Raw genomic sequence first — 144,179 nt, forward strand, 5'->3', positions numbered from 1 at the left:
CTCGAGGGAGCCTCCACTAGTGAATTGTGGGAACCTATTTCAAGCAGGAATCAAGAATGGTATAGAGGCACACATTCCTCATACAATGTTGAAGCCCAGAGCCAACCTACCTTGGGTGACTGCAAGAATTAGAAAGCTCATCAAGAAAAAGAGTAGGGTTGTCAAGAAATGTAAAAACATCTTGAAATCCAGAGGACTTCTTCCATATAACCTTGAAGAGTATAGTAACAGTCTTAAGAAGATCATCCAGTCAGAGATCAGGAAAGAATACTGGAAATATCTTGAGTCTATCTTTGATGGATCTGATGATGAAGACAATCAATTCATGGCCATGAAACGATTTTGGAGCTTCATTAAGTTCAACCGAAGTGAAAGTGGAGGAATTTCCAATCTTAAATCAGCTGGAAAGAAGCTTACTGACCCCACTGAGAAGGCCAATGCACTCAACCATCAGTTCCAATCAGTATTCACTGAAGAGACTCCAGTGCCTCCTGACTTGCTTCCCCCTTCTTCGCCTTATGAAACCATGCCAGATGTCATCATAACAACGAATGGTATAGAAACTGCTTGACAACCTGAAGCCAAGGAAAGCACCTGGTCCTGATGGCATCACTCCTCGAGTACTCAAGGAGCTATCAGGTGTTATCGCACCGTCCCTGAGGGATATCTTCAGGAAGTCCTATAGCACCGGGGAGATACCAGAGGACTGGAGAAATGCCAACGTAGTGCCTGTCTACAAGAAGGGAGATAGAGCGGAACCAAGCAACTACAGACCCATCTCACTAACTTGCATCGCATGTAAGTTGATGGAGCATATCCTTGCAAGTAACATCATGAAGCATGGAAACCACCAGGATATTTTGTACCCTCTTCAGCATGGCTTTAGACAACACAGGTCATGTGAGCTACAATTGTTAGGACTGGTAAGCGATCTGACCAACAACCTTCAAGGTGGAAAGCAGACAGACATCTTAGTGCTGGACTTTAGCAAGGCTTTTGACAAGGTCGGTCACCAGCGCCTTCTCCGGAAACTTGAGTTCTATGGAGTTAGAGGACATAACAACCGCTGGATTGCTAACTTCATAACAGGAAACAGCAAGTGCTCCTGGATGGTCGTAGTTCATCTCAAGTCGACGTAACTTCAGGCGTGCCACAGGGCTCTGTCCTCGGCCCCTGTCTCTTTCTCTACTACATCAATGACCTGCCTGATCAACTCAAGTCAAGAGTTCGACTGTTTGCTGATGATGCTATCATCTACCTCACAGTTCAGTCAGATGCTGATGCTGACCAGCTACAACAAGACCTCAACAGACTATGTGAGTGGACCAGTAAGTGGATGATGGAATTGAACACCAATAAGTGTGAAGTCATCACAGTCACCAGGAAGCGAAACAGGATTGTACACCAGTATAAACTCAAAGATGCTATCCTTACTCCTGTAGAAGCAACAAAATATCTTGGTGTCACTATCACATCAGACCTGAAGTGGAACAGTCACATCAGCAATATTTGTCAAAAGGATAACAACACCCTTGCCTTCCTACGAAGAAACCTGCGAGTAAACTCTCCCAAGTTGAAAGCTACAGCATACCAATCACTCGTCAGACCTTTGGTGGAATATGCATCTACTGTCTGGGATCCATCAACCTCCAAGAACATCTACAAGCTTGAAATGATCAAACGCAGAGCAGCTAGATTCACACTGAATCGATATCACACCACATCAAGTGTGTCATCGATGCTGCAGGAGCTAGGATGGACATCCCTTCAACAACGACGGGAAATCTCTCGCCTTGTGATGTTCTACAAGATCCACAACGAGCTTGTCCCATTCAACTCTGATGCATACATCACCAAATGTACCAGATCAACAAGAGCTGTTCACACATATCTGATGCCTCAATCAAGGACCCAACAACATCAATGCTCCTTCTTCCCCAGAACCATCAAGATGTGGAACACTCTCCCAGTAAATGTTGTGACAGCACCATCAACCGGCCGAAGCCTTTCGTCTGCAACTGACGAAAGGCAACAACAGCTAGATCAATACCTGTTTTTACTTGCACCATGTATATATTTGGCACATGCACTTTATCCTTGTGACACACACCTCACCAAGTTCTGGAAGAAACTTCAGGATTGAAGGAAGCAGACTACCCAGAAGAAGAAGTATCACCGTTTCGACATGATCGTCACCAGAGACAATGTAGCGCGGCGTGCGTTCGGGCATTGCGCAATACCAGGGGATATATACTTAGAGAAGAAAAGACCACGACATGGCTGCAATGCACGAATAGCTCAATTGGTTGAGAGCGGCGTCTCGTAGCCGGAGGTTGCAGGTTCGAACCCTCTCACTTGGAGCAATGATTTTGTTTTTTATTTTTATTTATTATTATAATTCATTATTATTATTGCCATTATTTTATATTATGTTGATGATGAAGATTATGATGATGATAATCATCTGTGATATTTTATTATCATCGTTCTTATCTTTATTATTATAATGATCATTATTATCTTCATTATTATTATTATTAATATTATTATCATCATCATTATTATTCTTATCATTATTGTTATTATTATTATCATCATCATTAAGTATTATTTTCATCATTACTATTATAATTATCATTATCATTATTTTTTTATTATTATGATCCATAGGACTAGTAACATGTTAGTATTTGGATTAATTATTATAATTATTGTAATTAAAATAATTCATTCGTTTTTTTCTTTTCTTCTTCCTCTTCTTATTCCTCCTCTTCTTATTATCATTAATATTATTATTATTATTACTATTATTATTATTATTAACATTAAGCATTTTTTTATCATTATTATTATAATTATCATTATAATTATCATTATTTTTATTATTATGATCCATAGAAGGAGCATGCTATTATTTAGATTATTATTATTATTGTAATTAAAATAATTCCTTCGTTTTTTATTTTCTTCTTCTTCCTCCTCCTCCTCCTCTTCTTCTTCCTCGAACTTCTTCATCTTTTTCTTCTTCTTCTCCTCTTCTTCTTCTTCCTCTTATTATTCTTATTCTTTCGCTTCTACTTTTTCCTCCTCCTCTTCTTTCTCTTCTGCTTCTTCTTCTTCCTCTGCATCCCTCTTCCTCTCCTTCATATTATTATTAGTATTAGTATAATTTTTATTATTATTGTTGCATTATCATTATTATCATTATTATAATTATTATCATTATTATAATTATCATTAAGTATTATTTTCATCATTTTTATTATAATTATCATTATCATTATTATTTTATTATTATTATAATTATGATCCATAGGAGTAGTAGCATGCCATTATTTGGATTAATCATTATTATTATTGTAATTAAAATAATTCCTTCGGTTTTTCTTCTTCTTCCTCTGCATCCCTCTTCCTCTCCTTTACTATCATTATAATTATTACTAAATTTGTATTTTCATAATTATCGTTGTCTGTGATATTTTTTGTTATTGTTGTTCTTCATCATTATCGTATACTCCTTCTTTTTCTTCTACATCATTTTCTTCTTCTACTACTACTACTACTTATACTTCTTCTTTTTCTTCTTCTTCCCTCTTCGTCTCCTTCATATTATAATTATTTTTTTACTATCATTATTAATCATTGTTGGTGATATTATTTTTCTTGTTATTGTTGTTGTTCTTCATCATCATTGTCTTATTCTCCTTCTTCTCCTTCTTCTTCTGCTTTTTTTTCTTCTTATTGTTATTGTAATTATTATAATTATTATTAATATTATCATTATTATTATTATTATCATTATTATTGTAATTATTATTATTATTATCGTTATAGTATCATTATTATTATTATTAAAAACAAAATAAAACGCACCCTATTCGGCACTTCCGGGGGGGGGGGTGTTGCACCCACAAATGTAATAACGCCCACAAATGTAATAGCACTTTACCCACAAATGTAATAACGCCCACAAATGTAATAACGCTTTACCCACAAATGTAATAATTTTTGATCGCCCACAAATGTAATAATGACTTTACCCACAAATGTAATAAATTTGAAGGGATTTTTGGCGAATCCGTTCTAAACTAAAATCCTATAGTAATACGTTCATATAGCACAAAAGTGCAAAGTCTTTTTTTCAGACCGGGTTAATGAAACATCAAAGTACAAATATAAATCCAAAGTCTTTTTTCCAGACCCGGTTGTTTCAAGAATTTTAATAAGTCCAAAGTCTTTTTCCTGACCCAGTTATTTCAAAATTTATAATATAAGTCCAAAGTAAGATACGATAATGATATCCCTGTGGAAAAAATGGGAATCGAGCTTAGTCTTTTCTCCAGACCCAGTTAATTAAAACTGGTGGAATTAATGTCTTTGTTGTTGTTTCAACTTATACGGTGTATATTGTGAATATATGCACTAAGAGTAAATTGATAATCAAGCGTAGTCTTTTCTCCAGACCCGGTTACCTGTTATTTAAACATTATGAATAACAGTTTAAAAACAGTATAAAGACCCCATAATCGTATTAATGCTGGATATAGCGTAGTCTTTCAGCCCAACCATTTTTTTCTAAAAAAAAAAACGCTAATAGTAAGAATTAAAAAAAAATCAAAGTCTAAAATACCTTCAACCTAAGAACCTGTTTCAAAAGAGGTTTAGAGTGTTGTCTTTATTCCAGACCTAAAACAGTTACGAAAAAAAATCTTCTCACGTAAGACCTTGTATTCTTATTCTCGTGGAATAACACGAGTTTTAAAACGTACTCTTTCCACCAGACCCGGCTATTAAAAAAAAGTAACTGAAAAACTTCGAATCTATACCCCTTTCATATTGCGCTTTTCACCGGCGAACTTCACCGGCGAAGTTCGCCAGCGAAGGGGAAAGTGTCCAGTATGAAAGGTACAGGAGAAATTCACCGGTGAAGTTCGCCGGCGAACTTCTCCACCTCTAGAGGTGGAGAACTTCACTACCGGTGAAACAGCCAGTATGAAAGTAAACCGGAGAACTTCTCCTCTTTTATAACGTCAGAGGTCAATTTTTTTTCTCTCCCAAAGACCCCTGTACCGAGATTCCGCGCGATAAGTTGCAAGCTCAGCTGAATGCTATGGCCAAGTATATACCCTTGAAAATATTTTTTTTTACTAACAATATTTATTTAAAATACATGTATAAAATGCGCTAAAATATAAAAACAAGGTGATATTGTTTGTTTTTCTCGTAACACTTCCAAAATATGTTGTGATTTATTTTTTGATACCTTTTTGTAAATGGTAAGAAACATTGTTTACAATTTTCTTTCGTTTTGTTCTGCAATCGCCCATTGACTTTCGCCGGGGAAGAAATGTCAGTGCGTAAGGGTACATTTTTTTTTCGCCGGTGAAGTGAGGAATGCGAGGCGGAGAAGTTCACCGGCCAAGTTCGCCGGTGAAAAATGAAAAGGGCAATATGAAAGGGGTATTAGACCAAATTTACAAAGTTTCACCCAGTAAAAATATGTTTTTTTTAAATACTACTACCCCTACAAAACATTGTAATAACGCGTGGGTAAAGCAGACATCCTTTCTCCAGACTTGGTTACTATTTAAAAAATATGATAGTTTTTACAAATACTCTAAAACGAATCCCCAATAATCTAATTACTGTGGAACAACATGAAGACCGATTGTCGAAGATCGACTTTCCTCCAGACACAATTATTTCAGGAATAAAAAATCAATAAGACTCAAACCCCAACAACGAATCTAATTAACCAACAATCCTCCAAATTAAGACCATGCATGTAGAAAAGCACATGTTTAGAGCGTTGTCTTTATTCCAGACCAGGTGATTTAAAAATGATTTAAACAATCCCAAAAACTCATATTCTTATTCTTGTGGAATAACACGAATATTATGCTTAGTCTTTCGTCTGGACCCGGTTATTTAAAAGATAAAGAAATATTGAAAAAAATGACAGCTGAGACCAATCTTCAAAATTAAACCCACTTAAAATGCTTGGGCTTAGAGTGTTGTCTTTACCCCTCACCGACGTATATTATAACTTTCGAAACGACCGGGTCTGAAAAAAAGACTTTGGACTTGCATTATAATTTTCAAATTAACCGGCTCTGGAAAAAAGACTTTGGACGTATATTATAATTTTGAAACAACCGGGTCTGGTAAAAAGACTTTGGACGTATATTATAATTTATAATAACGCTATAACTGGGCGTTGTGGCGTGCGCCTGCAATCCAAGCTGTGGGGAATTAAGTTACAAATTGATGCGCAGAGGTTCGAGGTTCGAGCCCTGGTCACGTCTTTCGGATGGTGACGTTAAAGGTCGGTCCCAGACGTAAATAATCATATCTGATTGATACACGTCTGACAAAACTCAAACACACACACACACACAATTTTGAAAAACTGGGTCTGGAAAAAGACTTGGACTTGTACTGTAATATTTCATTAACCGGGTCTGGAAAAAAGACTTTGAACTTTTGTGCTATATGAACGCAATACTATAGGATATTAGTTTAGAACAAATTCGCCAAAAAATCACTTCAAATTTATTACATTGGTAGGTAAAGTCATTATTACATTTGTGGGTAAGGTGCATTATTACGTGGGTAACATTTGTGGGCGTTATTACATTTGTGGGTAAAGTTTTATTACATTTGTGGGCGATCAAAAATTATTACATTTGTGGGTAAAGTGTTATTACATTTGTGGGCGTTATTACATTTGTGGGTAAAGTGTTATTACATTTGTGGGCGTTATTACATTTGTGGGCGATTATTACATTTGTGGGTGTAACAGGGGGGGGGGGCTTTGGACGAACGGATGCGTTCCAGTGAACGCGACGTGATAACGCTCCAAGCGCACCCTTTTGGCCAAGCCGGGGGGGGGGGGGGCTTTGGACGAATCTTCGCGTTAAGGTCAACACACCCTAACGCGACATCACCCACCCTTTCGGCATAAGCCTGGGAAAAGTGTGATCTTGACCCGATTAAAAGGTTCCGCATATCAAGAGTGGCATTGTGAGAAAGCACAGAAGTTCAGCTTTATGGTGATATAGATATGATTGAGGCTCAAAATAAAAATATTTGCACAATTAATTTGCAAATTTAAAGAAAACAGAGGAAGAAAATTTAGTTTTGAGGCACATTTTCAGGCCAGAAATTTACTTATTTAACAAAATATTGTAAACAAAACAAAAGACAAATATGAAAGAGTAACATTTACTCTATCTGATGGTGCAATAACATTTCATTTAACTTGAAGTTAAAACAGGTAAATTCCCCGGTGGGGTCACTCAATATGACTTGGGGACCGCATGACCGTTACCAAAATCGCGGGAAAAGGGGTCAATTTCACGGAACGTCCGCGGACAGAACTCTCCTCGAAGTAGTGAAAATAGGGGTGCTCACTGTCCTCGATCTGATGGAAATAGGGGTCAGGAAAAAGGGGAGAACGATTACGGGAAGTAAACTCCGTCGCCGAGTCACCAGCCGCAGAGGGTGCGCGCATCATGCTATGTACCTTTATATGGACAAATCTACATTTATTTTTTACAAAGAATTCTACTTTTCTTATTTTTCAAGAAAAATAAAGTTCTTTTGGATTATTATGACTTGGCTCTTGGTCATCTTTAAGGACTGAGCACTCTGACGCCTGAGTTGCAATTTCCTCTAATTAGGAAAGGGTGTTAAATGCCCTGTCCTTGAAATACGTTAAATAGGGGTAAATTTGCGAAATGGGCAAAAGTGTCCTTACCATCTTATAATTAGGGGTGTTTCAATGTACCATTTTACCGCAATTTTGTCCTTGTTTTGCGTGAAAATAGGGGGGTAAATTTCACAAAATGTCCTTGAAATTGACTGCAATAGGGGGTCACTTGCATTTGTGGTAACGGTCATACGTGTCCCCCTCTGCGGCTGAGTGACACTACAGTTCATCTAAAGGGCACCGGGGTAAATTCTTAGAGAAAGAAAATCTCACGAATCACGAGATTTTGCAAGGAGGATTCAACCACGAGATGACTGTGTACAAATTGATGAAGTTAGTCAATGCACCTGCGCATTTCAGTTTTTTAGCTCACTTATGAATAATTCATGTACCATAGCGTTTCCATGTACGGAAAAAATATTTGCCACCAGTACCCGGCCGGCCGGCGGGCCTGGTGTGAAACTATGTAGGCTAGCCTAGGCCCTACTCACAGCGTTTGGACTCTTGGAGACATCATTTGGGATTTTTTTTGTCTAGCTTCGTCATATTTGTCGCCCCAAGGTAAGCCAATCCTGGAATATGGATGAACAACTCGTATACAAAATTTGCAGAATCTACGATGCAATCCGGCTGTGTAAGTGCGACTGTGACTTTGTGTAACTCTGAGTCTGAGTCAGTGTTTATAAATGCGCGTGTGTGTCACTGTCAGTGTCAGGAGGACAATACCAGCGCATGCTATATTTATGCACACATGACAAACAGGAATATCACAAATCCCAGAGCTACCAAGTCTCACGCATTATGCGTGAGACTCACGCATTTTGGACTCTTGTTCACCCCCTCAAATCTCTGTCTCATGCACTCGAGTCAAGGGTTCAAATCGTCTCGTGTGTGAATTCATATGCACCGGTGCACGCGAATCTTTCACACCCTTTTTACTAAAATAACTATGAGTATGACTTTACATCGTAGCTAAGCATTATATTTGAGCTATGACACTTACCGAACCATATTATGGATCGTTTGTTGAATTCTCTTTGCTGTTTTTTTAAATAAAATAAGAGCATTTTTCGTGATCTTCACGTAGATGCCTCTTGATCAGCGTTGATATCAACTTTTGCCTAAAGAGGGCGCGCGATATTATTTCCAAGTCGGTAGGCACTTAAGAACCAAGTTTGAAAGGATACTTGTAAAATTATGTCACTCTCGCCGAGGAATATTCATTAGATCGTGGTCGTGCGTGTTCAATACACACTGACTCACTGAGTGCATGCATGCAGAGAGTTTTTATTGAACACGCACGACCACGATCTAATGATTATTCATCGCGAGAGTGACGTAATTTTACGAGTGTCCTTTCAAACTTGGTTCTTAAGTGCCTACCGTACCTTTATACGGTGTTGCAAGCTAGCTGCATTCTAGGCGATCAGCATTATTTTCTTGCTCGTTCAATCCACTTTCATCATCATCATCTTGTCAAAAGATGGCGTACTTGCCCAATAGGCAGTGTATACAGCCACACGCGTGTGTCTTTACCATCCAGCCACACGCGTGTGGTTATATCCAGAACACCTGTCTGTGGATACCGCCACACGCCGCCAGTAATAACAGTAAAAGACGTATACATGTAGCCTTGTACTGTAGGTCTGACCGTCTATATCACTGATCAGTTATCACGATCAAAATAACCTCATTTCTTCATTAAATTCTTACATTCTAAACCCCTTTGATATCCTTAGATCGTTTCAATTTCATTCTCACCGTCTTCTCTCCTTGCTTTTCTTGTCTTGTTAGTTGTTACAAACGGCCGTCTGTTTTAACAGCAAATTCTCTTTTTCTACTACTTGTGTCGATTCTGGCTTCCTTCGCGGTGGCAGACCCATACAGCGTTAGCGCAGCGCAGTAGTAGACATACACAGTTTGGGTTTACGTTTTCGTACCAAGCGTTAAGCATGCACGAATCCCGAGTTTCGTACGTACGCACGTACGCGCACATAGCCTATAGTCAGTAGAGAATCGACACAAGTAGAAAAAGTGTGGAAATTTGCTATTTAACAGGCGGCCTTTTGTAACAAGACAAGAAAAGCAAGGAAAGAAGACGGTGAGAATGAAATTGAAACGATTTAAAGAAATCAGAGTGGTTTAGAATGTACGAATTTAATGAAGAAATGAGGTTATTTTGATCGTGATATAGAGGGTCAGACCTGGCTACATACGCGTTTTACTGTTATTACTGGCGGCGTGTGGCGGTATCCACAGATAGGTGTTCTGGATATAACCACACGCGTGTGGCTGGATGGTAAAGACACACGCGTGTGGCTGTATACACTGCCTTACCAATAAGTATATACATGAGATGTAACCTGTTGATTTTTGGTACAATTTCCTATTATGCGCTGACGACTTGAATTGAGAATGTTCGATACGAAAAATTGCTTTTCGATTGTTGTTTGCGTACTTTCCACCGCAGTATTAAAGGGATCGTTTAACTTTGTAAGCAGGTGATTTAAAAAATTCTCAAACTGAGACGAAACATGTGTATGAGTGCCTGTATTTGTCCTCAAAACCCTGAAACAGACTTCAATATAGGATGAAAAACTCTAATTTAGATACAAGTAGCAATTTATTAGCTTGATTTTGAGAACCGTCTAGTAGACAGGCTCAGCTTATGACCAGTTTTCTCCAATTCAAAAAGTCCGTTGGCTATGTTGACTGCCTTCTGCTGTGTGTATCTCCTATACACACGCTATTAGTATTAGCTGCACTGTACATTCAGTGTATACCTTGTATACACTGTATGTAGGTCATGCTGTGTTCATCTGTGTTGTGTTGCACAGATTCGCTCTCTACACATAGTCATTGAAACCAACTCCCAATTATTTTCAAACTTTGGTTTACATCTCCAAGGTTTTAAAATTGATCCTGTATATATACTTTGAAACTTTTGGGATGGTATTTTTACACTATAAGCCTAATGTCTAGCCCATTTTCAAGAACCAAAATGAGAATTTTTTAAATCAGAACAAAGTGAAATGATCACTTTAAGGACGGATCGAACGGAGTATTCTGGTTGAGACTTGGAGGTAAGCGATAAAAACACTTTTATAAATAATTTCCAATTCATTAAAAAAAAAAGTTAAATCATAAAAACAAATTTCCATTAGTGGAGAAATACTGAAATGTTTGGCGTTTTTCATTCCCTCACATTCGTGTAATGAATGAAAACGTCAAAGTCCACTATGAAACCACATGCGTTGTGCGAGGTTAGTATTACTAACCTCGCATGTTGTGTGAGTGTGTCTCACGCAACTATCACAGCCTATCCCCATATACATTGTACACAATGTCTGTGATCTCACTCAGATTCAAAGAAAATCTCACGCATAACTGGTCTTTGAACTTGGCATCTCTGAAATCCATGTGATTCCGTAGGAGTTGCTAGTGCCAGTGAGTGCAGAGCTACCAAGTCTCACGCATTGTGCGTGAGACTCGCGCATTCAGGGTCCATCTCCAGAGATGCCAAGTTAAAAAAAATGTTATGCGTGAGATTTTCATGACTCGACGTCTCTGTGTGCGCGCGGTCAGTACTTACACTCGTACGTTGCGAAAAGGCGCGCGCGCATGAGAATGGGCTTCAAAACCATGCAATGCACGCACGCGATTCATCGTATCACGTACTAGCTAGCTGTGCGCTGACTGCACTCTCGATTCGTATTGGTGCCGGGCTAGACGTGAAGGCGGTCGGCCAGTCGTGTAATCTGGCTATTAATGCTACTTTTTCTCTTTTTTTTTCTGTCGGGTCCCGATGCGTGAGAAAAATAGGTGCCATGCGTGAGATCGTGAGACGGGCCCTGAATGCGTGATTCTCACGCACAATGCGTGAGACTTGGTAGCTCTGCGTCTCACGATCTCATGCATGGCACCCATTTTTCTCACGCATCGGGACCCGACAGAAAAAAAGAAAAAAAACCCATTATTCGCCAGATTATACGACTGGCCGACCGCCTTCGCGTCTAGCCCGGCACGCGAGACGAATCGAGAGTGCAGTCAGCGCACAGCTATACGTGATACAATGAATCGCGTGCATGCATCGCATGGTTTTGAAGCCCATATCTCATGGGCCTTTTCGCAACGTACGAGTGTAAGTACTGGCCGCGTGCGCGCAGAGACGTCGAGTCATGAAAATCTCACGCATAACATTTTTTTAACTTGGCATTAACCTCGTTCGTAAGATGAGTGGCATCTCTGTGAGTGAGTTGTATCGGCATTATTGTGATCCAAGTCCCGGTAAGAGTTCCATATGCACCCCCAGTAAAATTGAAAATAAAAACATGGAGAAGGAACAGAATAATATAAACATTAGACCAAAAGCTTCTGTCTCTGTTAATGTTATGTTGTTGTTCAGCTTAACTTTGTTGGCTTCACTCAACAAATACAGAGACCGAAGTTCAAGCGCGATCTGTACAGGGGACTCAATGGCATATGTTTATGTAGGCCTACTTAAGATAGGATAAAACGGGGAAGTGAATTTGCGTGACAGCCGAGGTAAGTCACTGTTTTTGTTCCTTTAACTGTATTTTTCTCCGTTTTTTGGCAATTAATGCCAAGAGGGAATATTAATTTGCATTTTGGTCGCATTAATTTTCAAAATTTCTATTCATTAAAGACAAAAATTGAAGAGCCCCGACGGGGGAATTTGCATTGCCAGTCCCCTAATGGTGGCCGCACGATAGCGAGCCATCTGTGTATGAGGAGAAATAAATTTTTTTTTTTTTAAACTCCTCGAAACAGACGGCTGCCAGCTGTCTATTTATAAATGTTAGCCCTATTAGATCTAGATCTATAGTAGCCTATAGAACTTGAGCATGTTAGAGTGATTTCGGCTAACCTTTCTTTCGATGAACAGTTGCTTACTGCCTGCCCTTTATTTCTGACACATAAGTTTGGAAAAAATGATTTCTGATTTTTAGATATTTACCACATTACCGCCGTTACAGAAAAAATAAACGCGGACATCGCATGTAACGGTGGTATGCCGAGTTGTAGGAATGATTTATGATATGAAGTCTCTTTTCATTTGCTATCCCATTACTTTTTTGTTATTAAACAAATGTTGCTTTATCAATCATGGCCATTTGAATTTGACTAAATTTATCTTTTGATTAGATATCTTCAACTGAAAATGACCATTTTGGATGTCACACTTGGTACCCCAAAAAAGAGTCTGGACATCATTTAAAGTCTCACCATCAATAATACTTGCAGTTCAACATTTTTATTTCTGCATCAAGTAATTGCTTACATAACTGCCTTCCAACAAAACCACATTGCAACATCAAAACATCAAACACATTTTCAGGATAAAGCTAACAATTCATAAGGAACACAAAAAAGTGCTGTTGCCCCAACCCCGTGGAATGACCCAGATATCTATTATGATCACCTTCATTTTGGCAAAAAAAAGAGGCGAGTAATTGTGATTTTGCTTAATTTGCGTAATTAATTAGAATTAATTAGAAGAAATTATTTTACACATAATAATAAGAAAAATTACAAGATGAAATGATTACACATCAATTGAGCCTTCTTTCACCGTTCCATTGATACCTAAATTACTTTATAGGGCTCAAAAACAAAGAAGTTAGAGCCTGTCGAAGACTTGGGTTCAAAATGGTCACAAAAATCGGGTCTGTACTCCATTGACTTTACATTAAAGGTCATGTCCACCCCAGTGTTGATTAGAATAAATAGAGAAAAATCAAACTAGCATAACGCTGAAAATTTCATCAAAATCGGATGGAAAATACGAAAGTTATGGCATTTTAAAGTTTCGCTTATTTTTCACAAAACAGTGATATGCACAACCCAGTTTCATGCAAGTGAGTCAGTCGATGATGTCCATTACTCATTATTTCTTTGTTTTTTTTTGTTTGAATTATTGTATTTCATTTTTTACAGATTTGACAATAAGGACCAAGTTGACTAAATCATATAGTATTAAACAATGCTAATTCCACGTGTTCAGGGAGGAATCAATCGTTCATTTGATAATGAGGAGAAAATTAGAATATTTCATATTTCATATAATAAAATACAAAAGAAATAGTGAGTGGATGACGTCATCAGTCTCCTCATTTGCATACCGGCCAGGATGTGCATATAACTGTTTTGTGAATTTAAGCGAAAAAGTAAAAATGTCATGACTTTCTTATTTTACATCCGATTTTGATGAAATTTTCAGTGTTTTGCTTGTTGGATTTTTCTCTTTTTATTCAAATCATCTTTTTGTTGGGGTGGACTTGTCCTTTAAAGGGGAATCCAGCCTTGGCCATAAAATGTTATGTTGGGAAGGAGAAAAATAAATTAAACAGAATGGTGAAAGTTTGAAAGAAATCGGACAAGCAATGAGAAAGTTATAGCTGCTTTAAAATTGAGATCACTAATACTATGTAGATTTCAAATTGGCAACTGTGTCAGTAAATTATGACAAAGGGCAAGGACAACTTTCCCATAGGCCATGTACTTTATTATCAGGGATTTGTGGTTTTCTCCTAAGTACCCATTCCCCTGGGGCAGTAATCTAAATATAGCCCAGGTAGTATATTGTAGTATGTCCTCATGAAAGAAAAATATAATTTGAAATAAAACTTTTGGGAAAAATGACAGTTTAGCCATAATATGTATTGGAGTACATGGAAGAGTAGTCCTTGCCTTACATCACTATGACATCACATATGCGGCCAATTTGAAGTCGCCATGGGTATAGTGATTACCAATATTTACAACTTTTAAAAATTCATAACTTTCTTGTTGTTTGTCCAATATTGTTCAAACTTTCACCTATCAACTTGTCTGATTTTTCTTTTCCTTATAAAAACAAGTTTTTATTTGGGTTGGATTCCCCTTTAAGACAATGACCAGAAATTTGGATTAATATGCGCGACTTAAACTGGAATAACTTTATAATTTCTTAGAGTTCTTGGTATCATTTGAAAGGTATTTTTAAGAGCTTTCAAATGATACCAAATTTATTCATATTTGATTATTTTCATTTTTTTTGGTGACAAACGTATATGGAACGGTCATGCGTGCATGATGCAGCTAGCGCAGCCTCCACCGGGTGCACTCGCGCAGAGGCGATGGCCTATATGGTCGAGCAGCGATCTGCGGCTGCTTTTCACCGTAATTGCAGCTCATTGTAGCAGATCAATGCGATCGGAGCGGCGTAACGAAACATTCTGGCGAAAAATGTGCAAAGTTTGGCGCGGATTTCTTTCTTTTTTCTCAATAAGATTAATGCTATGCTTTGGAGCGGCTTTCTTTGTTCTTTTTCTCAATAAGACAAAAATGCTACGCCTTGGAGTGGAAATTTGATTGTAAAAATGGGGGTCCCCTCCGTGGCACATACGGGTCTGTCCAAAAAGTTGGGGCACATGTCTTATGTGTGCAGTCTTCAATTTGCAAGACATTTTCAGGGCTCGAATTAATCCAAGGCCATCCAAGGCCATGGCCTTAGATGCCCTCAGAAATGGCCTTGATGCCCTTTCAAATATTTGTAGACTTAAGGCCAAAATAACTGCCCTTTTTTGCTGTGGCCTTGGTGCCCTGCGGTTATCCAGTGCATGTGCCCCATTGAAAAGTGCATTTATTATTGATGCCGTTTTTTGGGTGGCCTTGGATATCCCATAAAGTGAAAACTGCCTGCCCTTTCCCTTAAGTGCCCTTTTAAAAAATGGCCTTGCCCCTTTAAATTCTTAATTCGAGCCCTGCCTTTTTTGTCTAAGTGTTTTGTTCTTACCAACAAATTTTGTGTTGTGTATGAATGTACTTGGAAGGCAACCACCATGAAATACTACACATGATTCCCGAGTAAGCAAGTTTGTGTTAAACTGTACATACTTATTTCTTGGTGTCTCCTGTCCCCTCGTTTTCTGTGACATTTAAACATGTTATTTTCATGACAGAGTATTGATAACATTATTTGAGTATTGATTTATTATTTGAGTAACTACCAATTTTAACACAACCTAAGTAAACACTATTACTTCGCCAAGCTTGTCCCCCAAAACAATTTGTACCAACCCCCAAATATTTCTTAAAGATATGTCACAAAATTGTCATTACCTACGTTACATGTGGTGTCCAAATGTAAAAAGGGTGTAACATAGGTATTCTGCTTGATATTTTCTATTTCAGTACTAAGAAGAGCCAAAGTGTCTATGGAGTCAAAGAGCCTTTTCATTCATGACACCAAAGACATAGCATGATAGCAGGAATGTTTGGTAATTTCTGCATTTCTTGTTCAAACCTTGCTGTGTCGGGATGGTGTCCTCATACAAAATGTAACATAGGTATTCAGCTTGATGACTATCAATCTCTATGGGGGGCAGCTTCACCAAAATCCATCATTACAATATCCTTAGGTATGATAAAGTTACTTGCATGTGGTTCTTACCGCATTCAACATTAACACTTTTGTCTGGTATTGATTTTTGTAATGGTGTCCATGTAACGTAGGTATTGTGTTGTAGCGGCCATAGTGCTACAGAACTGCATAAATTCCTGTTGAACTGTTCCCAATAATATGGATTTTGAGAGGTTTTACATGTATCTATGACTTTACAAATCATTAATAAAGCTAGGTGCTGTTTAGTGGCCAATAAACACTGTTCTTGTCACTGGGTAATACCTATGTTACAAAGACACAGTGTCCATGTAACATAGGTAATACATGTTGCAAAATTATGCTTAACAAAATTACAGAGATCTATAATGAAAATAAATTTCTTTTCTTTGAAGGGATCCCTTTGCAACCAAGGTATTAAAAAGGCAATCACAACTTCAAAAAAATAAACTTTTGGAGGATATGCATACCTACGTTACATGGACACCGTGCCCAAGTGTAATGCTGGTATGAAAGTAGCAGAGAAACTGGCATGAAGAAATTTGCTTTTACTCTATGCAGGAGTGTAGAGTTGACCAAAGTCTATTAGCTCTAAGTCACATAGTCAGAAAACACAAGATTGTAACACATACAATAAAAGTTTCTTCTTGTATTGAACAGAAATAGACTTCAAGCAAACTTTAAGTGATAGATATATGTTTCCCCTGCCCCCCCAACCCCCCCATAAAAAATAAATAATGGGCATGACCAGAGGATTGTTGGTTTGCTGTGCAGGTGCTATTCATTGGTGACATTACTGCTTTTGAATCGTTCTCATGCTATTTCTTGCAGATAAAGAGAAAGATACAAAACTTTCACCAACATGGTGTCCATGTAACATAGGTATTTATCAATCTCCTTCACACCCCAGAAAATTTTAGATAAAGAAATTTCAAGCAAATCCTATGTGGAATATATTACAGTATAACTAGTTGTTACTGTAAATGTATATTACTTTCATTATTTTTGATGTTGAATTTTGGACCCCCATGTCACAATTCTTGCCCCAACTTTTTGGACTGACCCATACCCTCTATGCATTATATACTGAGTGCCCCGCCCCCCCGGGCTTTCCAGTCTCCATCAAACTTTGTAGAGCAATCTTTGGACTCCACTTTCTTGGCGTAATAAATCAGAATTGCATCTACTTCTTTTCAATCTCTATTGCTTTAGTTCATAAACTAGTTACTTTTCATTATTTCATACAAACTTATATTACATCGTATAGCAGAGCATCAATTTTTTCATTACATTATCTAATATGTCTAGGTTGCTTAGAGTCAGTGGGCCATTGTAGTCTTTGAATCTTTCTAAGATTGTTAGAGTTTTACGAGCTTTCTTCTTTAACTCCTCATTATGCAGTGTAAGTTATTGCACTGATTGATGTCTCTATTTTATCAAACAATCATTGGAATTGCGCAAAAAATGAATCATGAATCTAGTTTCAGTAATACTGACAAGCTGAATTAAGGTTGTGAACTGTATTAGCGCCACCAACGACTTCCCTTTTATTTCCATGGAAGAGACGTGCGAAGCCACTTTCCAGGTCAAGGTAAGCGATTTTGCTCTTTTTTGTGTCCTTTTTAAATTACCAAAATATGTAAAAAATTGAAAATGGAACACTTTTCACCAGAAAAAGCCCTGGTGAGTAGCGGAATGGGTTTTGGCAAACATCATTCACGTTATGAAGCGATGTTAACGGCAACTCTAAAATCCACTGCGTAAACACGTTGGTTGTGCGAGGTTCGTACGGTATGGCATATACTAACCTCGCAATAGTGTGAGTGGATGCCAGCAGATTTTATTTCTGGAGTATGGACAGAAGAACTTCCACCAGTAACTTTGATTCTGTGCTATAGCTTTGAAAAATCAGACTCACACCCAAAGTCGGTAAAAGGAGCATACCGGTACATCTTGCCATCATTGTCTTCACCTGCATAGCAGAGTGAGACTACATGTATAGGCGCCGCTTTTCCGACGACGGCAACGGCGTCAACACCAAATCTTAACCTAAGGTTAAGTTTTGGAAATGACAGCATAACTTAGAAAGTATATGGACCTACTTCATGAAACTTGCCCATCAAGTATTACTGAACATCCTGTCTGAGTTTCATGTCACATGACCAAGGTCAAAGCAGGCCTCTACAAATTTTTTTTCGTCATTTGCCCTGTTGGGCAAGTGATGAAAAAATTTGCTTGCCCGATAGAAAAAACTGCTTGCCCAATTTTTTAATAATTTTTTCATTATGACGGCACTACTCTTATTTTTATTAAGGTATACAAAATAACAATTGAGAATCATGTCCAGTATAAAAGAACACACATTGAAAAGGACATTTTCAGCAACGTAGGCCTGAGTCTTTACGTTTATTTTGGAGACAAAAAAAAATCGATATTTTATGGGCATTTAAGGTTTTAAAAAACCCTTCAACAAAAGTTGCTAAAATTTCATATTTTGCATCTTTAAATCCACGAAATGGCTACCTGCTTACCATATTTCCTTAGAATTGCTTTCATTTACCGTAGTTGGAAACTATAAAGAAAGCCAGTGAAAAATGTTCAGCTCTTTATTGACTCGGAAAAAATTGTTTTATCATCAAAAGTGGAGTGGCTAAAATTTCACATTTTGCATCTTTAAATCCATGAAATGGTCATTTATTTTCCATATTTCCTTGATTTAAAAAAAAAAAATTAGTTGGAAACCATCAAGTCTTTTCTTCATCATTTTATGATGTTGCACTCGGTCAATAATTTTTATCTACATGTTTTCACATGCTAATTAGGTGGTCTGTCTTTGACAGATCAACTCTTAATTTTGTCAGAATTTTCTTATTATTTTTATTTATTTTTACGGATTTTTCTTGTCGCCAAGTTATCTTAAAATAGACTTGATCAATTTCATTGAATTTAATGTCATCTATAGGATCTGTCATGGACACGTCAAAATAAGCTTTTCAAGGTCATCAGGTCATGATGACGTCATCTAGGCGCCATTTTGTAAAATTCTTCATTTTATCATATCTTCATTATCAATTATAAAAAATTAACAATATTTACATGACATTAACTTCAGGTCAAGGGTCAACTGTCAATGTCATCAAAGGTCATGTAAAGGTCATGACGCGCGCGTCAAAGGTAAAAAAATTCTTCAAATGGCCTATAAAAGTTTTTGGGTACGTTTCAGATCATTTTAAGCATTTCAAAAATTTGCGCGCGCGTTTCCGCACGTAATGCCTTAACGCAGTGCAAAAACACCGTTTTTTTTACATCATTTCATTGATGATAAAATTCTTAACAATTTGATACCTTAATCAACCTTCTACGACCATTAATAACGAAATTAACACCTGTTAAAGTTTGCAGCACGTGTGCGCACGAGCTCTCACTATAGGCCATATATGGGCAAAAACATGCCTATTGAAAATTCACTGTAGCTCTTTAGGCCCCCATCTCACTAGGATGGCGATCATGGCGACCATGGCGATCTGTCTAAATCCCGCAAAGCGTAGCAGAATCGTCCTCTAATTCTATTTTTAGCCTGCGAGGCGATTGCACTACAACTTCACTGCGACGGACCTGCGCTGAAGGCGATGGTAATACGCTGGTAGTACGATGCTGCCACTCTCTTGCCACGATTTGAGGCAGATGTGATGCGCTGCTTCTGCGATCAAAGCGACCGTACAACGAGGCCCATACGCTAATTAGGACCTCGGTACGGTGGTGCTACGAATAGAACGATTGTGTTACGTTCATGATGGGCTCTTGAAACGATTTCAAGCAATCGGCATATTGATCGCGGCACATGAGACATTTTTCAGTCGATTGCCAACCTCCGACCAAGATGGATGTCCAGAATTTGGTTGGACTTATACATCTTAGCATTATACAACAACTTCAATTAGAAGTTGAATACGAGGACCTGATACGAGGACAGTAGAAGGAGGAGGCCAAAAAGATACTGGGTCCGATCCTGGCTGTCACTTAAGTCATAATATACAATATATATTAAAATTTCACTCAAAAGATGTCGATGAGCCTAATAGTTAATATGAGGGATGCATCCAGAATTTCATAAAAGAGCATAAAAATGTTTTATATTTTGTTTATTTTTTCCACAAAAGTTTGTCACTCAAAATTGTTAGGTAAATTCCTTTCAAATTTGCTTTCAAGAAGTAGTCTACTGATGTGAGAGCACTCATAAGGGGGGGGGGGCACAATGCCAGAATCCCCATAAAGTGTGCTTTCCCAATCAATACATCAGTGATCGAATCATTAAAATTTTAATATTGTTTACTGTCACTGTAGTTAGAATTCATTCTATTTTTAAAACATTCAATATATATTTTTGCGGAGGTAACCCATTTCGTCATCAAGACATGGGAGCGTCTTTTTTCTCTCTCTTTCAAGCTGGCTCAGCAGTTAGATTTTCATCCTCCTACTATACCTCCTCCTCCTCTTCCTCCTCTACCACCACCATAACCTCTTGTTCGCTTCCTCTTGGACCGCCGGCATAACAGATTGGGCAGCTTCCCTTTTTGGTCCTTTTTCTGGGAAGTATATTTGAAAACATCGTGGTGTCGCCTCGTAATCTGTTGAAAATGTGATAATCCGCTACCATCGGCACGTTGTTTCATAGCAGCGCAGACGGTCGCTGCTCAATCGCTGGCCAGTCATCAGCGGCGCAGCAAAAGCGCAACGCGAATGCCTGCAGCGGGCTGAGAACGTGTGCCACATGCCACCCAAAGGGAAAGCGTCGTGGTGGAAACGGTGTGAAGCGTGTCGAGCGCAAGGCAGTCGCCTCGTAAACGGAAGCAGCGTAGCAGAATTGTCTTGGGAACGGGCCTGAAAAACACGGGCGATCGGTGCCGCTTTTAATGCGCTTCTACTACGCTTTGTGCGTTGGAGCTTCGTTACAGCTACGAATATGTCGTTTGTAATACGCTCTTGACTCGATTATGATGCGCTTTAGCACCTCCGCGATCTCACTACGTAAGTTTTGAACATGTTCAAAATTTTGTGGCGACCAGGAAGATGGTGGCGATCCTTGCCGCTTCAGAAAAGATCAAGGTACGACGGAGAAGATTGAAAAGATCAAGCCACGTTCAAGCTACGATATACCACGCTTTGTCGATTTTTGACGATCGCAGCGGAATCGCCATCTAGTGAGATGGGGGTATTAAATAGTCCGTTGACCCCCAATTTTTTTTTCATATATCGATAGAGTATGAGTTGTAGATTTGATTTCATGTCACCATTGTCCCTAAATTATATCGTGACGTCATCAAAATGGCGCCTAAACTAAACATTTCATTTTTTCAAAAATGACGTCATCAAATTTATGCAAATTTGGTTGTAACTTCTCGAATAAAGATCGTTTTTCGCCCAGATTTCGATATGTTGTAGTTTAGAATGTACTCTTTCTCCTCAGTGGTCATGAATTTTCGTTTTGAGAAACGCATCATTGCGTAAAACAGCGATGAAAAGAGGCATGTCATTTTTCCTCATTTTGCGTGTAATCTCGATGGGACATGACTTTTTCTCAAAACTAGATTCGACATTCCGCTATTTCGTGAGCCATATCTCCATTTTTTCTTGTCAGTTTTCTTTAAGCTTTTAGTATGTTGTACATGTAGCTGAGATTCTAAGCTTTCGCAGATGTCCCCTTCATTTTTTGATCAGATGCCAGGATCATGCCCGTATTTCACTTGGAAAATTGGACTTGTAATTCTCAAAATTGCTTACGTGTATTCTCTATGGGGAATATCGTGGCTTTGACTGCTTTCTAAAGGGCGCGGGTTCGAGTCCTGGGGTGAACAAGATGATTTTTTTTTCATTTTTTTTTCTTTTTGCCACTTCTTACATGATCCTTTATGATAATTAAAAGGTATAAAAGTTAAAATTTAGCAAGATAAAACAGATTATAATTGCTTTTTTCATATCTCATGTGTTTTGTGTGTAATCTCTATGGGACATGACTTTTTCTCAAAACTAGATTCGACATTCCTCTATTTCGTGAGCCATATCTCCATTGTTTCTTGTCAGTTTTCCCTGAGCTTTTAGTATGTTGTAGCCGAGATTCTAAACTTTCGAAATGTGCCCTTCATTTTTTGATCAGATGCCGGGATCATGAACGTATTTCACTTGCAAAATTGGAATTGTAATTCTCAAAATTGCTTACGTGTAATCTCTATGCGGAATATCGTGGCTCAATGGATAACGCATTTGACTTGCTTTCTCGGGATCCCAGGTTCGAATCCTGGGGTTAACAAGATAATTTTTTTTCTTTTTACCACCTTGTACATGATCCTTTATGATTATTTAAAGGTATAAACGTTAAAATTTAGCAAGATAAAACAGATTATGATTACTTTTTTTTAATCACATGTACATGTATTGTCATACATCAAAGAGACTCTTTTACAGTGCTTTATCATCTCCCGTCTTTCACAAGTATTCTATTCATAATCAACATTCAGTCGTCATCATGAAGATCACATTGATCTGCATGAACATGGTAATAGTGATCATGATGGCGAGTATAAAGACAGACCACCTAATTCGTCCGCATGACGAATTAAATTCTAGTTTTTTTTTCTATTTTGAGGAATACCTGTTCACTTATTAATGAATTATTACTAACATTGTTTAATATTGTATGATTTTTAAGTAATTTTTTCACTATGCTTAGAATCTTGGGTGTGTGTGTGTGACTGTGAGTTGAACTTTGATATAAATGAATTCAATATCTAATTTCTACTTCGCCTATTCCAGTACAATAACCTGTACTCGGCCATGTAATAAAGGTCCACATATCCTAACTTTTCCTGAAGTTCTTTGAAAACGCAGACTTCTACGAAAATTGCATTTCTCTATGGGGGAGTCTAAATTCGGTGAGAGTGTATTCATACATGACAATGAAGAAATCATTAAACTTTATTGGAAGTTTTGAATAATATACCCGAAATGTAAACTCTGTCTGAAAAAAAATCACCATCATTGAGGCCTTTACTGAGCGAATTGTCCCCCAGAGCTCTGGCAGAGAGACAGAGCTCAGACTGGCTAGCTACATGTAGTATGCGCACGTGTGTGAGCCTCCCGCCGGCCTTGTAAAATAGATGGAGCTTTGTTTGATGATTTATTGTCTGATATTTACCTCATCCCCTCAAAAAGGGAAACAAATGAATTTTAAGTTATAATTAACAAATACGGCGAGTTATTTTGGATGTTAATAGTTCGTTTTGAAAAGCAAAGCCGAATGACAACTCACCAATGCGAGGTTACTAGACTCTGTGATTTATTTCCTGTGTAATTCTAATTATTTTATCACAGAATTGTGATATCGGGAATGGGAAAATGTGCATTAGAAATTGCACATGGTGGTAGTCATAATGGACCCCTATACTACATTCAACTGTTTCCCGGCCATTGCGTTGATTTTTTTCATACCTGGTACCGTACCATGTATGGAAATACGTGGTACAGAAAAAATAAACGCAATTTCGGAATTTGAAACTGCGCTACTCGCTATTTTTTAAGGCTTATTCAAGATTTTGAGTGTGGATTTTGGATGATTTATGGAAAACGAGGTACGGTACAGAAAAAAATGAAGCAACAACCACTTGCCCGATCGGGCAATTGACTTTGAGAAGTGCTTGCCCGCACGTCATTTTCACTTGCCCCGGGCAAGCGGGTTTGTCGCGCTCTGGTCAAAGGTCATTTAGGGTCAATGAACTTAGACCATGTTTGGGGAATCAACATCAAATCTTAACCTAAGGTTAAGTTTTTGAAATGTCATCATAACTTAAAGAATATATGGACCTAGTTCATGAAACTTGGACATAAGGTTAATCAAGTATTACTGAAAGTTCTGCATGAGTTTCACTTCACATGACCAAGGTCAGGGTCAATAAACTGGCCAAATTGGGAGTATCTTTTGAATTGCCATCATAGCTTTGAAAGTTTATGGTTCTGATTCGATAAACTTGGATAAATAGTAATCAAGTATCGCTGAAAATCCTGTGCAAGTTTCAGGTCATATGATCAAGGTCAAAGGTCATTTAGGGTCAATGAACTTTGGCCAAATTGGGAGTATTTGTTGACTAACATGTATCATCATAACTTTGAATGTATATTGGTCTAAATCATAAAACTTGGACAAGTAATCAAGTATCACTGAACATCCTGTGCGCACTTCAGGTCACACGATCAAGGTCAAAGGTCAATGAACTTTGGCCATAATGGGGGTATGTGTTGAATTACCATCATAAATTTGAAAGTTTATGGATCTGACTCATGAAATTTGGACATAAGAGTAATCAAGTATCACTGAACATCCTATGCGAGTTTCAGGTCACATGATCAAAGTCAAAGGTCATTTAAGGTCATTGAACTTTGGCCATTTTAGAGGTAATTATTATATTGCTGTCATAACTTTCAAATTTTATAGACATAATGTATAAAATGTGGATATAGGGGTAATCAAGTATCACTGACAAGTTTTAGGTCACATGATCAAGGTCAAATGTCAATGAACGTAGTATTGTATCATTATATGAATGGTGTTTTTGTGAATAATTATTTTATAGTAGTTTTCAAAGTCAGCACGGCTAGATTGAATTGCTTGATGCAGGTGAGACCACCAGAGGCATTCCACTTGTTTTTATGAAGTAATTGATCAGGCTCTTCACTATATTGATAACTTCCTCAATCACTGCAGCAGTCAGCCTATCTCTTTCAGATCCTGTTTCTTCTCTCTTGCCCACCATAATTTTTTCTTACCTGTCTAGTTTCTCCTAGCATAGAAACTCCTGCCATATTTTATCCCTAGCATTCTGCTCACCCATCTTGTTGATGCCCAGCAGTTCTTTCGTCGGGGAGATTTAGGATTTTAGTAGGGTCTACTCCAAGGGTCTGAAGAAGCACTTCAGTCAGCAGCTCGATCTGTCATCCAGAAGTCGACTGTGGAGTTGGCAAGAATGGCTATAAAACACTCAAGCCTGTACTCATGAGCTTTTAGCCCCATCTTGACCACTGTGACTCATATTTCCCACATAACCTGCAGTCAGGGATGTCCTACTTCTGAAGGTCCATGTTATGGTGATGTGGTCTTCTTTTAGTTTATTTGAATATCAACTGTAGGCCTATGTATTTTCAATATTGATTCATTAATAAATTTAATTTACTAACCATATGAAATTCACTATTTTTATTCATTTTTGCTTACAATGTTGATCTTACCATTTCAAACCATGCTTTACCTTAATGTCTTATTAAAGAAAGCATATTTCAACTAAGCACCCTCAGAAACATAGAGACATATCACACACCACTTTTATGCTGTTTAATGTAAAAAATATAGCCATTTTCCTGCCATTTCTTTTTAAAAATGGCGGGAAAATAGCAATTTCTCACTATGCCTATACATCCAATGACTTATATATTGAGATACTTGAACTCAGCACCCTCAAAAACAAAGAGAGAGACAAATACCCATTATATGCTGTTATATATTGCAAAAAAGGCAATTTTCCTGCCATTTTTGTCTCACCTGCGAAGCAGAGTGAGACTAAAGGCGCTGCTTTTCCGACGGCGACGGCGTCAACATCAAATCTTAACCTGAGGTTAAGTTTTTGAAATGACGCCATAACTTAGAAAGTATATGGACCTAGTTAATAAAACTTGTCCATAAGTTTAATCAAGTATTACTGAACTTCCTACTAGAGTTTCATGTCATATGACCAAGGTCAAAGGTCATTTAGGGTCAATGAACTTTGGCCGAATTGGGGATATTTGTTGAATTTCCATCATAACTTTGAAAGTTTATGGATCTGATTCATGAAACTTGTACATAAGAGTAATCAAGTATCACTGAACATCCTGCATGAGTTTCACGTCACATGACCAAGGTCAAAGGTCATTTTGGGTCAATGAACTTAGACCATGTTGGAGGAATCAACATCGCAATCTTAACCTGAGGTTAAGTTTTTGAAATGTCATCATAACTTAGAAAATATATGGACCTAGTTCATGAAACTTGGACATAAGGTTAATCAAGTATCACTGAACATCCTGCATGATTTTCACGTCACATGACCAAGGTCAAGGTCATTTAGGGTCAATGAACTTTTGCCGAATTGGGGATATCTGTTGAATTCCCATCATAACTTTGAAAGTTTATGGATCTGATTCATGAAACTTGGACATAATAGTAACCAAGCATCACTGAACATTTTGTGCAAGTTTCAGGTCTCATGATTAAGGTCAAAGGTCATTTAGGGTCAATGAACTTTGGCCGAATCGGGGGTATCTGTTGAATTACCATCATAACTTTGAAAGTTTATTGATCTAGTTCATTAAACTTTTACATTAAAGTAATCAAGTATCACTGAACATCCTGTGGGCGTTTCAGGTCACAAGACCAAGGTCAAAGGTCAATGAACTTTGGCCGCATTGGGTTATCTGTTGAATTACCATCATAACTTTGAAAGTTTATGGATCTGATTCATGAAACTTGTACATAAGAGTAATCAAGTATCACTGAACATCCTGTGCGAGTTTCAGGTCACATGATCAAGGTCAAAGGTCATGTAAGGTCAATGAACTTTGGCCATGTTGGGTTTTTTTGTTGAATAACCATCATATCTCTGTAAGTTTATTGGTCTAGTTCATAAAAAGTGGACATAAGAGTAACCATGTATCACTAAACATCTTGTGCGAGTTAGAGTAGTTTTCAAAGTCAGCTCTGCTGCTATATTGAACTGCATGATGCAGGTGAGACAGCCAGAGGCATTCCACTTGTTGTTGAATAACCATCATATCCCTGTAAGTTTATTGGTCTAGTTCATAAGAGTAACCATGTATCACTGAACATCTTGTGAGAGTTAGAGTAGTATTCAAAGTCAGCACTGCTGCTATATTGAACCGCGTGATGCAGGTGAGATGGCCAGAGGCATTCCACTTGTTCAAAAAAATGGCTGGAACCAATATCAAACCTTATTGGAGGTCAAAATGGTTGACGGATTCGTGTTCAGTGGCAAAAAGGCAATGGAATCCACCTGTTTTAAAAAAAATTGTCATTTGCCCACCTCTACCCATAGGAACACGAATCGAAAAAAATTCATCGGAAAGAACATTTCTAGGTTGAGAAAATGTCAAATTGACTACATTAGAGGTGGGCTATAGAGGGTGAATTTTAGGTCAAATTTTCAGAACATGCTCATCACACCCTAGTTTGATGACTTTGTGCCTACTGACACCACTTTTGAAAAAAAAATGAAAAAAAAATGCGAAATCCAGGGTGCCCTGACCGAAAACGTAAAAAATCCAAGATGGGCGCCGTTTCGGCTAAAAAAAGAAATTTTTGGCTGTAACTCGGTCATTTTTTTGTCTATTGTAATAGTTTTGGTGTCTAACCCTATGTTTTAGGGGTCAAAGAAATTGAATATAATTAGGAGTGGGCTATACATGGGTCAAAAATACTTTTTTTGTAATTTCAATATGGGAACAGTTTTTTTTTATTCCTTGTAATGTATCTCAACATGAAATGACAATATTTTTTCTCGGGTCCGAGAAGTAAGTGTGCTGGGCCAAAATCCAAAATGGCCCCCAAAACCCCCCAAAATCACAGTTTTGGCCACAACTTCTTTATTTGGTGGTCTTTTCTTTGGTTTTGGTGTCAATTCATATGTATTTAGGGGCAGGCAATTTGTTTTTCCTATAATAAATACTTTTAAACCATTATTTGTAGATTTAAAAGGTAATTAAACCTAAATTTTCCAATTTTTATAGCCTTTTTTCAGCCAAAAAGGGTTTTTTTTTGACCTGGGGTTCTTGGATATTAGATGGTACGAGGTCAACAATAGCAAGCAGCTTCATAGAGCTATATCGCTTTTATTCCTTTACTATGGGTTTACGGATATTTGTGAAATATATCTTATTAAATAAAAAATTGTTAATTATCCATAGGGCTATACAGTATACAATGCAATGTACATGCTGCACTGCATGAATGCATTTGCCACCATGACAAGGCCTGTATAATCTTAAAGTGTTATTCATGTAGAAATGAGCTCTTAGGTTTAGAATTAGATGCCACAGAAATTCCAGAAACTGAGGACATGTTTTGTTAAATTCAGGGGGCGGCAAAAGGTAATTAAGCCCACATGATGGCATTTACACTGTACATGTAGCTATTCTGGGCCCCGTTGCATAAAATAATACCATTATGTTAACTTAACCTAATGGTAACTTGCTTGGAATCCTTGGTTCTGATTGGCTGTTGATCAACGTTACCATGATAGTTACCTGACCCCATAAACATAGGCCAGTTAGACACCACAACCAGGCAAAAAAAGCCTCAAAATGAAGAAGATATGGCTAGGTATGTGATGTACATATGTATGTGTGATATTTTCATGTGAAATTTACGTTGCTGGTTTCATCATGTTCATCAGCTGATGACACTGACACTATAGATTATATACAGGCCTTATCCTATGTCATGGTGGTCAATGCATGGATACATGTATATGCAGTGTAGTATGTACAGTAACAGTACATTGTATACTGTATAGACCCTATGGATAATTAATATTTTTTTATTTAATAAGATATATTCCACAAATATCCGTAAAACCCATAGTAGAGGAATGAAAGCAATATAGCTCTATGAAGTTGCTTGCTATTTTTGACCTCGTACTATCTAATATCCAAGAACTCCAGGACGATAAAACCTACTTTTTGGCTGAAAAAGGCTATAAAAATTGGAAAATTTAGGTATAATTACATTTTAACTATACAAATAATGGTTAAAAAGTGCTAATTATAGGAAAAACAAATTGCCTGCCCCCCAAAACATATGAATAGACACCAAAACCAGAGAAAAAGACCACCAAATAAAGAAGCTGTGGCCAAAACTGTGATTTTGGGGGGTTGTGGCGGCCATTTCGGGGCAAGTCCAAGAAATGGTCACCCCAGAAGGCAAAATTTCATCTTTAATTTAAGAAGTTATCTTTGGTGGGGTAAGAAAGCCCAAGTGTTGAATTTTCAAATTTCATTAAGAAAAATTTGATAATATGCATATTTATGCTAATTTGGGGCACCTAATTTGCATAATTGTTAAAATGGGCATTACGTATGGGACAATTATAAAAACTCATAGAAAATAAAAACAAAATTTCTGAGATTTAGTCATAGGTGGGACATGGACCCCCTAACATCTTATTACTTTTGAGGGAAAAAAAGTGGTGTCATCTAATTAATTATGCAAATTAGGTCTTGTCCGAGGATGAAATGTCCCATACGTAACATTTTGAGGATGTTTTTTTAAGTTATTTCTCATAATACAATACTTGAATTGTTGCATCTCTGGGAAGTTCTAATTTATCAAGTATGAAAATGTTATACCACAAAAAGTTTCAAAAAGAAGAGTTTACTTTTTAATTAAGAGTTAATTAAGAAATTGTTACGTATGGGACAACATGTTACGTATGGGACATTTACACACAATGTCAATTGGGAGATTTGTGTACAAAGTGAATGGAGAAAAACAATTCTCAAGAGTGCTCTAAAAAGTGATTATTTACCTTTTCTTTGGTTTTTAAAGACTAATTTGTTATGAATACTGATTAATGAAAACTATTGAAGCAAAAAAATTGTGAAAATTGAAAAATATGAAAAAAATAAAAAATAACAGAAATACATAAGAAATTCACGAAACCATGAAAAGCAAGAAAAAAAATGTTGAAATGACCAATTTCCTTTTCAGTCATTTCAAATATGTCTCAATAGAACATTGTAAAAGAATGACACTCTTGTTATTTCTATATTTTAAATTATTTCAATTATTTGAATTATAGGGAAAATTGTGTACGTTCTCTATGGGGACAAAATGTCCCATACGTAACTGTCCCATACGTAACATGTCATTAATTTGTTTAATTAGAGTCTGTAATTAGAAGTATTTGGCATATGACATGAAACTTGCCTTAGATATGTATAGTATTGTGACTTCTATCACACTAAGTTACAAGTTGTCAAATGAAATACTTTCAGAGAATTCTCAACTTGAAAAAAATGTTTGAAAAATTGTCTTTTTTCTGCATCCCATACGTAATGGCACATCTTTTCTCTCTAAAAGGTCAAGGTCGAGGTCATATGTCACCTTTTTTTGCATGATTATTCTTCTCCTAGATGTCTAACATCATGAGGGTATTCAATTCAATCAAAGTCATTTAACACTATTTTTCAGGTCATTAAAGCCTCTGAAATGTCCCATGTATACGTAATGCGCGCGAATTCTTGGACTTGCCCTTCAGATTTTGGCCCGGCACACTTTTTTTTCGGACCCGAGACAAAAAATATTGTCATTTCATGTTGAGATAAGGTAAAAGGAACACCCACGGTAAAACCAAAAATCACGTATTTATAGTTTTGGTGTAAGACCTAATCTTCTACATGATACTCACATTTCCCCCATATTTAAAGGTCCTATGAAATTAAAACTAAAGATGTGTTAGTAGAGGTATTTTGCCATGAAAATTGCGAATCTGTGACCTATTTTTGCGTACGATTGATAGTTTCAGAGTTATTCCCTGGCAAAGAACTTGACAGGGAACGCCCACCTTTTTTCCGGCGAAAACCTCGAATAGAGCTGTCAATCATAATGACGTCACTTTCAGAAGTCGGCTTTCGCTAGCGGCTCGCGTTCGGCTTATTTACTGTATGTTTGCGTGCACTTTGACAGAGCTGAGCTAACTTTACTGAACTTGAGATTGACCTTTACTAATAGTAATGGCGAATTCCTCCCCTTCGGATGAAGAGTCAGCATCGGAGTGGTCTACTTCTCTCTCCGAAAGACCTAGCTTCGAGTCTGATTATGGTAGAAATGGAAATGATGGAATAATTAATCCATATCAATTTTAGCCTGCAGCCAGTGACGGAGCTGACGAGGAGGAAGATGATGCCAATGGCAATGCCAATCTGGATCAACAAAGGCTTGTTGACAACTATTGGTAGGTTTATAATTCCAGATTTCTATTCAATAACAATCTATCCGAGTTTTTGTATAATAGATAGTCCCAATTTGTATGTTTGATCTCATTTAGTTCTCTTATTTTCTCGCCTCCACTCGACTGTGGTGTAGAAAATGCGTCGATGCTCTTGCTTTGGGCGAGCTCCTCGATTCATTCATGCAGGGTGCACCAGTGCCAGTGATCTCTATGCCGGCTACGCTGCCGCGTACTCTGCACTGAATCGAGGCCCAGAGGCTCGAAATTTATTTGGAAATCATGATTGTGTGGTATGCCTTAGATTCTGTAAAGATCGAGATTTGCATGAAATTAAGATTCAGAAGTGAAAAATACAATAACAAACATCACAAAGCGAATCCACACATGAAACCTATGGACCGTGCAGCAAAACAAACCACCAGTGCTGGTGCTGCTTTCTTCAAGTGACATCACTGGTCACGTGATACTCCGAAAAGACGTTCTGCAGAATTTTTGTATTGGCACAGAAAATGGGCAATTTTCCACTTTCATTTGGCTGTGAAATTAAAATTATATTTTTCTAAAGAGAATGGTGCGGAGAATTGCGATGCGGGAACACTTATTCAACGAAAAATTGAAAGTTTTACAATTATTTCATAGGACCTTTAATGTTAAATTTTCCTTCCCCTTCACCCCTACCCCAACCGTAATTTTTGTACTTTATTTTCTGTATTTTCTTCAAGTCATATTAGCTATGATACTCTTAATAATAAATTCTAGCTACTAAAAGTATTTTCATTTTACTTTAAATAATATAGCGAGAAATATACAAATAACCTACATACATGACTGTGTCGTGCAGAAAACCTGTATGTGGCTGGTGAATTACGAGTCGGCATGCATGGTAACCAGGAGCCAGTACTAATACTGTATCTGCTTTAAAGTACCAATTATTTGGTCATCAGACCTCTAGTCAGAAATTACTATACAGTTCCACTGTGGGTGTACATATCTTATTGTAAAATGACTTGAATAAGCCTTCTATGATATGCCAATTGTCAAGCACAAATGTAATGTTTCTGCTGGAAGATACATCCCACAAGCCAATTACATTACATGGAAGAATCTGCATCGGAAGTACTGTCTTTACATCAGCATGCTTTGGCCATCTCCAGTGCTAATGCTGATCCGTCCTTTTCATTCTTTGAAGTCTCTTTCCATGTGCTTGATTTCATATCTTTCACGGCGTTGGTCTTGACACATACCGAGGTACCAGTTTCGTTCATCGTCATAATCCCATATCACACTGCATAACTCATTGATGCCCACTTTGTCAGTATTTTCTTCAAGGTTGGAATGGGCAGTTGACTGTGTGATCACATTGGATGGCTTTAGATTGAATGCATGTCATCTTCAGTGGGCAGATCATGGGCAGGGAGATTATCAGACTCTCCTCCAGTCAATAGAAGAGTCAAGTTCAACTTCATTTCTGTTTCACATGGTTGGTTGACCTTATACAAGTGGCGCACCAAGTAATCTTGATGCGATATGTGTCTGCGATATGACAGCTCTGCATGTAACATAGTTTCAGGCTTAGTTAGATCTGGGTATCCAGGCATTCCTGAAGCTCATCAGCGTTTGCTAATGGACCTCCCGAATTTTTACATTTCTGTAACAGCCTATATATGCACATACATGTACCTGGTACTCTACTGCTTGTTGTGCTTGGGCAACATTCTGCCGAGAGAGGATGTTTTGCTCTTCCACTTATTTCTGCTCACTAATATCCAACACTTTTGCAATGTTATGGGTCACTTTTTCCAGTTACTACACCAGCCTTGTTCAAGGTCATATCTCAAATACCCTTGACGGTGAAGTTTCTATTGGAAGCAGCAGCAGACCGCTTTGCTAGTTTGTCAAACTTTGACAGATTCTGATTACGCTGCTAATTGTTTGAAGCTAGTTTGGTGAGATCTTCTGGTGTGAGTTTGTGGAATTCAGTTGCTCTAGGTTCTGCCAAACCTGTTTCTGCAGTTTGCTGAAATCCATACTCACGTCCTCTCTGGGTGGTTAAATCTTTGGCAGCTTGCCGACACATTTGCTGCAAATACACGCCTACAGTGTCTCAGGTTTTTCCACTTGGAAAGAGAACAGTACCTTATATGAAGGCAGCGTGTTTGTCTTGTTATTCAGCAGATCATTATAAAGACGTGGGTGGATGGTCACTAGATCATTCTGTGAGCTGACTTCTACAATGTTAAGGAATGGGAGGGTTATGCAACTATGTGAACCAGGCCAGTACCTTCAGTGCTATCATGATTAAGACCCCTGTTACATCTGAGAGATTCCCTACCTCGGGCCGGCCCGGGGCCTACCTCGGGTCGGAAAGAAATCAGATGTAAACATCCCAAACCTACCTCGGGCCACCTTTTAGCGAACCTACCCGAGACCACATCCAGAGGTAGTCTCGGGTAGGTATCGGGCCGGCCCCGGTCCACCGATTCGTAGATGTAAACGCACACAAGCTTTCGAACCTATCTCGGTCCGTTCGCCAGCTGTCAAATTACGTCATAGCGCGCGCTATCCCCTCCCCAGCCCCGTCGTTCTTCGAATGTTTTTGCGGCATGCGACATGTGAATTGTGATTGATAAAGTCTTTGATTTGAGTGAAAAGAAGCATTTTAACCGTATCCTTTTCAAGTCGATCATATCTTCAACGACTGCTGGGATCATCAGCATTTCAGAATCTCGGTTAACTTCAATTAGCACGCGCGAATTATTCGGAGCCTAGATCGAGAGCGCCTTTTAAAGGTGTCAGCAATCGAATGCCGCTCGAAACAGTACAGATAGGGCGATAGGGGAGGGAATGAACACTGTGATGTAAACAGACCACATTTCGGACTCGGTCCGTTCGCGAAGCTAATCCATCAATAATCCAGTCAAGGTTGCAAGTGGACTCGGTCGGGTCTCGGGTAGGAAACTTTCAGATGTAACAGGGGTCTATGTCACACTCAACTTCTCAAGGTACAGGTGGCAGGCTTGAACAAGTACATGTAGGTTGATGCAATGTTGCCTCATACTCCGGGATGTGATATAGAATGGCTGCAGCAATGTATACCATCAGAGCAAATCGGTGTTCATTTAGAGGCTGTGCTTCTTTGTTTTGCCTGCAGATGCAACCTCACACTCGAAGGTCTCCCACATGGATGACAGTCAGTCGGCAAGCCCCTGTGTTAATGAGCAAATGGGCAAGGTTTATCCAAGTCCTCTCGTGGCTGAATTCATGTCCCTGCAAAATCTCGTGAATTGTGAGACTTTTTTCTCAAAGAATTTTACCACTTTCTCCTGGAGTAAAATTGATTATTTTTGTACCATTTGGAAGAGTAAATGTTACTCTTTCATTTTGGTTATTTCTTTTGAATAAAATATTTTGATAAATAAGTGATTTTTTTACCAGAAAATATGCATCTAACAGAATTTTCTTCCTCTGTTTTCACTTGCAAATTGTGCAACATTTTGTGTTTTAGGTACCAACATTATTTATATCATCAGAAAGCTCAAACTCTATACTTTCTTACAATGTCACTCTTGATATGTGGCATCTTTTAGATGGGTCAGCAGCCAGCTTTTTCCATCAAGATGCAAGACGAGATTTCTAAAATTTCTGAGTAACATAGAATCCAGAGTTCTGATTGGCTGAATAATGTTTTCACAACAACAGGCGCGGGTTATTTGAAGAGATTACCACATGGTGAGTGTGACCGTGCAGAGGCCCAGTGTGGGGAACATTGGAATTTGCGTGGGTGTGTGGTCTCTGTGACCAATCAGAGTGCAGTATTCTTGTTTTTGAGCTGCTAAATGTACTTGGCCTATGAAAAGCTGGCTGCTGACCCATCTAAGATACATCTTCTTATACAAATCATATCATATTAAAGCGTAGATCTTCAGCTTTATTATGATCTAAAAATCATTTGTGCTCAAACAAATCAAGTGTGAAAACAACAACATTTGTTGCATGAAAAAAATCATTTTGTTTCATGTTTTATATCAAAAGTTTTCCCTATATTACAACATTTTTTAAAAATTCCAAACACATGACCTGAAAGAATGATTCTTCTTCTTTGCAAAGATACCAAAAACATGAAATTTGGTTAATATTTAGAGCAGCAATGGCAGAATAAAAAGAGGTGTTTTGGTTCGCACCAAGCTCATTAATAATGCAAAAACCCTATAGTCATGAATATCACTTGGATAAAAGAAGCTACTTTTTCAGGGCTTGCCGACTGACTGATGACTTGTGTCCGTCATAACTTACTAGTTTTGTCAGTGCCTGTAACGCTGATATGACCTTCTTGAGGAAGGATTTCAGGGTCGGCATACATGTATGCAATTAACTTTTCATGAAGCCTTAACTTGACTCCATGCTGAACAAGGGTAGAGATATTACCTGCATCAAATACTTCACATGTGTGGCTCACACAACAGAGGGATGCGCTGACTGTTAAGAGATGCTACTATTGAATGTAACTTGTAGTTTTGAGGAGATTGCATGGTGATAGTGATACATTACATGCAGTGATAAAGGGAGCTGTGCTCGAACATTTTGTGCATACTTACAAAGTGGATATAAAATTTGGGATAATAGGCATGAGACAAGGCAAAAAAAAAAGAAGGCTTAAACTGTTGAATGTGATGCCCACGTCAGCTGTAGGAATCAATATTTTAGAATTCACATTTTGGAGAAAATAAGTAGAAATTTGATTAAATACTGATATAACATGAATTTTCTCACTATTTTATTAAAATGAATGAAATAAATGTGTTCAGTGACCCCCAAAACATAGGTTTAGACACCAAAACTAGGCTAAGAGATGAAAAAATGACTGAGTTATGGCCAAAAACCTGTTTTTTAGGTAATCCGGCGGCCATTTTGGATTTTCGGGTTTTTCGGCCAGGGCACCCTGGATTTCGCATTTTTTTCAATTTTTTTTTCTGATTATGTTGTCAGTGTGCACTAATTCATTAAACTAAGGTGTGATGAGCATTATCTGAAAATGTCACCCTCTACAGCCCACCTCTAACTACATGTTGACCTGGAAACTTGCAGACACAACTGTACTTTTTTAGTACGCGTTAAAGTATACCATTTTATATTAATCATATAAAACCAATGTTTGGTGCAGTTGTTACATGTTTTACTGGACAGAGTATCACAATGCATTCAACATCTCTTTATTTATAACCGGTATATTTTCATTTTGTATTTTTAAATTTCTCTTTGAAAAAAAAAATCTTTTACCAGGCATCAATCTCCTCTTTATCCTATTATTTTTTTTAATGACAGAAAAGGGTGAGCATTGGCAATAAATATAAATTGGAGCCTGTGTTGTATAGAGAATGTGTTGTTTGGAATCCAGTAGATGAGAGAGCCATTAATCAACATGGATGGTACTGAGTTCAAAAACTGGTTATGTCACATGGAGAAAACATTTATTCAAGACCTGAATAATGATCAGCGTTGCTCAGCATTAGACTGTCTTATTGCATCATCGGGGGATGTACAACTCCGCCATTTATCCACTAGATTGGAAGGACTCTTGAAAAGGGATTTTTTGCGACTTTTGCCCAAGGAACTAGCAAACTATTTGTTGTCTTGGCTTGATCCTATAACTCTTGGAAGATGCTGTCAAGTCAGTCATCACTGGAATAAAATGGTGACAGAGTGTACAGAGGCATGGCAACAGTCTTGCAGGTAATGTCAGATCCAAAGGACTCTTACCTACATACTGTATGTAAATTCTATTAATTGTAATGCAAACTAAAATCAGGATTGGAGTATATAAAATATAAAAATTATCTTCTGTCATATTATGTTCATACGTATGTTCTGATTTGATAAATCCTATTTCCTGGACAAGGCATTTTAAGCAGACCTTTCATTTCATGAAAATATTGTAATTTCAATCTGAAACTGAAAGTCAGGTCCATATTTCCAAACCAAATCTAGCAAAAAACAAGAAATTTTGAGCATATGCAAGACCTCAAACTAGGGTAAATGCAGGAAGCCACAAATGCAACTAAATCTGTATTTTACTATGTATAATACAATATTAATTTGCATTGAGCTGGTGACCTGGCTTGCATTTTTAATGTATGTTTTGAAACTGTTTACAGAAGTTTAAAAAAGCCAGGTCAGCTATTATTGCAAATCGAAAACGTACTTCCTCATTTATTGAGATGTCTTGTAGTTACTGTAATTATAATGAAGTGGAATTGCCTTTCAGTGTCTCTATCAATCATAATTATAATCATTTTTGCATACGAAGCAAATTGATCAATGATCTCCAAGGCCATGCAGGCCATGAATGCCCCACTCAATGGTCTAGGATATGTTTTTATCACTTTGTAACATGATGTGCCATATAGAAAAGTGGCTGTCAGTTTTAGTTTTGCCTCTTTTCAGGCCCTGACAACCTCCCATTTTATGTTTTTTTTTTTTTTTTTTTTGGGGGGGGTCTTAAAGCACGTATGGGTCTTTAATATGGTTGGCATATTATCAGGCCCAGTGGGTAAAACTGACTATAGTCCAGGATAGAAGAGGCATAACCTTGTTTTTTTATATATACAATATTTTTTTATGGTTTCTTGTCAATTCGAGGGTGCTGATTACGAATCTGAATGATGCCACTCGTGTAACCTTGAGCATTTTCCGCAAATTGGTAAAATCCAATATGGCCGCCAAAATATGCAAATTATTCATGAAAATCATAAAATTTTCCTCACATTGGCTGTGAAATGCATGGAATTGTGTGGCAGGAGTTAAATACTAACTTAAAAAATAATTTTTAATAAAATATTTATTTTCCTGATATTCAAAATGGCCGCCATAGGCCATTGTATACACTATCATGTACAATATGAATAGGGAAAACTAATTTTCACAAAAATGAGCACTAAACTGCAAAAATAGTGATGTATGAACAAAGTAATATAATGCAAATCACCATTACTAACGAGATATATAATTTTGATGTCATATATGGGAAAATTGCAGTATTTTGATGTCTAAAATAGCCGCCACTGGCCCAAACAGTATTGCGTACAATTGCAATGGGGGCCAAAAAATTCTCTAGAGTCATCACTAAAATGCTTATTATGAAGATTAAACAATTGGAATACTGACTTTACATAATTATTAACGAAAAATGTATTATTGATATGCTATGTATGTGGTAAATGTTGTATTCAGATATTCAAAATGGCTGCCAAATGCCCTAAAAGTATTATACACAATGAGAAATGGGAGAAAAGAAATCACAAGATTGAGCGCTAAAATGCATATATATGTCATAAATTAATTGGATACTGTCTAAAAGCGTATTTTCTAACGAAATATATCATTCCGGTTTCAAGTTTGTGTTAAATACTGTATTTCAACTTTCAAAATGGCCGCCATCGACATTAACCGTATTATGTACAATGCAAAGTGGGAAACCAATATATTCACAAGAGTGAGCACCATACATGTAAATGCACGTAATAGTGATCTATGAGTAAAATATTGTCTGAAAGCATAATTTCTATTAAGATATATCATTTATTCTGCCAGTTAGGTGATAAATACTGTATTTCAACATTCAAAATTGCTGTCATATGCCCTTTTGTGAACATCATTTGTCTCCACCCAAATTGTATATATACGATAAGTGCTTATGGTGGCCATTTTCAATTTAAAAATGCAGCATTTATCACCCTAATTACGCAACACATATCAATTTGTTGTGTACAAAAAACGCTCCTCTTATAAGGCATAGAAATGGGACGTTTAACGCACAGTCACTAATACGCGCCGCTGTCTTCGCATCGTGCAGACAGTCTACGTGTATAGTGGCGGGCTGCTACATTGCGGTGCAGGGGTGTTCAACTTACATATCGTGAGCGCACTCAGCTGCGCGTGTTTTCACTTCTTCTCCTTTCTCTCCTTTTCTTGTCATTTTTCCTCGCATTACTTGTTTTCATAAATTTCCCTCTCACTTTCCTTGTTTTCTCACTCCCTTCAGTTTTGTAACTCTTCTTGATCACTTGCATTCATTGGCACACCCCCCGGTCAAAAATGGTACGGTCCTATCCAACATACACTCAAGTCGTCGTTGTATGAATAATGAAAATGTGCAAAATTCTTCACGCGCTGCGTTGCCTAGCTATGCGTGTGTTCTGTGTACCATACTGTGTACACACAATGCCATCGGCTGAACCCCCCAAACTATAGTGACCAATTATTGCAAAAGCTTTTGCAAATGTGAAAAGTGACAGAGGTTTTTTTTATCCAATCAAAATCATTCTTAGGTATTCGCAATCTACAGCATTTTCTGCAATTTTTTTTTTTTTTGATAGGGTCTATTGTGACGTATATATTTTTTTACAACAATGTGAAGTCGCACCAAACGTTTCGTTTCCCGCACTTGCCCATTGGCTCATGTACAAATGGATTTCCAAAATCATCAAGAAAGGTTCCAAAAACCTCAAAAGTGACAGAACTTAATTTGACTAAAATTAAATGAAAATCATATCATGTTCAAGGTGAGAATCTGCTCTATTCTATTCTGTTTTGATAGATCACCTTGTTGACGCGTTTGGGAGATATCTTAGCAAATCCCTCATAAACGGGGTATTTTCTATTATTCTCCATAGGGAAATAATTTAACACGCTATGCACTGCAAAAAAGGAGCGCAAACAAATTGATATGTATGATATATCTAGTTAGAAACCATGGTTTTAGACAATAATTCACCTTTACATCACAATTCACAAAGCCAAATTCTGTCAAAATTATATGTCCCATGTTACAATGCATACAATACTTTGAGGACCTATGGCAGCCATTTTGGATTTCAAAGTACAGCATTTATTTTATTACCTCCACCATGTCCATGACCAATATGTGATGTATTCAGTTAGAAATAATGTTTAAGCTAATACCCGTACATCACAGTTATATGCATTTTATGATTCTCACTCTTGTGAAAATTAGTTTCCCTGTTCGCATGTTACATAATTTATTTAGGGCTTGTAGAGGTTATTTTGCATGTCAAAATACAGTATTTATCACCTATATGGAAGACGAAATGCGATGATTAAAAAAAAAATGTTTTAAAATAACGTTTTACTCATACAACAGGATTATATGGATGTCTTAGTCAAGCAAATCCAAATTCTTACAAAATTATATGTCCCAATTCACATTGTAGGTAATACTGTTAGGGCCTATAGGGGCCATTTTGAATTTCATAATACAGTATATATCTCATGCATGACAAAAAGAAATGATATGTCTTGCTATAAAACATGTTTTCAGACAATATTTTATGTTTCTTACTCGTGTGAAAATTAGTTTCTCTATTCTCATTGTACATGATTAATATGGGGGCTATGGCGGCCATTTTGAATTTCAAAATACAGCATTTACCACATAAATGGCATATTTACAATTATGTTTTTAGTCAGTATTCCACTCGTTTATCTTAATAATCTGCATTTTAATGCTCAATCATGTCATTTTTTGGTCCCGGCCATTGCCATTGTACACCAATACTCTTTGGGCCAGTGGCGGCTATTTTAGATATCAAAATACAGCAATGTTCCAATATTTGACATAATAAATAATTTATCTCATTAGTAATGATGATTTGCATATATTACTTCGTTCATACATCGCAATTTTTGCAGTTTAGTGCTCATTTTTGTGAAAACTAGTTTTCCCTATTCATATTGTACATGATAGTGTATACAATGGCCTATGGCGGCCATTTTGAATATATGGAAAATAAATATTTTGTCAAAAATTTATTTTTAAGATTGTATTTCACTCCTGCCACACATTTTCATGAATTTCACAGCCAATGTGAGAACAATTTAATGAGTTTCATGGGTAATTTGCATATTTTGGCGGCCATATTGGATTTTGCCAATTTGCGGAAAATGCTCAAGGTTACACGAGTGGCATCATTCAGAGTCGTAATCAGCACCCTCGAATTGACAAGAAACCATAAAAAAATATTGTATAAATAAAACAAGGTTTGGTCAATTTTCTATGGGCCTATCCTGGACTACTAGCATCCATGTGGTGTTCCTTGATAATAACAAGATTGTGTTTTTTTATTTGCTACATGGTGTCATTATTCAACGATAGGGTCCTTGGAATCCAAGTTCCAGAGGACCCTGACGAGGGTACCTGCGGGAGTAGAATGAAGAATGGACTTCACTGGAAGACAGTCTATCAAAAGGCTCTCTGGAGGCTGAAACAGCTGAGAGATGGATCTGCGTTTGATAGTACAACTCTACAAGGACACACAGCACGTGTCTACTCCTTGCACTACAGGGAAGGGAAAGTAGCCTCAGGTATTTTGTATTTTTGATAGTTTAGATTTGAATTTTTAATTTATGTAAGTCAGAAAGTACATGTATAAAGGTTTTAAAACTAATCTTAACCAAGTAACAACATTATCTGCTTTTGAGGGGACTGGTACACAATAGAAGGGAATAATTCAAAGGATTGTATTCAAGTTTGCATTCAAGTTCTAACTTTGCAAGCCAAAGATAATAAAAGCCTTTTCATTCATTAATTGCTTTACCTCTGTTGAATACTGTATCATCAGAGATTCTTCCAACTGGTAGTTTGTAAAGACCATCAGTGATTAATTATACATATATTTGAATAGCATTGGTGTTTATTAGTGGAACATGAAGATAACTGTTTACTGCTTTTCAGGCTCAGATGATCTAACTGTCCGTTTATGGGATGTTGCCAGTGGTAAATGCTTGAAGGTTCTTCAGACGCACACTGTAGCTGACATCAAATTTGACGATCTCAAGGTCATAACTGCATCTTTTGATAATACTATTGCCTGTTGGGATCTTGTTAGTGGTGAAAGATTACAGCAATTTTCAGGACATTCAGGGGCAGGTAGTTATCTTATTCTTTTGAAGCGAGACTTATAGGCGCCGCTTTTCCGGCGGTGACGGCGACGTCATCATCAATATCAAATCTTAACCTTAAGATTAAGTTTTTGAAACGTCATCATAGTTAAAAAGTATATGGACCTAGTTCATGTCACACAAAAGGGTAGTGAAGTATTACCTAACATACTGCGTGAGTTTTAGGTCACTTGACTAAGGTCAAAGGTCATTTAGGGTGAGGGGTATTTGTTGAATTACCATCATAACTTTGAAAATCTATGGATTTAGTTCGTAAAACTTGGACATAAGTCATAAAGTATCACTGAACATCTCATGCGAGTTTCAGGTCACATGACCAAAGTCAAAGGACATAGAACTTTGTCCATTTTAGAGGTAATTGATAGATTGTATCATTATGTGAATGGTGTTTTTTGTGAATAATTATTTTATAGTAGTTTTCAAAGTCAACACTGCCGCTATTTTGAATCACGTGATGCAGTTGAGACAGCAAAAGGCGTTCCACTTGTTTGTGTTCCTTTGATCTTATCTCAACATAAAATGACTATATTTTTTATTTTGGGTTCGAGAAAAAGTGTGCTGGGCCAAAATCCAAAATGGCTGCCAAAACCCCCCAAAATCAAATTTTTGGCCATAACTTCTTTATTTGGTGATAATTTTCTTTAGTTTTGGTGTCTATTCATATGCTTTTGGGGGCAGCCAATTTGATCTTCCTAAAATTCGTACTTTCAAACTATTGTCGAGTTAAAAGGTGATTTACCAATTTTTATAGCCTTTTATCAGCCCAAATATAGGTTTCATCGTCTTGTGGTTCTTGGATATTAGACGATACCATTTGAACAGTAGCAACCAGCTTCGTTTAACTATATTGCTTTTATTCCTCTAAATTGGGGTTTGCGGATATTTGCGAAATATATCTTATCAAATAAAAGAAAATGTCATTTATCCATAGGTGCTATACAGTATACAATGTACTGTACATACTACACTGCATATATGGTATCCATGCATTGACCACCATTACATCATTACATAATAAGGCCTGTACATTAATTATACAGCCCCTGAGGTTTAGAAGTAGATTGTGAATTGTGAATTTGATTGCTTGTCAGCTGATGTAACATTGATGTAAACTGATGTAACATAAATTGCACATAAACATCACATGTATATCATCTATGTAAATGCACACCACATTTTTAACTACACTGTATACCTTTTTCATTTGGAAGTTTTTTTTCTGTTTAAACCTGGTTGTGGTGTCTAACCCTATATGATAATTTATAGCTTATCCGGCCCGAAGTGCAAGATGAGCTTATGCCGTGGTCCGTCATCCGTCGTCTGTCGTCCGTCCACAATTTCAAAATGCTACTACTTCGCCATTTCAAGTCCGATTTCAATTCCGTTTGCTTTATAATATGATAGCACTAGGTAGGGGATTCAAAACTTCTACACAGAATTTTTAAATTCATTAAATATGCTAATTTATGCTTTATATGTTGACTGATTTTGAATTTTTTGCATCCATCTGGTAGAGCTCCATGAGATTCACCAAACTTCTATACAGAATTTTGACCAGAACAATTTTTATGCTAACTTATGCAAAATTAATTTATGCATATTTTTAAAAATTCACTTAAAATGCTTCTTTATTTGTTGGCCAATTTTGATTTTTTTTTTCTTCCATCTGGTAGACTTTCATGAGGTTCACCAATCTTCTACACAGAATTTTGAAATTTTGATTAGAACAATTTTTATGCTAATTTATGCAAAATTAATTTATGCATATTTTCAAAAATTCACATAAAATGCTGCTTCTCTATTTGTTGACCGATTTTGATTTTTTTTCTTCCATCTGGTAGAGCTTCATGAGGTTCACTAATCTTCTTCACAGAATGTTAAAATTTTGACTAGAACAATTTTTATGCTAATTTATGCAAAATTAATTTATGCATATTTTTAAAAATTCACATGAAATGCTTATTCTTTATTCGTTGACCGATTTTGATTTTTTTTTCTTCCATCTGTAGAGCTTTATGAGGTTCACCAAACTTCTACAAAGAATTTTGAAATTTTCAGTAGAAAATTAATTAGGCTAATTTATGCGAAATGTATTCAGAAATCACAGAAAATTCCTCTTCTTCTTTATTCGTTGACAGATATTGATTTTTTTTCTTCCATCTGGTAGAGCTGCATGAGTTTCACCAAACTTGTACACAAAATTTTGAAATTTTGTCTGGAAAATTATTCTAATTTTTAAATGCAAAATTTTTTCATAAATTACAAAAAATGTTTTTTCTTCTTCATTTGTTGATCAGTTTCAATTTTGTTTGTTTTATATGATAGCTCGAGGTGGTGATACAAAATTTCAACATAGAATTTGAAACTCATTAAATATGCTAATTTATTCATATATTTTCAAAACTCCCAAAAATTACTTATTTATTTGTTGATTTTGGTTATTTTTGTTCCATCTGAGAGCTACATTATGTAGGTTCACCAAGGTTCTACACAGAGTTAAGAAACTTTGACTAGATAATAATACTTCATTCATAAGAAATTTATTCATAGATCACATAAAATGCTTCAATGTCATTTCTTCATCAATTTCAACTCTATATCAATTTATGTCACCAATATAATTCACTACAGTGTCAACTGGGCTGAAATTAAAATTGTGTTAAATATTTTTGCGAGATGCCGGATGAGGTCCATATCATTGATGTGCTAGTTTTTAATTGTCAAATTTTCAGAGGGAAAATCTGCCCCCTTTGGAAAATCCTGGATCCGCCCATGGTCCCTCCTTCCTTTGGGGAGAGATTTCCACCCATGATATTTACCTCACTCCGGCCCCTCAATTACTGAGGCATCTAATCCTAATCCAATAAATAGCTCATTTCTATGACATGATACAGACCTTGTGTCATGCATGGACATACGTTGTAGCAGTCCAGTATTATGTACAGTATATTGTATCCAGATGGGGGGGGGGTACCCGACCAAAAAAGTGGAAGGGGTGTGCTTCGGGCGAGACAAAAAATGGGGGCTCGGGAGCGAGCTTATTGTAAAATAGAGGGTCCTTGGAATGGGCTTCAGAACTACAAATGTTTGTGAAAACGGGGGGTCCTTGGAAGGGATCGCCTGTATGTGAGTGTGTATTTATCCCTATGGAACGTGCATACGTGCTCAAACGCGCGGTCGCCCAAAAACGCTCAGACCGGACCCGATATCACTAATGCGCGTGAATGCTAGTTACTCGAGCAACATCTGGAATCTATGTCAAAGCTGTCAAGCCCAGAAAACATAACATCTCGAGGAGTAATATTCTTGAAAATGTGTGTAGATCTGAAAATGACTGTAAAACAGAAAAGGTTAAAGAGGCTTGAGTAGTTGGATTATTGGATAAATGAGGAGATGCTAGCTTGAGCCGGCGAATGGAGTGCAGAGCAGGAGTACTCATCTATCAACTACTCAAGCCTCTTCAACTCTTCAACCTTTCTGGTGTAATGTCTTTTTCAGGACTATCATTATTCAAACAAAAAAATTACTCGACTATCATCTGTCCACATCCCTATTAATTTTACTTCTTCCTCTATCCACTTTTTTGAAAAACTCCACATGGTGTACCGTCAACCACATCCGCTATTGGAATGTAATTGTTTTCTTCTAAATAATGTTACATAATGTACATTATGAACTGCGGCAGTTTGTTAATCAGTTCATGATAATATACAAATAAATATTTTCTGGAATTCAATATTCATCATTTCCTATTTATGGTCACATTTTCCCTGGAAAATATGTAAAGAAATAAGATTTTGAAGGAGTCATCGAAAAGTGCTTCCCAGCCATACAAAACATGCAAAAGGAAACACATAAATCTAGTAATGTTTTAAACTTTAATGATTTTCAGAAAAGTTTTAAATTGTTAAGCTTGTCATATTACTTTCCCTCCAGTTACAAAATATGAAACGTATTGCCCATGCATGGATAATCAGGGACTATCAGGTGTCCAATGCCGATGTCAGAAATGATTTGCATAGAATGGGGATTTAAGTGCTTATTGACGTCTGCCACGTCAGAACAGTATGACATTTTGAATTTGAAAAGACGTTCGTTAGAATTTCGTTTGTCTCTGTTGTTACGCTTCTTCTGCTTAATACACTCCTTGTTATGACAGGAATTACTTGAAACTTATGATTGTGCTATCTCGCGTCGTCCGAGTATTTAAATGTACATAAATAAATGTTTCTGAAAGGATAATGCATGAAAAATGTAATTTCTGGTATTTTGAGTCAGTATAAGTGTAATACGTAATTTAAATGATCAGACATGAAAACCACATTCCGAACCGATCGTTTTGGCGCATAGATTTCATAGGTTCTCATAAATTATGAGTATAGTCTTTCGTTGTGAATTTTATGTTTAATTCTCAAGAAATTTTTTTTTTTTTTTAATGGTCTTAGAAATGCAATTTTGTACTCCATTTTTACACAAAGTCCTTACCGTCGGGTCCCACACCCTCTCCCGCTCGATTGCTTCCGTATCTCATGCTGTCAAAAATATTGTGCCCCCTTGGGGATTTTGCCCCCCCCAAAACTGAAAGTGTTCCGGCACGTCTGCATGCAGCTAGCCTGGGGTACGGGTGTCGGGTACGTTCGCGCAGAGGCGATGGTCAGAGAGCGCTCTGTGTCTGCTCTTCACTAAAATGGCAGTTCATTGTAGTGAATCAATGCGACCAGTACGGCGTAGCGAAAAATATGCGAAGCTTTGTAGTGGATTTCTTTCCCTTTTTTTTTCTGAGAAGAAAATGCTATGCTTTGGAGTGGCTTTCTTTGCTCTTTTTATCAATAAGATAAAAATGCTCTGTCTTGGAATGGAAATTTGAGTGTAAAAATGGGGGTATCCTCCGCGGCACATACCCACTAAGCATTTTATATACTGAGTTCCATCCTCCCTCGGGCATTGTATAGTGTATATCCCCTATGGATAAATGACATTTATTCATTTTACAAATATCCGTAAAACCTAAAGTAGAGGAATAAAAGCAATCTAGATATATGAAGCTTTTTGGTATTGTTGAACTCGCATCGTCTAATATCCAGGAACCACAAGACGATGATGAAACCTACTTTATGGCTGAAAAAAGGGCTCTAAAAATTTGTAAATTTAGGTAAAATCGCCTTTTAACTCTACAAATAATGGTTTTAAAGTACTAATTTTAGGAAAAGCTATAATTGCCGGGCCCTAAAACATATGAATAGACAGCAAAACCAGAGATAAAGATCACCAAATAAAGAAGTTGTGGCCAAAAATGTGATGGAGGGGGGGGGGGGGTGGCGGCCATTTTTGATTTTGGCCTGACACACTCTTTTCTCACATCCGAGTCAAAAAAAATATTGTCATTGCATGTTGAGATACATTACTAGGAATAAAATTGTTGTCATATTAAAAAGACCCATAGTATAGCCCACTCCTACTTTAAAGCATTTGTAGAGATAAATGTCACTACTTATAAACAAAATATAGTTCAATTATTGTAAAAAACAAAATGAAATGGAATGTCCCTATACAGAATGATAGGCAAGCCCCTCCGTTCTGTTTTTTGTCTCACCTGCGAAGCAAAGTGAGACTATAGGCGCCGCTTTTCCGACGGCGGCGGCGACGGCGGCGGCGGCGGCGGCGGCGTCAACATCAAATCTTAACCTGAGGTTAAGTTTTTGAAATGACATCATAACTTAGAAAGTATATGGACCTAGTTCATGAAACTTGGCCATAAGGTTAATCAAGTATTACTGAACATCCTATTAGAGTTTCATGTCACATGACCAAGGTCAAAGGTCATTTAGGGTCAATGAACTTAGACCATGTTGGAGGAATCAACATCGAAATCTTAACCTGTGGTTAAGTTTTTGAAATGTCATCATAACTTAGAAAATATATGGACCTAGTTCATGAAACTTGGACATAAGGTTAATCAAGTATCACTGAACATCCTGCATGAGTTTCACGTCACATGACCAAGGTCAAAGGTCATTTAGGGTCAATGAACTTTGGCCGAATTGGAGATATCTGTTGAATTCCCATCATAACTTTGAAAATTTATGGATCTGATTCATGAAACTTGGACATAATAGTAATCAAGCATCACTGAAAATTTTGTGCAAGTTTCAGGTCTCATGATTAAGGTCAAAGGTCATTAGGGTCAATGAACTTTGGCCGAATCGGGGGTATCTGTTGAATTACCATCATAACTTTGGAAGTTTATTGGGCTAGTTCATTAAACTTGGACATTAGAGTAATCAAGTATCACTGAACATCCTGTGCACATTTCAGGTCACATGACCAAGGTCAAAGGTCAATGAACTTTGGCCGAATTGGGTGTATCTGTTGAATTACCATCATAACTTTGAAAGTTTATGGATCTGATTCATGAAACTTGTACATAAGAGTAATCAAGTATCACTGAATATCCTGTTTGAGTTTCACGTCACATGATCATGGTCAAAGGTCATGTAAGGTCAATGAACTTTGGCCATGTTGGGGTTTTTTGGTGAATAACCATCATATCTCTGTAAGTTTATTGGTCTAGTTCATAAAAAGTGGACATAAGAGTAACCATGTATCACTGAACATCTTGTGCGAGTTAGAGTAGTATTCAAAGTCAGCACTGCTGCTATATTGAACCGCGTGATGCAGGTGAGACGGCCAGAGGCATTCCACTTGTATAGTTATTATAGTCAAATTTACTTTAGTTTGCATTAGTTCCCTTTGTTTATACCTTCTAATTCTTATGCATTATTCCGATTGATTTTGTACTTTAAATTTGACTACAGTATTGTTTGATTTTATGCTTTGTGAACGGAAAATGAATAAATTTAAATCTAAATGATCTGCCTTATTTATGTAATCGATTCAGAAGGAAATATTAGCCAATATACATTGAATAACCTTTTTTTTCTTAATTTCTTTCTTGATTTCATTGTAGATTAGGTCTAATTAGGTGGTCTGTCTATGACAGATCACCTATTGTTTTCGTCAGAATTTTCTTTATTTCTTTCTTTATTCTTGGCACCTACGTTTGTCGCCAACTTTTCTCGGAATTGGCTGAATCAATTTTGCTGATTTTTTCGTCATACATAGAATCTATCATAGAGACGGCATACTAAGCTTTTCAAGGTTATATGGTCATGATGACGTCATCTACGCGCCATTTTGTAAAATTCTTCATTTGATCATATCTTCATTATGAATTATCAAAAATTAACAATATTTACATGACATTAACTTAAGGTCAAGTGTCAACTGTCAATGTCATCAAAGGTCATGTAAAGGTCATGACGCGCGCGTCAAAGGTAAAAAAATTCTCCAAATGGCCTATAAAAAATTTTGGGTATGTTTCAGGTCTTTTTAAGCATTTTGAAAATTTGCGTGCGCGCTTTCTGCGCGTAACGCCTTAACGCAATGCAGAAACACCATTTTTGTCTCAACTGCGAAGCAGAGTGAGACTATAGGCGCCGCTTTTCCGACGGCGACGGCGGCGGCGGCGGCGTCAACATCAAATCTTAACCTGAGGTTAAGTTTTTGAAATGACGTCATAACTTAGAAAGTATATGGACCTAGTTAATGAAACTTGGCCATAAGGTTAATCAAGTATTACTGAACATCCTATTAGAGTTTCATGTCACATGACCAAGGTCAAAGGTCTTTCAGGGTCAATGAACTTAGACCATGTTGGAGGAATCAACATCGAAATCTTAACCTGAGGTTAAGTTTTTGAAATGTCATCATAACTTAGAAAATATATGGACCTAGTTCATGAAACTTGGACATAAGGTTAATCAAGTATCACTGAACATCCTGCATGAGTTTCACGTCACATGACCAAGGTCAAAGGTCATTTAGGGTCAATGAACTTTGGCCAAATTGGGGATATCTGTTGAATTCCCATCATAACTTCGAAAGTTTATGGATCTGATTCATGAAACTTGGATATAATAGTATTCAAGCATCACTGAACATTTTGTGCAAGTTGCGGGTCTCATGATTACGGTCAAAGGTCATTTAGGGTCAATGAACTTTGGCCGAATCAGGGGTATCGTTGAATTACCATCATAACTTTGAAAGTTTATTGGTCTAGTTCATTAAACTTGGACATTAGAGTAATCAAGTATCACTGACCATCCTGTGCGCGTTTCAGGTCACATGACCAAGGTCAAAGGTCAATGAACTTTGGCTGAATTGGGTGTATCTGTTGAATTACCATCATAACTTTGAAAGTTTATGGATCTGATTCATGAAACTTGTACATGGGAGTAATCAAGTATCACTGAACATCCTGTTTGAGTTTCAAGTCACGTGATCAAGGTCAAAGGTCATGTAAGGTCAATGAACTTTGGCCATGTTGGGGCTTTTTGTTGAATAACCATCATATCTCTGTAAGTTTATTGGTCTAGTTCATAAAAAGTGGACATAAGAGTAACCATGTATCACTGAACATCTTATGCGAGTTAGAGTAGTATTCAAAGTCAGCACTGCTGCTATATTGAACCGCGTGATGCAGGTGAGACGGCCAGAGGCATTCCACTTGTTTTTAATATCATTGCATTGATAATGAAATTCTGAGCAATTTGATACCGTGATCAACCTTCTACGACCATTAATAACGAAATTAACACCCGTTCAAGTTTGCAGCACGTGCGTGCGCGAGCTCTCACTATAGGCCATATATGGGCAAAAACATGCCTATTGCAAATTCACTGTAGCTCTTTTAATAGGCCGTTGACCCCCAACTTTTTTTTCATATATCGATAGAGTATGAATTGTTGATTTGATTTCATGTCACCATTGTCCCTCAATTTGATCATGACGTCATCAAAATGGCGTCGGAAGTCAAAATATCCTTTTTCCTTGTTTTGGCGTTATAATAATTATGCAAATTAGGCTCTAACTCCGTGAATATTGGTCAATTTTCGCCCAATTTTTGATATGTTGTAGCTTAGGTTTTACTTTTCATGAGTTATTCCTTTATTTTTCATTTTAATAAATGGATCATCCTGAAAAATGCAAATAATAAAGGCATGTCATTTTTCCTCATTTTGCATGTAATCTCTATGGGACATGACTTTTTCTCAAAACTAGATTCGACATTCCTCTATTTCGTGAGCCATATCTCAATTTTTTCTTTTCAGTTTTCCCTGAGTTTTTAGTATGTTGTAGCTGAGATTCTAAGCTTTTGCAAGTGTGCCCTTCATTTTTTGATCAGATGCCGGGATCATGCCCGTTTTTCACTTGCAAAATTGGAATTGTAATTCTCAAAATTGCTTTATGGGGAATATCGTGGCTTAATGGATAACGCACTTGACTTGTGTTCTCGGGGGCGCAGGTTCGAGTCCTGGGGTGAACAAGATGATTTTTTTTCCCATTTTTTATTTTTGCCACCTCTTACATTATCCTTTATGATAATTAAAAGGTATAAAAGTTAAAATTGGGCAAGATAAAACAGATTATAATTGCTTTTTTCATATCACATGTATTTTGCGTGTAATATCTATGGGACATGACATTTTCTCAAAACTAGATTCGACATTCCTCTATTTCGTGAGCCATATGTCCATTGTTTCTTGTCAGTTTTCCCTGAGCTTTTAATATGTTGTTGCTGAGATTCTAAGCTTTCGGGAGTGCACCCTCCATTTTTTGATCAGATGCCGGGATCATGCCCGTATTTCGCTTGCGAGATTGGAATTGTAATTCTCAAAATTGCTTACGTGTAATCTCTATGGGGAATATCGTGGCTCAATGGATAACGCATTTGACTTGCTTTCTCAGGGGCGCAGGTTCGAGTCCTGGGGTAAACAAGATTTTTTTTTCAATTTTTTTTTCTTTTTACCACCTCGTACATGATCCTTCATGATAATTTAATGATATAAAAAGTTAAAATTTAGCAAGATAAAACAGATTATAATTACTTTTTTTCATATCACATGTATTGTCATACATCAAAGAGACCCTTTTCACAGTGCTTTATCATCTCCCGTCTTTCACAAGTATTCCATCCATAATGAACATTCCGTCGTCATGAAGATGATATTGATCTGCATGAACATGGTAATAGTGATCATGATGGCGAGAATAAAGACAGACCACCTAATTTGTCCGCAGTACGAATTAAATTCTAGTTTCACTTTAAAATTATATAAAGACTATACAGGGTAGGCATGAAGGTAATTTACACTCACAAAGAAGATATACATTGTGTAGGCATGAAGGTAATGTACACTCACAAATAAGATATACATTGTGCAGGCATGCAGCTATTAAGAATAAGTTTAACAACATGTATTATTACGTCAAAACATATTCTATCATGTCATAATATGTATATTGACTGTCAGTCTCATATTTTTGGTCAGTTAAATGCAAAGAAATAAATTTTATTCAAATATGACAATATTGAAAATATACAAGAATTACATGTCGCTCCATGTGCTTGTTAGCTCCAATCTACAACCTGTTAAATTGAATTTTTTTTGGAAAATGTTAATTATTTAATATGTGAACTTATTCTATTTTAAAGTCTTTTATCATTAAAAAAAACTTGTTTTCTACCATGGTGTCGTGAATTTGCCAGGCATAAAGTGCAACAGTCATTTTTTGGGGGGAAAAACTGAGAAATTAAACATTGTTAAAATAAGATATAACCAATATGCATGCAATATTAAATAGATAACCATTTTTTTTGTTATGGATGTATAAGCATCGATGTTCTAAAAAACAACTGGGCAATTCCATGGTAACGGAATTACAAATCAGAGAAATTTGGCTGTTATTTTTGCTCACAGTCTCCAGATATCTCAATAATTTCCAATTTTCTGAACCTAATAATATGCGTGGCCACTAGTGCTATATACTGAACCAAGATTTTTAGAAAACCCCTCACACGTTCAGATGTGAATGACGGATATGTGCTATGGTAACGGAATTACCAGAGAAATGAGTCATTTTACAACCCAAAGTTTAGTAAAAGTTTCTCTGAAATCTACAACACACTAGCTCCAAGTTAATGTCTGATTCAATTAATTATAATATCAACTTTATTTTGAAAGTAATTTATTCACAAATATCATCAACAAATTTTCATGGTTGGTCTTTCTTTAGGGGAAGTATATGGTAACGGAATTACACATAATGGTAACGGAATTACGCCTCTGACATTTGGGAAGGAAAATGATATTTTTAGGCATTGAGGACTGGTGAAATGCCTCAATGAAGCTTGTTTATATATTCTTCTCTAATACTTAACACAAACTAAGTACTTTTCGTCTCTAACATTAAATAAAATATAAGTATATAGTACGTAATAGGTGGCTCTACCATGAATAAACATAATTTTACAAAATATTAGGGATCAGTGGTAATTAAATTTTAGTTCTTTTCAATTTTAGGGGTATTAGGATTTACTAGCCACTTTTTGCCTCCTGTATTGATGGAAAGAATTATGTAAAGGCCAAAAATCCTCACTAATACTCATGGTAGCGGAATTACATGGACTACAGCCATACCTTATACACATCAGGAATTTTACAAAAACTAGGTGGTTTCAGACCGCCTCGAAGTTCGTCAGTTCCAGGTATTCTTTGATCGGGAAATTTTCTCCGATCAGAAAATACCAGGTATTTTGGTAATGTGAAAGCAAACTACGCGTAATATCCCCAAAAGAAAATACCCGCTAAATAGTAGGTACTTGGCGAAATTACGAGAACTTTCGCGGGGGATTTTTCCAAGGTCGCAGGTATTTTGGCGATGTGAAAGCAAATTACGGGAACTTTTAGCCCAGCGTGTCATATTAGGTGCGGCGCCGTGGGTGGCTGCTGGGCTAGTGTATTTGAATCTCGCGCATTGCCTGCTTATCAGACCATACTGCGCATGCTCGTAACTTCAGGAACTTATCCCGAAGGCGTATGTTTCAGGGCGGTGTGAATGCAGGAATAATCAATGGTATTTTTCAGCCTAAAAAAGTTCTCGTAATTTAACGGGGATTCTTGTGATCGAGGCGGATTGATACCACCTACTGAGGATAGCATTTAATCAGATCTGCACATTTAGTCAAAAATTTGTGTAGATGATAGTTCAAGATATTCAAAAGTATTTGAATACTCAAAAGAAACATAGTTAGCATCTTAAAACAAAAAAAACTTTCTATTTGTTTGTTCAATAAATGTTCTGAAAACAAGAAACAATGCTGAAACCTCAATAAAATAGTGTTGACTTTTAAATATTGAAAGAATGTTGTGGACAACTAAGCAATAAATTGGGTCTTAATTAGTGCACCAATTTATCTAATTCTCTTTAAAGGTAAGGATTCATTTTCTGTCTATATGTAGCTCACTGAGGACTGCAATTATAGCAGATCTGAGTATAAAGTCAATATTGGACATCTTCCTGACAGATGTATTTCCCAAATGTGACCCTAAGAAACTGCAGTGATTTGATGATCAAATGTCATATTCATGAAATTAGTTGGTTTTCTTGGGCCATGATTTTTTATTTTATTTCTATTAAAACTTTTTATCTTTCATATAAAATATGAAAATTTTTCCGAGATGAATTTTTATCTTCCGTATCTAAAGATATGTGACAAAGCAGTGCCTAGGATGTTTATCGCGTATCCAACCATTGCATCAAAGATGATGTGCCTGCACCAATATTCTTTGAAGAAAAAAAAAGAACTTCAAATTGGGTGGAGGCCATTCTCTATACATTTTCAATTTCAGGAATATATCTAGGTCAATTCGCTCAAGACTTTGAAATAAGAATAAGGGAAAAATGATAATCATTTAATCATTAGAGTACTACTCTAATATTATTCTTGTTGATTAAAGTAATTTTTTAAATAATTTTATTGACTAATGTTGTTTATGAAATGAAATGAGGTACGAAATGATGTGATATTGACTTCATATTTTTGTTCATTTTTGTCTCACCTGCATAGCAGAGTGAGACTATGGGCCCCGCTTAACATCAAATCTTAACCTGAGGTTAAGTTTTTGAAATGACATCATACCTTAGAAAGTATATGGACCTAGTTCATGAAAATTGGCCATAAGATTAATCAAGTATTACTGAACATCCTGTTAGAGTTTCATGTCACATGACCAGGGTCAAAGGTCATTTAGGGTCAATGAACTTAGACCATGTTGGGGGAATCAACATCAAAATTTTAACCCGAGGTTAAGTTTTTGAAATGTCATTATAACTTAGAAAATATATGGACCTAGTTTATTAAACTTGGACATAAGGTCAATCATGTATCACCAAACATCCTGCATGAGTTTCATGTCACATGACCAAGGTCAAAGGTCATTTAGGGTCAATGAACTTTGGCCAATTTGGGGTATCTGTGGAATTACAATCAAAACTTTAAAAGTTTTTGAATCTGATTCATGAAACTTGGACATAATAGTAATAAAGTATCACTGAACATCCTGTGCAAGTTTCAGGTCACATGATCAAGGTCAAAGGTCATTTAGGGTCAATGAACTTTGGGCAAAGTGGGGGTATTTGTTGAATTACCATCATAACTTTGAAAGTATGTTGGTCTAGTTCATAAAACTTGGACATAAGAGTAATCAAGTATCACTGAACATCCTGTGCGCATTTTAGGTCACATGACCAAGGTCAAAGTCAATGAACTTTGGCCATAATGGGGGTATCTGTTGAATTACCATCATAACTTTGCAAGATTATTGATCTGACTTTTGAAACTTGGACATCAAGAGTAATCAAGTATCACTGAATATCCTGTGCAAGTTTCAGGTCACATGATCAAGGTCAAAGGTCATGTGAGGTCATTGAATTTTAGCCACATTGGGGGTATTTGTTTGAATTACCATCCTACAGTGTATCTCTGTAAGTGTATTGGTCTAGTTCATAAAACGTGGAAATAAGAGTAACCAAGTATCACTGAACATCTTGTGCGAGTTATAGTAGTTTTCAAAATCAGCAATGCTGCTATGTGAATTGCATGATGCAGGTGAGACGGCCAGAGGCATTCCACTTGTTTTCAAATAAATCCCTGTAGGCACAGAATTTGATTTGATGCAATCTCACTCATTTGCCAAAACTCATGGCAGAAAGGCTTTTAATTGCTTGAATGAGATGAGTGCTATAAAAAACAGCCTTTCTCATTGCAAATTGCTTCAAAAATAGGTTTGTGTCACAGAGATAAAACAAAGACAAAATGTTTATTGGAATACCATTTTGGAACAAATTTTAGTTGATTTTATATCACTTATTTTAATAGAGATAAAATATTATATAGAGTAGAAACATTCTGGAAAAAGAGGCCTATATAAACTTTAAGAAGCATTTTGGGGTAAAAGTTGTGAACCAGACTTTTTAACACAATTCAAATATATGCTAAATCTGATAAGATCGGTTCCCAAGCTGAAATCTTATGTTTTGACCACCTAATTTGCATAAACAAAATGGCTACCAATCTGGCCATTCAGAATATTATTTTTACAATGTAATCTAATTTTATTCGCTTTCACAGACATGGATACTGCAAAATCTTGCATACATAACATGTACCATTTGGGAAAATTGGCTATTTCGGTTTGCGGCTAATTAATTATGCAAATTTATGCATAGACTAGAGCCATTCTGTAAAAATAGGCCTATATATAAACTTTAAGAAGAATTTTGGGGTAAAAGTTTGGAACCGGACTATTTCACACAATTCAAATATGCTGAATATGATAAGATCGGTTCCCAAGCTGATTTTCTCATGTTTTGACCACCTAATTTGCATAAACAAAATGGCTGCCAAATTGACAATCAGAATATTATTTCGCCAATGTTTTCTAATTATATTTGCTTTCACAGACATAAATACTGCAAAATCTGCATGCATACATACGTGTACCTTTCTGGAAAATTTGTTATTTTTTGTTTGTGGCTAATTTATTATGCAAATTTCAACATATTTTGGATCATTATGCTATAATTTGATGATTTCAGCTCAAATGTTTATATTTTTGGTACAAATAGCATTTGCATCATTACAAATAATTGTACGACCCTTAGAATATAATATCACAGTGAATAATAATGTATTTTGTTTTCTTAATTTCTCATGTAATTTTTTTGTATTCTGTACCTTTTTTGTTCATGTTTGTTAGGTTATCTGTCAAGGTATTGATTATCACTGGAAGAAAATAATCAGCTTCAATGATTTAATTATGTAATCACTTTTTTACATTTTTTATTCCTATATATCCATGGGCATAAACAGATGCACCCACATCTGCATACAAAGGTAAATCCGTGCAGGGAGTGCCTACCCGTTTAAAAGCACACTGGTGGAGATCCAACGAATTTCAGGAACCGATCAGTATTCAAGCAAGTGTCACTATTAATCGCTTAAATTTTTATTATAAAATGGTATCTTGAATTATGGTATCAATCAATTTATTCATATTTACAATTTCAGTTGATGAATTATTAAATTTGAATCATGACAGTACTGTAATTCTCAACTCCTTATAGTCAATCAGTTGCATTTAATATCCTTTGGAGTAGTTATGTTCCCCTACCAACAGAATCTGATCACACATACATGTATATATATTTAGTGTTTTTCTTTAGCAAAATGAAGTGAAAACAGTCTGCTGAAATGAGATGTCCTGTGTGTTTCTCCATTATGCTTGTCAAATAGTCCCAAATTTTGAAACAAATTCTCAGAAATGAAACCGCATATAAACCATCTAATATCTCATTTTCCCTGTCAATTAGACTATTTTCCATGTTTTAAAAGCCAGACTGTTATTTCCTAAAGTTCCACAACAAATAAGTCACTGCATATCCTTTCAATAACAGATTTTGATCATTGGACCTCATTAAGAGATTACTTGTGCATCTTCATAATATATATTTTCCAATGCTGTACTGCACCTGTCCTATCACGGTTTGTCGCTTCATCCAACTTAGAGGCATCCAGCTTCCCCCAGCTTGATATACACCTTTACCTTTGTGGTGTTGAATGATCAATGACAGCTCGATTTGGTGTTCCATATTTCATTGATAGGGCAGCCTCATATTATACAAGTCATCTCCAATTGTTGAAATCAAACCAATTTAGTACAAGTATTCTGAGGAGGCAATTCGTATCGAAGTCAATCGTGTTTGTGTTATTGAGATATGTCCGATTCTCATGTCACAGATCCATAGAGAAACATTAACTTTTGTCTTGAAAGAGAATCTGCTGTCTGACCAGATCTTGTTTCAGGTGTTAAAATGCTCGGAGTGCATCTTTTTAATACCGCAGTGAATCATGTAATGTCCCTTTGGCCATTTATCAAACTTCTAATATTCACACATCTTCATATCTTCATAAGATAGACTATTTCTAATTGATAACAAAGATATTTTTCAGGGGATGGTGAGTACCTGACATGTTTGGCGTTCCTGTAGGTTATTACTAATCCACTTCTTTTGATCGGTATTAAACTCAACAGCATCCAATAGCTTACAAAGCTCTGATAGGCATGCGAGTCTGATATTTCACCATCAAAGTCTAGGTCGAGAATTTTCTTCGATTGCAGGATATCTCTTTCTATGAGTAAAACAGTTGCCTAAGTTATTTTTAACTTGACAACCGGTTTTTATACCACTGAACATGTCATTCTTTTTGGAAGACTGACAGTCTGTTTTGGAATTGATTCTGCACTCCAATGGCTTTCCTCTTACCTTGCCAACAGAGCTGTATGAAGCTGTATTCATCACTGGCGTGCAGTATCCTGTGACTACCCTTTACTATGGAGTTCCTTGGGAGTCTGTCCTTGGTCCCTTACTCTTCAAACTGTGCATGGCTTCATGGTCTTGGTATACACTTCTATGCTGATGTCATCCAACTGTATACCTAACTTTTGATCCAAAAGTTAAAGATACAGAGGTTCGTGCAGCTGCTGTTCTTGGTGCTGCCATTGAGGATTTTATTTTGGATGAAGGTCAACTTCCTGGAGCTTAACGATAAAAAGCGAAGTATCTTGTTCTGTCATCTCCGTATGTGCGTAATTATTATGACTACAACTCCAGTCTCAATAGTTGAGGAAGCTATAGGGCAAGTCCAAGAATTTGCGCGCGTTACGTATGGGACAATTCAGAGGATTAAATGACCTGAAAAATAGTGTTAGTTGACTTTGATTAGATTGAGTACCTTCATGATGGTAGACATCTAGGAGAAGAATAATCATGCAAAAAATTGTGACATTTGACTTTGACCTTGACCTTTTAGAGAGAAAAGATGGGCCGTTACATATGGGACACGGAAAAAAGACAATTTTTACAACATTTTTTTTCAAGTTGAGAATTCTCTGAATGTATTTCATTTGACAACTTGTACCTTAGTGTGATAGAAGTAACAATACTCTAGTATGTCTAAGGCAAGTTTCATGTCATAAGCCAAATCCCTCTAATTACAGACTCTAATTAAACAAATTAAGGATGTGTTAGGTATGGGACAGTTACGTATGAGACATTTTGTCCCCATAGAGAATATACACAATTTTCCCCATAATTAAAAAAATTGAAATAATTTAAAATATGAAAATACAAGAGTTTCTGTCTTTTAAAATGTTCTATTGAGACATATTTGATATGACTGTAAGGAAAATGAGCCATTTTGGCATTTTTTTTCTTGTTTTTCATGGTTTCATGAATTTCTTATGTATTTCTATTGTTTTTTATTTTTTTCATATTTTTCCATTTTCACCATTTTTTCACTTCAATTGTTCTCATTAATCAGTATTCATAACAAATGAGACTTTAAAAACTAAAGAAAAGGTAAATAATCACTTTTTAGAGCACTGTTGAAATTTGTTTTTCTCCATTCACTTTGTACACAAATCTCCCCATTGACATTGTGTGTAAATGTCCCATACGTAACATGTTGTCCCATACGTAACAATATTTTAATTAACTTTTAATTAAAAAGTAAACAATATTTTTGAAACTTTTTGGGGTATAACATTTTCATACTTTATAAATTAGAACTTCCCAGGGATGCAACAATACAAGTAATGTATTTTGAGAAATAACTAAAAAAAAATCCTCAAAATGTTACGTACGGGACATTCCATCCTTGGACAAGACCTAATTTGCATAATTAATTAGATGACCCCACTTTTTTTCCCCCAAAAGTAATAAGATGTTAGGGGGTCCATGTCCCACCAATGACTAAATCTGACAAGTTTTGTTTTTATTTTCTATGAGTTTTTACAATTGTCCCATACGTAACGCCCATTGTACCAATTATGCAAATTAGGTGCCCCAAATTAGCATAAATATGCATACTATCAAATTTTCCTTTATGAATTTTAAAATTTAACATTTGGGTTTTCTTACCCCACCAAAGATAACTTCTTAAATTAAATCTGAAATTTTGCCTTCTAGGGTGACCTTTTATTGGACTTGCCCTATATATCTCCAGTATGCAAGGCTAGATCTCTTGGCGTAGTCTTTGATAGAACAATGAGCATGAAGAAATGCACATCAAATGTCTGCCAATCTGCATATTACCAGCTCCACAATATTGCTGTGATCAGACATTGTCTTACATGAGGTGGTGCAGAAAATATCATCCATGAACTGATAACCTCTAGACTGGACTTCTGCAACTGTCTACATGCTGGTTTACCTTCATCAGGCATGCCGAGCACTTTTTAACCATAGGACGCAGTGTGAAAATTTGTTCTGCATTGGGCAGTGACTGGGCTGGAAGCCTCCTCGTTTCGCCCATGTTTTTACCAAGGAGCTAATCTGTGTTTAGCCCCATGTTTTGATCATTTCCTCTTCTGTATTCAGTATCATTTGTCAAAGAATCTTCCAAGGCAAGGATTAGATAGAAGCTGTGGTTTTCTGTTATCACTTTGATGGTTGACTTGGGGAAAATGTATCATTGCCAAATTAATGAATAAATCGGTAATAACCAAAAATTTAGTAAGTGATCCAGTAATACAGACTCTTTGCATTTGTCACAAATTGATCTTTGGTTAACTGCCATGATTGTAGTTCTGATGGAGCTGAATCAAATGATATAATATTGCTACAAGGATGTTAACAATGTACTGATATTTATATCAGATTGATAAACTACACTGCTTAAGTCATTCATTTATTTGATTATTAGATCTGTTATAAAACAAGATATTTCTTTTTCAAGAAATTTAATTGCAGCATGATTACAGATTACTCCTAAATTGCTTTTTCCGTACGGGTTCATTGAATTTGGTGATTGGCATGATTATAGGATGGGCATCAAAGTGTTTTTATATTGGGCATGTCTGCTATACCTTGCAAGTATATTACTTTCTATATACAGGTGTGGGTGTGGGAGCATGTGTGTGTATTTGTTCCTGATTACAATTAACATTTGTGGCAAAAGAAGTTTATCAAATGATTCAGTCATTGAAGCTTAATATTTGTCTGCCATTGATATTAGATTTTTAAAGATCTCATATCACACAAATCCAAAGCAAATGGCAGAAAATACAGGAACATACAGAAATATCAAAGAACAATAAAATGACCTTAATATTATATTTAAGGGCCAAACAATTATCATAATGATACAAATGCTCTTTGTACCCAACATGATAAACTTTTTAGGTGTAATTATCGAATTATAGCATAATATTGCAAAATATGCATAAATTTGCATAATTAATTAGCTGCAAACAGAAATAACAAATTTTCCCAAATGGTACATGTTACGTATGCTGGACTTTGCAGTATCCATGTCGATGAAAGCGAGTATTATAAAAGAATATTGTAGAAATAAGATTTTAAATGGTCAATTTGGCAGCCATTTTGTTTATGCAAATTAGGTGGTCAAAACATTAAAAAATGGCTTGGGAACCGGTCTTATCAGATTCGGCACATTCAAATTAGGTGAAATAGACCGGTTTCCAACTTTTACCCCAAAATGCTCCTTGAATTGAAATTCTCCCAATATTGGTCTTGTCTATTATATCAGAATGTATCCGAGAATACTACCACTGTCTCTGCATTTCTCTCAAAGCAGAATGCCGTACATTTCTACCCATTTCAAATTAAGTTATGTTGCTGCTCTCAGATGTTTTGTTATTGATGACTTTGTTGCTCTCAATATTATCACCATCCTCTCCTTAGAGAAGTGTTCATTCTGTGTATCATCCTCACTTGAAGGGTCATCGTTGTTACTCACTTTATCTGTGAAGCAGTGATTATTGGATGATGCTGACTTTGCATGTTTCTGAGCATCCATTGCATACATGTAGGGATGGAGCACATTATTGGTTTGGTGCTAATTAGACATATTTAATATCTGTCTCAAATCCACCTTACTTTTGGAAATGTCATCTGTATAAAGATTCAGTATGATTTTTGGCATGTGATTCTTGTAACATCTGTAAATTATGGATCTCACTTCAATCTTTTCCACTCATTACTTTTTACTGCTTGCTACACTGTTCGCCAATCAATGCCAGAGTCTGGTCCCTCACCATTGCTTGTTGCAAAAAATATCCAATCTTCCGTTGCAAGGAGAGTTACACAGAAGATATCGCTTGAATTATTAGGCAGTCCCTTCTGAAAAATATAACCATTTCTTTGAAGCATAGAACTACTCCCAGCCATCCCAGAATTTCTTTTACTGAAAAGTTCACTACAGTCTGTTGAGAGTGAGTTGATCCGAGGCAATTACAAAAAAAAGGAACACCATTCTTTTCCAAGGCACACACAGTGAACATGGTCACTTTGTGATTGTGCTTCTAGTATTTTGGATCTCATTAGAATTGGTACTTGGCAATGACATTTTTTGCAAAATCAATCTGAATGAAAATTTAGTTAAGATCATCCTGCGTAATCATTTTTCTACTCCTCCCAAGAATTGATTGCCCATTAATCCTTTGTAAAAAGGTATTTACCTACATTGTATGCTCCCATCAATATACTTTATTAATGCTAATACGTACATTATCTTGCCCCTTTTCTGAATGTTATACTCAGGCCATATTGAATGGGACTTGCTGTCAAGTAACTGTATAATTTCATCCTGATTTGGAGTGTAATTACTAATCAGAAAGCTTTTAATGTTTATAACTGTGATCTACAGCTAAGATATCAACATGGCAATGGAACAAAATGGGCTAACGCACACCCCTCTAAAGATATGATAATGGTGATTCCGTTACCATGTAATTCCGTTACGACAGTTACAGCAGAATTAGAAATGATATTTCAAAAAAATGTTGCTAAGTCTTTAGTAAGTCACATGAAGTCAGAGAATTCAGAATCATATAAAATTCAACCAAGTATTTAGTTCATAGGAAAAACTTTTCAGTTTCATGGTAACGGAATTACATCTGTTTTTGTAGTAGAGAAATTTGAAAATACCCATGATAAAGACATTTGCTACTGGTAATTATTACACCTTCACACACAACATTAGATGATTTTGAACCAAAATTGTAAAATATTTTTTTAGTTATCAAATTTATCCAAAATAATGCAAAATACATGTTCTCTAATTGAAAGTGGTCATCAAATTCAAAAGATTGCTCACCAAAAACCGTAACAGATATTTGAAAAAAGTTTTCAGTTCCTTAAAATATAAGGTTTTGTGTAAAAAGGACATTCACATTCAGATGCATATTATTAGTTTTGAATTTTACTGTTTTTGTCTCATCTGCATAGCAGAGTGAGACTATAGGCGCCGCTTTTCCGACGGCGGCGTCATCAAATCTTAACCTGAGGTTAAGTTTTTGAAATGACATCATAACTTAAAAAGTATATGGACCAAGTTCATGAAACTTGGCCATAAGGTTAATCAAGTATTACTGAACATCCCATTAGAGTTTCATGTCATATGACCAAGGTCAAAGGTCATTTAGGGTCAATGAACTTAGACCATGTTGGAGGAATCAACATCAAAATCTTAACCTGAGGTTAAGTTTTTGAAATGTCATCATAACTTAGAAAATATATGGACCTAGTTCATGAAACTTGGAAATAAGGTTAATCAAGTATCACTGAACATCCTGCATGAGTTTTATGTCACATGACCAAGGTCAAAGGTCATTTAGGGTCAATGAACTTTGGCCGAATTGGGGATATCTGTTAAATTCCCATCATAACTTTGAAAGTTTATGGATCTGATTCATGAAACTTCGACATAATAGTAATCAAGCATCACTGAACATTTTGTGCAAGTGTCAGGTCTCATGATTAAGGTCAAAGGTCATTTAGGATCAATTAACTTTGGCCGTATTGGGGGTATCTGTTGAATTACCATCATAACTTTGAAAGTTTATTGGTCTCGTTCGTTAAACTTGGACATTAGAGTAATCAAGTATCACTGAACATCCTGTGCGCATTTCAGGTCACATGACCAAGGTCAAAGGTCAATGAACTTTGGCCGAATTGGGTGTATCTGTTGAATTACCATCATAACTTTGAAAGTTTATGGATCTTATTCATGAAACTTGGACATAAGAGTAATCAAGTATCACTGAACATCTTGTGCTAGTTTCAGGTCACATGATCAAGGTCAAAGGTCATGTAAGGTCAATGAACTTTGGCCATGTTGGGGTTTTTTGTTTAATAACCATCATAGCTCTGTAAGTTTATTGGTCTAGTTCATATAAAGTGGACATAAGAGTAACCATGTATCACTGAACATCTTGTGCGAGTTAGAGTAGTTTTCAAAGTCAGCACTGCTGCTATATTGAACTGTGTGATATAGGTGAGACGGTCAGAGGCATTCCACTTGTTATCCTCTCCCATGTGGAATTGCCCACTGCAAAATACTAGGGTGATCTTGTAGCATGAATATTTTACACAATTTTATGTGCTGCAGGCCTAATTTAAGAAGAACACATTTGAAAATTCACATTGATATCAATTGATATTTTAGGATAAAATCCTCCTTCATTAATTGAAGAATGGTAATACATGTACCTATAACATATATTTTTTTTTTTTTGACTATTTTTACCTTGTTCGTTAAATTGGACCACCTTATGACGCGTGACCAGTATCATTGCTCATCTTGCACAACTTGTACATGTAGGTCACTTGATGAAAGTGAATTGTCATTTAGGCTCAATGAACGTACTGTAGTGGCATATATGAATGGTATTTTTTGTGAATAATTAGTTTATAGTCATTTTCAAAGTCAGCGCTGCTGCTATATTGAATTGCGTAATACAGGCGAGACTGCCAGAGGCGCTGTAGGTTGTTTTCATTCATGATTTTTTTTTGTTCACAGTATTTGCTCTGTAAAGAATTGTTATATAGTCAGTGTAAAGATTACCATATAATCACCAGTATCTTATTGTGCATGTATTTTATTGTATTTTACCATATATAAAAAGTCAATTTTATTGTTTAATATTGGATTTTACAATTTAGTAATTTTTATTTTCTTCATTAAATAACTTGTTAGTGCTTGTACATGTACTTGTAGGGACTACTGTAAACGCTGTTATTTTCGCGGGATTAATTTTTCGCGCTCGGGCGGCTTCAAACATATTCGCGGGTTTTTAAATTCGCGCTGCACACTCCATAATCACAAAGTCACTTCCTTCTTGCCATCTCTGAATGGTTTTAATTAAAATTTCAGCAACGAAATTGTATTTTTTTATCATAATTTTAGCTCTAGGGCCGCATAATTGAGCATTGTTTTGATCTAATCATGAGCTTTGTGACATTTAGCGCAACTTTTCTTTGCGGGCGGACATCGGGAAAGGCAAAACGGAGGCGCTGCTAGGCTGCTAGCTGCATGCCTGGGATAGACGGCCGAGCACCGGGTAAGGATCGGGGGGACTACGGCTATTCAAAGTGCATGGGATCAATCAACAAACACGGGCGATCGACCCAACATCTTCTCAAAAACTAAACAGATCTAAACACTCACCAATCAAATAGCAAAAGCAATTTATATTTCAACCAAAATCATAATTTAAATACCGATCTGTGACTGTTAAAAAAATGATCGCATTGCTTTTAAAATGAATTCTCGCGATGCACATGATATTGGAGCTCAAGCTTGCTTGCGTAAATGCCGCCCTCTTTAGATCAAATTATGCAATCTCTTTGCCAAAACGATACACGCAGTTGATGATGCTCATAAATTCGCGTGTTTTTAAATTCGCGCTCGCCGATCTTTCCGCGAAATGCGCGAAAATTTCCACACCGCGAATATTTCCACTTTTACAGTATTCCACCCACAAGGGTATCTACATGGGGTGCTTGTATTCACCCATTTCTTGTTGGCTTCTATTTAGTGGTATAGGCATGAAATTGAAAGTCATTATGATATAAACATGAAAAGAAAAAGCAAAGTTATGTATAATGGTCACATTTGGGTCATTCCATGCCAATTCACCCAATGAAAGTGCAATTTTGCACCCGACCCTCTCGGAATTCGTTGAAAATTAGTATACATAAAATTCACCATGGCCCAAGCACAAAACAAAAAAATTAGTCAAATCGGTCCATCGGTTCTCGCGCTACAGCCCGCCCTTTTCTCCTTGTTTTGACAAAAATGGGCGTGACCTTCAACTTTCAATGGCCATTGCGTCGTAACGTGTTGACCAATTTTCACGAAACTGGTACCATTTAATAGGAAATTCAGAGAGGAATCCAAAACATGCATCAAATAATGTATTGGAGCGATTTATGAGGTAATGACCCTTGACCTTTAGTTTGACCTTGAATTTGACCCCCGGACAAATAATTTTTTTACTTGATTTTCGTGTATGTTAATTATTTGTATGATATTGACGAAATATGTTAAAACCAATGATGATATTTTATTTCTTCACCTTTAAAAACTCTTCCAAAGATACCATGAAATTTCACTTCAGTCTCATATACTGATATTCATGTTAGAAGTGTTCAAAAGTTACATGATTTCTTCTATTCTCAAGTCACAGTATGCAAACACATGAAAAGAAATTAAGCTCATCAGGTCACAAATGAAACATTAAACATTTATGCTCATGAATAGGTATCTGTTTAGGCATTTTTATGTTCAGCAATATATATCATATATATATGTATATATTCTTCTTAGTAAAGTGTTTACTTTTATCATCAAATTGTTGAGTATATATGCTTATTTAAGGCTCCTATAATATGTATATATGATATATATTGCTGAACATAAAAATGCCTAAACAGATACCTATTCATGAGCATAAATGTTTAATGTTTCATTTGTGACCTGATGAGCTTAATTTCTTTTCATGTGTTTGCATACTGTGACTTGAGAATAGAAGAAATCATGTAACTTTTGAACACTTCTAACATGAATATCAGTATATGAGACTGAAGTGAAATTTCATGGTATCTTTGGAAGAGTTTTTAAAGGTGAAGAAATAAAATATCATCATTGGTTTTAACATATTTTGTCAATATCATACAAATAATTAACATACACGAAAATCAAGTAAAAAAATTATTTGTCCAGGGGTCAAATTCAAGGTCAAAGTAAAGGTCAAGGGTCATTACCTTATAAATCGCTCCAAGACATTATTTGATGCATGTTTTGGATTCCTCTCCGAATTTCCTATTAAATGGTACCAGTTTCGTGAAAATTGGTCAACACGTTATGACGCAATGGCCATTGAAAGTTGAAGGTCACGCCCATTTTTGTCAAAACAAGGAGAAAAGGGCGGGCCGTAGCGCGAGAACCGACGGACCGATTTGAATAATTTTTTTGTTTTGTGCGGGGGCCATGGTGAATTTTATGTGTACCAATTTACAACGAATTCTGAGACGGTCGAGTGCAACCACTGGGTGAATCCAGATGGAATGACCCATTTGTTCTACGGCGGCCGTACGGCGAGTCCAATACAGCCGTTTTAACATTTTTGTACCAGCTAAATATAGGTGATTTGAATAAAAATGTATAAAACAGCTTGTTTTCGACTCGCCGTATGGCCGCCGTAGAGCAAATGTGACCATGGTGTTATACATTTCCTGTAGGAAGCTGAGCCCATATACATATATAATAAAGGTTCAAGTCTATGGAAAATGTGCTACAGGAAAACGAATTAAGAGACTCCAATGGGTTAAAATGCCATTTTCATTTGAATAAAATGTAAATTGAGGTTACTTGTGATAGTGGCTGTGGTCTTCCAGGTGGGTGTTTCATAAAGCTATTTGTATTAAAGCGAATTCATTGCTTGGTATTAAAGTTGGTATCTTTTTGTCATTCTGGTACATATGGATTTTCATCTTTTTGTCAATAGAATGTAATTCTGATGTTCAATTTTCTATGTTACTTTATAAACAGTTCTGATGTTCAATTTTCTATGTTACTTTATAAACAGTTTTTAGTATAGACTACAGTGACAAGCTGGATCTTCTAGTTAGTGGTTCTGCAGATGAAACTGTCAAGCTTTGGAGACTAAGTGATGGAAATCACATTACAACTCTTAACGGTCATAGTGACTGGGTTATACAGGTAAGATTTCTAGAGCTCGGAGTATAAGATTTTGACTGAGTTTATAGACTAGTGCATATTTAAAAACTCTGTAGGAGAAATGTCAGCTAGTTTTCTCCATCAGTCGTATCAAAACAATAATTGGATAATTTTCTTAAATTTGCCCCCTTTTGTTTGCTTATGTTTTTTATACCCCTTTCATACTTCGCTTTTCCCTGGTAGCAAAGGGAAAAGTGCCCAGTATGAAAGGTACGCAGGAGAACTTTGCCGGCAAACTTCTTCACCTTGAGAGGTGGAGAACTTCCCTGGTAAAACTGTTCTTCCGGAGGTTCCCTGGTAAAACGGCCAGTATGAAAGCTAACCTGAGAACTTCTCCTCTTTAATGACGTCAGAGGTAATTTTTTCTCCCTGAACTGAGGTCCTGCGTGCTAGCTAAATGTGGAATGCCACGCTTTTAGCTTTATGAGCGATTCAATAATACTATAGAGTTTAATAAATGCCCTCGAACATACAGTTTGTTATTTCACATAACAATGTTTATTATAGAAGCATTATTTTACATGCTGAAAATGCACTTGAAATATCAAAATACTTTGATTCTTTTTTGTTTTGCTTCTAATAGTTTTGAAATATTTTGCAATTCAGATTTTTTTTAACACCTTTTTGTAATCGGTAAGAAGCAATGTTTATTCTTTTCGTTGTTCTAATTCTGCATGCACATGATGAGTGAGCTGATCAGCTGAGAAGTGTTTACCTGCCGTCATCTCCAAAACTTCACTGATAAAATTGATAAGGTATTTGCAAAGAGTACGATGAAAATTCAAATTGAAATAGCACGTTTTCATTGACACCGGGTCTGCATTTACTTCAGCCCGAGCAAATAACCCATCGACTTTTGCTGGGGAAGAGACTCCAGTGCGAAATGGTACATTTTTTTCTTGGCTTGGGAAGTGAGAAATGCATGCCAGAAAAGTTTGTCGGGCAAAAATGAAGAGGCCAGTTTGAAAGGGGTATCAAATATCGAGTATAAATTAACCAATTCAAATGTGCTTGTTATCCCTCCCCCCCATTTTTAGGGCTACTTTTACAATCTACTAAAGTCTGCATCATTGGATAAGTTTTAACATTGCAGTGAATGGGGATTTTATGGGCTCTCTTAATTTTCAAATGCTTTTGTGAGCATTTACAGAGACAATTCGGCCCTAGCCCCCACGTACATGTAATTGAAATATACACTAGTCTGTGAATTCAGCCAGAATTTGTGGTTCTTGATACTTTATTTTTATATACTCTTCCCCCATCAGATTTCTCCAGACTTTTAATATGCTATAATATTTTGTGTTATGGGACCTAGGTAAGTGATTTGTAAAGAAGATACGAGTTACTTTACAACGGACTAGTAACCCTTTCTAAGAGCTTAATCAACTCCAATAAAACTTTGGTGTCATCTTTTTATAAACTACTTTGATAAATAAGTGAATTTGAGGCTTGAAAGATGCCTAAAAAAACTGGAATTTCTTCCCTCTTGCATATTGTGCAAATGTCATATTTTGAGCCTCACTGATATTTCTATCATCATAAAGCTGAAAGTCTGTACTCTTTCACAATGTCACTCTTGATATGCGGCACCTTTTAATCAGGTCAAGTTCACACTTTTTTAGAGTTAACATGATATCCATAACTTTTAGATTTGCTTATTAAGGTTTTAAAGCAGCTGGTGTGAGTAATTTGAAGAGATTACCACAAGTCAAATATGGGAAGTGTGACCTTGGGAGAGGCTGCTGCATGGAAACTGTTGGAATTTGGGTGTGTTTGTGGTGTATTTGACCAATGAGGATGCAGTATTCTTGTTTTCAAACTGCTAAATGTACTTGGCCTATGAATAGTGTGATCTGACCTGATAAACTACTTCTTTTGAAACCTATATCATTTTTGTCTCGCCCACCAGAGGTGAAGGCGAGACTTAGGGATCCAAATGTCGTCCGTCCGTCGTCTGTCGTCCGTCCTTCACAAACCTAATGACACATAACTCCACAACCATAAGTCGCTTTTCAACCAAACTGGGATGGTAGATGGACTTGGGGGACCTGCATTTTATGCTGCACTCGGAGGTCACATGGTAAGGTCAAAGGTCATTTTCAGTTCAACGTTAAAGTTTACATGCAAGACTCTCTTATGACACCTAACTCCGCAACCGTAAGTCTCTTTTCAACCAAACTTGGATGGTAGATGGACTTGGGGGACCTGCATGTTATACTGCAGTGGGAGGTCACATTGTAAGGTCAAAGGTCATTTTCAGGTCAAAATTAAAGTTTACATGCAAGACTCTATTATGACACCTAACTCCGCAACCGTAAGTGACTTTTCAACCAAACTTGGATGGAAGATGGACTTGGGGGACCTGCATGTAATGCTGCAGTTGGAGGTCACATGGTTAAAGTCAAAGGTCATTTTCAGGTCAACGTTAAAGCTTACATGCAACTCTATTATGACACCTAACTCTGCAACTGGAAGTCGCTTTTCAACTAAACTTGGATGGAAGATGGACTTGGGGGACCTGCATGTTATGCTGCAGTCGGAGGTCACATGAAAAGGTCAAAGGTCATCTTCAGGTCAACTTTACAATTTACATGCGAGACTCTTATGACACCTAACTCCGCAACCGTAAGTCACTTTTCAACCATATTTGGATGGTAGATGGACTTTGGGAACCTGCATGTTATGCTGCAGTCGGAGGTCACATGATAAGGTCAAAGGTCATTTTCAGGTCAACATTAAAGTTTATGTGCAAGGCTCTTATGACAAGTGTTATCATCCCAGTCATTCACAATGAAGTTTTGATACAATTCTGTTGCGTGCCCTCGCAAATCACGATATTTCTGGTCATTTTCACAAGTGGGTGAGACACAAAATCGCTCTTGCCTTGTATCAAAGTATAGATATTCAGCTTTATCATGATCTAAAAATCGCTTTGGCTAAAATAGAAATATATTGTAAAAACTACAACCTTTTCCAGGTGAAATTGATTATTTCAAAGCATGTTTTAGATCAAAGGTTTCAGCTACATAGCAATATTCCTAAATGAATTCAAACACTTGACCTGAAAAAAATCCTTAACAATGATACAAAAATTGTGAATATTAAGAGCTACAATGACCAAATTGAAAAATTAATACTAGTATGCAAAACCTCTCTAGTCATGAATATCACTCGGATGAAAGAAGTTACTTTTTGAGGACTTGCGTGTTCCCTGGTCGTGTTTTGGTAAACGAAAATAAGTCCTGTTGCATAAAGACTTGTTTTATTACCAATCGTATGACAAGTTCACTATCAAAACGAAGGATTTCATTTCAGTAGCTTAAAACTGTTTTTTACAAATTGGTTATGATTTATGAAGTATGTCCCTGATGAGTTGCATGATTGTTCCCCCCCCCCCAGGTTTTAATGCAGATCTGTATAGTAGAGTCTGAGAAGGTCCAGTCTGGTGATCATGTGATTCTTACCATGGATAAGACTGTTATCAAGGTATGTCAATCAGCCCAATGAGTGCACCAGTCTGGGTTGCCCTGTATTTATCCATTTTGTTTATCGCGATGTCCCCTATTGTTGGAACTTGGTAAACCCAAAGCCTATGGGAATCATAAAATTCAGTTACAGATATTATTACCCCGGTCATCTTATTCTGGCTTGCCCACATACAAATTTACAGTATGCATGTTCTCCACTCCCGGAGGAGCATTCAAATCAGATTTCTAAGACTCATTTGCTAAGCATACTACATATGCTTTTGCATTTTACCGGATACTTTTTAATATCAAGGTGGAGGGTAGCAAAACACCTTGTTCATGGTTGGATTCACACACATGTCCCTCTGTTTATAAGGTGAGAGTCTGAATCATTGCACCATGACACTGAGCTTATTTTCCTCATATCAGCGAAGACACAAAAATGGTAAATGTGGGAAAGCCTCTTGAGCAAGATTCCAGCCCAGATTTTTGTTAGGCTGTCTTCTGAAAGATTTCTATCACAGAATACAGTTTTTCATTTCCAGAGGTTGGCAGGTCTGAGTCAGGTCACATCAAATGACCCAACTGTCATATCTTCTGTCAGAGATTATTATGGAAAGGGTGAGTCTTTAGGTCAATGGTCTAAATTTGTTCATTATATGCATATTAGTTTCTGCAAGCTAGTAAGTTCAATCATAATTATTGAATGAATTTCTGATCGCGTTAAATGGGGGCATCTGTGTCCTTTGAACATGTCAAATTTCTAGTTTTAACATACATTTAATGACAGACCACATGCACTGTGGGTCAGTTTGCTCTCACCTTAAATAATATATCGGTAGTAGGAATTAGTAAAATCGATGGGGATGAATCCATTTCATGCAGTTTTGTTAGTTATTATAATTTCAGGATAACATTTAGATCAAACTTTATTTTGTGTATGAATGCAGGTATGGCCTATATCATCATCGAGGGAAATTGAATGTGCTGCAATGCTGACCTATCCTAGCGAAGACTCAAGAGGGCAGCTTCTTCTTCCAAGGCTTCAGTTTGATGGAAAAATTGTGGCATGTTCATCAGATATTGGCATCATGCTTTGGGACTTTGCCACTCTAGACTTGGTCAGGTAAGAAGTTCTTTGTGTATAGATGGAAATCCTTATCAACACATAGAGTGTCCCTCAGATAGGATGTGAAATGTAGCCATCATGCAGAGGCAATGAATGTTTTATGCAGTTGACATGTTGACAGATTTTCTTGTGAGCTCTATCAGCTTCATTTCTTCTCCAATCATCCCCAAATGTGGCATGAAGGTCCATTTTAGTAAAGCAAAGCAGCCTAATGATTTCGGAGTGGATGGAGAAATGGTTGCCATGGTAACTTTATTTTTGTGGAAAATTTGGTAAAACGTGTAACTTTCGCTTTTTTTTCCAGTTTGTCATAAGTTGGCACACAGAAGTAATATTAGAAGGTGAAGCGAAGATGCCTATCATTTTTTTTTTGGGGGGGGGTCTTAGGGTTAAGTTTACAAAACATATCCTGATTACTCTATAATTGTACTTCCCAACTGCAACACTGGATATTCCACTGCAATACTTTCCAGGAAGGTCCCCTTAACAACATACTAAAAGTCCCCAAAAATCTGAACATGGGAAATTCATGAAATTTGCTTTTTATGCAAATTAGCCATAAAAAGTTAGAAAAATAAGGCAAATAGTCCCAAAAATTACAAATTAAGTGTCCAAAACAAATTTATTTGAGCATAAAGTCATGATAATACATGTAACTTTAATCAATGATTTTAATCAAAAGTGCAAAAAAATCTACCTCATTTGCACAATATGCAAGTTAGAAAAATACGGAAAATAGTCCCAAATATTAAAAATTAAGTGTCCAAAACAAATTTGAGTAGGAAGTCATGATAAATACATGTAACTTTAATCAATTATTTTAATCAAAAGTGCAAAAAAATCTACCTCATTTGCATAATATGCAAATAAGCATCCTTATATGGAAAAATGTCAAGATATTGTGATTTTCTCTCATTGACTGCTTGAGAATTTCAGTAATGTTGAAATTTACATGCTGCTATCACTAAGGACGTTGAATACATTAAGCTTAGTGTCTGTAGTATCATTTGCATATTATGCAAATAAGTATCTAGCATGTAATAAATATTCAAGAAAATACATTGGTGATACATTCATCGAAAATTGCAAGTAGATTATCTATTGAAATTGAAATATGGCAATGCCTTAAAGGAAGTTAACACCATATTAAAAGTTATTAAACGGACAAGCATAGGAAAATCAAAAATTTTTGCATTTTATGCAAATTGGCCATAAGTTGCAAATGAGGAAAAGAATAAAAAATTTGGAAATCAAGTGCGGAAAACAATATAAATTGAATGGAAGCTCATGATTAGCTCTACAAATTCATTAATTCTTCAAATAAAAATAATTGTAAATAAATCTACATAATTTGCATATATATGAGCATCCTTATATGATAAACCCCCAGAAATCTTGATTTTTCTCACACAAACAGTTAAACCCCATTCCACAGAGAGCAAGACCTCTGAAAGACTGCTGTAAGACCATAAAACTTGCTTGATCTTTCAAGGGTCTTTCAACGAACTTTCAAAGATCTCCGAGGTCTTCAAAGATTTCCTGATAGATCTTTCAATGGTCTTTGTGTTCCCCGTGAGTCCCAAAACTTTTTGAAACGGTTCAAAATAGTCTTTCAGCGGTCTTACAGGAAAACTGCCTCTTGATGGTCTTTCAATGAACTTTCAAAGTTTTTATTAGTCTTTCTATGTTCTTTCGGCAGTCTCTTAACCCTAAAAAGACTGGGGGGGGCTGATTCAGCCCCCCCCCTCGACATTTTTCGCGATAAATCCGCCGCGCAAATTTTTTTGACCGCGTCGCTCGCTGACTTTTTACTTTCAAGTCTCTTGCAACTTTTGAGACCAAAATTGTGACCCCCGGATACGCGGTTCCAAAATTTCGCAACATTTCGTAAGTGCATGCAGACCCAAAATTACTCAAAAAACGTGAATTTGTGTACAAATCCAATGCAAATAGTGTTCTTAGCCAAAATTCATAAATGTATAATTATTTTTCCTTTTACTGCTTAAAATCAATTAATTTTATCTTGTTTATGGTCAAAATAAAGTCCCCGACAATTTACATTGAAAAAACAATAAAAAACAAAAAGTCGAAAAACAAAGAAATACTTAAGAAATTTAGAAAACAATAGAATACATAAGAAAATAAATGTGATTTTGAAATTTTCTAAAAATTAATTTGATCAGATGCCTATCTAGAGTATGTGAAACAAAAATGAGCATTTCAGGGGCATTATTTTATTAATTAGAGCAAACTGATGATTTTCCGCATAAATTAGCATAATTAATGAGATTTTTTGCAGAATTTGATGTTATAGTTTTGTAGATAATGCCATGGGTAATGCGTGTGCCAATTTTCGTCGCGATCGCGCGATCGACAGCCGAGATCATAAGGGGGGCTGAATCAGCCCCCCCCCCCCCCCCCCCCGTCTTCTTAGCCCAGTGTATTTAGGGTTAAGATTTTTTGGAGATTACTGTAAGACTCATGAGAGATCATTGAAAGATAATTGAAGGACCAGGCAAAGTCTATGGAAAGAATTCTGAAAGATCACTTGATGCATAAACATCTCTGAAAGACCATTGAAAGATCTCTATAGGACAGGTCTAAGACCAATAAGACAAGAAATATCAGTCTTTCAGAGTTCTTTTAGGGGTCTTTCTGAGCCATTCCACAGAGATTACAAATTTCAGTGATCTAGGAGACTGCTGTAAGACCTTGCCAATTTTCGGTCTTTGAAAGTTCCTTCGAAGGTCTCCCCTCTGTGGATCTAGATCAATATGATATGATCACTAAGAATGCCTAGTACATTGATTATCTGAAGTGGAATGTACATATTACTGTAAAAGCTGTTATTTTCGCGTACAGAATTTTTTGCGAATCGCGGGGTCCCGACATTTTAGAGGGTTGTTAAATTCGCGATCGGAAAATGTAGGAAACATTCCCACAGCATTTCAAAGAAGCAAAACTAGTCACGTACGTGCAAAGCGCCAACTTAATGTGTTCCGCCATCTTGCTTGTTGGTTGCCGATAAAATGCGCATTTTCAGACTTTTTTACGCTCAGTCATTATCCATGACTGAAACATTGACCGATCAAAAACTAAGATTCTATAAGAAATCTGAATATTCATATACGAAAGTATAAACATAGATAATTCAGTTTTATGTGGAATTTAAACACAATTCTTCAAAATTGGGTTAGTTTTATGTCTCTAAAATGACCCTTAAAACAATTGTTTTTTTAAAAAAATAAGGGTTTTCCCAAGTTGCCATGGTAACATGGTCTGAATTAAAAAAGCTTTGCAAACACTTCATTTCAGTGATCGAGGATGTATTTGTTTATGGTATACGTCTACATAAGTTATAACATTTTTTTCCAGACCATGGATGAACTTTCAAAAAGAGATAGTTTAGGCAAGTTCTTATGATTTCCGGCAATTTTCTGACACAGGCATTTTGAAGACGTAATTTTTACAGAATTAGAAGACATCATGGATTTTCCTAATTATCACGATGGATATGCAACTTGCTTGTAAATAAATCAAAGTCTATGATTCATTTTGATAATGCAAAAAGAGACATTGAAGTCTCTGATTGAGAGCCGCAGATTGAACATTCGCACGGCGCAATGGTAACGTTTTCGCCGAATTCGTCGGGGCAAAAACTCCAAACGAGCCGTCCCACTCACCAGTCCCGAACGCTGCGCTGTATGTTTGATGATATATCTGGTGCCATTTCGTGCTTATAAATTTGTTTTTTCTACAATGCCACTATCTCATTAAAATTATTTGTTATGATAACATTGGAAATATTATCGTTTAATGGCCCAAAGGATCGACTGTAATAAAATACACTTTGAAATACTTGTCAGAGAGTGATAAGTTAGGTGATGTTTATGGTCAGAATTTAGTCATGGCTTCGGGTGAACTTACGCGAACGTGGTCACTTGCTCACGGGGCGAGTCGGCCTGGCCCTTTGGTGGAAGGCCGTAACGTGCAGTGCAGCAAGAGCAGAGTTGGGGAGTTAGGTAAAAATACTTTGAAAAAGGTAATCTGCAACTATTTTTTGTCTTATCCCTTCAGATTAATCAGATAAGAAATTAACATTCTAAAGGTTTAAATCTAATTTTAGAGAGTGGCATAACAATGAGTGGTGCTTTATAATCATGGGGGGGGGGGGTCTAATTGCATGCCCCCAATTCACGAACAAGAAAAAAAAAGAGGAAAAGGAGAGTCTTGCAAAATTGTTCAATTGGATTTTTGTAACAAAAACATCAAAATTATGCTCATGTCGCTTGCTTGCAACTAAATACTTTTTTTAATTTTGCCTGATACGCCATATCGTATATAACCCTCAATTTTATTCGCTCGTTCCGCCACTGATATAACAGCTAGTTTATGCCAACATTATTTGGTTGCGGGATCAAAGCATCAGCTATAGCTAAACATTTATACTTTATGCCTGTTCAACTTCAAATACAGGTTTAGGCCTGTATTTATGAGATGTTTTTAAGATCTATGGGTGCCTTTATTATTTTCATTTTCAATTAAAACAAGTATTAATTGCATTGACGCCCAATGGCGACAATGCATTGTTCTTGTTCCATATTCCTATTCCGTAATCTTCTTCTTCCACCAAAATCCCATTTGTTTAACACATGGTTTTGTTAGCTCTACCCTGGCTCCGTCCTTCATCCAAATTCAACCAAATTTGGTAGACATGTTGTCCAGCTTCCCTAGTTGTGCCTCTCGTCTTCCATTTTCCAAAATCACTCATGCATGACCATCCAGGCGCCATTTTGTCAATTTCAAGTCCATTTGCATACCATTCTTCATTCTTTCATATCTCAGTTATCCTGCATGCTAAAGACTTCTAACAAATTGCTATAGATAGTAAAAGAGTTTCTCTATCATCTGCGACGTATAACCTGACCTTCAAAATGCCATCTTCATGTCCTAAATTCAAATCCGAAATAGCCTTCCTTCAAAAACGTCATATTTATTGAAATGTAAAGTAAAAAAAATCGTAAAATGGCCCTAACTTTCTTGTTTTGATTCATTTTGAACTCATTATTTCAGAAATTGATTACGGTATCATAACATACAAGCTACTGAGTTTTCACGCATCATTGACCTTCCGTCATCGAAATAGCGCCCTCTAAAGTTTCAAAAACGCTTACCTTTGAATGCTCCTCATTGCGTCATGCATGGCCAAATCCGTACCCTTTTTTGAATTTAGGGTCTTCAAGATATGATCTTTCATGCCATCAAAAAAAATATATACCTTACAACTGACCAAATATCTGAAAAATGCTCCTGAAAATCAGCAAAATACCCCAAAATGCATTTTAATGCCAGCACAACTTCAACTTGCTCTTATTTCCTTATTATTGAAGCTTATTCTTTCTAACTTGGCTGATATGAGTATTGATATATACTTCAACCGTTCGTCAACCTTTTGTAACAGAAACTGACAAAAATCTGACGTCAGCTTCAAATTATTGTGCAAAACCTTCATTTTTAATGTCTTTATATGGCATTTACTTCCGGTCTATTGCCTGCGCACAAATAAAAGTGGTATCAATGTCACCGCATTGGAATACTCTTTCCAGTGATACCAAATACGACATAGGTTACAACAGAAAATTTCAAGATAAGTCAATCTGAACACATGGTATACTGCTCACTATGTACACATTATCAATAACAGAATTGTACACAGTGTCTATTGCATCGGTTTCGCGCAAAAACGAACTGAACGTACTATGGCACGCCATTTGTCCAATAAGGGGATAAACTCAGTTTATGCATGCACATCGTTCTGATATGTACTTAACACTGGGTTACGTTGATGAATTGTCAGCGAATTTGTATGCTTATTTCTATTACTCTCTCTGCGTCTTTCTCTCTCTCTCTTTCTTCAGCGGCCACCTGGTCTAAAAATGGACGAAATTTGTTTGACTCGAGAATGTAATTTCCTATGAAAAGCAAAATCTGCCAAAATCCAATTTGATTAACATGTAATTTTTGTTAGTCCTCTCCTGCCTCCGTTTCTCATCCAAATTCATTCTGATTTGGTAGACATACTGTCCATAATTAGGGACCATAACCTTTAGAAATAGCGCCTTCTATTGCAAAGTCTTGAAATAGTTAAATTGCCATAACTTCCTTGTTTGAATTTATTTTGGTCTCATGTTTTCAGGGTTTGCTAATTGTATCATTTCACATACTCCAACTGTGTTTCACGCATCAGTGATCATTCCTTTAAGAAATAGCGCCCTCTAATATTTTGAGAATGTATATCATCTAGAGTTTTCTCTTGATCTCCTCCTGTTTCTTGCCCTCTGTTAAATCAGAGGCGTCAATGCATGCACATCGTTCTGAAACGATTGCAGTTCTAGTTATGTATTACTTTAGTATTAACCTCCATGATACATTTTATTGTGTTAAATCATGCCATTTCTGAATTAAGCCCTTGTATAAACATGCTCAGTAGCAGACCCCCCCCCCATATATAAACAGAATAAAAATGTATAGAAAATTATTTGACCTACCCCCCCCCCCTGCTCCCTCGCTCCCCTATCGAGGACAAAATGAAAAAAAAAGTTCAAAATAATTGACCGCCCCCCCCCCCTTTGACGAGGCAGCTGTCGGTGGCATCATGTCTTTTTTGACTTTTTTTTGCGTGTAAAAATAAAACTGAAGAAATAGGGGCACTCTAAGTGTCCCCCATGAAAATCGATCATGGATCTGCAAGTGCATGGGGCTGCGCCCTCTCCAACGTCATAGCTACACCATATCTTTACGTTCTAGCTCTCATATTTTTCAGCTCCCTGATTTTTTGGAAGAAAAAAAACAAGGCGAAAGAAAAGAGTGAAATAAATCCAATACGATTAATCACAATTTGAGTTGTTTGAAAGAATTATAGTATCACATAAACTAAATTAAATTCTACAACCATGATGAAGAATAACAGCAATCTTGATAAATTCTGTTTTTTTTTCAAAATCAGAACCAATTAACCTTTTCTGATTTTTCTGTCACTTTCCATATTTTGAAGAAAACAAATTAAGGTGTTCATCGACGCCCTGTACTGCATGATGAAACTGTATCCCCACTGGGTCCTCTTAACTCCCCCTCTCTCTCTCTCTCCCTCTCCCCCCCCCCATAAAGTGCCTTGCTCATTTCTCTTATCTCACCTTGACCTTAATTAATTAATCTTAACGACCTGGCGGTACTGTCAAACATGACTGGTCGCCATCATTGCTTCATCCCCAACAAACACGGAACAAACAATCACAACAATATTCTGTTGTTCGACCCAACATCATTCCTTTCAATATGCGTAAGGCCATATGTGGGCATGCACAAACAACGTGGGTTCTCAAAAACTGACCCGCGTTTGGACTGAAATTATGATTAAAATAAAAATGTTATAAATATCACAAAAATATGGGTGTAATAACAGATATTTGATTAACGGAAAAACATCCATCGCTAATTCATAAGAATTCCGGAAACGATTTGAACGAGATTTTTATCAATGGTAATCAAGAGGAATTAGTGTATAGATGAATGTCGCTCAACGTTAGCCGGTGAGGGCGCGGGCCAAATCTGGCAATATGGCGTCGTCCAGTAAGCTGACGTTAGCCAGCGGCGACTGCATGTACGTGTAGTGCAATTCATGTGCAAATCTACAATCCTCAAAGTCACCAGGCTGATATATGTCTTTTGTACATAATATGTCCCTGTAAAAACGGGGACATCCCGATAGACCGTGGGTCCGATAGACCGCGGGTCCGATAGTCCGCGGGTCCGATAGTCCGCGGGTCCGATAGTCCGCGGGTCCGATAGTCCGCGGGTCCGATAGACCGCGGGTCCGATAGACCGCGGGTCCGATAGACCGCGGGTCCGTTAGACCGCGGGTCCGATAGTCCGCAGTGTGTGTAAAATTATGATCAGATATATCAAATGTCATCGAGAGGTCCAAAGGTCAAATAATACGAGACCATGGGGTTCTATCAGGTGCGGATCCATGGGGAAACTGCCTCACCCACCCCCCCCCCCCCCCCCCCCCCGCTCAAAAAAAAGAGGGGAGAGGGGAAAAGGAGAGTAAAAAGAGAGAAGGAAGATGGAAAAAGAAGATAATAGAAAAGAGAGTAAGAGGGGGAAAGGAAAGACAAAGAAAAAGGGAGAAGAACAGGGGGAAAGAAGAGAAAAAAGAGAGGAGGGAAAAGGAAGAGAAGAAATGAAAGCTAGGAGAAAGGAAAAGGAGGAAAAAGAAGAAGACAAAAAGAGGAAGGAAGAGAAGAATATTTAAATAGAGAGGAAGATGGGAAGAAAGATAAGAAATAAGAGAGATAGAGGAAGAGGGGAAAAGAAGAGAATAAACAGAGAGAGAGTGGAAGGGGGAGGGAGAGAATGAAAAAATTAAAAGAGAAAAAAGGGGTAAGGAAAGAAAATGAAAGAGGGATAAGTAATGGGGGAAAGAGAAAAAAAGAGGAAGAGGGAAAAGAAAGAAAAGAAAAGAAAGGAAAAGAAGAAAAAAACTAGAATTTAATTCGTCATGCGGACGAATTAGGTGGTCTGTCATGATTTGTCATTCAGTGTCGGCTGATGTATGAAATAAATCATTTAGATATCATTGATAATCTTGATCGTAGACATCCTAAGAATAAGTTTTGACCATTACTAAATGTGATTATTGATTTGGTGATGACAATCGTCAGAAATACATCTTCAAACAGATACATACAAGATAGATGATTATACCTCACGGATCAACACGGCAATGCCGACATGATCCGGGGAGGTCCGGGATAGTTTTGCCCCAGATGACTGTGAACACGGCATCAACACGGCAGCTTCACACGGATCTACACGGATCATGCCGGCAGAGCACGTCGTCAACACGGACCAATACGTCAGCAACACGGACCTACACGTCAGCTACACGGACCACCACGTCAGCAACACGGACCTACACGTCAGCAATACGGACGAACACGTCAAATGCGTTATCCATTGTGCTAGCTTATTCCCCATAGAGATTACACGTAAGCAAGTTTGAGAATTACAATTCAAATTTTGCAAGCGAAATACGGGCATGATCCCGGCATCTGATCAAAAAATGGAGGGCACATACCCAAAGCTTAGAATCTCAGCTACAACATACTAAAAGCTCAGGGAAAACTGACAAGAAACAATGGAGATATGGCTCACGAAATAGAGGAATGTCGAATCTAGTTTTGAGAAAAAGTCATGTCCCATAGAGATTACACGCAAAATACATGTGATATGAAAAAAGCAATTATAATCTGTTTTATCTTGCTAAATTTAAACTTTTATACCTTTTAATTATCATAAAGGATGATGTAAGAAGTGGTAAAAAGAAAAAAAAAGTGAAAAAAAAAATCATCTTGTTCACCCCAGGACTCGAACCCGCGCCCTTTAGAAAGCAGTCAAAGCCACGATATTCCCCATAGAGAATACACGTAAGCAAGTTTGAGAATTACAATTCAAATTTTGCAAGCGAAATACGGGCATGATCCCGGCATCTGATCAAAAAATGGAGGGCACATACCCAAAGCTTAGAATCTCAGCTACAACATACTAAAAGCTTAAAGAAAACTGACAAGAAAAAATGGAGATATGGCTCACGAAATAGAGGAATGTCGAATCTAGTTTTGAGAAAAAGTCATGTCCCATAGAGATTACACGCAAAATGAGGAAAAATGACATGCCTATTTTTATCGCTGTTTTACGCAATGATGCGTTTCTGAAAACGAAAATTCATGTCTACTGACAAGAAAGAGTACATTCTAAACTACAACACATCAAATCTGGGCGAAAAACGATCCATATTCGAGAAGTTACAACCAAATTTGCATAAATTTGATGACATCATTTTTGAGAAAATGAAATTTTTAGTTTAGGCGCCATTTTGATGACGTCATGATCAAATTGAGGGACAATGGTGACATGAAATCAAATCTACAACTCATACTCTATCGATATATGAAAACAAAATTGGGGGTCAATGGACTATTTAAAGAGCTATAGTGAATTTTCAATAGGCATGTTTTTGCCCATATATGGCCTGTAGTGAGAGCTCGCGCGCACACGTGCTGCAAACTTTAACGGGTGTTAATTTCGTTATTAATGGTCGTAGAAGGTTGATCAAGGTATCAAATTGTTCAGAATTTTATTATCAATGAAATGATGCAAAAAAACGGTGTTTCTGTGTTGTGTTAAGGCGTTACGCGCGGAAACGCGCGCGCATGCGTGCACGCGCGCAAAATTTTGAAATGCTAAGAATGACCTGAAACGTACTCTAATTTGGTCAAAAAGTGATTTTGAGCATTTTTAAATTTTGACGCGCGCGTACGCGCGCGTCGTGACGTTTAGGTGACTTTTAATGACATGACCTGATGACCCTTGACCTGAAGTTGATGTGATGTTAATTTGATTGATTTTTAATAATTGATAATGGAGATATGATTGATAATAAGATTTTACAAAATGGCGCCTAGATGACGTCATCATGATCTGATGACCTTGAAAAGCTTATTCTGACGTGTCCGTGACAGATCCTATGTATGACGAAAAAATCAGCAAAATTGATTCGGCCGATTCGGAGAAAAGTTGGCGACAAACATAGGTGCGAAAAATAAATCAATGAAATGCTAACAATTACAATTAAAATACTAGAATTTAATTCGTCATGCGGACGAATTAGGTGGTCTGTCATGATTTGTCATTCAGTGTCGGCTGATGTATGAAATAAATCATTTAGATATCATTGATAATCTTGATCGTAGACATCCTAAGAATAAGTTTTGACCATTACTAAATGTGATTATTGATGTGGTGATGACAATCGTCAGACATACATCTTCAAACAGATACATACAAGATAGATGATTATACCTCACGGATCAACACGGCAATGCCGGCATGATCCGGGGAGGTCCGGGATAGTTTTGCCCCAGATGACTGTGAACACGGCATCAACACGGCAGCTTCACACGGATCTACACGGATCATACCGGCAGAGCACGTCGTCAACACGGACCAATACGTCAGCAACACGGACCTACACGTCAGCTACACGGACCACCACGTCAGCAACACGGCATCAACACGGCAGCTTCACACGGATCTACACGGATCATACCGCATACAGCAATACGGACGAACACGTCAAAAGTCGTTATCCATTGAGCTAGCATATTCCCCATAGAGATTACACGTAAGCAAATTTGAGAATTACAATTCCAATTTTGCAAGCGAAATACGGGCATGATCCTGGCATCTGATCAAAAAATGGTGGGCACACTTGCGAAAGCTTAGAATCTCAGCTACAACATACTCAAAGCTCAGGGAAAACTGACAAGAAAAAATGGAGATATGGCTCACGAAATAGAGGAATGTCGAATCTAGTTTTGAGAAAAGGTCATGTCCCATAGAGATTACACGCAAAATACATGTGATATGAAAAAAAGTAATTATAATATGTTTTATCTTGCTAAATTTTAACTTTTATACCTTTAAATTATCATAAAGGATCATGTAAGAAGTGGCAAAAAGAAAAAAAAATTGAAAAAAAATTCATCTTGTTCACCCCAGGACTCGAACCCGCGCCCTTTAAGAAGCAGTCAAAGCCACGATATTCCCCATAGAGAATACACGTAAGCAATTTTGAGAATTACAAGTCCAATTTTGCAAGTAAAATACGGGCATGATCTCGGCATCTGATCAAAAAATGAAGGGCACACTTGCGAAAGCTTAGAATCTCAGCTACAACATACTAAAAGCTTAAAGAAAACTGACAAGAAAAAATGGAGATATGGCTCACGAAATAGAGGAATGTCGAATCTGGTTTTGAGAAAAGGTCATGTCCCATAGAGATTACACGCAAAATGAGGAAAAATGACATGCCTCTTTTCATCGCTGTTTTACGCAATGATGCGTTTCTCAAAACGAATATTCATGTTTACTAAGGAGAAAGAGTACATTCTAAACTACAACATATCGAAATCTGGGCGAAAAACGATTTATATTCGAGAAGTTACAACCAAATTTGCATAAATTTGATGACGTCATTTTTGAAAAAATGAAATTTTTAGTTTAGGCGCCATTTTGATGACGTCACGATATAATTTAGGGACATTGATGACATGAATTCAAATCTACAACTCATACTCTATCGATATATGAAAAAAAAATTGGGGGTCAATGGACTATTTAAAGAGCTACAGTGAATTTTCAATAGGCATGTTTTCGCCCATATATGGCCTATAGTGAGAGCTCGCGCGCACACGTGCTGCAGACTTTAACGGGTGTTAATTTCGTCATTAATGGTCGTAGAGAGCTAAATTTGGTATCAAATTGCTCAGAATTATATTATAAATGCAATAATGTAAAAAAAACGGTGTTTCTGAGTTTCGTTAAGGTGTAACGCGCGGAAACGCGCGCGCAAATTTTTGAAATGCTTAAAATGACCTGAAACGTACTCTCGTTTGGTCAAAAAGTGATTTTGAGCATTTTGAAATTTTGACGCGCGCGTCGTGACCTTTAGGTGACCTTTGATGACATGACCAGATGACCTTTGACCTGAAGTTGATGTGATGTTAATTTAATTGATTTTTGCTAATTGATAATGGAGATATGATTGATAATGTGATTTTACAAAATGGCGCCTAGATGACGTCATCATGACCCGATGACCTTGAAAAGCTTATTTTGACGTGTCCATGATAGATCCTATAAATGACATGAAATTCAATGAAATTGATTAAGTCTATTTTGAGATAACTTGGCGACAAGAAACATCGTTAAAAATAAATAAATAAAGTAATAAAGAAGAAATTGACGAAATTAAGAGGTGATCTGTCATAAATGACAGACCACCTAAAAATAGGAAGAGAATAATATTAAAAAGAGAGAAAGATGGGAAGAAAGATAAGAAAAGGAGAGATGGAAATAAATGTCGAATGTCCCATTGGGGGATTTGAAATCTCATCTTTTTAGGTTGGAATATCAAAAATTCTCAGTTGAAATATGTATCGTCTTGATGACTAACTTTTCGACCAGTCCATATTCAACATTTCTGCTCGCAAATCGCGCTCATGGTAATTATCTAGTTACATACGCGTCCTGTTCAGGTTCTCAAACATTGCCCAGAATGTTAAATTTTCAGGACAATATACATGAAATTTAAGTTTTAGCTTGCATATGGCTTATGAGATTATAACACATTTATGTTGCTTATAAAGTAAATCTAGGAAATGACTGTAAGGACATGGGCGTTTGCCCCCCCCCCCAACAAAAAAGAGAGAATCAAGGCTAAGAAAAAATAGAGAGAAAAGGAAAGGGATTAGGATGAAATATACTATTATTTTCCAAATATTATGTCAAAATCTATCACAACCTTGTATTTTTGTAATAAAAGTGTCAACATATTTGCTTGCTCGCTTCGCTCACTGCCAACTTCTTATTAATTTTATGTGATACGCCATATCGAGCCCCCTCGAAATTGTTGGCTCATTACGGCACTTGGACAAATCTACTTTGAGCTGCCGATCGGGGAAAATATGGGTGAAAAAAATGGCCCCTCCCCCTATTGGCGGAAGCTGGGTCCGCCCCTGACTTAGGCTTTCAAGATAAAATACAGGAAATTTCTTTTTAAAAAAATCAGATCGCGCTTCGCGTTCTCATTATTTATTTAGGCCTTGTGAGATACCTCAATGTGTTTTCAAGAATAAAATCTCAGATTTTCTTTAACGTCTACCCCCTCATCCCCTGCACCCATGCTGAATAAATACGCCACTGATGAGGATAATTAGTCGAGATTGCATATTTCCTAGAGGTTATCATTGATAATATTGAAGGGTATACTAAAACAACAGTTCAGAAACTACAGCTCCCGTTCACAATATTCTAGTAGGGCCTACTCTGGTGAGAAGTTAAACCAAATTGAACCCCCCCCCCAAAATCACTTGTGCTTCACACTCCCATTGATATTACATCATGGGCGGAAATCCCAGGGGGGACGTGTCCCACCTACTCAAAATAGTAGGGGGGGGACACAATATCAAATGTCCCCCTACTATTTTGGTCTTTGATAATCATAGAAATACATCATTCTAAATCGAAATAAAGCATGTATTCTGGGACGAGATGACCTTACTTAAGCGATGATAACCTTTTTTTTGCCCGCCCCTTGTCCCCATAGGCGGATCCAGGGGGCCGAGCTCCCCCCCCCCTCTTGGCGGAGCAAAAAAAGAAAAAAAAAGGAAAGAAAGAGAGAAGGAAAAAGGAGGAAAAGAGAGGAGAATAGGAAGAGAAGGACGACGAAGGCATGAAATAAGATGAGGGGAAGACTTGGAAAATAAAAAGAATCTTTCGTGCAACTATATAAAACTTTCGCTCGCGCTTCGCGCTCACATTGCCTATTAGGTGATTTAAATATCTTGTTCAATATGGAGTTCGAATATCAAGTTTTGAAGTCAATAAACAACACATATTTCACCTCGGAAATTGAACTTTCATTATTTTGTGTAATTTAAAATTGGTTTTTAAAAAATGCTCTGTAAAAATGTCAATTTTATGGTTTGAATGTTAACATATGCTGCTTGCGCTACGCGCTCGCAAATTTTGATTTATCAGGTACCTATATTTTCGTGTAATCCATAAAGTTTTCAAAATATCCCTTTTCTGGTCCGATTGTTAAGCCTCATCAGCTGGAGCGCTGCACGCTCGCATTTTGATTGGCGAGTTATATAAATGTTTCAATATTGTTTATACAACAAAGTACTTAAAATCTCCTTTTCATGACAGTTTATCAAAAATTATAGCTCGCGACTTGCGCTCGCATTAATTGTTAAAAATATATAAACTGATGCATCCTATTCATAATCACAAAAGCGAAATGTCCAGTTTTATGCCATGATATCATCAGATTTCGCGCCCTCATTAGGCATTAATAAATATCAATTTAATAATTAAATTGACCCTTTGTTTCATCTCGCGCTTGTCAAGATGAATAGGAAGGTCATCATTTTCATATGATGGCATGTCGTAAGGATGTCCCGGTCCTATGTCAAAACTCAAAGTAATAATAATATCAGCTCTTTTTTAAGTGCGATCCATATCCACCTTGCAATTTTTCTACAAAGTGCTAGAATTATAAAGCTGAAATTGACTCTCTTTTTTTTCAGATCGGACTATCAAAGTTTCATGATTTTCATGATTAAAGTTGTATTTAGAATGCCTAGATTCTAGGTCTAAATATAAAACCCGCTCGCGCATGTTTATTCAGATGCCCAACTTGTTCTCTAATTTTAATCATTATCTAGTTTCAGATCACAATATCAAAAAAAATCTGCTCGCGCTTTGTGCTCGCATTATTAATGTAGGAAGACGCCATATTACTCATCCTTTTGATGATTTACAAAACATGATAAGAGTGGCCCACTTTTAGGTCTAAATCACGATTTTTTTTCTCCTCGCGGTTCGCGCTCGCATCAATCATTAAATTACATAGCTATCCTGTTCACGATTACAAAAACTGATTTAAATTTTCCATTCTTTCTTTAAAAAAGTTCAAAATGTTCAGCTCGCGCTTCGCGCTCGCATTTTTTTATTGTTGAAATATGTGACGCCTTCATGGCTAAGAGCAAGCAGTCCTTAACAGGTACCACTTTAAAACGTATATTTTTTTTGCTCGCTCTTTGCGCTCGCATTATTAATACTCATATTTTTTAGGATTTATAAATCATGAATAGAGTGTCTCGTTCAGTAAATATTATAGGACTAAATCTAGAAATTTTCCACTCGCGCTTCGCGCTTGCTTTTTTTTTTTTTACTCATATACCTATTCTGCTTGAGTTAAAAAAGGTGCTTAGAATTTCCTTTCTTTGGGTGAAAATTTCTAAAAGATTCAGCTCGCGCTCGCATTATTTGATTGTTAAATGCTATTTTAACAGGTATCTTTTTCATCAGTTCATTTCCCCTCGCGCTTTGCGTTCGTAGTAATTATAAAGTTGCATACATGTCTTTTTCAGGATAACAAACATTGCCAGAATCAGTTCAAATTTTAGGAAAAAAAAAATTCCCCAAAAGAAACAAACAAAAATTATCTTCGAGCTGCCGATCGGGGAAAATATGGCTGAAACAAATTTCCGCCCATCCCCCCCTCCCTATTGGCGAAGGCTGGAACCGCCCCTGTGTCCCCCTACCTTTTGGTATTTATGTATTCATGGATTTTTTTTTCAAGAACACATTAAAAAGTGGTCTTTATTTTTTTTAATGTGATTATAAGATAATTTAATTTAGCCTGGCCGGGAGGGAGTAGGCGCCATTTTTCAAAAAGTACACATGGGCGCCAAACATCAGGTCAAATTTGCTCCCCCTCCCTCCCCTTGAAATCCCAGATCCGCGCCTGGGTTCTATAACAATAACCCAATTAGGGCAATCACCCCCTGACAACTACTTCAAGGAAAATATTAACCCATATTTTTACCGCCTGGGACTGTTACCCCCCCCCCCCCGGAAATTTACTCTCCAGACAATTGCCCCAGATAATTATGAAAATAATAATTGTGAAAATGCCTTAACGTGACGACATGGCGTGGTACTTTATCTTACCATGTCTTAATTAATCATTGGCGGCCGAAGGCAAAACATTTAGGGGGATCCACCTGAGATTTTGGGATGGACACAGGTAAAAAATTGACAAGCAAATCAACCAAAATTTTAGGAGGGACCACCAAAATATTTTGACAAAACAAAAAAAGAAGGTTATCAACCAAAATTAGGGGGGGGGCAAAAATATTCTAGGGTGGTCTACCTCAATTTAGGGGGGGGGGACGTAGAAAAGACTAAAAATTTAGGGGGGACTGTCCTCCCACCTCAAATTTAGGGGGAAAGCCCTGAAGAGAGCCCCCCCTTCCGCCGCCTATTAAAGTAATTAATAAGCTTATTATTTCGACATAGCGATATATTCTATCTTGTCAAGTCAATATGTCCACATGACGAGCTATGAAGTGTACAAGTCCCGGCAAGAATCCCGATATACCGCCATGTTGACATGTATTATTTAAGTCGACTTGGCAAGATACAATATCTTGCCATGTTGACATATAACGTTTTATAAGTGGACTGACTTGGCAGGATAACGAATCTCGCCATGCGGACATAATAAGCTTATTTAGTCGACATGGCAAGATAAAGTATCTCGCCATGTCGTCAAGTCGATGGCATTTTAGAGGCTCTGTATGGCGTCTAGAGGGTATATTTCCGGGGGGGGGGGGGGGTGTAACAGTCCCCCACGATAAAAATATGGAGATAATATTGTCCTTGAAGTAGATGTCAGGGGAACCCCATGGACTTGTATCAATGGCCTTTTGACCTCTTGATGACATGGATTTCACTATGTTGTCCTGATCATAATTTTACACACACCGCGGACTATCGGACCCGCGGTCTATCGGGCCCGCGGTCTATCGGACCCGCGGTCTAACAGGCCCGCGGACTATCGGACCCGCGGTCTATCGGACCCGCGGTCTATCGGGCTGTAACCGTAAAAACAGTTACAAATTGTGGAAAAAAAGTGGCCTAAATTTCACTTTTTGTCTCGCCCACCAGAGGTGAAGGCGAGACTTAGGGATCCAAATGTCGTCCGTCGTCCGTCACAAACCTTATGACACATAACTCCACAACCGTAAGTCACTTTTCAACCAAACTTGGATGGTAGATGGACTTGGGGGACCTGCGTGTTATGCTCCAGTCGGAGGTCACATGGTAAGGTCAAAGGTCATTTTCAGGTCAACGTTAAAGTTTACATGCAAGACTCTCTTATGACACACAACTCCACAACCGTAAGTCACTTTTCAACCAAACTTGGATGGAAGATGGACTTGGGGGACCTGCGTGTTATGCTGCAGTCAGAGGTCACATGGTAAGGTCAAAGGTCATTTTCAGGTCAACCTTACCTAACTCCGCAACTGTAAGGTGCTTTTCAACCAAACTTGGATGGTAGATGGACTTGGGGGACCTGCATGTTATGCTGCAGTCGGAGGTCACATGATAAGGTCAAAGGTCATTTTCAGGTCAACCTTACCTAACTCCGCAACCGTAGGGTGCTTTTCAACCAAACTTGGATGGTAGATGGACTTGGGGGACCTGCATGTTATGCTGTAGTCGGAGGTCACACGATAAGGTCAAAGGTCATTTTCAGGTTAACCTTAACTCCGCAACTGTAAGGTGCTTTTCAACCAAACTTGGATGGTAGATTGACTTTGGGGACCTGCATGTTATACTGCAGTCGGAGGTCACATGATAAGGTCAAAGGTCATTTTCAGGTCAACAGTAAAATTTACGTGCAAGGCTCTTAAGGCAAATGTTATTCCATTCCAGTCATATTACACTGAAGTTTCGATACAATTCTGTTGCATGCCCTCACGAATCACGATATTTCTGGTTATTTTCATACGTGGGCGAGACACAAAATCGCTTTTGCCTTGTTTAACCTTTAGATCTAAAAATTCATCATGCCACAGGATCTATAGGGTTAAACAATCTTTGGGATTTGTGTTTTGTTCGATTCATTTTTCTAAAAGTTGGTAAACGTGCAAAATTGTGGAATTTTGTGAACAGAATCTTCACCGCAAAAATTATGGTCATGTGACTTATGAATATTGATGAGTATGCAAATAGCTACCAATACGTGTGTATAGAGTCAATCAGATGACAATAAAATCAAATTATTTCTTGGAAAATACATTTTGATACTACAGTGAGTGTATAAATATTGATAAAATAATGTTATAGAATAGTTTAGGCTCTGATTTTGTTTGAGAAATTGAAAAAAAGTGAAATTCTAGCTAACTTTTTGAATCACTAACTGTACTTTCTAAGCCTTATTTTTTGTACATATAGAGGTACATATCTCTGTTTTCTCACTATGCAGGATGTTTTCAATTTCAAAGCTTTGCTGTTGGGGGTATTGGCACTGACTAAGAAATGTGTCAATATTTTTGGGTGTTGTTGAATTCGCGGCCGATCAGCAATTTGCGAAATCCGCGAAAATAAAACCCCCATGAAACAATAATTTCTTCTAAAACTCCATGCAGATTATGTGTAACCATGATGACCATCCCTACACTTCTTGCTTGGTTGATTTTTTTTTCACGAGCAGTTACCACTGGGGCAGATACCCCACTCCTAATGTGCAATGATGTGTCAGTTCTACATGGGTCCCACTGTTTGAATGCTTCATATTTCCATCCAAGTCTTGCATTCTCCTTAACTTGGTAGAGTCTTTGCGTTTCTTGCTAGTATAATCCACGCTAGCATGCTCCTTGATTGTCAAGTGATCAGCGCAAGATGTCACACCCAGTACAAATAAAAGCTACTTAGCTTCGAATATTTGGTCCTTGTAGCACACCACTTGTCTTGGTGGTGAATATGAGTACTTGCTTGGATCACGAGATCTCTGGGCATGGAGTACCAATGAGCATTTGCCCATACGAGTGACATGAAAGCCATTCATAAAGTCATGATAAAGGCTTTAAGTGTATATAGACATATAGACATCTTTTCCGACGGCAGAAAAACACCTTCAACAGTAATTCCTCACCTGTATACATAGATGCCAAGGGATCATTATATTGAGGAGACATCCCAGTCAATGCTTGTACTTTTGCAGATAAACTAAGTTGTTGAAAAAAATGAAAATAGTCTGTGTGAGCTATCAAAGTCCTTGCTACATGTACAACATTTCAGGATATTATTGGGGATAAATTTTGGAAGAGTCGGCTCAATTTGTTATCACTTTGGTGATTACATTTTTTTACAGAAAATACTAATTTTTAGGTTCATCATAAATTAGACTTTCACTATATCCAGTTTTCTCCATTATTCAAATATTTAGATAAATATATTTTAAATTCATTTATATATATGTATATATATAGGGCTGGGACTAAAACCCGGGTACCCGGGTCCCGCCCGGAAGCGTCGGGTACCCGGGTAGAAAAATCAATACCCGATACCCGAAAATTGCTCACCAGTATAACGTACATTTGATTTGTATTGCGTAGTGTAAGACATGATTGTAAACTCATCACAAAAGTACACAAGTCTCATTCTGAATCTCACCAATTACCCTCGAAATATCCTTAAATATACTAGTTTTTCAAGTGATGACGATGTGACTGAGATCGTTCAATCGTCGCCATGTTTCTTTTGCAGCGCAGTGACGTCATCCAGCCACTGCGACGCAAGCCAATTTATGAATGAAAATATAGTAAGCATGCGCATTGCAAGCCTTAGCCCCACGCAGTATTCCGTCAAAAAAAGTCTGCAATACTGTGTCACCTCGTACCAAAATTGACCTAGAATTCCACTTTCCTTTATTTCATATGGATTATGAAAGGTATTCTCAGAGGATCTGTTTTCTCACCGATACCACACAAGTAAGCAAAATTTATTACTTCTTGCTTTTCCGTCAAAATCTTACGAAGTAGCGTCGATGTTGCAACGTGTTTGTGAGTTTGTAGAATCTACCGCTACGTGAACAAAGTCAATTGATTTCCGGGTTTCGGAGCATACGAGGCGCCAGCCAATCACGTTCTTGATACCATTTTCAGTTTATCATAAACCGAAAATGGTAACACGATCGTGATTGGCTGGCGCATTCGACGCTCCGAAACCCGGAAATCAATTGACTTTGTTCACGTAGCGATAGATTCTAGAAATTCACGAATCACGAACACGATGTAATATCGACGCTACTTCGTAAGATTTTGATGGAAAAGCAAGAAGTAATAAAAATTTGCTTACCAGTGCGGTATCGGTGGGAAAACAGATCCTCTGAGAATACCTTTCATAATTCATATGAAATAAAGGAAAGTGGAATTCTAGGTCGATTTTGGTACGAGGTGACACAGTATTGCAGACTTTTTTTGACAGAATACTGCGTGGGGCTGAGGCTTGCAATGCGCATGCTTGCTATATTTTCATTCATAAATTGGCTTGCGTCGCAGTGGCTGGATGACGTCACCTATGGGGTTTTTCCACCAGTCATATTTCGAGCGACATATTTTTCGGGTACCCAGGTACCCGCCCGAAAAGTACCACGGGTACCCGAAAAGAAAAAAACCCGAAAGTCCCAGGCCTATATATATATATATATATATATATATACAGTGCGTATCAAAAAAAATTTCATATCAGACATCTCCAGCATTTTTCACTAAGTTTTTGTCTCACCTGCATAGCAGAGTGAGACTATAGGCGCCGCTTTTCCGACGGCGACGGCGGCGGCGGCGGCGTCAACATCAAATCTTAACCTGAGGTTAAGTTTTTGAAATGACATCATAACTTAGAAAGTATATGGACCTAGTTCATGAAACTTGGCCATAAGGTTAATCAAGTATTACTGAACATCCTATTAGAGTTTCATGTCACATGACCAAGGTCAAAGGTCATTTAGGGTCAATGAACTTAGACCATGTTGGAGGAATCAACATCGAAATCTTAACCTGAGGTTAAGTTTTTGAAATGTCATCATAACTTAGAAAATATATGGACCTAGTTCATGAAACTTGGACATAAGGTTAATCAAGTATCACTGAACATCCTGCATGAGTTTCACGTCACATGACCAAGGTCAAAGGTCATTTAGGGTCAATGAACTTTGGCCGAATCGGGGGTATCTGTTGAATTCCCATCATAACTTTGAAAGTTTATGGATCTGATTCATGAAACTTGTAAATAATAGTAACCAAGCATCACTGAACATTTTGTGCAAGTTTCAGGTCTCATGATTAAGGTCAAAGGTCATTTAGGGTCAATGAATTTTGGCCGAATTGTGGGTATCTGTTGAATTACCATCATAACTTTGAAAGTTTATTGATCTAGTTCATTAAACTTGGACATTAAAGTAATCAAGTATCACTGAACATCCTGTGCGCGTTTCAGGTCACATGACCAAGGTCAAAGGTCAATGAACTTTGGCCGAATTGGGTTATCTGTTGAATTACCATCATAACTTTGAAAGTTTATGGATCTGATTCATGAAACTTGTACATAAGAGTAATCAAGTATCACTGAACATCCTGTGCGAGTTTCAGGTCACATGATCAAGGTCAAAGGTCATGTAAGGTCAATGAACTTTGGCCATGTTGGGTTTTTTTGTTGAATAACCATCATATCTCTGTAAGTTTATTGGTCTAGTTCATAAAAAGTGGACATAAGAGTAACCATGTATCACTAAACATCTTGTGCGAGTTAGAGTAGTTTTCAAAGTCAGCACTGCTGCTATATTGAACTGCGTGATGCAGGTGAGACGGCCAGAGGCATTCCACTTGTTATCATTTAAAGTGGGTTTACATTTCATTTTTCATTTAATACTTGTTTTTCCACAATTTTCCCAAGCTTGACAATGATTAAAAAATGGAAATCAAGCCTAAGCCATTTCATGTAAATCACAGCTCAGTGTAAAGCAAATATCGTCACGATGGCCTCAGTTTGTGGGGGAGTGGGGTGGGGCGCAATGCACTCTTCGAAGTGTTTTGGGCAAGTAAACAAGTTTAAAAAGGTAAAAGATATCTTCAAATCAATTTTACTAGCTAAATTCCACTTGTTCTTCATGATTAAGGTCTACTTTTATTCGCATAACTATTTCAAAGTTCTGCGCAAATCATTTTTCACTAACTTTTCAAAAGTAAGTGGTGCTCGCTCAAGCGGAAATATTTTTCGACAGTTATATCGTCATTTGCTTAAATGGATCTGTACCAAAGCTAAAATGTGGAAAAATCCTCAGAATATTACAAATATATAATTTTACAGGATTTTTTGTAAGTGTAAACTTTTTTTTGATACGCACTGTATGTATGTATTCAATGCCTCTTACTCTTAATTGTTCCTGGATCGATTACTATTATATTTGTACCTGTTCTCTTTCGTTCTTTCTTTCTTCTTTCACTGCGCCTTGGGCATTCTGCCGAGTGGATTTGGCGCTTTACAAATCATTATTATTATATATATATGGTCATTTTCAAACAAAAGTGGACATGGGGTGAAAATTAAAACTTGCTAGAAATCATTAGGCATCAATGTTTTTTGAAACTAGACATCTTAAAGTATATTTTTCCATTTCATTTACATAAAAGTATTAATTATGTCTTGAGATACAGTGAATTTTATGCAAGGGAAATTAAATGTTACAAAATGTTGATTTTTGCATTAAAATTCACATATTGCCTATCACAATATAAAATTTGTATTAGAAGCACATTTGTTGGCAAGATACAAGCTGTGTATTGTATCTAACTCCTAAATAGAGAAAAAAAAAATTCTGTGAAGTGTTTTTCTGAAAAAAATTGGGTTTCAAAATTTCAAAACTGGTTGTCGTGTCACTCACGTTTTAAATGCAAAAAGTTTTCTAGAGCTGCGTATTCTGAAAATTAATTTATCCCAGTACTGGAGCAAATACAGTTTATCTGTACCTTATTGTATATAAAGTAACTTGGTCCAATGTGTTAAGGTAAAGCTGAAATTAACTGTTAAAGTTGTGTTGTGTCACTCACGGTATTATATTGTGTATAAAAAAGGACATCCAGTAATGTTTGAAGCGTTTTACCAGAGATACAGTCAAAATGTTGTTCCTGACATCATTTAGGCCTATTTTAGGCTAATAATTTCCTCCATCTTCCTAATTTTACTCCTTTTTATTGAAATATTGAATTTGACATTGAGTTCATCTATTTTCTCTCCTCTCCGTGGTTGCCTTGGTTGAAAAAATCCTGACAATTTTCCATTGGTGTGAAGACTCGGATCCTAATTCATATTTTGGTGAATGTACTGTGATTAAGAATAATCAATGTATCAAGAGAAAAACCACTATACTTTAGCAATGGACATATTTACCATGCATAAAGGGTTGGTGATGGTGATGTTTCAAGTCATACATGTACCTAGGTATTACTCGAACATTCTCTGTCTCCATTTACAGAAATGAGCAGAAAGTTCACCTTTCTTTTGAGCAAAGTTATTTCTTTGTTATACTCATAGAACTTTAGAAAAGTCAGGGATCCTTTTTTTAAATTTGCTGAAATTTAGTGGTAAAGTAGTGTACATAAGATATAAGAGATCACCATGAACACCAAACATTTTTTCAAATTCGGAAAAGAAAATATTTTTCTTTTCCTTCTGATTGATTAAATCAACCTTTTCATTTGCCATAAAGCTTGTATTCCAGGACATGAAATAAACAAATTTGCAAGAAAACATAAACATTTCAGGTGAGAATGTACTGAGATTTGATAGAACATTTGGATATTGCTTGAAGCAGCTACATGCCAAGTTCAAAATCATTATTTGTTCGGCCACCATTCATACTGCTAGTGATTAACTACATGTAGGGTCTGAACAGCAAACTACCGTAAGCAGGTCGATGTGTGTTCAGAGCAGATTTGCATTTACACATATTCATTACAACAAAATGATGCATGTTCATGTAGGTCCCAACAAGTCCCAACCGAGACCGCATTTTGATTTGAGCAACTTTGGATGGGTTGCCATGTACCAGTAGATCAATTTTTTTTTTAAGGGGGGGGGGTACCCTGACAAGAACAGAGCTGGACCTCGAGGGGAAAAGCTATTGAGGTATAAAGGGAGCCTGGTTGGGATGCTGAATTGGATTTTAGTGTGACATCCAAGGGCTTAGAAAAGGAAAGGCTAATGACTTGCAGTTGAGCATGATCGGTTAAGGGTTCGCATTGAGGTGAAAAAAAATTTTTAAGGTACTTTTATCAAATTTGCTTTTAAAATAATCTTTGATATCTCAGGTTTCAAAAAACTAAGTTTCATGAAGATTGATGATTCCGAAAGTACCGGAATAGTCCATTTTATTCATGGGGGTGCTGCTACCTCTCATCACGGACGGACATTTTTACTCAAATTAAATTCACTCTAGTTTTATTGTTTTTAAAGTTACTCTAATTTGGTTTGGATGTTTTTGCACTCTGAACATTTCTCTATTATCAGACATAATATAGTAGAATAAAAATATTGGGAACTAATTTTTTTTGGTAGGTGTTAGCATTTCCATTTTGAAATTTCCATCCGTGATGGAAAAAGAGATGAAAAGTTTTTTATTCTTTATCAGAGTAGAAATAAAAAATAAAAAGGTTTAGAGGTATCTCTCTAAACACTGTACATTATTTTATTTGAACATGGCTAAAATCCATACATTTTATCCATATCATAAAGTCAGTCAAAAATGATCACGGACGGACATTAATTTGATCACGGACGGACAAAGTTAATTCACTCAAATTCATTTCACTCTAGTTTTATTGTTTTCAAAGTTACTCCAATTTTTTTAATGGTCTTGCACTCTGAACATTAATCTATCATCAAACATAAATTAGTAGGAAAAAAATATGGGAAGTAAACTTTCCTTGTAGATGTTAACATTTCCGTCCGTCCGTGATGAAATTAATGTCCGTCCGTGATCATTTTTATTAGGATAATGTCTATGGACTCAGCTTTTTATTCTTTATCAGAATAGAAACAGAAATAAAAGTGTGTAGAAGTATTTCACTGGACACTGTTCATCATTTTATTTGAACATAGCTAAAATCCATACATTTTATGCATTTAATAAATCAATGAAAAATGATCACGGACGGACATTAATTTCATCACGGACGGACGAGTGAAATACTTGTGGAAAGATTCATATATGCAAATGAGAAACTTTGCTGAGCAGATTATGAGTTTAATTTTAGCTTCTAATTGCAGTGAAAAATGGCTCTGAGAATTATTCAGAACTCAAATGGAATAAGCCTACAACTCTTCACAATTTTTTGTGATATCTTTGTTTGGCCGTTATTGGGGCTATATTGTTGTCAGGAAAATTGTTAAGCATTATTGGAATGCAGATAGAGTTGAAAAGCTGCATGTACATGTATATGCCAAAAAAGCGGGAAACAAAGTATGGCAAGAACAAGTCCAAAGCTGTAGATTTCATCAATTCAAGCTTGCAGAAAGTGATGGAGAAGTAGAATGCAATGCATAATCTGATAAGCAGAAAAATCAATTTTTCCATGTACAAACTTATGGATTCACAATGCTTCTAACAGAACATAGGTTTGTGAAAATTACATGAATACCTTTTTTCGAAGTCCATTTTGGAGCTAATTTTAAGCAAATCGCTTATCTGGTAAACTGTGAAAATGCATAAAGCTTGCAATGTAGTGTTTAGAAGTTAAGCTTTGGATTGGAATATCAATTTCAATTTTGGATTCGGTCAGGGCCTAAATACATGAGGGCTGTTGATGTTATGGGGTGTCTCCGCTTTGATATATGCAAAAGATGGATTTAAAGAGAGCCCCTGACAAGTGTTGATCCAACAAACAAGCATAAGGATCAGTGACCTGTTAATCTTTTAGAGTTAGTTTTTGGACCTTAAAAAAAACATCTTTGCTCTTGGAAAATTAATGCCTAAAATCATCATGATCATAAAAATACTTGTATCAACATGATCAATAATCAACTAGCTGTTGATTTTGAACCTACTTGTATTCTACACTTTAAAAAGACAATAGGGGAAGGCGGGGTAAGTTGTGACACTTTTTGCATTTTGCACGTTAGAATTGATATGACTAGTAATATTGTAGAAATAAGTACCTTACCTTTAAATTTGATTCTTGGGAAATATTTTTCACCTATATATAACTTTCTACCCCCACGCTGAATGTCATTGTGACCTTTGAAAAAAAGGATGTCAAATTGCTCAACTTGCCCCATCTGTGGGGTAAGTTGTGCCATCGTCTGGGGTAAGTTGTGCCATCGTCTGGGGTAAGTTGAGCCACAAAAACTATGTAAAAAATGTATGCGGGAAGAACCAGGATGTCAATTTTTCATTTAAAGTCTTTTCACTTGCTAATTCTCTATGAATACTAACATCTTCTGAAAGTAAAAGGACTGTCATGTGAATTTGCTCCTTTCTGCCTGCATATCAATGGCTTTTTACGTTTTTTATTTTTTTTTATTATACAGTTGTACATCACCTATTCTTTACGTTCGATTTTGACAAGAAATGTGTTAAGAGCAATCGTATGTCTAGATTATACTGTGCGTCTAGCATAGAAATCAAGTTGCTACATCTTAAATCAAGTTGCAGCAACTTGATTGAAGTTGTAGCAACTTGATTGTGCAACTAATACTGTTTAATATTATTAAAATATGTACAAATCATCAAAACAATTGCATTTGTTTACCAAAAAAGTACTAAGAACTTTTTACAGAGTACTTCCATTGTATTTTAATTGTGTCCGTCCGTGATGTCCGTCCATGATGTCCGTCCGTGATGGAAAATATTTGCAATTCTCTCGGAAGTTTGATATTGGTTAAGAATTCAATATGCTGAACATAGAAGCTAACATACCCGAGTGTTAGGTGCATTAACAATAATTGGTCCATGTAAAGCTGTTTAGATAGAAACAATAAAAATGTACAAAAATTCTAAAAACCACATTTCTATCTTGTCCGTCCGTGATATGGCACATTTAGTGGATACCTGTTTGTAGGTAACCATGGCAACAAACTTTTTTAATCATTCAGCATACTATGTCCTACCCTTCACTATAAAACACAAAGGAACCTTGTTCATCTTATTCCTAATTTGTTACAAGCCTTCAAAACTTTCAAAATCTATCAAATGTCCGTCCGTGATGAACCGATCATGCTCAGTTATGTAATAGTAGCAGACTGCAAGAATCAGGTACTGACTGCGTCTTTCACCTTGTGGCTTTCCCTGGATTCCTGTGGTATGGTATATGATCAAATAATTAGCAATGAAAAGGTGTTTACAAGATTCCAGCTAAAAGCATAGCTCTGAATTTTGGTACAGTGCCTACATATACTGCCTTGGGAGGGTCCACATACAAGCAGTGTTCAGGAGAAAACCTATGCTTGTTGAGATGAATTTCCAAGTTTCTCAAGGATTTGCTGATAGTCCATCTGAAGTGTGCAGCAACATGATTGGGGTTTGGTACCCAAAAAGACATTGAAACTGCCATGTCCTATTTGGACAATGCCTAAAATATTAAAGGAGGATAATATTGTAATCCAGTATTTCAAGAAAAAGGAGTCATACATGACATCATTGGCTACCAGACCATGCCAGATGATGTTAGTGACTATTGAGAATACCTTTCTTACAAGGAAAAATTATTCCATCCGTTGTGGATGCTGAATTGTATGAACCTGTAAACTTTCATGTACAGATAGGGAGAAAGAGTTAAAGTTTTGAATGATATCAGGCCACAAAAAGAATGTTTGAGTAGATTTCAATGCCAAGACATAACACCTTCAAGTGCCCCCTCCTCTAAAGAGGAGAGTAGTAGAAGCCCTAGTGTGACAATGTGGTATGGTATAGGGAATGTGAGTTGATGGGCAAATATGACCATAAACCAAGAAAAAATCATCAGGATGACATATTATGAACTTTAAAGAAAGCAGTTATTATGTAATAAAACTTGTTTTTTGGTTAATGGTAATTTGCTCTTCTAGATCATGCAAAAAATACTTTCAATGTTGAGATAAATGTTGTATTTTTGCACTTGTCGTGTCACTCACGTTTGGGATGTCGTGTCACTCACGGTATATAGGAGGGTACCATTTTCCATAGAGAAGGTTTGATTGATTTGACTATATGTGTTAGATAATGTAGGTACACTATTTATGTCCATTTACTGGTACTCACAGTGCTCCATGACAACTACTTGGGCACGAATCCAACCATATGTGTTAGTGGTCAGAAACCCATGTCCAAAATTTGTCGTGTCACTCATGCACCGTTTTTTAAATCATATTTACTAAACGAATTGTTGAATTCAAATCAAACTCGCAGTGGCCCATGCCAGTCCTACATTGAGTATGATTGATCATAACCTTTAAGTTTGAAGATATGAGCCCTTAAACCTCTCCGATTGTCGTGTCACTCATGTTTGAAAATGACCCCATATATTTTATTTCGTAATTCTCCTGGAGATATTACAGGAGATCCCGCCCGCGCATGCACAGTCATTACGTTCGCAGCATTGATTTGGCAGTAATTTTCCGCCATTTTGGGTAAGATAAAAATTGTGGAAAATGCCTCTCAAATAATCTTCATTGCTTATTGATCCACTTGTAACATATATACATCTACAGACTCAGTGAAGGCACTTTGTAACCTACTAGTGCATGTTTTCATTTCTTTTAACTTGATATGAATTTCCTCTTAATATTGTAATGCTTGTTGAAATTTCATTACTTTTTAGATGGTCTGTCTATGACAGATCACCTCTTAATTTCATCAGAATTTTCTTTATTTCTTTATTTATTCATTTATTTATTTATTTTTTTTTTTTGTAGCACCTATGTTTGTCGCCAACTTTTCTCGGAATGGGCTGAATCGATTTTGCTGAATTTTTCGTCATATATATATAGAGTCGGCATACAAAGCTTTTCAAGGTCATCTGGTCATGATGACGTCATCTAAATGCCATTTTGTAAATTTCTTTACTCTTCATGCGTTACGTGCGTTTGAACTAGGGGCACCACATTGATGTTTGAACGAGGGGCGCCAAGTTGATGTTCCAACTGGGGCGCCAAATTTATGTTCGACCAAGGGAGGCCAAATAGATGTTCGACGTAGGGGGGGTGTGCCGAATTGATGTTCAAACTAGGGGGCGCCGAATTGCTATTCGAACTTGGGGCGCCAAATTGATGTTGGAACGAGGGGGCGCCAAACTGATGTTAGAACTAAGGGGCGCTGAAATTGTGTATGGGTATGGCTTAAAAAGAATGCAACTAGCATAGGTTGCATTCTTTTTAGGCCATATACCTATAATTGCATAGGTTACAAAGCACATTTTTACATCGTCACGTTCAACACCAATAACAAGCAAGCAATGACCCGCCATGTAGCTAGTTGTAGGTCGGGATAACTTGCGCTCAATAGTTATTTGGAAAGTGGAAAATGATAATAACCGTATATTCAGACCACCTCAATCACATTACAAGAACTTGTTCAGGCCTTAAGACTTTGTGTTATTATTTCCGCATTCATACATTCCGTCCCAAAGAGACTTACGAGAAATTCTCGAAGTTCTCTAAGTTACGAGCATGCACATTATGATCTGGAAAGCGGAAATTCATGGCGCCCTGGCGACCACGCAGAATTACAAAGTTCTCAAGTACCATGGCCAGCAAATGTTGGTAAGATTTCGATGTTAAGTCTCCCAAAATTGTCCAAGTTCATTGACCCAGGCGGCCAGGCCTGCATTGACCCTAAATTACATAGGCGGATCCAGATCCCGAGGGGCCAGAGCCCCCCCCCCCCTATTGCGGAGCGGAGCAAGAAAAAGGGGGAAGAAAAAAAAGGGAGGAAAAGAAAAGAGAAGGACGACGAGTGCATAAAATAAGATGAGGAGAAGACTTGGAAAATAAAAAAAATCTTTTGTGCCACTATATAAAATTTTCGCTCGTGCTTCACGCCCGCATTGCCTGTTAGGTGATTTACATATCTTGTTCCATATGGAGCTCAAATATCAAGTTTGGAAGTCAATTTAGAAAACATATTTCACTTCAGAAATCAAACTTTCGTTATTTTGTGTGATTTACAAATTGATTTATAAAAGTGCTCTGTAAAAATGTAAAAACGCGCTCGCAAATTTTGATTTATCAGGTACCTATTATTTTTGTGTATTCCATAAAGTTTTTAAAATACACCTATTCAGGTCCTATTGTCTGCACGGTGGCATTTAACTGGCGAGTTATATAGGTTTCAATATTGATTATACAACAAACTACTTAAAATCCCCTTTTCATGACAGTTTAAAAAAAAAAAAATTTTAGCTCGCGATTTGCGCTCGCGTTAATAGTTAAAAATATATTAATTGATGCATCCTATTCATAATTACAAAAGTGAAATGTCCAGTTTTTATGCCATAATATCATTAGATTTCATGCCCCCATTAGACATTAATAAATATGATATCAATTTAATAATCAAATTTTCCCTTTTGTTTCATCTCGCGCTTAGCAAGAGGAATAGAAAGATAGTCATTTTCATGACATGTCGTACAGATGTCCCAGTCCTACATGTATGTCAAAACTCAAAGTAATAATAATGGAAACTTTTGCTCTTTTTTTTAAGTGCGATCAATATCCACCTCACAATTTTCCTAAAAAGTGCTTCTTGTAATTGACTCTTTATTCAGATCGGAATATTGAATATTTTACGAGTGCGCTTCTCGATCGCTTTGATTTTCATCAAGATGTATTTAGAATGCCTAGATTCTAGGTCTAAGTTTGAAACACTCCCGCATGTTTATTCAGATGCGCAACTTGTTCTCTATTCAAATCAATATCCAGTTTCAAATCACAATATAAAAAATTTTCTGCTCGCGCTTTGTGCTCGCATTATTAATGTAGGAAGACTCTCAATTACTCATCATTTTCATGATTTACAAAACGTGAACAGAGTGGCCCATTTTTAGTTCTAATTCTTGATTTTTTTATATAGCTATCCTAATCACGATTACAAAAATAGATTAAAATTTTCCATTGTTTCCTTAGAAATGTCAATTTTTTTCAGCTCGCGCTTCGCGCCCGCATTTTTTATTGTTGAAATATGTAATGCCTTCATGACTAAGTGCAGAGATGCCAACCCTCCCGATTTCATCGGGAGGCTCCCGAAAATTCATCCCAACTCCCGCCCTTACGATTACCATCCTTATCCTCCCGAAATTACGATTTTTTTGAATTGATCAAATTGGATTGGAAGGACATGTATCGTCTGCTAACTTTAGCATGTAGTAACTCCATTACGTTCGCTGCTACTAAATTCTGTGTGTTAAAGGTAGACAAATAAGGAGCAGCGAAAAGCTGGTGCATGTGATATGCCCAACAGGAATCCACTGTGCACCAGGCCGGTAGGCCCGGCTAGCTTTGCGAGTCGTGTGCGCTCACGGCCACTGGATTTGTCGAGTCGTGCGGTGGAATATCGGTGTGTGATTTTGGCGTATTGATGGTTTGATATTGACACGAAATGGCGGAAAACCAACAAAAGAAGACCAAGAAATGGTCTCAGAAGTATAAGACTGAATACAGTCTCCAGTACCTGTGTATTCGGAAGTCGGAAAGAGGAATTTACCTTGCATTTTGCGCAACTTGCAGCGTGGACCTTTCAGTTGAGTACGGAGGTCGTGATGATATTCGGAAGCACCGTTCGGGAGCCGGAGCAAACGGCATAGGCCTACGGACATTACGAAGATAAGATCTTCGAGCTCCACTAGTACCCTGTTGACTTTATTTCACCAAGCAAGGGACCAGCGCTGAGCTTTTCTTTACTGGATTTATAGTGGAACATAACCTGCCTAAAGCCGATAGTGATAATTCCTCCTTATTAATTATTATTATTGTTGAACAGGTACTTCTCTTGTCCCCTCATTTTTTTTGCATGTAAGAATGCATATTTGATATTTTTTATGTTAAAAAAGTGGGAACAATGTTTATTTGAAAACATGTGAAATGCCCCAAAATAAGGGTCAGATTGCACCAGAGAGCATCTAGAAACCCAGAGCTTCCAGGGCCCTAAGGCGGGCCCTGGACCCCGGCTGCAAGGGTTGAGCGCTCCGCGCTCGAGGTGTGCACTACGCGCACATAATTTGGTGGCAGTTGCAAATCCTCCCTAATTCTGATTTTCAAAAGTTGGCATCTCTGTAAGTGCAAGCAGTCCTTAAGGTGACAGGTGCCCTAAAATTTTTTTTTTTTAAATGATTTTAATTTTTTTGTCTCCTTTGCTAGTTTCATGTGTGTACTTCATCATGCAACTTGTTTTATATCAATATTCTACCCTTTTTTTAATAAAAGGGGGGTTTAAACATAAAATTCTCAAACCGGAAATAGTATTTTACACACCAGAAGTGATTAAATCTGTCCCCAAAACCTTTGATACTGCCTTAAAAAAGTCAGAAAATCCCCATATTTTTTTGGCTGAAGCCCCAGATATTCCATTTAGCAAAAGTGGACAACCACCTTGTGTTTGCCAAATAGGGGACTCGTATATTGTGTCTTACCATCAAAGGATTAATAGCTGTATACGCTAGGAGTGTCACTATGTGACAGACATGCATGGCGCTTTACAAATGTCCGTTATTATTAGTATTATAGCCCTTTTTTTATCATAATATTATACAAAATCGAAGTTTTTTTAATGAAAAATGTAATAACTTGAGTTCTAATCATTGGATTTGCATGAAATTTTGTAGAATTGTGTATCTTGAAGAGTACAACAAAATAATGATAGTTTTTGTGCATGGTACCCCCACAGGTGGAGTTGTGTATAAAAGTCCTTTCTGAATTTCTCATTATCTGACTGCTTGTTTAATCCATAATTTTTACAATTCTACTCTGAATATTTTTTAAAGCCATCATAAATTCATCACAAAGAAGTCAGAGAATTGAATTAATCCATCAAAATTTAAATTACACTCTATGTTGTGAAGTTATGACCATACAAAGTTTATATAGAGAAAAATCTTAATTTTTAAAGTCATGACTTTGAATGACCATATTTTGCTTATGCCTAAAGCTAATATGCCACAGTACAAATTTTTGTGTAGATCAGCTCATAAGCTTTCCAAAAATATATAGTTTGTTGGGGTGCAGGTACTTAGTAAGAATCCAATGCTCGATTATATACCCGTAGTCGTTTCCGCACGGTAATAGGGCACCTGTCACCTTAACAGGTAACTTTTCAACAGGTACCAGTTCTAAACGTATATAAAAATTTTCTGCTCGCGCTTTGCGCTCGCATTATTAATACTCATCCTTTTCATGATTTACAAAACATGAATAGAGTGTCTTTCAGTAAATATCATAGGACTAAATCTCAAAATTTTCCGCTCGCGCTTCGCGCTCGCATCAATTGTCTACTTATTATTATACCTATTCTGCTTGAGTTACAAAATATGCTTAGAATTTCGATTCTTAAGGTGAAACTGTCGAAAAAATCAGCTTGCGATTCATGCTCGCATTATTTGATTGTTAAATGCTAACTACACGCAGTCTTTAAAAGGTATCTTTTCCATCAGTTTATTTCTGCTCGCGCTTTGCGTTCGTAGTATTTATTAAGTTGCATACACATTTTTTCAGGATAACAAACATTGCCCAGAATTTTCACATTTTAGGAAAAAAATACATAAAATTTCAAAAAAATTAGCTCGCGCTTCGCGCTCGCATCATAAGGATTATGTATAAAGGATAAAGCTAAGAATTGACTAATTGGACTACCCCCTTCAAAGAAACAAACAAAAATCATCTTCGAGCGGTCGATCAGGGAAAATATGGCTGAAAAAAAATTCCAGGGCCCCCTATTGGAGAAGGCTGGATCCACCCCTGAATTACCTTTGACCTTGGTCATGTTACCTTAAACAAACATAGTCAGGATATTCCGCTATACTTTATTACCCTTGTTTCCAAGTTTCATAAACTATGACATTTCAAAACCTTAACTTTGGTTAAGATTTCATTGTTGACGCCGTTCCCATCGTCAAAAAGAGGCGCCAATTATTGTCTCGCTCTGCTATGTAGGCGAGACAAAAATTATGTTCTGTCCTAGCGGCTTTTGTAACATGTTTTAGTAGGGGGCACGTAGGCAATTCGTCAATATTTTAATGAGTAATTCGTGAGCTTCACGAGCTGAGCACTCCATAACTCTATTCCTAACAATAGTCGCTCTTGTTTGAGTAAAAAATCGGTCTAGTAGTATAATAGTCAATAGTTACTAGTAAACGTTTTGCATGTTCTAGGTGGGTAGATATTCATACCACAATGCATATCATATTCTGAAATAGGATGTGCAGTATATCACAAGGTGAACTTAATTGTGTATGGATATATTAATATATATAATTTACAGAAATGTTGAAGTTTACTTGCAATATGTAAGGGAATAAATGAAACTTTCATTGTAATGGGGAAAGTTTTGGATGCGTTTTTTAATTTTTTGACGAACCGTCAAATACTCAAATAACTGAAATAACTCTGTGGTTTATATTGTTCCTATATTTTGCGTAAAAGACAGCTAGATATGATATGACACCTTTCGTTTCCAACCTACAGTGGGAAGTCACGTTGTAATTTTTTTAAACGAATTCCACTGAAACTATTACGTGGATTTACTCAGGCCTAAACTTGCATCGCTATCATTTACATTTATTGTTACATCTTGAAATAGTTGATGTATACAAGATATGGGAACTTTCAAATTCATGTTTCACTTGTATTGTATGAAAGAGAGAGATAAGAACTTATCGTCCAAAATGATGCGAACTTAAGAGCACTGTTTTCACATTTATATAGACATTGCCAATAAAGTATATTTTTACAGCATATTTATCTTTAGTATCTTATATTTGTTTTATTTACATCGTTTACACTCATTCTGTTTCTTTCTAAAATCTATTTGGAGTATATACGATTTGAGCAGGATAATAAGATACATAACACTTTGTTATGATTGTTGCAAGAGCGGAAGAGCCAATGTTTGTTGAATAGGATTGACAAGACAACTCACTGTTTTGAATGGATTTCAAGTGAATAACAAAAGATTATATAATATATCCAAACACTTACAGATCTAAGTAGGCAGAGCACTCCCAAGTAGTAAATTCTGAGTGCTGACTACTGAGTCTACCTCAAAAAGCATGTATATCTTTTCAAGAATATATTACCCAAAATAAAACATTTATTTTCTTTCATTCAGAATATGCAATTTAGTTATTGCACAACCAGAGTTCATACGCGGCGATACAGGGGTGTCATCCCAGTAAGATTTTTCAAGCCCTGAAACAAAAAGTAGAAAAGAGAAGTTAAACGAGATTAAAAGCATCAAATGGTTAAAATAGAAATCGATCGCGCTTCTCTTTTAAAGTGATATTACATTTATTCATGAACACATCATTATAAAACCATTATTCAATTGCCTCTTCTTTATGTGCCTATGAAATAAGATAATTTAACATGCATTTAAGGCACTTATGATTGCCTGGGGGAGATAGGGGCCGCCAATTTTCCGAAAAGTACACAGGGGCGCCAAAATCAGGTCGAATTTGGGCCCCCCTCCCTACGAAATCCTGGATCCGCGCCTGTCCTTGGGGTCCAAGTTTCGAGTCTTTTTTTTTTTTTTTTTCTTTTTTTTTCTTTTTACCAACTCGTACATGATCCTTTATGGGGCAGGTCCAAGCTATTTGACTTGTGACGTACGGGACATTTAGAGACTTTAAAGTTGTGTAACATAAGAAATAAATGCACAACAGAGAATCTTTTATGGATTTTGGAAGGTCAGTCGTGCCCTCTTTATTCATAAAAAAAAATTAGTGATCTACAATTCCATTAACGATGTAATATTTTAATCAATATGCACTGTGACGTACGGGACCAGACATAAGCTGATTTTTTTGAAAAAAAGTTTGTCATTAAAACTCTGTGAAATGGAATAAGCTGGAAATCTCTCATCATGTTTTCATCTTGTATCTTATCAAGTTTCAATAGCCATGAATGAAATTATAGAACTCATTGGTGTTATTATGTAATAGGTCAAAAAATAAACAACCGCGCTGTGACGTACGGGACATGTGACGTACATGTACATTGTACGGGACATTTGTCCATGTGTAAGACGAATGGGGAAAGTAAAATTTCATCAAAATTTTTAATTAAATTGATGCAAACCAAAGTAAGTTAAGTTTTACATGGATTATCATGATTGATTTATGTATTTCCTTAATAGCATACACTGAAACAAAACACAGCAAACACTTTACGACCTTATAAATATTATGAAAGAGGTCTTGCAAATAATCCCATGTGTTAAACGAATGGGGAAAGTGAAAGTTCATCAAAATTTATAATTCACTAGATGTAAACCAAAGTAAGTAAGTTTTACATGGATTATCATGATTTATATATATTTCTATTATAGTATATGATTAAACAAAACACAAAAAAAAACTTTATGACCTTATAATTATGAAAGATTCAATTAATGAATTAACTAATTAATAATAATTAATGTTATTTATTACAAATAGTAACTTTATTATCAGCCTTTTACCAATATTCAACCACTGATATAATATCATTTATTTCAATTTACATTATCTTTGCTCCTGATTAAAAAATAACCCTAATTAGAATTACATAGAAATCCTATGTATAATGTATGATGTGTCCCGTACGTCACACATTTGTCCCGTACGTCACAAAGATTCATTAGCTGATATAATTAAACAGGAAATTAATTCAGTAAATTCACTTTAATTTTTGGATGTATTGTAATATAAATTAGAACTCTCCAAAATGTGAAGAAAACTGTTCAACTTTTTCTTAATTAGAACCTAAAAAACATATGCTAAATGGTGACGTACGGGACACTGCCTGTTGGACACCACATAATTAACTTCATAATTAATTTTCAATATTATTTTTTTCTCAAATGTTTGTATGAACTTAGTACTACAAGTCCCCACAGAAATATTTTCAAATATATTCTTTGCATTATCTGCAGATAAAAAATGTGATGTCCCGTACGTCACGCTAATTAATGATTTCTTGGAATCATGACCTTGGCATTCATTAACTTAACGTTTCCAGAAGAAAAAAAATATAGGGCAAAAAACTTCAGAGTATAAGCTTCAAAATGACATACCATATGTTAGATTTAAGCAAAGATTTAATTTTGGCTTCAGAGGGGACAATAGCTTGGACCTGCCCTATGACAAAAGGTATAAAAGTTAAAATTTAGCAAGATAAAACGGGGCAGTTCCATAAAAAGGTAAACCTTTTGGTCAAAATTTCAAAATCCTACAAACAGAACAAATTAGGTATCACTTGAAAGCTAAGACACTGAAATGTATAAATCCGAAAGAAATAATTTCAAACAATGTATTGTTTCATTTTGGCAAGGCATTGAAGTCACCATAGCAACAAAATAGAATTTTACTTATTTCAAAAGGTCAAGTTTGCAACAAAGTTTAAACCTTTTATAAGCTTTGAAATAATCAAAGTTGGATGTTGTCCAAGTTGTTATTATGTCAGGTTTCTAAAAAATAAGTTAGGTTTTTTTTCTTTTTTTCTTATATTTTTAAAACCAAATATATTAAAAGCAGGCACTTTCAAATGTACGTCCGACCCCTTTTCACATACACTTTTTTTCTTACAAGCAAAACAAAAGCAGATAAATTTTCCAAAAGTCAGATGCAAAGCAAGCCTGGTTTGTTTAATATATACACCAGAAGGTAGCTCACCACTAGTCCAGGATTTCAAGTTAAGTGGGGGTCGGACGTACAACTTTTTTGTACGTCCGACCCCTATCACTTTTTTATTATGAAGTTATGTTTCACTGCTTAGATTTTTTTTGCAAAAGTTTAATGAAATAACACCTCTTACTCATATCAATCTTTCAAAATTGAATACAAATTTCAATTTCAACCTAGTTTAAAATGACCTTTTTTTGTATTTTCTTTACCCAACAAATACTGGGGGCAAAATTCACCTTCCATCTTTAACAGTTTGCATGATAGTTCTTTAACACACCTTGATATCGCTGTATAGTTTTAGTGTTTTTTTCTTTGAACTCTTGCACAAGTTTTGAGACCAGTTTCACAAAGAATACCACACATTTTTGACAATATGTAGATTTTTATATGATGATATCATCTTCAAGAAATGGTGATTTATTTGTGTTTTGTGTGCATTTTCAACGGAAACTGCCTTCCTTCTTCTCAAATTATCACATAACTTAATGAATTTAGTGGTAATTATGACTGAATAATAGCCTGCAGGAAATTAAAAAAGAAAATCAAAATTAAAAACCTACAAATACATGAGAAGTGTAATAAACAAAAGAGTTCCATGTAAAAGAAGAAATTGCCCCTTCCCTCAATCTCAGGTACAGCAATTGCCCCTCTATGGGAAATAGATCTGCCCATTTGCTATAATGATACGTGGCTGTCTAGACTTTTCTACTTTTGCCTATAGGGGTGTAAGTTATGAAAATGTGAAGGGTTGTTCATTTAATTTTGACTTGTTCTCATTTCTTTATTTCTAGATCAACCTTGTTCAAACTTGGTAAAAATGATCCTTGGTTGATACCATGTGTGTGTTGATGAGGTCAAAGGTCATCTAGGGGTCAAAAGATGAGAGGCCATTCAGTCATTTTTGTCTCACCTGCGAAGCAAAGTGAGACTATAGGCGCCGCTTTTCCGACGGCGGCGGCGGCGGCGGCGGCGTCAACATCAAATCTTAACCTGAGGTTAAGTTTTTGAAATGACATCATAACTTAGAAAGTATATGGACCTAGTTCATGAAACTTGGCCATAAGGTTAATCAAGTATTACTGAACATCCTATTAGAGTTTCATGTCACATGACCAAGGTCAAAGGTCATTTAGGGTCAATGAACTTAGACCATGTTGGAGGAATCAACATCGAAATCTTAACCTGTGGTTAAGTTTTTGAAATGTCATCATAACTTAGAAAATATATGGACCTAGTTCATGAAACTTGGACATAAGGTTAATCAAGTATCACTGAACATCCTGCATGAGTTTCACGTCACATGACCAAGGTCAAAGGTCATGTAGGGTCAATGAACTTTGGCCGAATTGGGGATATCTGTTGAATTCCCATCATAACTTTGAAAGTTTATGGATCTGATTCATGAAACTTGGACATAATATTAATCAAGCATCACTGAAAATTTTGTGCAAGTTTCAGGTCTCATGATTAGGGTCAAAGGTCATTTAGGGTCAATGAACTTTGGCCGAATCGAGGGTATCTGTTGAATTACCATCATAACTTTGAAAGTTTATTGGTCTAGTTCATTTAACTTGGACATTAGAGTAATCAAGTATCACTGAACATCCTGTGCACGTTTCAGGTCACATGACCAAGGTCAAAGGTCAATGAACTTTGGCCGAATTGGGTGTATCTGTTGAATTACCATCATAACTTTGAAAGTTTATGGATCTGATTCATGAAACTTGTACATAAGAGTAATCAAGTATCACTGAACATCCTGTGCGAGTTTCAAGTCACATGATCAAGGTCAAAGGTCATGTAAGGCCAATGAACTTTGGCCATGTTGGGTTTTTTTGTTGAATAACCATCATATCTCTGTAAGTTTATTGGTCTAGTTCATAAAAAGTGGACATAAGAGTAACCATGTATCACTGAACATCTTGTGCGAGTTAGAGTAGTATTCAAAGTCAGCACTGCTGCTATATTGAACCGCGTGATGCAGGTGAGACGGCCAGAGGCATTCCACTTGTTTAACAGATTTTGTTTATCAATTTTTTTGTTAGCATCAATATTGTTCAAACTTAAAACACAAAATCAGTGGGTAATACATTTTTTTTGTTGATGAAGATGATAATTTTTAAGGTTATTTAGGGGTCAAAATGTTACTTTTGCTCATTTTGTTATTTCAAGGTCAACTGTTCAAGTTTTCTAGGGGTCAAAAGTTAACTTTCAATAACGGTAGTTTTTTATGTGTATTGTATTCAAATGTATTCAAACTTCGAATGAATTATCAGTGGGTGTAGTACCATATATTTGTTAAAGAGGATGGAGAGGTCAAAGGTCATCTAGGTGTAAAAATGTCAAATGACATATTTCTGCATTAATTTTGCCCAAACTTGGAACAAAACGATCAGTGGGAAAAATTACACGTGTTCTTAAGGATGGAGAGATCAAAGGTCATCTAGGGGTCAAAAGGTCATATTGCATGTTTTATTGATTGCAACATCAGGGAAGACTCATGGTTCATAACCCACCTTTAAACAAAGTTTGTAACACGACAAGTTCTTTAATGTTGAAGAAATTCTTTGTCATGTCTTTTGCAAACCATTAATAAAGATACATTTCACTTGAAGTTTAACAGTAAAAAATATCCTGCATTGTGTGAAAAGGCGTGTTGTTTCATTATTGATGTGATCTAAAAATGTAGATATCAATAGGAGTGGGCTATACATGGGTCAAAAATACTTTTTTTGTAATTTCAATATGGGAACAGTTTTTTTTTATTCCTTGTAATGTATCTCAACATGAAATGACAATATTTTTTGTCTTGGGTCCGAGAAAAAAGTGTGCCGGGCCAAAATCCAAAATGGCCGCCAAAACCAAGCAAAATCACAGTTTTGGCCACAACTTCTTTATTTGGTGGTCTTTTTTTTAGTTTTGGTGTCTATTCATATGTATTTGGGGGCAGGCAATTTGTTTTTCCTATAATTAGTACTTTTAAACCTTTATTTGTAGAGTGAAAAGGTAATTATACCTAAATTTTTCAATTTTTATAGCCTTTTTTCAGCCAAAAAGTAGATTTTATTGTCTTGGGGTTCTTGGATATCAGATGGTACGAGGTCAACAATAGCAAGCAGCTTCATAGAGCTATATCGCTTTTATTACTCTTCTATGGGTTTTACGGATCTTTGTGAAATATATCTTAAATAAAAAAAAAAGTTAATTATCCATAGGGGCTATACAGTATACAATGTACTGTACATAATGCACTGTATAAATGCATTGGCCACCGTGACAAAGCATGTATAAACTATAGTCATGATAGTGTTATACATGTAGAAATGAGCTCTTAGGTTTAGAATTAGATGTTTCAGAAATTGAAGATATGTTTTGTCTCAGAAACTGAGGACATGTTTTGTCAAATATGATAATTCAGGGGGGCGGATAAAGGTAATTAACCCCACCTCATGGCATTTACTGTAAAAGCTGTTATTTTCGCGTACAGAATTTTTCGCGAATCGCGGGGTCCCGACATTTTCGCGGGTTGTTAAATTCGCGATCGGAAGATGTACAAAACATTTCCACAGCATTTCAAAGAAGCAAAACTAGTGCAATTCATGTGCAAATCTACACTCCTCAGTTACCATGCTCAAACGTCTTTTGTACATAAATATGTCCCTGTAAAAACAGTTACAAATTGTGGAAAAAGGTGGCTTAAATTTCACTTTTTAACCTTTAAATCTAAAAATTCATCATGCCACAGGATCTATAGGGTTAAGCAATCTTTGGAATTAGTGTTTTGTTCGATTCATTTTTCAAAAAGTTGGCAAAAAGTGCAAAATTGTGGAATTTAGTGAACAGAATGTTCACCTCCAAAATTCTGGTCATGTGACTTATGAATATTAATGAGTATGCAAATAGCTACCAATACGTGTGTATAGAGTCAATCAGATGACAATAAAATAAAATTGTTTCATGGAAAATAATTTTAATATTACACTGAGTGTATAAATATTGATAAAATAATGTTAGAAAATAGTTTAGGGCAGGCCCTGATTTTGTTTGAGAAATTAAAAAAAGTGAAATTCTAGCTAACTTTTTCAATCACTAACTATACTTTCTAAGCCTTATTTATGTACATATAGAGGTGCATATCTCCATTTTCTCATTACGCAGGATGTTTTCAATAGCAAATCTTTGCTGTTGGGGGCATTGACACTGACTAAGAAATGTGTCAATATTTTCGCGTGTTGTTAAATTCGCGGCCGATCGGCGATCCGCGAAAATAAAACCCCCGCGAAAATTACAGCTTATACAGTACACTGTAGCTTTTCTGGGCCCCGTTGCATAAAAATTTACCATTATGTTAACTTAATAGTAACTCACATGGAATCCTTGGTTCTGATTGGCTGTTGATCAACGTTACCATGATTATCAACGTCACCTGACCCCATAAACATAGGCCAGTTAGACACCACAACCGGGTAAAAAAAGCCTCCAAATGAAGAAGATATGGCTACATGTAGATATGTGATGTACGTATATGATATGTGATATTTTATGTGCAACTTACGTTGCTGGTTTCATCATGTACATCAGCTGACAAGCAATCAAATTCACAATCTAATTTTAAACCTTAAGAGATTATTTCTATGACACTATAGTTTATATACAGGCCTTGTCATATGTCATGGTGGTCAATGCATGGAAATATGCATTGTAGTACATGTATGTACAGTAACAGTACATTGTATACTGTATTGCCCCTATGGATAATTAACATTTTTTATTTAATAAGAAATATTTGACAAATATCCGTAAAACCAATAGTAGAGGAATAAAAGCAATATAGCTCTATGAAGCTGCTTGGTATTGTTGACCTCGTACCATCTAATATCCAAGAACTCCAGGATGATAAAACCTACATTTGGCTGAAAAAAGGCTATAAAAATCGGAAAATTTAAGTATAATTACCTTTTAACTCTACAAATAATGGTTTAAAAGTGCTTATTATAGGAAAATCAAATTGCCTGCCCCCTAAAACATATGAATAGACACCAAAACCAGAGAAAAACACCATTAAATAAAGAAGTTGTAGCCAAAACTGTGATTTTGGGGGGTTTTGGCGGCAATTTTGAATTTTGGCTCGGCACACTTTTTTCTCGGACCCGTGAAAAAAAATAATGTCATTTTATGTTGAGATAAGGTAAAAGGAACACAAAAAAACTGTTCCCACAGTAAAACCAAAAATCACCCATTTATAGCCCACTCCAAATATCAAAATGGAAACAGTTTTAAACCCACTGAATCATTTGTAATAGATATGAGGAGCAGGTTGCTTGACTGTAAGAAAATCAGTATGGGGGTCGGACGTACACTGTCTGAATGCATGTCAAATTTAATCAAGCATAACTCTTGACCAGCATCAGATTCATTTGTTAAGTCCATATTATGTGAAAGACAACTAACCAAACAGTATGTATATTTAAAAAAAATCCAGTTTAGAATGTCTATGTTTTGTGCAACTGATCTTCAAAGGGGGTCGGACGTACAGTGTGCAAATATTTTGCACAATGTACGTGACCCCTTCAACGTGTACGTCCGACCCCAAATACATGTAGATCAGCCTGTAACTAAAACAAGGCGATGCCTATCAATTTCTGCACTTCATTTCTTTTAAGATTCATCCTTTAGCTAACAGCTCATATTAGAATCCTAGTACCTGCATCACAAAAATCACAGAGATTTTGACATGAACTCTAAAAGCACAAAACCTGCTTTCGTCTGATGTACGTCCGACCCCTCACATTTTTGCCCATATTTTCTATTCTTCATATTGCAGCCTGGTCCTGTCATGGTGTTATGATAACCTAGGTTACAAGTTATGATATCCTAAAAAAATAAAACACTGCTATCAAATCAAAGGAGATACAGCTCTTAAATGTGTCCGAATGTACGTCCGACCTTTATGGAATGACCCAACAGATTATAATTACTTTTGTTCATATCACATGTATTTTGCGTGTAACCTATGTGGGACATGGCTTTTTCTCAAAACTAGATTCTACGCTCCTCTACTTCTTAGGCCATTTCTCCATTTTTTCTAGTCAGTTTTCCCTGAGCTTTTATGTTGTAGCTGAGATTCTAAGCTTTCGAAAATGTGCACTCCATTTTTTTATCAGATGCCGGGATCATGCCCGTTTTTTCGCTTGCAAATTTGATTTGTAATTCTCAAATTTGCTTACATGATCTCTATGGAACATGTAATCTCTATGGGGAATTTCGTGGCTGAATGGATAATGCACTTGACTAGCGTTCTTGGGGTCCCAGGTTCGGGTCCTGGGGTGAACAAGTTTTTTTTCTTCTTTTTACCACCTCGTACATGATCCTTTATGACAATTAAAAGGCATAACGTTAAAATTTAGCAAGATAAAATAGATTCTAATTACTTTTTTGCGTATCACATGTATTGTCATTTATTAAAGAGACCTTTTTCACAGTGATTTATCACCTCCGTCTTTCACAAGTATTCTATCAGTAATGAACATTCAGTTGTCATTATGATGATCATATTGATCTGCATGAACATGGTGAAAGTGATAATGATGGCGAGACCTAATTCGTCCACATGACAAATTAAAATCTAGTTGTTATTTTGTTAGTTATTTTGATGTATTTATTGGTTTACATGTTATATTACAAATTTGTTTACAGGACTCCCTAGCAAACAGAACAAGACTAATGATAGGGCCACCCTGTATGAATAAAAAACTAAATAAATGAAATTAAATACTCTTTTTATTTTCATTAGGTTGATAAGTCCACCAGAATTAGCCCCTACCTATCAACTTGGCACTTCCTTCTTGGTTAGCATGGGGCGTGTCTTCACGCTCAGCTTAGATCCACAGAATCTTCACATTATATACACCCAGACACAGTCTATTATGTCGTCATGGAAACTACCCATCTACAGACGCTCCAAAAGGGGATCAAACTTTGTAGCTGGTAATGATGATTTTCTTACTATATTATTTATGATATAAGAGTGTTGCAAAATATTGATTGTTTGTTATCAACATTAAGCATTTAACTGATGACTGTGCATTATGAAGTGGAGGTATGTCATCATATGACTCATTTTATAAATGTTCAAAAACGCTATAGTTTTTGTCTCACCTGCGAAGCAGAGTGAGACTATAGGCGCCGCTTTTTCGACGGCGACGGCGGCCTCAACATCAAATCTAAACCTGAGGTTAAGTTTTTGAAATGACGTCATAACTTAGAAAGTATATGGACCTAGTTAATAAAAATTGGCCATAAGGTTAATCAAGTATTACTGAACATCCTATTAGAGTTTCATGTCACATGACCATGGTCAAAGGTCATTTAGGGTCAATGAACTTAGACCATGTTGGAGGGATCAACATCAAAATCTTAACCTGAGGTTAAGTTTTTGAAATGTTATCATAATTCAGAGAAAATATATGGACCTAGTTCATGAAACTTGGACATAAGTTTAATCAAGTATCACTGAACATCCTGCACGAGTTTCACGTCACATGACCAAGGTCAAAGGTCATTTAGGGTCAATGAACTTTGGCCGAATTGGGGATATCTGTTGAATTCCCATCCATCATAACTTTGAAAGTTTATGGATCTGATTCATGAAACTTGGACATAATAGTAATCAAGCATCACTGAACATTTTGTGCAAGTTTCAGGTCTCATGATTAAGGTCAAAGGTCATTTAGGGTCAATGAACTTTGGCCGAATCGGGGGTATCTGTTGAATTACCATCATAACTTTGAAAGTTTAGTGGTCTAGTACATTTAACTTGGACATTAGAGTAATCAAGTATCTCTGAACATCCTGTGCGCGTTTCAGTTCACATGACCAAGGTCAAAGGTCAATGAACTTTAGCCGAATTGGGTGTATCTGTTGAATTACCATCATAACTTTGAAAGTTTATGGATCTGATTCATGAAACTTGTACATAAGAGTATTCAAGTATCACTGAACATCCTGTGTGAGTTTCAGGTCACATGATCAAGATCAAAGGTCATGTAAGGTCAATGAACTTTGACCATGTTGGGTTTTTTTGTTGAATAACCATCATATCTCTGTAAGTTTATTGGTCTAGTTCATAAAAAGTGGACATAAGAGTAACCATGTATCACTGAACATCTTGTGCGAGTTAGAGTAGTATTCAAAGTCAGCACTGCTGCTATATTGAACCACGTGATGCAGGTGAGACGGCCAGAGGCATTCCACTTGTTTAGAAATTGGTAGCAATGGAAATTAGACAAAATTTCAGTAATTTTGAGAAGTACATGTACTTTGATATTTTTTATTCTCTAGTAATTGGTTATTTAATATGTTGACTAAAAAACAGTCAAATTTTGGACAAAAATTGACCAAATGATGTAAACAAGCCTATGGAAATGCTGGTTGTGCACGACCAAAGTCCTACTATCTATATTTTGAATGTGTTACCATGGTATCAGTTATTCATAGTTAACAATATAGCAATGATTATAGCAATTTATGTCATTACTTATTTATGAATTTATGGCTTGTTCGATTTAAATGAAAAAAAAAAATTCTGACACCCGCCCCCGTCCCCAAGTAAGGATTGATGGTACTCGCTGATTTGGTATCTTTGTAAAGCTTAACCCTTAGAAGAATGTTGAGGGGGGCTTTATCAGCCCACCCCCCTCGACATTTTTTTTTATCAAATCTGCTGCGCCAAATCTTTTTTACTGCGTCGCTCGCTGACTTTTTACTTTCAAGTCTCACACAACTTTTGAGATCAAAATTGTGATTCCGGGTACACGGTTCTTTGGTTCCAAAATTATGCAACATGTAGTAAGTGCATGCAGACCCCAAATTGCTCTGAAATGTGAAATCGTGTACAAATCCAATGCAAATAGTATTTTTAGCCAGGGTTGGCGGATTTAAATCACGTTGATTTAAATCGTGATTTAAATCGCGATTTAAATCACCATGATTTTTTTTAAAAAATCATTGATTTAAATCACTTCCATTGAAACATGTACAAATCATGGACAAAGTATTTGTTCAATGCAGTTTTAATTCTTCAAGTCAACTGAAAAACTTTGCATTAACTTTATATCAATAAAAGATCAACAAAGTCTTCATATCTACTTAAAACAAATTAAAATCAAATTAATAAAATCAGGTAATTCCTTAAAAACTACAGATGTATGTTGTCAATAGGTACTCATTTTTTGTAAATTATGTCGAGTTTTTCTTCTGAAATTTTACATTCTTTGTCAGTTATTATAAGTCAATTTCTTTCTTAACGTAAAGTTTTCACATAATCCAAAGACTTTTCAGAGAGCAGTTTGTAAAAAAAAAATAATATATAAAAGTTGATGAGAAAAGGTTTGTTGGCAGTTTTCCAGTTTTGATCCTTCGCCTACACATAACTACTTCTGTCATGTAAAATAAAAAAATGATACCTGCATGTAATCAACATATTTAACATGCCTCTTATTTCGTATTGTTACATTTATCATACATTTGATGTTTTGAATAACATGATTATAAAAATCACATTAACATAATGTAGTACAGTCATAATTTGACTGTTGAGAAAAGCTTTCTCTTATAAACCTTTTAAGTCACTGCAGCCCATTTTATGTTCAGTGCTACAAATAATGGAAGTTTTGTATCTGCATGTAATAATGGAAAGAGCTCTATAACAATTTGCAAAACTCAGAATAAACATTTAACACTGCATTTTAATGTTAAGATGCAGGTACTTCAGTTACAATCATTGGCAGTTGTAAGCTGTGTCTCATTTAAAATAAAATACTTCTTTTTGTAATACATATGTTGTAATTTAAGCAGTTTTGCAGTTTTTATCCTTTAAGTTAAAAGTAAGTAGATTTTTTTTCATACTTCATGGATCAAGCAGATTTTTTTGTAGAGATATGGGAATAAAAATTGTAGATTTATGTAAAAAAAATCACAGTAACAGAATGTAGTATAGTCACCCTTTGACTAAGCTATCTCCTATATTGTTCTCCAAAACTGAGAGTTTTGCATCTATATCTGTAGCAAGAGAAGAGCTTTTTATCAAAAAGATCCTTAACATATACAGTTGTAGTCTCTCTTTGACTATTGTAAAGCTGTGACTAATTGAAAAAAAAATCATTGATTTGAATTATTTCTCTTACAATATACATGAATACTAGTAATTGGCAAAGGGTTTGTTGGCAGTTTTGATAAGGGATTTTTTCTCTTGGATTTTTTTTAATATTTGAATGAAAAATCCCAGAGGGGAATTTTCTCTACTCACTGGGAATTCCCTATGGAATATTCCCTCATAGGCCTATGTATGATAGAATTAAGTTCAGATACATGATTCCTCAAATTTATTTTTAATTGTCCATTTTTACTGGATTTTAATTACAAAATATGTGGTTAAGAACAATATTAGGGGTGAAATGTATAACATCAATATTAATGTCATTGTAAGAGTAAGGGGGGGGGGATAATTACCCTTTTTTTCAAAGGAACTTTAAAAAAATCAAAAAAAATCAAAAAAATCTGATTTAAATAAAAAAAATCTGATTTAAATCAAATAAATCCGATTTTTTTTTTATTTTTTTAAAAAAATCAAAAAAATCGCCAACCCTGTTTTTAGCCAAAATTCCTAGATTTGTCAATATTTTTCTTGTTACCAATTAAAATGATTCTTTTTTTAAAGAGGCTGTGAACTAAAAAAGCATTTGGGGGCATCATTGAGAGCAAGTTTTTGATTCAATGCATGAATTAGCTTAATAAATTAGCAATGAGCTTTTTGGAGAATTTAATCTTTTAGTTTTGTAGATTATGGCATTGGTAACATGCGTGCCAATTTTGTTGCGATCTTGAGATTGACGGCCAAGATCATAAAGGGGGGGGGGTGGCTGAATCTTCATAGGCATTGAAATAGCCCTGTCTATTTAGGGTTAATTTTTGCTTTATTTTCTAAAAAATAATATGCACTGGTTGGTATACAAATGAGGGATTGGATGACATCACCCACTTTTGATTTTTTTTCTTTATTTTGAAATAAGACAAAGTTTGATTCCTCCCTGAGCATGAGAAATGTTATAGATTAATCTATTAGGAGAGGATAACGAATTTCCTTATTGTCCAATCTTCAAAAATTGAAATATGGAATAATTCAAGCATCTATACATTAGAAATAGTGACTATTTGATAGCATGGACTATCTCAATTGCATAATTCTAATTGTGTATATACTGTACAGTGTGTCTCAAAATAAACAAAACCGAGGTTTAGCGATGATTTATCATAACTTAATTACAAATGGAATTGACAAATGACCTATCATTGTAAAGCATAGAAAAAGAATGTCTTCTTTCAGTTGGTATAACATGCAAGACTTTTTATTCATGCATGAGTGAGTAAAACAATTTGAAGAAAGGATATCAAAAGTTCATTTGGCGGGGAATATCAAAATTTCAAAGAGAAAATCACATGCCTGAAAAGTTCAATATCTGCTCTTTAATTTGATAGCTAACTCACAGAAAATGGTCAAGAAATAACAGTTATGATTCTTCGAAACAATGCTTGTATTTTCATAATTTCATGGAATATCATGTTTTCACCGGTTTCACACCGAAGCTATTGCATAGTTAACAAAAGACTTTCTGCATGGCTGATCATCAACAAAACAGAGTGTCGAGTAAAGTTTAAAAGCTATCATGTAAAAAAACCTCTTCTGTTTATGAAATTATTGGAATTCAAGCCTTATTTCAAATGAAGAGAACTTTGTTATTTTTTTACTGTTTTCTGTAATTGAGGTATCAAATTAAAGAGCACATACATGCTCATGTATTGAACTTTTTAAAAATGTTATTTTCTTTTTAAAACTCAGATACCTCCTGCCAAGTGACTTGTTGGTTTCCTATTTTCCATTTGTTTTTGCTCTCCTATGTATGAATGAGGGATAATTTAATTTATTTCAAATGAAAAAAGAGACCCTAAGCATTACAATGATAGGTCATTTGTCTATTGTATGCAATTAAGGCATTTAAATCATCTATAAATCGTGGTTTCAATTTTGGTGGAACGCACTCTATAACTTTTATCTTTTTTAATACCTCTTATGTTATTATTGGTGTCATTTTATGTTGTAGGTTGTGATAACTGGTTATACGGGTTGATGCCTCAACAGGAAGAAGGTTTAGTCTTTGCTACCAGCATGCCAGATCATAGCATACATCTTGTTAGGTGGAGAATGGTCACAAGATGACAGTAACAGGTAAATTCTTTCATCGGAACAGTGGGTCCTGAACGTTCAGCCTTGACAGAGAGTTGGGGGAGGGATGGGGGTTGCGACATAAACTCAGTGGTCCGTTAGTCTGTAGACACAGAAATGTAGTGACTAGATTACTTTGGCTGCTTCTTATTTGACACAGAGAGTTCAGAGTCTAGTATAATCTTTGAGTCTTCTTTCAGTGCATGGTATAATTTGTTGAAGTATCAAATTTGAATCTGTGCTGCTGACTGATGCTATGATCAGAACGATGATCCGGAGCCACTATACAGTTGAAATCTGCCTCATCAGGCATCTATATATAAAATGAATGATGGGGAAGTTTTGAGACTATGGCTCCTTTAGATAAAGACTTACATATTATTTACAATTTGGATAATCCAGAGCATTTATTACAAGAAATGTGGTAGCATTGAAAAAAAAATCATATCTATATTCATCCTAGAATTTATTGTATGTTTCATGAAAATCTTGACATTTGATTGGTTGATGAACCAAGTTACAAAGTTACAATAGTTGTAAACAGGCCCCCGAAGCTACCACCATTTTGTTTATCCATTAGAAGCTAAAATAAGCCCTCATTAAAGGAGAGATATATTGATTATGAATGTGGTCTTATTATACATATCAATGGAATGGTAATGATGTGGGGATAATTAGTGGGTCATTAAAAAATAACAAAAATAATATAATTAGTGGGTCATTAAAAAATAACGAAAATAATATAAGGTGAAAATCGCCGAATTATAAAACGCTAAAATGCCACTCCGAAATATGCCTCGCATCGGTCTCTGAATTGATTTGAATTTGATGACGTCACTGTCTGTACGAGAGACGTGATTGGCTCTCCCACGTGAAGCTCCACTTGCATGCAAAACCTGTTGCAAGGGTACGTTTTTTTCCACACTGTCACTGAATACTTCGATCCCGAAATGAAAGAAAACCCAGAATTTATCTAGATTTGGATTTTCAAATTGATGATTTTGAAGATGAATAGAAGGATGATGAAATGAACAACAGAATGACGTAGTTGGAGATAAATTTGGGGAATTACGCCGATGATGATGAGTCGGACAATTCAACTTGCAACACGATCACACGCCGAACTCATGCAGCTGCTACAAGTGCTAGCTACACAGAGCCTCTGTGACTGTGAAGAAGGAAAATAATGATATAACTGTACTTAAAAACAAGTTAATATAATCCGAACCTGAAGGCAAATCAACTCAATGAATAGCAGCAGACGATATGCACTGACGATAAGCTTCATGTGGCTGGGATAGATTGTCACTCGTTCCGTTAGAAGTAATTTTTATCTCATTAATTTGACAAAATTACGAAACTCGGGGAATTATTTATCTATATAAAAATATAGTAACATCTCGTATTATTTTTTGAATTACGATAAAACCTTTTTTGCAGGAAAACGTTTAGGTAAATTAAAATTAGATGTAAAAGATCATCCCCAACATGCGTAGCTTGTATGCATGGACCTATAGGTCCGTGCTTGTGTGTCATTGCAAACAAACCATCTCAAACACATGTACTAGTATTTCTTCCTTGCTCGCCTTACTGAATGAGAGCTGGGCAACACGTGCATCTAGATCTACTCTCTCAGCCAAGGCGAGCAAGCAATACTACGGCATGTTTGTGATGAATTGTTTACGATCACATATACATGTATGAGCTGCGCATGTTGGGGATGATCTTTTACATCTTATTTTAATTTACCTCAACGTTTTCCTTCAGAAAAAGGTTTTATCGTAATTTAAGAAATAACACAAGATGTCACTATATTTTTATATAGATAAATAATTCCCTGAGTTTCTTAATTTTGTCAAATTAATGAGATGAAAATTACATCTAACAGAAGGAGTGACAATCTATCCCAGCAGCTGCATGAGTTCGGCGTGTGATCGTGTTGCAAGTTGAATTGTCCGACTCATCATCATCGGCGTAATTCCCCTCCAACTACGTCACTTTGTTGTTCACTTCATCATCATTCTCTTCATCTTCAAAATCATCAATTTGAAAATCCAGATCTAAATAAAATTCTGGGTTTTCTTTCATTTCAGAATCGAAGGATTCAGTGACAGTGTGGATAAAACGTACCCTCGCAACAGGTTTTGCATGCAAGTAGAGCTTCACGTGGGAGAGCCAATCACGCCTCTCATACAGACAGTGACGTCATAAAAAAATCCCCAATTTCACGGACGTAATTCTGCGTGTTTGAAGCATTCAGAGAGAGAGAACTTTAAACTATCAATTGAGTTTCATCGGTCTCCAATGATAAACGTGTTCTCCTTATTTTCTCCTTTAATTTGATATATGATTCTCCATTTTTAAGATTTTCAATATATTTCTACTTTAATATTAATGAAGGCTGATGAATTATGTACTTTGTACAATGCTCCCTCGTCAACTTTGGTTTATTACATGTATTAGACAATATGCACATCAGCGCAGTGACATGTATTCATTTTGTTGCGCACTCTTGATGCGAATAATTCAGCAAGCGCAAATCAGTGACGATACGTTGCGCGCTATAAAGTATCGATATCACTTAACCCTATCTAGGCCGGGGTATTTTGGGAGTTCCTATGGCCGGGGGGGGGGCCTCAGGCCCCCCCTAAGATCTCGGCCGTTGACCGCGCGATCGTGCCGAAAATTGGCACACGGGTTGCCTGGGACATAATCTACAAGATTGTATAGTAATTTATTTCATGCGAACCAATATTAAGTGATTATGCTAATTTATGCATAATTAGTATGCGAAATCATACTTATTCCTCTAACTCCCTAAATAAAGCTCCAAATGTACTATTTTTTGGTATAGAAACTCTTTGTGGTGTCCTAAGCAAGAGTACATGAAAAAAAATTGTGATATCAAATCATTTTCTTATGTACTATATTGTTTTTTTGAACTTTTGTTTTTCATTGTTTCATTTTTTTTCATTGTCTTCTGTGATCATAAAAAGCATAAAATGAATACATTTAGACTGGCAAAACTAAAAATAATCATACATTTATGAAATTTGGTTGAAAACACAATTTGCATTGACTTTGTACACGAAATCACGTTTTTGAGCAATTTTCGGTCTGACATGCACTTACATAATGTTGCGTAATTTCGGAACCCCATACCCGGGTGACGCAAAATTGGTCTCCAAAGTTGCGCAAGACTTGAACGTAAAAACTCTGCGAGCGGCGCGGTCAAAAAATTTCGCACGGCGAAAATATCGCGCGATTCGTTGAGGGGGGCCTCCGAGGCCCCCGGCCTAGATAGGGTTAAAAAGAAGCATTGTTTGTATTGCGTCTTTTGGGCATTTATTACATGTAATTGGTTGTTTAAATTGAGAATAGGTGCATGCTTAAAATGGAAGATGAAAAGATAACATCAAGTCGTGATTAGGTAAATAGGCCTGGCGCGGGCCAAAAAAGCCCGCGCCATTCATAAACTCAAAATTTTACGACTTAGCCCGGGCCAGCGAGTTACTGAAAGGGGTATAAGTCAGACTCTTCAATTTTGAATTGTTGGATTTCTTGAATGAAAACATCTGATACACCAGTCCTGCAGATTGAGAAAATAGAGACAGAAAACAATGAAATTAAAATTGTCATGATTTACATAAATGTTGTAAGAAAAAAGAGATCATACATATATAGTTTTCTTCAACACATAACATAGGAAATCTTACTTCTACTAATTTTAAACTTGTACTTCTATAAAGCATATCAATTAAACCTGTTCCATGCAGTGTACATACCACTCTCCAATATTACCACATGTACTATATAAAAAAAAAATGTCAGAGATTTCTCGTAAATATGAATTAACATATAAAATATGATAATCAGAATTAAAGTTGATATGTTTGTTGCAAAGAATATTTGATCTGTGAAAAAAAACGACACTAAAATAATTATAAAAAAGAATTGAAATAGTTTTTCAAAGGCAGGTCTATTTGTTGGCTAAAAAAATTGTGAAAAACCCCATTATTAAAATAATCACTAAATAACTCGCTCATATAACTGCTGTAGGTTGTATTTCTCTTTTTGATCCAGTCATTGTTCTATTAGGTGTACTTCAATTATTTATCATCATCAATCACCTCCATGGAAATTGTAAAACTGCATCATCCTATTGGACAAAATATCAACAAGAATTATAAAAAAAAATCAGAAATCTACAAATGAGCATGATCGGTTAAGGGTTCGCATTGAGGTGAAATTTTTTTTTAGGTACTTCTATCAAATTTGCTTTTAAAATAATCTTTGATATCTCAGGATTCAAAAAACTTAGTTTCATGAAGATTGATGATTCCGAAAGTACCGGAATAGTCCATTTTATTCATGGGGGTGCTGCTACCTCTCATCACGGACGGACATTTCTACTCAAATGAAATTCACTCTAGTTTTATTGTTTTTAAAGTTACTCTTATTTGGTTTGGATGTTCTTGCACTCTGAACATTAATCTATTATCAGACATAATATAGTAGAAAAAAATTATTGAGAAGTTATTTTTTTGGTAGATGTTAACATTTCCATTTTGAGATTTCCGTCCGTGATGGAAAAAAAGTTGAAAAGTTTTTTTATTCTTTATCAGAATAGAAATAAAAAATAAAAAGGTGTAGAGGTATCTCTCTAAACACTGTACATCATTTTATTTGAACATAGCTGAAATCCATACATTTTATCCATATCATAAACTCAATCAAAAATGATCACGGATGGACATTAATTTCATCACAGACGGACAAAGTTAATTCACTCAAATTCAATTCACTCTAGTTTTACTGTTTTCAAAGTTACTCCAATTTTTTTAATGGTCTTGCACTCTGAAAATTAATCTATCATCAAACATAAATTAATAGGAAAAATTTATAGGAATATGGGAAGTAAACTTTCCTTGTAGATGTTAACATTTCTGTCCGTCCGTGATGAAATTAATGTCCGTCCGGGATCATTTTTATTAGGATAATGTCTATGGATTCAGCTTTTTATTCTTTATCAGAATAGAAACAGAAATAAAATTGTGTAGAAGTATTTCACTGGACACTGTATATCATTTTATTTGAACATAGCTAAAATCCATACATTTTATGCATACAATAAATCAAAAAATGATCACGGACTGACATTTCATCACAGACGGACGAGTGAAATACTTTTGGAAAGATTCATATGCAAATGAGAAACTTTGCTGAGCAGATTATGAATTTGATTTTAGCTTCTAATTGCAGTGAGAAGTGGCTCTGAGAATTATTCAGAACTCAAATGGAGTAACTACCTACAACTCGTCACATTTTTTTGTGATATCTTTGGCCGTTATTGGGGCTATATTTTTGTCAGGAAAAATTGTTAAACATTATTGGAATGCAGATATGGTTGGAAAGCTGCATGTACATGTATACGCCAAAAAAGCAGGAAATAAAATAGGCAAGAACAAGTACAAAGCTGTAGATTTCATCAATTCAAGCTGGCAGAAAGTGATGGAGAAGAAGTAGAATCCAATGCATAATCTGATATTAGCATAAAAATCAATTTTTCCATGTACAAGCCTATGGATTCACAATGCTTCTAACAGAACATGACATCACAGTCTTGAGGCTTGTGAAAATTACATGAATACCTTTTTTTGAAGTCCATTATGGAGCTAATTTTAAGCAAATCGTTTAATATCTGGTAAACTGTGAAAATGCATAAAGCTTGCACTGCAGTGTTTAAAAGTTTTAATAAGATTTGGATTGATATATCAATTTCAATTTTGGATTCGGTCAGTTCCAAATACATGAGGGCTGTTGATATTATGGGGTGTCTCCACTTTGATATGTGCAAAAGATGGATTTAAAGAGAGTCCCCCAAAAGTGTTGATCCAACAAACAAGCATAAGGATCAGCGACCTGTTGATCTTTTCGATTTAGATTTTTGACCTTAAAAAAACCCTCTTTGCTCTTGGAAAATTAATGCTTAAAAATCATCATGATCATAAAAATACTTGTATCAATATGATCATTGATCAACTAGCTGTTGATTTGGAACCTAGTATTCTACAATTTAAAAAGACAATATTCTTTGACAAGAACTGTGTTTAGAGCAATCATATGTCTAGATTATACTGTGCGTCTAGCATAGAAAACAAGTTGCTATACATCGTAAATCAAGTTGCAGCAACTTGATTAAAGTTGTAGCAACTTGATTGTGCAACTAATAATGTTTAGATATGTACAAATCATCAATACAATAGCATTTGTTTCCCCAAGAAAGTATTAAGAACTTCTTACAGGGTACTTCCAATGTATTTTCTTTGTGTCCGTCCGTGATGGAAAATATTTGCAATTCTCTCAGAAATTTGATATTGGTTAAGAATTCAATATGCTGAACATAGAAGCTAACATACCTGAGTGTTAGTTGCATTAACAATTATTGGTCCATGTTAAGCTGTTTAGATAGAAACAATAAAAATGTACAAAAATTATAAAAACCACATTTCTATCATGTCCGTCCGTGATATGGCACATTTAGTGGATACCTATGTTTGTAGGTAACCATGGCAACAAACTTTTTTCATCATTCAGCATACTTTGTCCTACCCTTCACTACAAAACACAAAGGAACCTTGTTCCAAGCTTGTTACAAGCCTTCAAAACTTTCAAAATCTATCAAATGTCCGTCCGTGATGAACCGATCATGCTCAAATATGAAATGTGAATATCACACTAAAGAATGAAAATGAGTTTTATAAACTGTAAAAACATTAAAAATAAATATTGATTTGTTTATAAACAATAGGAAATAAAAAGGCCATTTAAATACTGGTAGATCAAGGACATGAACTTATTTTATAAATTTGCCTAAGGTACATAACTTTTGGCATTGGTTCTAGTTTAGATTCGAGAGCCTGTATATATAAGAAGTGTATATTCAGTTTAGTGGCCCAGGTTCTTTTTATTTAATGTAAACATGGTTAACATTCAATGCATGTAATGTATCTGTAGTTTTGTATGGGTTAGTTATAACTTTTATATAGGAAGAGAATCTGCAAAATGATGCATGCAACATAATGATCATCTTTCATCATAGGTAGGGGAAGGCGGGGTAAGTTGTGACAGTTTTTGCTTCTTGCCTGTTTAATAGAATTGATATGATTAATAATCTTGTCGAAATAAGTACCTTGCCTTGAAATTTAATTCTTCTGAAATATTTTCCACCTATATATAACTTTCTATCCCCACACTGAAAGTCATCTTGACCTTTGAAAAAAACGATGTCAAATGGCTCAACTTGCCCCATATATGGGGTAAGTTTGAGCCACCTTCTGGGGTAAGTTGAGCCACAAAAACTATGTACAAAATGTATGAGGGGAGAACCAGCATGTCAATTTTGAGTTTAAAGTCTTTTCACTTGCTAATTCTCTATAAATACTAGCATCCTTTAAAAGGAAAAGAGCAGTCATGTAAATTTGCTCCTTTCAGCCAGCATTTCAATCGATTTTTATGGTTTGTTTGTTTTTTAAGATACATTACCATAGGAATTACCATGGCTCAACTTGCCCCATGCTGTTTGGCTCAACTTACCCCAGTCCGAACTTAGTGCGATAATTTTGTATCCGCACATTTATTATGCATCCATCATATAAAAGACTATGACAAGAATGAATATCCATACCTGGACTAATAATGTTGTTATCATGTCTTTATTATATTTAAAGACGTGTGTGTTTATAAAGCACTTATGTATTTCACACTCTTTTTTACTTTTTTGGCTGAAATTCATATTTTCCCCTCTAAAAAACTACTTTTTGTTTCAAAGTTGAAAACAGTATGGTGGGGTTGAGGGTTATGCTATGGGTCATCAATACATGACACCACCACAATGTCTGACTCATTCATTATTGGCCTGGGGCTGGTGGCTCAACTTGCCCCAATGCTCAACTTACCCCGCCTTCCCCTACTGTTTTTTGTCTCACCTGCATAGCAGAGTGAGACTATAGGCGCCGCTTTTACAACACCAAATCTTAACCGACGGTTAAGATTTGGTGTTGACAGCATAAAAAAGACAGCATAACTTAGATAGTATATATGGACCTCGTTCATGAAACGTGGTCATAAGGTTAATCAAGTATTACTGAACATCCTGCCTCAGTTTGATGTCACATGACCAAGGTCAAAGGTCATTTAGGGTCAATGAACTTAGATCATGTTGGGGGAATCAACATCAAAATCTTAACCTAAGGTTAAGTTTTTGAAATGTCATCATAACTTCGAAAAATATATGGACCTAGTTCATGAAACTTGGACATAAGGTTAATCAAGTATCACTGAACATCCTGCATGAGTTTCACATCACATGACCAAGGTCAAAGGTCATTTAGGGTCAATGAACTTTGGCCAAATTGGGGGTACTTGTTGAATTACCAATATAACGTTGAAAGTTTATGGATCTGATTCATGAAACCTGGACATGATAGTAATCAAGTATCACTGAACATCCTGTGCAAGTTTCAGGTCACATGATCAAGGTCAAAGGTCATTTAGGGTCAATGAACTTTGGCCAAATTGGGGGTACTTGTTGAATTACCAATATAACGTTGAAAGTTTATGGATCTGATTCATGAAACTTGGACATAATATAAATCGAGTATCACTGAACATCCTGTGCGCATTTCAGGTCACATGACCAAAGTCAAAGGTTAATGAACTTTGGCCGAATTCGGGGTACTTGTTGAATTACCAATATAACTTTGAAAGTTTATGGATCTGATTCATGAAACCTGGACATGATAGTAATCAAGTATCACTGAGCATCCTGTGCAAGTTTCAGGTCACATGATCAAGGTCAAAGGTCATTTAGGGTCAATGAACTTTGGCCAAATTGGGGGTACTTGTTGAATTACCAATATAACTTTGAAAGTTTATGGATCTGCCTCATGAAACTTGGACATAAGAGTAATCAAGTATCATTTAACATCCTGTGCGAGTTTCAGGTCACATGATCAAGGTCAAAGGTCATGTAAGGTCAATGAACTTTGGCCATGTTGGGGGGATTTGTTGAATTACCATCATATCTCTGTAATTGTATTGGTCTAGTTCATAAAACATGGACATAAAAGTAACCAAGTATCACTAAACATCTTGTGCGAGTTATAGTAGTTTTCTAAGTCAGCACTGCTGCTATATTGAATTGCATGATGCAGGTGAGACCCCCAGAGGCATTCCACTTGTCTAGTTCTTTGAACTCTACCTGTTTGTGAAAGAAAAGAGAGAACAATAATATTAAAAAATCTTTTTCATGGCCTTATGCAGGGGGAGGGGGTTGGGTGGGAGCTGAAATTTGAAAACCTTCATCAAAAAGAGAATTGCATGAAATCCTTCAAATTTACTTTAGAAAATGAAAAAAAAAAGTAATATTGGTCGCTTCTGGCCCTCACTTTCTGAATTTCAGGTTTCTCTAAATTTTTTCTCATGTCTGCCCCCCCCCTAAAAAATAAAAAAAATCTGGATCTTATTTCATTTGATTTTAATAACACAATTTCATAATCTCATGCACCTAGATCTATTTGTAAAAGAGTATAGATCTAGTCCAACCAGACTCAGTGCTGTGCGACAACATTCATGTATCTAACTTGGGTCTTGATGTAGACTAACGATAGACTTTAGATCTAAACCTAGAAAGTAAAGCTTCGGTTCTAGACCTAGATCTGTATTAATTTAGAAATGTTACTTTTGCACCTTTTACTTTTACTTTTAAACCTTCCTTGCCATTATTTGGCGAGTAGATCTAGATCTAGTCATGGTCCACTGACAGTCATACTCGTAGTAGTTTAGGCCCAGACTTAAATTGTAGACCTTGATCCTAGGCCATGGGGGTACATGTCGAGGGTCGGGAAAGTATAAGTTAGATGACTAGATTTGCATTAGGTAGGCCTTGATCTTACCAAGAAGCAAGACTAGATTTTCTGATATCCAAGTTAGAAATTAGATCTAGATCTATTTTATATACAGGTATTTGTATACTTATATACGGTAATTCAATTAGATTTAACAAAGGAAGAAGAAAAAGGAGGAGAAGAATAAGAAAAAAAGGAATAGGAGGAAGATGGAGGAGAAGAAGGAGGAGGAGGAAAGAGGGAGGAAGGGAGGGAGCGAGGGAGGGAGGGAGGAGGAGAAGATAAAGAAGGATGAGGAGGAAAAGATGATGAAGAAGAAGAAGAATGAGAAAGAGAAGAATAAGGAGAAGAAGAATGAGGAGGAAAAGAAAACTTCAGTTTAACTTAACCTAGGCTCATATAATTTGGTGTGTATGATACTAGCTTGGATCCCAGGAAGCCTTTTAATTTTGAGGTCAAGGTCATACTGACATATTTTCATCTTACCCTTCTAAAGTTTTTGTAAATGTGATAACTTCAGTGTAACTTAACCTTGGCTCGTATAATTGGTGTGTATGATACTAGCATGGATCCCAGGAAGCCTGATGATTTTGAGGTCCAAAGGTCAATGTCACACTGACATGTTTTCATCTTACCCTTCTGAAGTTTTTGTAAATGCGATGACTTTTTTAAACTTAACCTAGGCTCATATAATTTGGTTTGTATAATACTAGCATAGATCCTAGGATAATATTGATTTTGAGGTCAAAAGGTCAAATGTGAAGTCACCACCATCCACTTTTCTTGCTTGATCAGGATGCTATTAGGAGGCAGTCCATGTAGCTTGAAGAAATGATCTGAAGAACTGACCAATAACTCCATTTTCCATGTTACAGGCAGTTGTATTTTAAGCTCGCTTTAGCAACACTCTAGTGTACGAAAGCATCGATTTCACCACTGCCATACTATTTTTATTCCTTGTATTCCATGTTTTACAGAGCAAAGTTCCTAATGGATCATGTTATATGGAGCAAAAGTGTGGTGCTGCTGGCCAGATACATGGAGGTAAAGTGTTATGCTGCATTCCTGTTAATGGATGGATGGATAGTCCTCTATTCAAGCTGTTATTTGCAGCAAACTTGGCTGCTTGAAATGAGTTCGGTCACTGTGAAACCTGGTATGGTGGCTGACAGTTTGATGGGCAAATAGTAAGAATTCATCTCATCATCATTTTGATTGCAGAAACTATCTTTATTTGGCTAATCCTGGAGGATTGAAATACTAACCTACATATAATCATATGTGACATATGTGACATGGTGCATAAAATCTGTTGTGGTCTAGCCTGAATAAAGCCAAATCTGCTGTACCCTGGTTTCTAAAACTTGTTAAATGTCTCTAACACCCATTTTGTAATACCTTTCAAAGTGAGCATTACAACCTCTGCATGCTTTTTAAAATTTTGCCAATAGATTTGTGTAGAGAAGGTAGTAATGCCCCTGTTTTTCATATTTTTTTTGTAATCCTTTGTCCCTGTTTATGGACCTCCAATGTTGGCAATTATGCACTCATTTTATGAGTGGTTTACTTTTGATGAGGTGAGGTGCCTAGTTACTTGGCGTGTCAGGTGTACCTGCACCTTGAACACAATGACAGGAAGCCATTAGGGAGCTCACTGGCCATGGTGTTAAAACAGTTCATACCCTAGTTACACCTGTATAACACCCAGGGGACCACTGTGAAAGCATGTAATATTCGGGAGAGATGTAGCACGAATCCCCCGCCATTGATCATTGGAGACAAGCAATGACATTCCTTTCAACTTGGATAATGACAGATATCCAAATCTACACAGTGAAAACTATCATGTTGTTTATTGGTGTACATAGATGGCCACGTCAGTCTAGGTTTAATCTAGGTTGTTAGTTCAACATCTATGGATGTTATTTATTACAAGACCTTTGGTTGTTACTTTTACACACTTAAAGGGGCATGAAACCTTTGGAATAAGTAGGCTTATATCGAGACAGAAAAATCAAAGAATAAGAGCAAAGAAGTTTGAGAAAAATTGGACAAATAATGAGAAAGTTATGAGCATTCGAATATTGCAATCACTAATGCTCTATGGAGATCCTCCCATTGGCAATGCGACAAGGATGTGTGATGTCACATGTGAACAACTTTCCCTTTGATGGACTATAAAATACCCTCAAAATGTCTCTTTCTGCTTTTTGTTGTGGTGATCAATACAAACTCTTTATCCATGATGTATTCTTTTAAATTCTGTGTTACATGCTCTCCTATAGAAAGAACACATGATCTACTAATGGATGTGATAAAAGAGGCAATTTAAGTGAAATATATACTAAAGTAATGGGGAGAGTTGTTCACAAGTGACATCACACATCTTGGTTGCATTGCCAATTTGAGGATCTCCATAGCAATAGTGATCGTAATATTCAAATGCTCAAAACTTTCTCATTATTTGTCTGATTTTTCTCAAACATTCGTTGATCCGTTTATTTGATTTTTTTGTTTTCACACAAGCTATCTTGTTCCAAAGGTTTCATTCTCCTTAAAGTATTGTATCAATCTCTTTGGTGTAATTTCAACATCTCAGGGTGTGGTCCTCTATGAACACCAACTGGTGTCAGTTTTAACCCTAAATAGACTGGGCTATTTCGACGCCTAAGAAGACTGGGGGGCTGATTCAGCCCCCCCCCCCCCCCCTTATGATCTCGGCCGTCGATCGCGCGATCGCGACGAAAATTGGCACATGCATTACCCATGGCATTATCTACAAAAGTATAACATCGAATTCTGCAAAAAAAATCTCATGTCTCATTAATTATGCTAATTTATGCGTAAAATCATAAGTTTGCTCTAATTAATAAAATAATGTCCCTGATATGCTAATTTTTGTTTCACATACTCTACATGTAGATAGGCATCTGATCGAATTGATTTTTAAAAAATTTCAAAATCTCATTTTTCTTATGTATTCTATTGTTTTCTAAATTTCTTATGTATTTCTTTGTTTTTCGACTTTTGGTTTTTTGTCTCACCTGCGAAGCAAGTGAGACTATAGGCGCCGCTTTTCCGACGGCGGCGGCGGCGTCAACATCAAATCTTAACCTGAGGTTAAGTTTTTGAAATGACATCATAACTTAGAAAGTATATTGACCTAGTTAATAAAACTTGGCCATAAGGTTAATCAAGTATTACTGAACATCCTATTAGAGTTTCATGTCACATGACCAAGGTCAAAGGTCATTTAGGGTCAATGAACTTAGACCATGTTGGAGGAATCAACATCGCAATCTTAACCTGAGGTTAAGTTTTTGAAATGTCATCATAACTTAGAAAATATATGGACCTAGTTCATGAAACTTGGACATAAGGTTAATCAAGTATCAATGAACATCCTGCATGAGTTTCACGTCACATGACCAAGGTCAAAGGTCATTTAGGGTCAATGAACTTTGGACGAATTGGGGATATCTGTTGAATTCCCATCATAACTTTGAAAGTTTATGGATCTGATTCATGAAACTTGGACATAATAGTAATCAAGCATCACTGAACATTTTGTGCAAGTTTCAGGTCACATGATCAAGGTCAAAGGTCATTTAGGGTCAATGAACTTTGGCCGAATTGGGGATATCTGTTGAATTCCCATCATAACTTTGAAAGTTTATGGATCTGATTCATGAAACTTGGACATAATAGTAATCAAGCATCACTGAACATTTTGTGCAAGTTTCAGGTCTCATGATTAAGGTCAAAGGTCATTTAGGGTCAATGAACTTTGGCCGAATCGGGGATATCTGTTGAATTACCATCATAACTTTGAAAGTTTATTGGTCTAGTTCGTTAAACTTGGACATTAGAGTAATCAAGTATCACTGAACATCCTGTGCGTGTTTCAGGTCACATGTCCAAGGTCAAAGGTCAATGAACTTTAGCCAAATTGGGTGTATCTGTTGAATTACCATCATAACTTTGAAAGTTTATGGATCTGATTCATGAAACTTGTACATAAGAGTAATCAAGTATCACTGAACATCCTGTTTCAGTTTCAGGTCACATGATCAAGGTCAAAGGTCATGTAAGGTCAATGAACTTTGGCCATGTTGGGTTTTTTTGTTGAATAACCATCATATCTCTGTAAGTTTATTGGTCTAGTTCATAAAAAGAGGACATAAGAGTAACCATGTATCACTGAACATCTTGTGCAAGTCAGAGTAGTATGCAAAGTCAGCACTGCTGCTATATTGAACCGCGTGATGCAGGTGAGACGGCCAGAGGCATTCCACTTGTTATTGTTTTTTCAATGGAAATTGTCAGGGACTTTATTTCTACCATAAAAAAGATAAAATTAATTGATTTTAAGCAGTAAAAGGAAAAATAATGATACATTTATGAATTTTTTGCTAAGAACACTATTTGCATTGGATTTGTACACAAATTCACATTTTTGAGTAATTTTGGTTCTGCATGCACTTACAAAATGTTGCGTTATTTTGCAACCGCATACCCGGAGGTCACAATTTTGGTCTGAAAAGTTGCGCGAGACTTGAAAGTAAAAAGTCAGCGAGCGACGCGGTCAAAAAAATTTCGCGCGGCGGATTTATCGCGAAAATGTCGAGGGGGGGCTGCATCAGCCCCCCCCCCAGTCTTTTTAGGGTTAATAGCCTGTTTTTAAAGTGTTTTTATATCGGAATAATTCAGTGATTTATTGATGCATGGTGCTATGTACTTGAGGATGAGTTAATTTGTTGAAATTGATAACCTTCAAAGTTTAATTTCATGTCCTTGCAGCTGCATGAAATTGGTATAAAGGAGTTACCCAAAACATGAACATATTCTGTTCTACCATGTTTTACAAAGTGAGAATAGAAAGTAGAATATTGAATCCCTGGGAATCATAACTTGCCATCAGATTCATACCGTTTATCTTCTTTTCCATTCGTAAATAAGTTTGATTTGGATTCACGTTTGCAATATCTTTGATTTTTATCAGAATTTTTCTTTAGCATTTCTTGTGTAAAGATCGCTGAGTGGTGCATTTATGTAGAATGTAATGTACATGCTGCAGTTATTCATGTATGCCCTGTAAAACCATAAATTTGTATTTGCTCATACATTCATGTTTTCCTATATCATTGCTATCACTTTTTAATCTGTAAATTTGGAATTCCCATTTAAAACAGAAACATGGAAAAAATGGAATATTCATTTCAACTGCTTTGCATTGAAGGATATATTTTCAGGGAAGCCTACTACTCAGTAAAAGGCAAAGTTCTTTATTGGAAACAAGCAAATGGGGAACAGGCTATTTGCTTTCATCAAGCCTTAAAATGTATAGAAAACTGATCAAACTGATCATTAGTGATATTATCTTTTGTTTCTTTTTATATACATGTAGTTCCCACCTGATGTCAAAGTCATTCTTTGTGTTATCAGAAAAATAAAGTCACCATCAATGCATTCAGTTTATGTCAATTTTGTTATCCAGATGTTTTTATAAAGTGTGTAAACTTACCTGAGGTAGTTGCAAAAGTATGTTTTTGTATATGAACATGGGATTGGCTTTGATATTTGTAAACTTTCAAATAGGTCTGCACTTATCTTCTTATAGACTTCCTCCTAGTGATGACACTATATTATAAGTATTGAATTGATACCAATTGAAATTGCAGGAGCCCATTTCATGAATTTGTTTACAAATATGCAATAAAAGATTAAAAGTACTGACATCATTCAATTTGATTAGTATACTTCTCATAGAAGCTGTGCATTTGTTATTAAAACAAGTCTGTATGGAACCGGCCCCATGGTCGTGATTTCTCTTTGATACTTGACCAGATGGGTGTTTCATGAAGCTGTTCGTAAGTTAAGAGTGACTTTAAGAACGACTGGTGATCCTTCCTTGTGGTAAATGGTATATTGAATTTACTATTGTTTAGCTTGAAGAAAGGTTCAGTTCTGAAAGTCGCTCTTAACTTACGAACAGCTTTATGAAACGGCACCCTGCTTGTAAGTTACTTGACACATGACCGGTGATCGTTTTTTGGGTGCTAAACCAGACTCTTAATCATTTTTATCCCCACTGGCTACAAGTGAAATCAACTCTTTCCTTTTTAGACTAATGCTCATTTTTAAAAAGCATAAAAATGGAAAGTTCAATATTTGCATGTTTGATACAATTATAGGAAATGGACCTCCTTCACTGTAAAAACTGTGGTGTTAAAACTAACACAAATTGGTGTTGATAGAGGACCACATCCTGAGGTGTTAAAATTACACCCTAAAGATTGAACATAACACCAAAGAGTGTAAATGTAACAACCATAGGTGTTGTAATAACACCTATAGGTGTAAAACTAACAACAACAATTTAACACCAGTGTAAAATAACTGGTGTGGTCCTATATGTACACTGGTTAACACCACAGTGTTTGCTGTGTTTATATGGGACCGAGGGCAGTTTGGGGTATCTTATGTTAAGTCATGTGTATACATGTAAACAGATTTATGAAATGGCCCCCGTGGGCCATTTCAGAGTTTGACTGCTTGAATTCCAATTTACTCATACATGTACTTTGTGACACATCATAGAACGACTATGCAGACTGCAGTAGCAGCACACTCCCTGCCATGATCTAAACAACACAATCATGTGTTATATACTTCACGTAATTAGGCAATTCAGAGTGGCTTTAAGTTAAAATGAAGTCCATGTCATTTTGACCAAATTTTGCAGAGAGTTACTTTGGTATCTATACATTATGCAAAAACATAATATAGGTTCATGTGTTTATTTTTTTTCTACGGGACTTCAAACTCGCCGTACATGTATTTGAATGATATGAAATGTTGCGCAATCAAGAGAATTATGCCTCTCTTAGACCTCGCGAATTCACCAAATGAGTTTTAATCATCTTTACTCTCTTGGTGCTCTGTTCCTGGAATGCTGTGTGCGGCGCTCTTCACATCTTAAGGTTTCACAGGCCTAATTCATTCCCCATAGACTCATGTGTTAAATTGGCACTTTCAAAAATTCATAAAAAATAAGGATGAAATTCGGGGGTCGAATGTTTACTACCAGTGGATAGGATATATATCTGGCAATCCATATCTGACCAGAAAAGGGTCCCTCGACCGGCTCATCTTAAAAATAAATTGGCGTGTTTGAAGACACCTTCGGGGGGAGCAGATTCATCACCTCAAATAGCAAAATAGCCCTAATCCTCCCGCCGGTCAAAATATAGTCCAAAATTGGTGATATTTCTTCCCAATTTGGGAAAAGGAAGTTCAGTAATTACCAAAAATAGAATCAGTGTTAGATGGACAATCATATGCATACACTTTGTCAATCAGCCATATCAAAATAAAAAAAGCAATTGGCTCGAGTGAATATCTATGGCCTGCCACTAGTGATTAGGCCCGTGAAACCTTAAGCTTTTTTAGAACATTTCATTACCTTTCGTAAGCAGAATCTTTGTCACTAAATAACGCTCGTTTTTTATGTTGGCATTTTTCATTTTTTGAGGGGAAATACTTGGATACAACACTTAGTGGTTTAACTTACATATCATTGACTTGAAATTAAAAAAAGTTGAAACTGATTACAAAGAGGATACGTATTTTTTATTATATGTCACGTGATTGATGACGTTTTTTTTACCCCTGTACCATAATAGGTTCGGGGGGAGCCCACTGATCTCTCCCCTAACTGGATATGCGGGGAGGGTCCTTTGTTTGAAGCCAGCGAGTTCTATTGTCCGCCATACCAGTTCCCCCAAAAAGAACGCGATCGCTCCATTAGCATATGCATTGTGAGCGATACGCTAGCTGTACGTCTGCACACTGAAGCTCTTGCTATTTAAACAAAACTTCATATATTTAAGGTGCCAGAATTCGCAATTTTCTTGAAACCATGGTACTTTCCCAGTACATTTCGGAAACATAATTTTGAAGGGGTTGGTGTTTTTCTCACTTAAGGAAGAATGGATGAAATCTTTGAATTGTCTAGGGGTATTTTGGAGGTTTGCCAAATAACCTCTTAGGATCAATAGGGCGACGATTTTCTAGGTTATGCAGGCTTATAACACTGGACTTGAAACCCCCTTTAATTTAAGTCCACCCCCAAAAAAATCAAACAAGTGTAACACCGAAAATATCATAAGTAAAACTTTAAAAATATAACTGTCATATTTTACTTCTGATTTTGATTAAATTTTGAGCATTATTGTGTGGTTTTTCTCTCTATTCAAATAATCGTTTCTGTGAGGTGGACTCGCCCTTTAAAGGACAAGTCCACCCCAACAAAAACTTGATTTGAATAAAAAGAGAAAAATTCAACAAGCATAACACTGAAAATTTCTTCAAAATCGGATGTAATATGAAATTTATGGCATTTTAAAGTTTCGCTTCATTTCACTTAACAGTTATATGCACATCTAGGTTGGTATTTCATTATTTTAACATTTTGTGCTTCAGGCAAAGAGGTCCTATAATCGTCAAATTCGTAAAATTGAAATGTTGTATAGTTCAAACTATAAAAAACAAAAGAAATAGTGAGCAATATCATCGACTCTCTGATATGAATGTAACTGGCTTGTTCATATCACAATTTTTTTTAAATAAGCGAAACTTTGAAATGTCATAACTTTCTTATTTTACATCCGATTTTAATGAAATTTTCAGCATTGTGCTTGTCTGATTTTTCTCTATTGATTCAAATCAATATTTTCTGAGTTGGACTTGACCTTCTTTCTCTCTCTCCTTCTGTCACATCGATCGACCCTCTTTAAAGGGGAATCCAGCCTTGGCCATAAAATGTTGTGTTGGGAAGGAGAAAAATAAATTAAACAGAATGGTGAAAGTTTGAAAGAAATCGGACAAGCAATAAGAAAGTTATAGCTTCTTTAAAATTGAGATCACTAATACTATGTAGATTTCAAATTGGCAACTGGGTAAGTAAATTATGATAAGGGGCAAGGACAACTTTCCCATAGGCCATGCACTTTATTATCAGGGATTTGTGGTTTACTCCTAAGTACTCATTCCCCTGGGGCAGTAATCTAAATATAACCCAGGTAGTATATTGTTTTATGTCCTCATGAGAGAAAAATATAATTTGAAATAAAACTTTTGGGAAAAATGACATTTTAGCCATAATATGTATTGGAGTACATGGAAGAGTAGTCCTTGCCTTACATCACTATGACATCCCATATGCATGCACTTAATTATCAGGGATTTGTGGTTTACTCCTAAGTACTCATTCCCCTGGGGCAGTAATCTAAATATAACCCAGGTAGTATATTGTTTTATGTCCTCATGAAAGAAAAATATAATTTGAAATAAAACTTTTGGGGAAAATGACATTTTAGCCATAATATGTATTGGAGTACATGGAAGAGTAGTCCTTGCCTTACATCACTATGACATCCCATATGCGGCCAATTTGAAGTCTCCATGGGTATAGTGATTACCAATATTTACAACTTTTAAAAATTCATAACTTTCTTGTTGTTTGTCCAATATTGTTCAAACTTTCACCTATCAACTTGTCTGATTTTTCCTTCCTTATAAAAGCAAGTTTTTATTTGGGTTGGATTCCCCTTTAATTATCCTCTACCCAATTTTTGTCTCACCTGCGAAGCAGAGTGAGACTATAGGCGCCGCTTTTCCGACGGCGGCGGCGGCGGCGGCGTCAACATCAAATCTTAACCTGAGGTTAAGTTTTTGAAATGACATCATAACTTAGAAAGTATATGGACCTAGTTCATGAAACTTGGCCATAAGGTTAATCAAGTATTACTGAACATCCTATTAAAGTTTCATGTCACATGACCAAGGTCAAAGGTCATTTAGGGTCAATGAACTTAGACCATGTTGGAGGAATCAACATTGAAATCTTAACCTGAGGTTAAGTTTTTGAAATGTCATCATAACTTAGAAAATATATGGACCTAGTTCATGAAACTTGGACATAAGGTTAATCAAGTATCACTGAACATCCTGCATGAGTTTCACGTCACATGACCAAGGTCAAAGGTCATTTAGGGTCAATGAACTTTGGCCGAATTGGGGATATCTGTTGAATTCCTATCATAACTTTGAAAGTTTATGGATCTGATTCATGAAACTTGGACATAATAGTAATCAAGCATCACTGAATATTTCGTGCAAGTTTCAGGTCTCATGATTAAGGTCAAAGGTCATTTAGGGTCAATGAACTTTGGCCAAATCGGGGGTATCTGTTGAATTACCATCATAACTTTGAAAGTTTATTAGTCTAGTTCATTAAACTTGGACATATGAGTAATCAAATATCACTGAACATCCTGTGCGCGTTTCAGGTCACATGACCAAG

General features: G+C 36.3%; 1 protein-coding gene and 1 long non-coding RNA gene across 3 annotated transcripts; both read left to right on the forward strand.

Annotated features, from left to right (window-relative positions):
* Positions 1-8,073: 8,073 nt before the first annotated feature.
* LOC121415447 (F-box/WD repeat-containing protein 2-like) lies at positions 8,074-73,782 on the forward strand. 2 transcript variants are annotated; one of them, XM_041608652.1, is made up of 7 exons: positions 8,074-8,272; positions 36,485-36,892; positions 41,331-41,539; positions 41,910-42,104; positions 68,494-68,627; positions 72,045-72,131; positions 73,063-73,782. In XM_041608652.1, the coding sequence occupies exons 2-7, from the start codon at positions 36,561-36,563 to the stop codon at positions 73,240-73,242; spliced, it is 1,137 nt and encodes a 378-aa protein (XP_041464586.1). In that variant the 5' UTR covers positions 8,074-8,272; positions 36,485-36,560; the 3' UTR covers positions 73,243-73,782. The 2 variants fall into 2 exon arrangements, with proteins under 2 accessions (XP_041464586.1, XP_041464591.1); XM_041608657.1 differs by lacking the exon at positions 8,074-8,272 and adding an exon at positions 17,602-17,706.
* A 44,609-nt stretch (positions 73,783-118,391) lies between these two features.
* Positions 118,392-134,823, forward strand: LOC121415459. Its single transcript, XR_005970010.1, has 3 exons — positions 118,392-118,612; positions 123,784-123,908; positions 134,791-134,823. It is a non-coding gene; the product is annotated as an uncharacterized LOC121415459 (long non-coding RNA).
* Positions 134,824-144,179: the final 9,356 nt, after the last annotated feature.

This window comes from Lytechinus variegatus, chromosome 1, assembly GCF_018143015.1.
Source record: "Lytechinus variegatus isolate NC3 chromosome 1, Lvar_3.0, whole genome shotgun sequence".
Taxonomy (NCBI): Eukaryota; Metazoa; Echinodermata; class Echinoidea; order Temnopleuroida; family Toxopneustidae; genus Lytechinus; species Lytechinus variegatus.

Coding starts and splice junctions, on each gene's coding strand:
- LOC121415447 (XM_041608652.1), top strand. CDS start 36,561: ATGAGAGAGCCATTAATCAACATGGATGGTACTGAGTTCAAAAACTGG. Junction 68,628..72,044: donor ATAGTGACTGGGTTATACAG/GTAAGATTTCTA, acceptor CCCCCCCCCCAG/GTTTTAATGCAGATCTGTAT. Junction 72,132..73,062: donor TGGATAAGACTGTTATCAAG/GTATGTCAATCA, acceptor GTATGAATGCAG/GTATGGCCTATATCATCATC.